At 42.3% G+C, this 115461-nt stretch overlaps 3 protein-coding genes across 3 annotated transcripts; all 3 read left to right on the forward strand.

Moving 5' to 3' along the window:
- The first annotated feature begins 18258 nt into the window (after positions 1–18258).
- On the forward strand, positions 18259–40381 carry gpr153 (G protein-coupled receptor 153). Its single transcript, XM_080853634.1, has 5 exons — positions 18259–18836; positions 23386–23815; positions 32767–32956; positions 34621–34805; positions 37373–40381. Exons 1-5 carry the CDS (start codon positions 18484–18486, stop codon positions 38345–38347), a joined length of 2133 nt encoding a protein of 710 aa, XP_080709760.1. The 5' UTR covers positions 18259–18483; the 3' UTR covers positions 38348–40381.
- A 12220-nt stretch (positions 40382–52601) lies between these two features.
- Positions 52602–53558, forward strand: LOC308377223 (free fatty acid receptor 2-like; the record flags this gene model as incomplete). The annotated part of the gene is made up of 1 exon (XM_080853807.1): positions 52602–53558. The coding sequence occupies one exon, from the start codon at positions 52602–52604 to the stop codon at positions 53556–53558; it is 957 nt and encodes a 318-aa protein (XP_080709933.1).
- A 20323-nt stretch (positions 53559–73881) lies between these two features.
- On the forward strand, positions 73882–78943 carry LOC308376972 (NACHT, LRR and PYD domains-containing protein 12-like; the record flags this gene model as incomplete). The annotated part of the gene is made up of 7 exons (XM_080853485.1): positions 73882–75173; positions 75471–75641; positions 75873–76046; positions 77110–77280; positions 77899–78069; positions 78214–78260; positions 78423–78943. 7 exons carry the CDS (start codon positions 73882–73884, stop codon positions 78941–78943), a joined length of 2547 nt encoding a protein of 848 aa, XP_080709611.1.
- Positions 78944–115461: the final 36518 nt, after the last annotated feature.

Genomic DNA, 115461 nt, shown 5'->3' on the forward strand with positions numbered 1-115461 from the left:
CAGAGAAAGAGCAGAAAGATTGTGTGTGTGTGTGTGTGTGTGTGTGTGGAAGTGTGGGTACAGGAGTGTGTATATGTGGACCACTGAATTAGGCGGATACTGGAGAGGTTGATATATCCAACCTGTAAACTTCTCCCTTATTTAGGACACTTCACGTCCTTAGCAGACCCAAAAACTTTGGGAGACAGCGGAGATAGAGGGAGAAGGAGAGAGAGAAAGGGGTGTGGAAGAGGGGAGGGCTGGCCAAGGAGACTGACAAATTTATTGGCTCTGTGCATCCTCACTGCAACTAAATGGACAGCTAATCCATCAACCGCCATTCACAAATCACCAACCACGTGGAGTAATCACTGCAGTCAAGTCACTGATGACTGCTGAAATTGATGCATGATGTCAAGGCTATTTATGTCGGCTGTATGGAATATAGTGAGACAGAATTATGGTACAAAGAAAGACCAGCGACTTGATTAGTTCAGGGGCAACATTATTATAATAATGCAAAATGTACAGACATATTTTTAAACCTACATCAATCATAATAATTGTACCCATTATGATCATTTTAAGCAGTTTGGATAAAAAAGGCAGATAAAGGCAACGATATTCTCAATTTGCTCTATATATCACAACTTCCACTTCCAGTGGGTTTTTTTAATGGCAGTAGTCTGCAGCCTTACCGAGTAGTCATGGTAAACAAACATCCTCATGTTGGCCAAAGCGGCACATTTCAGGCAGAACTGATAAGAAAAAAAAAAACATTTCTATATTTATCCTGTCGTGAACTTCAGCGGTCTCCCAAGGGAGGGGAGGGATGGCGCCAGAGAACCATTCATTCCTTATGGGAATGGCTCACATCCAGTACTACACATGACCTTACATCATAGACTTCCAATCGAAAGGAACAATACAGCATTTGCTTTACAAGGAAATATATATCTTTTCTGTTGATGTTCCCATAGTAAGAGAAGAACATACTCTGTTCATACTGATGTGTTTGGTTATGATTTGCCTGTTTCACTCATGATACGAACCATTTATATGTTTAATGAAGTACGTTTTTTTTCTTCTAGTTCAGATAAAAAGAGGTTATTGATTCAGTATGCCTGGGGAAATCTAACCTGATTATATAATCAGGGCTTGGCAAGGCTGAGTGTCACACAGGCATGTCCATGTTAAGAAGAAGTACTATTTCATTTACTCAGGAGACATGATCGTGCGTCTGCACTAATTTGAGCCCAGTAGGGGGTGTGACAGTTTTGCACGTCGACCCTGCACTGTCATTCACCTAAACCAAGAACATGCAGCTGCTCACATCAGAGGTGACGACCTTCCCACTCGTGCCCAGCCACAAGGTTATGTGTTTGTGTGGGTTGGGGGGGACGGCTTGGATAAAGAGGCCCCTCATCGCAGCGTCCACATGCCTATTGTTTGTGTGAACCGCTGCCAACGGTGATGGCTTATCCCTGCGACATGGTATTGGTGTTGGTAAACTGCAGTGTGGGTGAGATCCCTGATTCCCAGCGAGTTAGGAGAGAGGGCGAGAGAGGCAGACAGGGAGAGGGAGCGGTGCAGCTCGGGGCGCACAGGATGAGTGGGCTGTGATGCCTTCTGTCGGCTTTTACTTCCAGGTCACCTGGCTCCGTGTTGGCGAGGGTTTGTTATTTTTCTTCCCTCCTCTCTCTCTCTCTCTCTCTCTCTCTGTCTTTCATGTACTTGCCATGCTGAGGTGAGGAGTGCCAGGAGTGTGTGAATAATGCAGCTTACTGAGCTTATCTTTTGGTCAGTATGCCTGAAGCAATTCAGATTGCTTCAAATCCTAAGGAGAGTGGGTCTTATCATGCAGTTTGTAAATACAACCTTCCTCATTGCATCTTACTTCTCTTAAATACAGTGTGATCACAACACTCAATAAAAAAGGCATAAGAAGTCCTGCCAAATGTATAAATGTAAATGTAAATTACAGCTACTATCTCTCCAATGGCTTTATAGTTTTAATCAAACTACAGACACTCTCAATATGCATTCCTTTATAGTTATGTATCTCGTGAATTTCAGGAAACAAATCTTTTAAAAGCGTCCTCTTTTGTAGAAAGAAATGCTGGAAATTTCAGGAACTTTGAAATCCAAGCGATGGATTCCACTGATGATGTCATAGTGCCCCACACAATAGGGTGCCTAGCCAAGCTGATTGAACTACTGTTTCAGTGATGTATTATCGCTTCTATTATTCTTTTCATTTGTAGACTTTATCTACAGTTGCCCTGGTTACCAAAATTCACAACTCTTATTTTTACCATTATTTGTCCATGTTACTGAGTGGTACACCATTGGACATCTTCATTCATATCCCCTAGTAACCATTGATGAAATAAAACCAATGAATCGTTGCATAGGTACCTAACCAATTACCTTTTATGCTTTTCCAATTGCTTAGCAACACCCTAGTAAGCACATCATGGTAAGCAACAATTATGTAGAAACACCTAGCAACCTCCTGGAATGATGGCTATTCATAGAATTATAATTGTATGATATAAGTATGGCAATTAGCTAACAATAATATACCAGTGTAAATGAATAGGCCTATTCCTCCAATCTAAATGACAATGCCTCTTTAGAAGACTTCAGCCTTCACTGTCTAGTGACTAGACACAACCAAAACCATTTGCTTAAGTTCTTCAAGTCCAGTCAGATGTTGTTTTCAATATTATTTTGTTCTGTTCTGCACAAACTGCATTTGGCGTGTGTGGTTTTAGAAATACACTGTGTGTTATGTGTAACACGGTATGTAACACGGTATGTGAATCTGTCAAGCGCCAAGGTTGCCAAATGCATTTGAATTTTTTACATGCCATGCCTAACACAACCATTTCCTACAGTAATAGATGCAATTTAACTATTTGTGTGTAGGATTTCAGCAGGTAAAGCCCCGCTTACGTGATCCTAAGGCTACATTCAGATCTGTTTTCTGTGAATGATGCCAGAATCCATTCAAACAGCTCTGCTTGGTTTCCATGTGAATCATTCAACAGCACATGCACACAGCACTGGGCTTACGTAATGCACATGCAGGCATGCAGCACAGCATCAGGGACCGTACTGAAAATAACGTTGCACAAGCCCTGCACCCAACGTACTGTGCAATACCTTGCATGTGTTACCTTATTGATGAGGGCATATATATATAAAAAGAAAGTTATTCAGCACAAACGACTCCGATGCTATTTGCATGAATTATGTTTAATTTCATTTTATTTTAAAGTGAATTTCATTGAGAACAACGAAATGTTATAGCCTACTGGGCACCTTTTTTATACATTCATTTTTTTTAATCGAAGGTTGCCCTTAGCCCCAGGACTCGTGGATATCTACGTTTGCACATCGTGCAAGCCCTGGTGAATATTAAATGTTGAGCTGAGTGGGACTGAGATCTTCAGTTAACTTCAGAGGGGAATGGAGAGCCGTCATGAATGGAATGGTGCCGTTGTGTGTGTGTTGGGCATTAAAATGTGTTAATGTAAAGACTGTATATAATATAATGTAGGCCTATTCAATTTCTGTGGAATGCTGCACAGAACTGCATAGAAATGGGGCGTGGGCCATGATGCAACGAGCCTTATCGTGTAGCCTATTGGTAGTTTGTGTTTTCCAAGAGATAATGCCGTTTGACTTGATTTGTGTGATGACTGACTTTAATTAATTACGTAGACACGTGTTATCTAGCACGCTCTTCAATTGCAACTGTTTTTCCTCACTGGATGCCGAATGGCCTTCGGGGAGAACTTATTCATGCATTAAGCAAATCATCAAGGAAAGAAGTCCTCTTTGCATGTTACATAAGAGCACAATAAAGTCAACGAGGGAGAACATGTGAAAGGCTGTAACGCCAAAATTAACTCAAGACAAATGTAGTTGGAGCTGACTGCTAAGGATTCAGTGATCCCGCCACCTCCACCCCTAACCCTCAACCTTTCCCTTCACGGAGCGCTCACGCGCCCTTTCAGTCTTCCCTCACCTCAGCCTGGCCGTTCGTGGGGAGGGACCCTCTGGGCATGTGGGGTCTCTGTATGTAGCTTAGCTTACGTCCCTGACGGAGCTGTGCCCGACCCATCTCCTCAACCGCTTGTGTTGGTAGCACTTGCTGACACATCTCCAGCCAATCACCACCCCGTGCGCAGAGTGGGGGATGCCTCTCTATCCGAGTCACGCTGATGTGGTCCATTGTGAACGTTGTAGGACATTATGTAGATGCCTATCGCGCGTTCTCTTGCTTTTGCGTAGGATATTGCAGCCATAGTTTATTTTTGCAAGATTGTTATCACGGAAAAATAGCTTGCTTAAATAGCCAAGGCTATTTGTCAACTTTACGGGATGTGTTTTTTAAATTACAGCTTATGACAGAACTGAAAAAAATGCAGTGTTTACATGTGAAGTGATTTAAATGCAATGAAACTCCACCCCAGGAGCGACGTGGAAAACATGGTTTGACGAAGAGACCATTCTCATTCATTCTGTCTGCTTCGGTGAGCGAGAACTGTGTGCATACGCTAGGCATTAGTTTAAGAGCGCAATACAAACACGCTGTATAAAATCTCTGCGCTTTTTGAGTTTATCGCGCTGTTCGGCCTGGATTTGTAACAGCTAGAACTGACAGCTGATTCCGCTGAAACGAAATGAAAGACACTCGGGAAGTGCTTCTTTAGGCGCCACTCCAAGCATTCTGAGCCATTCTGTCAATTTTCAACCTTCCGTGACATATGCCTCGCTCCGGACTGTTCATAGCTGTGCATACCATCTCACAGTTCGGAATGTAAGGATTGCACCCGACAGTTTTGAACATCGAAACAATACAAGGGGAAAATCTTTTGTTTGGGATTTGTTCATCGAAGATTGTCGCTAGTAAAAGGTAAGCTGCAGATGCTTTTCGTTCGCTTCCTCTCTGTGCAGCCGTTTGGTTGTTATAGCAGTTAATCATATCCTATGGTTTGAAGCCGATTATTTTTTTTACAGAGCACAAGGTCAGACACAGCTTGATGAGCCTTTTGGGGGCAATGTGAGACCACGAGAAGAAAATTGGTTTACTGTTTAAACATCATGGGGACGGTTTACAGGGCTATCATTTTATACCTGAGCCAATTTCATTGACAGCTCCGGAACCACTTACAGTAGGCTATTCGTCAACAATTAAACACAGGAGCTCGAGTTGGGAACACCCGTGCAAATAGCTTTATTTTTCACTCAGTGGCAGCGTGAACGAGAAATAAGTCTACACGAGGGCACGTAAACACAGAGTAGCCCAAGTGTTCAAAGACATACATAGCCTAATGTGTAAATGGAACTCGGTTGTTTAAAACAAGCATTCCATTGAATATGCTAGTTTTACATCTTTCTGTGCTGCACCAGTCAGTTTGAATATGAACGCCAATAGTCAAATTTAAATGCGCAAATGTGCTTTTATTTTAACTTCACCTCTAACTATTATGCAAAGAAGATATGTTCACGCCATCCACGCCTCCTACAAAATCGCCCATTGCATGCTCATATTTTCTTTCTCCTTGTTCTTGCGCCTCCCACCCTTTTCTTACAAGGTGTCCGCTGGAACGCATGGCTAACGTAAATGTGTCTAACAGCAAAAATGTGTAACGTGTCATGGACCACTTGATCTCAAAACTGCCATCAGTAAGCTATCATTTTATTTTATAATTGATTAGTGTGCTGTGCTACGATTTGCACTGAATACAAAAGTAGTGTAGTGAACCTGGTAATGGCCTATTTTCATGCCATGGGTGTTGCTATTGACAACGTGTTGCTCTCTGAACTTTGCGGAAACCAGGTTTAAACTCTATCCAGTGAAGTGTAACATTTATCCCAAAGGTAGATAACAGGGAGAACCGATGTCTTATGGAGAACATTTATAGTAATTCATATGGCATATATTTATTCAAATGAAAATTAGTTAGACGGTATGTTATTTGTATCAATACTGTTGTGTGCGATCCTATCTTGTGTTCGGGGGTATGGGAAGTTACCTATAATTTGTGTGTAGTTGCTGTAGAGTGTAATGCGTAATGAAATGTTTCAATTAAGAGTGTATCTGTGTTCACTTCTTTCCTTCAGCGTGTATGTACTGTTAGTAATTAGGAGTCTGTATGTTATGTGTGATGCCTCATATAGTTTTTCATGTATTTGTGTCTGCTTCCACCCTTACCCCGAAAACTTTGCGGTGTATAAGACTCAGAGTCTTTCCCTCATTATGTATCAGTTGTCCTCAATAATATCAATGTGAGTGTCAAAGACAAATCTCGATTCTGCCTGTTGTTGTTCTTCCGCAGAATACAAATCACAAGTATGATTATACCACTCTATTATACTTGCTGAACTACAGAAACTCACACAGTTGAGCAGGTCAATATGGGCCACCATGCCAGATAAAATGTTGTCTGAACAGGACATGCATCAGCTTGAGTCTAAAATCTGAACAAGTATAGTCCAGTTACAGGTAGCCCATAACAGCCTTTCCCTCACTCTGATGAAATTGTTCACCTTTTGAATAAACCATAGGAAGGCTGACAAAATATCAAGACTCTGCTTGATGTCACCTTGGAGTGGGAAGCACGGTTGGGTGTCTGTGGAGTAGAAGAAGTTGTCCTTTCAACAGCAGCAGATGAAGGGGGACGACAGGTGCATAGTTCTATTTCACAGATCCTTTATATATAAAATATATTATAATATATACTATACAGCCATGAAGATCCAGTGCTGGCAGTGCCACTGGCCTGGGAGCAGTCAGCCCTGTATGACGAGGTAACGGTTGGATGCTAGTTCCGCAGAGCCCAGCTTGGCGAGGAAGGAGCAATCTGCATGGTGCAGCACCCTCACACAATGATCGGCCGTCGTTCGATGTCGGGCGATCGGTGAGTGTCTGCAGCCCTAGTCCTTGCAGTGTGTCCCACACTGTTGGCATTAGTTGGACCGCTGTCTGCGTTTGAGCATGTTGAATTGGTGGCAGAACCCTTCGGTGAGAGAGATCACTCTGATTGGCGGATCAGAAAACATTTTTAAATCTGAGGTTTCATTTCTGTTCAGCTCTCGACAAAGGTTTGGGAAAGGCCCTTGAGCCTGTTGTTGTTGTAGCCCTATCCATGACTGCTCCAACCTTTCTTTCCCCCACAACCAAGGCCTGACAACGGTGCCATTTTCAACTTCTTATCAGACATATTCTTGTTTAGAAGTAGCTTTATTACAAAACCATCTGTGGTGAGCAAGTGAAAATAGTAAGGGAATGCTGCTTTGGACGTGAGGCGATGCAACAGTTGGCCATTCGTCGCTGCTCATTCTTTGATGTTGGTTTGGTGTGTTCCAGGCTTGAGAGCACTGTTAAGATTGGGAAAGTTCCTGAAGAAAGGCCCTTTAGGTCTGCTGCTGCTGGCCTCCAAAGCCATACACAGTCTAGGTGCTGGGGCTATGGCCACCCTGCTACTACAAAGAAAGGCAGCGATGGGTCTTCGCATTGTTCCTGCTGACCAGACTGGTCTTGCACCAGGCCTGGTGACCAGACAGGTCATTCGCATCTTTCCTGACAAACGGAGAGACTGCTGCCACACCACCCGATTGACCGCTGGGGGTCTCCACCTCAGGGCCACCCAGCGGGGGCTACTGACGTGCAGGGGTCTTTCGTATCGCTGCTGCAGGCCATAGGGGGCCAAGGCACTGCCTTGACAGCCTGTGGTCCACTGCATCGTTGCTGACAGCAGGAGCTCTCTGTGTTACTGCCACCGGCTAGGAGGCTCCGTATCCCTGCTGCTCGCCAGAGTGTTCTCTGTGCCGTCACGTTCGTCGGTAGGACACTGCCCGGCCCAAACGTTTCAAAGGCAGTTGCTCCTCATGGGACTGTATCCTCTGCTCTCCACCATGCCTTGAGCTTGTGCCGATTGCCGAGTTTGTGGTTGTGCTGGAAGCGATCGACCCTAAGAATTGTGTCGCCTGTATCTTTTGTTAGCTATAAGGAGGAGTCTGTGTGTGTTATGTGTATTATGCCTTGTGTGTAGTTTCCTCATGGCCGTGACTCAGTCAGATGCTGCTCAAACCTTGAGCAGATCAATATGGGCCAAAATGGTTGTCTGTTCAGACTGGACATGCATCAGCATGGGTCTAACATCGTCCTAAATACACAAGTATAGTCCAGTCACAGGTGGCCCATACCACCATTTATCATAGGACTCCATCTAGTTTCCTACCACTGTCTCTGAGATGTCTCTCCCTGCAGGATGATTCAATACAGTCTATACACACAGGGTTCTAGCTACTGCATATCCATTTACTGGTTCGCAGGTACAGATCTGTTTGAAAGACTATTCTTATGGTGCCCCACAGAATTAAAGGGCATCTGGGCTTTTACAGTAGTCTCAATCATGTGGGTGACCCATAGGAGAAGCTCTGACGGAGAGGATTTTTACTAATATGTAAATCTTGTGTGAAAGTCTTGAACAAAGGCAGGGTACTTCTTTGAACAATGTGTGCTCATCCAGACCCGACAAATTCCTGCTAACCAATGCCAAAAGGCTAATCCTGCTTCTTTTGGCTGTCTTGGGGAACACATTATGTTCCACACACTCCATAGTATAGGGCAGGGGTCTTCAACAGGGGGTCCGTGGAGGTACTGCATGGGGGGGGCGTGAAATCTTTGGTTGATAAGATAATTTTTTTAATATTTCTAAAAAAAATAAATAAAATTCAACATTTTTTTTCCGCAAATTTAAATGTCTTCCTTATCAGAATTGTATTTATTCCCTTTACATTTACATTAGCATAAATCCAACATATTGTAGCGAACGTATAAATTGATCAAGAAGATGTTATCTTTCAGTCCAATCGACACATTCAGCTACCCACAGGAGCTCTCTCAAGCTGGGCACCGGTTCACTCACAGCACCTTTCATGCACAGGCACTAGCCAATCAGATCGCGTTTCTGCCCAAGTCTAAAGAGCGCGAAAATGAAAGATAAAAGATGGCGGACCAAACTCCATAGCTGGTCTTGTTTGTACCTATAAATTGTTAGTTTGACATTTTTTTGCTTAGATTTAAAAAAAAATAAAAAATAAAGAGAAATAGACACTGTACAAGGTCAAAAAACGTAAATTGTAACTGAAAAATAAGTGAGGATTTGCGATGTGTGTGAGTCTCCTAGCTAATGTAAGCATGCTACTACCTACAATCTTAACAACTTGCTAGCGGTGTGATTGGTTTGTTGTAGAGATGCACCGATATGGAATTTTAGGGCCGATACCGATAACCGATAATTATTGGTTTATTGTGGCCGATACCGATACGATAACCGATATTTTTTTGTATTTAAAAATAAAGGGTTCAAAAGGTTTTAGATGTGCCTTTTTATTTTCTCAAATGTTAGGGCACAAGAAATTTCATCAAAAGCAACACACTTGATGGCTAGAGCCCTCAACAGGATGCACTACAACGCTTAACATGTAGTACTTTATATTCATTATAATATCACGTTTAGTGTAGCCAGGCAACGGACCTATGAGTATAACAGGCTACCCGGGAAAACATATTTGGAGGGAAATTAGACGTTAAAAATATCGGCTTAAATTATCGGCCAAAATTATGATATCGGTATAATAATAATATTTTATTTTTTCCACTTATCGGCCACTAATATATCGGCCGCCGATATATCGTGCATCTCTAGTTTGTTGACCTGTCAATCTCACTATAACATCTATGTTGTCAACACAACTCCATGCGCCAGACTCTTCCTCCGTCATCCGTTGGATCGTGTCAGTCAGGAGTTATTGAAAAGAAGATACATCTCACTAATGTGGGAGGATGTGTGCCATCGACACAATAACAGGGTAGCTATGTTTATTTGGCACTAGGCCCAGTATATTATAAACTAAATGCAATTTATATAGTAGGGGGTCCCTGCTCATCTCGCCATCAGTTTGGGGGTCCCTGGCCTGAAAAACGTTGAAGACCCCTGGTATAGGGTATACAGAGGTGGCAAGCATCTCCAGCCAAAGTAGAAGGATTCATGGCCATTAAGCACCATGTACATCACTGTAAGCGTGGAACATGGACCAAATCACAGGTGTTTATTTATACACTTCACTGCGAGAGAGCAAAAACGATTCCATTATTCTATTTTACTATTCCATTATTTCTGTTTATTGTGGAACGTGTGGAGATTTTTCCTACACAACGGCAGGAAATTGGGTCATTAAACGCTCCCAGTCTGGCAAGGTTCCGTGCTGTGTTATGAAACCTGCTAGTTTAACGTATAGGCGAGAGAACCCCTTCACTGCAGTAGTAGAGAATTCACACACAGCCTGAACTGTCACCAGATACATGAGAGACCCTGGCATGTGACATAACTTAATAGCAGGATGAAGTATCTCTTGAGCATCATTAAAAATAAATCTGGAGCTTGTTCGCTCCTAATTGTGTGTCTCGGTTAGGGAAACACCCAGCTGTTCTCCACCATCCTCTGACAAAAGAGGATGCAGTGAAATTAAAGGTCATTTATCAGAAGGAGAGAGATGGCAGCAGGGAAGATTATGAGCCTCAAGCAGCACACTACACCCTTCTCTTCCTCTCGAGACACCCATTCCCTCTTTTCCCTAATACACACACACACACACACACACACACACACACACACACACACACACACTCTCTCTTTCTGCCTCACTCTCACTCTCACACACATAATGACACACACTCTCTCCTCTCTCTCTCTCACACACACACATACACTCTTTCTCTCTCTCGTATGCTCTCTCTAACACACATAAACCACACTCTCTCTCTCACACACAAAGAAACCAAAAAAATGGATGAGGACAGGCCTAATAGGTCATTTCCCCGGAGACACCAGTCTCAGCACGTTGAGAGAGGTGTTTTGCTAACTCCATCTCACCCTCTCACCACTTCCTACTGCCTTGTTTGTCTGAAGCCTGGCTGCATCAAAGGTGTGTTTCTTTTCTACAAAGGTGTCCCAGTCACCACACCTTGATTACTGAGCTCAGTTTGGCATCTACCAGTGGGATACCCGCAATTTAATAAAACTAATTATGCAGTAGGTGGCAAGGCAATAAAAATGTTCGCAATAGTGTCTGGGACTTTGCAAAGTTAATCAATGTTGAAAGGAGGCCTCAGAGAAGCATCGTTTACCGGGCATCAAAATGGTAGAGCAGGACAGGGTCAGGTTAGGGCAGCCGGCCATTGTGTCAGCATTAAATCTTTACATTATTGACTGACTGCTACGTATAATAATGCAGTCTACTGTCTTCATCCATGAGGGGACAGACAGTGAGCGACACGTTGTGACAAGTTCACGGTAGGGTCAGTCGGTGCACAGCACTTATGGCTAAATACAATCTGAGAAATGACTGACAAGACTGATGACGTGAAGGTGCAGGCTCTGCCTGAGAGCTAAGCCCCTTTTCAGATGTCTGCTACTCATGCACAGACAGGAAATGAAGTCATCTTTATCAGGCATCGGAGGAGCAGAATAGATCAAGGGCTCACTTATTAAACTGCACAGCGCTGCTGAAGTTATCAAGTGTTTATTGATTATTTATTGAGTAGCACAGACGCGGTCGCTTCAAATAACCCATCTTAATACTAATGCTTCTAGTTTCACCTAATAGACCATACGCCTTTATAGACATAGGATGCAATACCATGCTGTATTGGTTCTGTGTTAGTAAGAGATGTAGTGTTACCTCACGTATCCAAGCAACATGTCCAAACACAAATATGAAGCAAATTAAACTGAAACCCTTTATAGCCTTTCCCAGGAAGCTGTCCTCAATATCAGGTTCAAATAGGGGACAGTCAACATGGACATGTGACCACTGAAATAATGACCTCAATCTTATGAGAACTATTGTTGCCAAGCAATGTGCATTATAAATTATTATCGGGGTAGAAAAATGGACCATGTTTGACAGCCATATTGCTGTACACAGTTTATTAGCGAATTAGTTCGACCAGAAAGCCCTTGTGTCACAAGTCATATTGGTATGGTGTGTTTTTGTCATTCAGATGTACTTTACTTTATAATTTTACTATAATTTCACAGTACTGCATTTTTTTAGTCAGATTGACTTAACACATAATTTCTGTACTTTTATGAAAAGTGTACCATTCTCTCTCCTTCCCTATCTTCCTATCTCTCTCTCTCCTTCTCCTTTATTAGCACAGATGCAGTACAAAGTCATCTACTAGTTTGCCTTTTTACATAGACTTCAGTGCAGACACCACATTCACCTGGGTTTTATATTATCTCATGTTTGGCTTATGGGTATTCGTCTCTTATCACTCTCTCATACACACACACACACACACACACACACACACACACACACACACACACATTCATACACTGAGAGATTAGTTTTTAAATTGCGCAGCATGATTCACCAGCTCCCCAACCCCTCAGATAGAAAGTGTTGTGGATGACCTTGCTTTGAGAGCCGTATCATTTTGTGCACTAGTATAGTTCTTAGATACTTACTATTATTTACAGCTAGGGGACATAGGGTGAGAGAAGAATCTTAGAGAGATTACTTTTTCTGTTAGGGACTGACAAATGTCCCATAATTCATCTCTCTGTCTCTCTCACTTTCTCTCTTGCTCTCTCTCACTCTCTCTCTCTCTCTCTCTCTCTCTCTCTCTCTCTCTCTCTCTCTCTGCCTGCTCTTCCTTTGAGTACCACATAAACGCCTCCTTGTCCGGTGACTCAACAGCACACCACTGTAATTTGTAACCTCTCCTCGACTCTTCATCTCCCCGGCAGACTGTGTGCTCTGTAAAACAGAAAATAGAGGGAGCTAAAATATTTAGCCCTCTCGATGAGCAACGTCAGACGTCCTTGCATCTCGACGTTCCCCAATAGCACTGAGCAACACACTCAGGGTGTGAGATGTGTTTGGAGTGTGTACTCTTTGTAAGAACCGCTTCCCAGCAGAAGAGGATTTTGTGTTTTAAAAAATATATATTTCTCCCCTTTTTAGTGTTCTCTTAAAAAAAGTTTTATCTTTTTTGGCAGTTTTTGTGAGTAGAAGACCATATAGTACTCTCCATCACACAGTGCACAGTGTGAATGCAAACAGAACAGAACTGTCTGAATGCATCTAAAAACAGATAAAGATTTTATTCTATTCTAAATTCTCAACCTGTGTTCTAAATAATGTAACAGAAATAGAAACTCAATAACTGCAACTGCCCAAGCCTACTTGTATTCAGACATACTGTATGTGAATATGCAAACTCCACCTCCATAGCTAATGGTATATAACGGTAATCGTGCTAACAGTGCTGTTTTGTGATTCAAGAAAAGCATACAATACATTCCCATTAAGATAAAACATTGCCTGAGACCATCAGTTACATCATGATTTCAAACACTGTTAGACCAAGACAAATACAAGAATTCAGGTATGCTGGAAAACCCTGGAAGTGCAGTTTGAGGTAAAGCATGAACTTATTGAAGTTCCTAGATCTCCCTAGTGGGCCGTTAATTTTGCTCTTGGCATATCCTACGACATAATTTTAGCTATCTGTTTGCAAAGAGATTCCTTTGAAGTTGTACTCGGCGGCAAACATGGTGTAAGTCACACACGCTTCTGGACTTGACTTGGGTGTGAAGAGATTAATATGCCATTTAAATATGGTAAACAAAAAGAGTCACCTGGGTCACCATACTTGGCTGTGAACACACTATACCCAGGTGGCTCTTTTTGTTTACCATATTAAGTGGCATATTAAACTCACTTCACAACAATGTCAGTGAGATGAGCATCCCCCATCTGAAGTGGGGCCTCTGTTTTTATCATCAGCTCTGAACAGTAAAGACTGCCGGACTGTTTGTATGCAGTGAGCCAATCTTCATGTCTGGTTGTGGATAAGTGTTCATCATCAGGGCTGTCAAGGTCCCCCCAACTCTACATGTGATGCTGTAAACATGCACAAGATGCTCCACTCCATCTCCTTATGCTCCAGTGTACTCCACTTGTTCCTCTCCAAAATTGGTGCATCAGTGTTTTTATGTCATTGTTTCCATGTTTTTCGATTAAAGAGCTTCTTGAATGCCTACGCTCTGTGCTTAAAAAGGTGTGTATTTGTGTGTGTATAGGTCGGGATATATATGTGTGTGTGTTTGTGTGTGTGTGTGAACAGTTGCTGTGGCAGGCTTTGGCCGGGGATGGTGCCGCCTCTCCACACAGCCCTCATCCTTTGCGACAGCCGTTGAAACCTCGGCCTCTCAGGCAACACAAATGCGTCACTCACATCAGCATGGGAGCATCGTGCCTTAGCTCGCCCAAACCAAAGGGAGATGTAGGTCAACATCACACCTCCTCGGCCCAGCCTCCCCGAGCACAGTAACCGACATTCAGAGAGGAGAGAGCCGGGCGCCAGTTCAAGCTCACTGTTCACCGTGTGCTAAAATACTATATCTGTTATTTACAAAATCATAGTGGTACGCTCGGCACAGTACAATGGCTTTAGGTCCAGATGTGAGGTGGATTCAAAGCTAAAATACTATATCTGTGCTAAAATACTATATCTGTTATTAACAAAATCATAGTGGTACGCTCGGCACAGTACAATGGCTTTAGGTCCAGATGTGAGGTGATGTCAAAGCTAGGGGATTATAGATCAAACAGTGAAGATCATCACTTGGTGTGGACGTCATTTAGTAATGCATACTGCTGAGGGTGGCGCTGACAATTGATTGGAAGGCATGACTGTTGTGATTGTCTGTGAAAATCTAATTTCCCTGATTAATGAACCCCTTCATCAGTTTATTCATCCATCGATGCAACCGTTCATTCATCTCTTTCACCAATCCGTTGGCCAGAGGGATTGAATGCAGATGGTTTGGCCTCAATGTGACCACACGTAGCTGTAGGATTACCGATAGAGGTTACCGATGGGGGTCAAAGCCTCTGCCCTCTCTCTCTCGCTCTCACTCTCTATCTCTTTCTTTCTCTCTCACTCTCACTCTATCTCCGTCCCTCTGGGAGCGTACATCATCACCACGTCTGAGGCTGACCTCAGCCAGCACACGTCCGTTTCTTGCCTTGCGGCGCTCTGACCTTCTGTCACGTGACTCTCAAGACAACGCTGAACACACAGACAGACACACACACGTATCGCACCTCACGGCCACTCAGAGTCTTTGTATGTACTCACACTCCCGAGTCTTGATGGTAATTTTGACTAGCCGTGCACTCTCTGTAAGCAACAGTGCCGCATTGGCTACATGTCACTGCCGCCCCCACCGCTGATTGTCACGTCGGCAGGGTAGAGTGATGATACCCTATTCAGCCATGCGAAAAACGCGAGCATGCCCTACCCCCCCACCCCCACCCCTCGCAGACAGCTGATTTGTAAGCCCGTCCATTACTCAGGCGAGGAGTGGGTGGACGGCTAATTGAGGCCTCTTACGCAACGCCTTCACAGCGCCTTCATTTAAATTCTAATGTTGAGGATTTACAAATATAAAAGTGGCCCACAAGCGTCGACCCTTATTCAGACGTTTTATCACAATGCCTGTTATAAATCCCGTCTAAGGTCTGCTTAATGGAGGGATTAAATGGAATGACCGCCGGATGAAAAGGACTGTGAGGCAAGCAAGAATAAGCATGGAAATTGTCCATAAAACGCAGGACGCAAGAGGAGATGGTCTTTTGTATGGATATTAGACTTTTAAATAGGGTTCATTGTTTTGGCCCTCGGTGGGAAATTGCATACTTTGTTATTTTGAAGGTGGGTTCAAACGATGTTCATTTAAAATCCACAGGGACAGTGAGGCCTGTGTCTTTGGGGGAGAGATCGAAAAAAGTGGAAAAACTGGGATTTTAAATGCTAAATAGAGGGACAGCTAGTCCTTTAATGGATTTGTTTGGATTCGGAGATGGCTGTCGAATTTGAACGAGTCTGAGATGACATCATAAAGAGGTCAACCCACTGGTAAAAAGGGGGTTTAATGTGTGTGTAACATGGCAACATTAAAGGCCCCGGCCTCACAGAAGCGAGTAATTGAATGTCTGGCATCAAAGAGAGCAGCTGTAGCTTTGTAGTGAGCACAATGTGGCATACAGTTTGTCAGTCAAAGGGGAACCCGCTTTGGGACAAGAGCTGTATGCAGCCTGTAGAAAATGTCAGACTACCTGTGTGAGGGAGTGAAGGGTGAGAGAGAGATAGAGCGAGAGGGGGTAAAGGGACAGAGGATAAGAAATTGAAAAATTACCAGTTAACACTTGACACTGACATTTAGTTTAGAAGCCACTGCCAGATTGGTTTTTGCATCGCAGTTGGCTCATAATTAGCCTCTGTGTGCAAAGATGAAACTATAAACAGCTGTGTGTGGTTAGCATACATCAACATTGTCTACAGTTTGGCATTGCAGGCGATAGGGCCTTATCACTTGCCATGCTGTGCACTAATGTGTACTCTTTCTCAGCTCAGCTGTGCTGTTTTACCTTTCATCTCTCATGGGCTCCAGGAAAGACACACATTCCGTCTATTCATGGCTTGGTTCGTTCTTTATATTCTGATTCCTTCAGGGTTTCCTGAGTCTTTATCTGTACTGCCTTATTTTAATCTCCATGGGCAGTTATCCTATTGATTGCGTTAATAATTTGCTATTCTCCAATCTCCATGGTTATAACAAAATGGCAACTATTGTAATTTGGAATTGTAACTATTGTCGTAGGGTACCCAATGAAGAGCCCTGGAGGCATCCTTACCTGGGCACATGGTGGAGCCCATAAAACAGGCAGCGGATAAAGTGGAGGGAGGGAAACATTAATAGGATTATTAATGTATGAAGTTGCACTGAGTTGCACTTCTTGGATCTTAAAAACAATGGCAGCTTCTTACTGCCCTCCAGTTAAATGGTGTTTGTGGTTCTGTAACTATAGGTATTCTCACAAAGCTGCATTACAGAGACCATCGCTTATCCACCATCCTTTGTCCAACATTACAAGGATGTGTACCAGCTATTGTTTTTTTCTTGCAATTATATTATATTTCGCTGCAGTCTGCACTGGTGTGTGTCTGGTTGTGCATGAAACAGATCGCGGCCGGTCTCACTACCTGACAGTGAGAGCAGTGAAACTGACGGCAACAGTATCCATCTAATCACAATCATGTACCAGAAGATGGAGAGTGAGTGAGAGAGAGACATAAAAGGGGGAGAGGGAGGGAGAAAGATAGAGTTTACGCCCATTTGACATGCCAGATGTAATAAAACGTTAATCGAGAGCAAACACATGGCGAAATGCTAAACCAAGATTATAAATCGTTCACACCGGAACGGTGGTGATGACACTCCCTGACATGTGAGGCCCAACCCGGCAGATTGTGCAACCTGCACCTTCCTTGAATTGCGTTTCTGAGGAGCGTGTATGTGGTGTTTTTTTACAGTGGGTGTCAGAGCGACTAATTGATCAGTTGGCATATTGATCAGAATGTCACGGCTCTGTCTGCTTGCCAACACTGGCAATGCCAGCAACTGACAGATGGGCTGGTTCAGGCTGGCAGGGTCGTAGCGTGATGATGCATGCGGGCTGTGCATTCAGTCGCATGGTATCCTCATGCAGTCAATTATATGTATAAATTTGTAAATTCTTCACATCAAAGCAGATACCCTTTGAGAAGTCCTAAGGTTGCTGACAAAATGTATGCTGTTGTACCGTTCCCTTCAATTGAGTTTACTGTACACTGCTGACCAGTATCAATGTTTCTTAACTAATTCCTTGTATCTCTCTGTTTCTGTGTTATCTCTTCTTGTCCCAACATCTCCCTCTCCTTTCATCTCCTCACCTGTTCCAACCTTCCGGTGGTCTTACCTCACTCTCTCCGCACTCATCCTCCTTCCAAACCTCCTTTCTTTCTTTCTCTTGCATTCCTTTTTTTCTTTTTCATTCCCCTGTGTTTTCCCATTCTTTCACACCATCATCTCTACCTCCTCTAACTCTTTTTTTGTATTCAATCCCTGCTACACTTCTCTGCCACTCTTTGTTCCTTTATTTATAACTTCGTATCCTCACTCTCCGACTTCCTCACCCTCCTCCATCCTTCTGCATGCCCCCTTTCTTCCATCCTCCTCTTTCTCCTCTCTTCTTGTCATCCCTCCTCTCTTCTCTCCTTTTCCATCCTCTCCGCTCCTCTGCTCTCCTCTCCAGGACTTTTGGCGCTCTGGCTTGGCGAGTCCGTCCCTTTCTTCACCCCCTCCTCCCTGCCCTCCTCCTTCTCCTCGCACAACTGTCATGCCCAGCGCGACCCGCGCTGCCCAGGCCCTGCACCCACCCCAGTCCCAGCCCCAGCCCCAGTAGGATGCCCAGGCTCGGCCAGACTCGTCCTCCACCCTGCTGCTTCGCCCGCCGCCGCCTCTCCTCTGTCCCGACTCCGCCCGGCCGGCGGCCGAGGCGCCCCCTGGCTGCTGCACCATGAGGGATGAGGTGATCAGCACCAACGCTCTGGCATGGCTGGTCTGCTCGGGCGTGTCCATCCTGGCCAACGCCTGGGGCATCCTGAGCGTGAGCGCCAAGCAGAAGAAATGGAAGCCTCTCGAGTTCCTCATCTGCACGCTGGCCGGAACGCACATCCTCAACATGGGCATCCCCATCACCATGTACTGCGTCATCACGCTGCGGCGCCAGCACTCCAGCTACGAGTGGAACGAGGGCCTCTGCAAGGTGTTCGTCTCCACCTTCTACACCCTCACGCTGGTCACCTGCTTCTCCATCACCTCCCTCTCCTACCACCGCATGTGGATGGTGCGCTGGCCCGTCAATTACAGGTAAGAGCCAAATGAAGGACAAATGTCCACTTAACTGATTTGTCAGGTTTTTCAAGTGTGTTTTGTTGGGTTTGGTATTCTCACCTACACAAGTGTGTATTGAATGGTCAATAATAAGATGAGTTATATGTGTCTTACACAAGTTTCATATGAGCTTCATATATACTTGCTATTTGGACACACAAAGTCTTTATTATTGATAATGATAATATCTGCAGCATATTCATCGTATTAAAAACGAGTTGTGCACTGTGGTGTCTGAGGCTCTGCATCTATTAAATATGCTATCCATAGATTAGGTATTTATTTCACCCAGTATGTAAATGTAAACCCAATGAGATTACAGATGAGTGCAAACTGACACTGAGGAACATCTGTTGTTCTGCTTGCCTTGCAGTCCTGTCCAACCCCAAATCCATCCTGTCGTATTTCTTTTGAACACATTTCACACAAAGGCACGTAGGTATCACTCAGAGTATACATGATGTGGCCTGGTAGAAAATACTGATGTGTGTGTTGTTTAGCTGGCCATAATCAGAGCAGAGACAAAGAGATAGATGTACCTGTAGGGAAGGATATTTATAAAAGCATGCTTCTTCTGACCGGGACTATCTGCTGTTCCCACCCGGCACAGTGTCAAATCTGCAGGATTGCAACACTGTATACAGCTGTTGTGTGCATGCATCATCAAATATAATACATACTTGTAGAATCACACACACACACACACACACACACACACACACACACACACACACACACACACACACACACACACACACAAACAGCCGGCGTTGCGTTTTATTGTTTTGAAACAAGAGGTAGATCAATTAACATCACTCTCGCCTGCGCCCCCAGCCTCACTCATGGAGGGTTACGGCTCCAGAGAGCTGCTGCAGAGCACAGCCAGCTAAGCAGAGCAGAGCCTGAATGCAGGAGAGATCACCTCTACTCAGGGGCTGCAGTAAAGAACATTCCCTCCAGCCATCCAGACATCCAATGAATATTTAAACGCTCCAGTTGGGAGGGAGGAAGGGAGAGAGGGTCTGTGTGAGATGGCTGTGTGAAGAATGCACTATGTCCAGGCCTCTCTGACCACCCTTTGCAGAACTTTTAGTAGTATGTTTTATTGTCTAACTTTTAAGCATTTGTATGCACTTTATGTCTAACATGGAATGTGCATTTGATGGCAGGGAAACGTAGCGGCTAGGTTATTAATAATGGGAGCTGCCGTGTTCACGCAGGCCCAAGCCAGCTGTGTTGAGAGAGGTGATGAGGAGCGTTTGTGACGTGAACTCAGCCTGGCAGCTCGCGCTCTGTCACTCTCTCTCCCTCTCGGCATGGCTCTGGCCCTCAGGTTTGGGCACATCTGCCATAGCCACATGTAGGTGAGCCTTTCCTGCCAAGCACGGTGTAGCTATGGTGAGAGCCAAGCCTGGTTGAGCCGAGCGGTTAGTCTGACTTCTCAGAGAGTAGTACGGTAAGGCACTGTACGGCACGGTACGGCAGTGTGCCGCCGCCACCGCCGCCCACTCATGTGCTCATGCAGGGAGAGAGTCACGAGGGCAGTTCGTTCATGCGAAGCTGCCTGCGGTGGAGTCTTACGTAAACACCCCCCCTCACCACCACCACCACCACTCAACCCAGAGGGGGCGTGGGGACAGATCCAGCCAGTCGTATTCCTCTGTTTTACACGGACACTTAAAACATACATTTAGTCACATGTCATTCTAGCGTGTCCTGTAACATCAGAGGAATGTGTGTGTGCATGTGTGACTGCATGACACGTGCATTACATGTGTATCTGTGTATGTGAAAGACTCGTTCTCCCTCATCTTTGCAGATGAGTGCATTTCTGGAGCAAAAAATGAAAGCAAAATGTGCACGTTCAAAAATCAATTATTGCAAACACAGGAAAATCAATCCGGAGGCACTAACAGTACAGGCAAAGCAACAACAGAAAGGCAAAGAGTGCGACAGGCCTGGGATGAGTAGTTGTCTGCTTAATACAAACAGCGATGATCCATTTGAAAGCACGTTGATCTTCACACAATCAAGGCAGCATTGTTATTCATCGCACAGCATGAGTGGTGCGATTCATCACGTCTCTGTTTCACCTGAAGCAAGGTTGCACACATTGCCTCAAGTCCCTACATGAACCCACTGTTTGCACTTTGCAAAGTCTCACATTTAAGGAAAATGGCAGTGAGCTCTGGGATGAAATTTCAACCTTGACTGGGGAAAGAGAGGCTCTAACATCTGTTCTCATCAGCGACTAGGAGCTCTCTGGAGAATTCCGTCTGTTTATTTTTTATTTTTGTATCTTTTCTTATAAATGGATCGAGCAGAGCACTGACAGTCCTATGGTTGGAGCCTGTAGAAAGGCCAGCACCTTGCCTCCCATGCAACCCAAACCTCTTTCTTCACACCAACACTCCCAAACACACGGGCACACACACAAACACACACTGAGGGAGGACAAGAAAAATGAAGGATGGAGGGACACTACTTCTGCTCACCAGAGTAGATATTAAATTATTTTCCAAACAGCCTGGAGGGGCAAAAGGGTGAAGCAAAGGATAAAGGAGAATGCAGAGCAGTAGTGGAGGAGGAGAAGTGGAGGAGGAGAGGTGGAGGATGAACCCAGAAAAATGTATAAGAAGAAAGGGAAGGGATTGAACAGCATTTCCATTCTTGTGCTTGACAAAGATGGAGAGTGTGTGTGAGAGAGGGAAAAGAGAGAGGTTTGCAGGCTAGGTATTCCCTGGGGCTCCCTTGCTAAACTCATCACACAGTGGCAGCCTGAGCCGCAGATGTGTCCAGTTTGATTAAGAGCCTTATTACCTGGTTAGCAGTGGTGACTTGGGGCAGAAATGTATTCTGATGCCTGGAGAGGCATGTCGTAATTGAAGCGGGCGTTGGGTTTTTGCCGCTTATCGCTTCACACAAAAGCGCTCAGGGTTGGATGAACGCCTCCGAAATCTGAGTTCAAATATAAGGGCCGCTCTGGATGACTTGGATGCTGTTGAGGCCGAGATTCTCAAGTCAGGATTGACAGTTCCCCCACAGTGACTCACAGAGCAGTGAAGATGTGCTTACAATGGAGCTAGTCCATGCAGAAAATCACCATCTCTGCTCGTTGAGGCATTGTCTGAAACCTCAATGAGCTACTGACAGGTCTCAGAAAGCCCTAAGCAAACAGCCACACTCCAAAAACAACAGTAGCAAGAAGAACACCACTTACACGACTGCCATGCTTGATCAAAGAGAATTTGATTAGATCTCCTTAGCCCCTAAAGGATATGAACTTCACAGCACAGTGTGTGGTATTTACAGCTGTTTGTAGTATCTACGTACATGTATTGTCCAAATATTGTGAAAGATTCAGAAAAGAGTTCTTCTAGGTGAAGTGTTCGGTAGAAATCAGGCACGTTAGGCATTGGCGATAATCCCCTTGACCATAAACTCACCGATGGGAGTGCACCTTGTGGTGTGGACAGCTAATGCCATTAAAACAGAGCGCATTGATTGAGCTGAGCGCGCGGAACTCCCAGCAGGTTGATGGAGATGAAGTGGTGTAATAATAGCGGGCAGGTTTTTTTCTGAGGCTTCAGAGGCTTAGACTGAGCGCCTCTCAGAGACGTGGCGAGTGTAACCTTTACCCAGGGCTCATTCATATAATTTGTTTGATCAATCATTCATGACTTTGTACTTCAAGTATTTTGTTTTTCTGAGAAGTCGAGTTACATAATTGAACTAATTGTTATGCTCTTGGTGACACAGGATGGAGTTGATTTCGTTTTTGTACCCCCCCCCACCCCCCGTCCAGTAATTGATGTCTTGGTGGCAAATGCTTGGTTCATAAAATTAATTTAATGACAAATTTTACGAATTACAATCAATTATGGTTCTCAGAATAAGGTTGCTCATGCATGCAATGTACAAATTATGTCATAAAAAACACAACTGTGATAATGAATTGAAATCCATTCAGAGTGGTTTACCTTTAATACAGTTGCTTTTCTGTCACATAAACCTTCCATTTCTCTCTTCTTTGTTTCTCCTTATCTGCCTCTTTACCTGTTCCTCTCCATTGTCTCCCTCCTTCTATGTCTCTTTCTTTGTCTCACTCTCTCCATCATTGTGTCCATCTGTCTTTCTCATTTCCTGCATTTCTTCCACTCCGCCTACATCTTTCCCTCTCTGCTCTGCCTCCCTCACCTTCTTCCTGGTTATCCTTTTCCTTGTCCCTTTCTCTATTTATGTCTGTCCCATCTCTCGGTCTCTCTCTTGGTCTCTCTCTCTCTCTGTTTGTCTTGGTCTTCCTCTCTCTCTCTCTGTCTCTCTCTCTCTGTTTGTCTTTGTCTTCCTCTCTCTCTCTCTGTCTCTCTCTCTCTGTTTGTCTTGGTCTTCCACTCTCTCTCTCTCTCTCTCTCTCTCTGCTGTCTTGGTATTCCTCTCTCTCTCTCTTTCTCTCTTTCTGTTTGCCTTGGTCTTCTTCTCTCTCACTGCATCTCTGTCTGTTTCTGACTTCTGTCCCACCCCTCAGACTGAGCAACACTAAGAAGCAGGCGGTGCACACGGTGATGGGCATCTGGATGGTCTCCTTCATCCTGTCCACGCTGCCGGCTGTGGGCTGGCACGACACCACCGAGCGCTTCTACACGCACGACTGCCGCTTCATCGTCACGGAGATCGGCCTGGGCTTTGGCGTGTGCTTCCTGCTCCTGATCGGTGGCAGTGTGGTGATGGGTGTGGTCTGCATCGGCATCGCCCTTTTCCAGACCTTCTCGCTGCAGGCGGGCCACTGCGCCGACAAGAACAAGTTCAACGTGCCCACCATCGTGGTGGAGGACGCGCAGGGCAAGCGACGCTCGTCCATCGACGGCTCGGAGCCCGTCAAGACCTCGCTGCAGATTACCTACCTGATCAGCGGCATCGTCTTCATCTATGACTTCCTCACTGGCTTCCCCATACTGGTAAACAGGCCTCTGGGCTTTGCTTTGACTCTGATTCACTGATTGGCTTTCGATGCTTCCCATTTTGATTCAGTCTATGTGTGTTCTTTACCATACCTTTAATTACTAGTACATTAGATTAGTAAGTAGCGCTGGTGGGAATACAGTTGGCCTGGAGCTATTTCAGCCTGGAGAGTTTAGTGCTAATCATTACCCTCTCCACAAACAAATACATGAGAGGCTGGTGCAAGTATGCACACACATTGACACACACACACACACCCATAAATGCACACTCCCCCAACCTGAAGCATGCACACACACACACAAACACACACACACACAGACACCTGCTCATGTACACAAACTCATATTCCAGCAGTCCACAGACAGGCACAAGCTCACACCACAGCTCCATGTGGACATGCGCGGGCTGCACAGTCTGGTGAGCTCCAGCTGCGGCCGCTACCCAGATGTAGGCTGGGGAGAGAGTCGGGGGCGGAGGGCGCTGGAAAGCGGGGCTTGTCCTTAAATTTTAATGCTGCGTTGGATGTTTGTCCTCGGCCAGCTGGCGGTGCTGGAAGTTCCTCTGACATCAGCGTGGCGTGGGTGGGGGCCAGCCACAGACAGGCTTTTTGAGTCAGCATGGGGGATGGAGGAGGTGGGGGGGGGGGGGGGGGGGCAGAGTGGAGAGGGGATCACATGCTTTACCCCAAATACTCTCTCTCTGTCTTTCACTCACTCTGTTTTTCCCTCTATCTCTCTCCCTCTCTCTCCCTGGGGAGGAGGGCTGGATGTGAGGAGCCACTGGAACAAGCATAATGGGAAAAAGGAGAAAGTGCTCATCATTCTTAATTAGAGAACTAATGTTTCCCAAAGAGAGCAGAAATGCTTTTGCCACTGTATTATTTACATCAAGCTTTGCACTTAACCTCAGCCAGGCATGGAAGTAGGTCACAAGATGTGTTTTTCTGCGTGTGCCTGTGTGTGTCTGCATTTGTGTTGCATGTTTGTATGTGTGCGTGTGTGTGTGTGTGTGTGTGTGTGTGTCTGTTGATGCTTTGCTCAGATGCTTTGTGCAGACATACAGGGTTTGGGAACTATAGTCATGTGTGTTGTCTGTCTCTCGTGTGTCGCCATGTTTGTTTGGGTTGTGCCTAGCAATAGCAGCCAGCCCGATCTGGTGCCCTTGAAGGGCCTTTCAAACAGCACACAGAAACCAACAGATATGAAAAACCTCCATCGCAAACATTGGCACTACATGTTGCCCGTGTATACAAATCAAGAGCCGATGCTCAGGGCAAAGCTTAAATAATGCCCACTGTTGCCTACGAAGAATGGGCTTGGAGTTTACCTGTCAGGATGTTCTCTCAAGGAGAAGCTAGGACGAGCTGCCTTAGGGCTGTGCTTAAAAAAATACTGGCTTTTCTTTCCCATTTCCATTTTCTTTGTGGATCACAAAGCTGATGTCATGTTCTGTCAATGACACTACAAGTAGATGTACATCTGTAAACATTTTGCCAAAACATCATAACTGATTGCTTAACATCAGGCTGCTGGTTCCATAGCATAGGCTTGTGGATCTGAGTCTTTACATGTTCTTGGGGAAGGGCTGAAAGGCTGAACAAGAAAATACGTTATTTTTGGGGACTGTTTGCTGTTGAACTGTAACACACTTTTTGAAAGACATCCCGAGGAAGGCTCTGATACCAGGTCAGTGAATGTTATTGGCTGGCTGTTCAATAGTCATTCAGGCCTGCGCCATGACTAAAGTGGACGAGCTGGATGTGAGAAGATGAGATGGTGGCCAGCTCTATAGCTCCATGCCATGATGACACAGTGAGATCTCTGAATTGCGCTCAGTGTTTAGCCAGCTCCATTCCCTATGACATCTATAGTTTGCTTTCTGAACCACTCCTGCATTGCAACGAACTGTCAATACACTCTTTTCATGAATTGCCCAGACAGTGCTAGTGTGTGTTGCACCGCTTGTGTGTGTAGCACCGCTAGTGCGTGTAGCAGTGCTAGTGTGTGTAGCACCGCTAGTGTGTGTAGCAGTGCTAGCGTGTGTAGCACCTCTAGTGTGTGTAGCAGTGCTAGTGTGTGGAGCACCACTAGCGCTAGAGTCTCTCTCTGTGAGATGCACGAGACCACCCCACGCTGGTGTCAGCCACCAATCACCCAGAGACCCCCAGGAGCTCTCCCAGCCTGCCTAACACGTTCCTCTCGCAGCTGAGGCTCGGATGTAGCTCATCTCACCGATTGTCTTTCAGCTGCCGGGAATCATGTCAGCACAGACTGCTTTGGACAACACTCTCTCACGCTCTCTCTCTCTCCTCCCCTCTATCCCCTACCTTGAATATATGTCTGTAATTATATGGGGGTGGTTGTCCACTGGGATTTACAGCATTGCATCGTTGGTTTTATTGATTCTTGCACCACACATAGAGTCCAGTGGAAGTAAGGTCAGCAGATAGTAGAGGTGGTAGAGGCGCTGAGATTTGCTGCAGTCCATAGGCACTGGGGAAACCACGAGCTCTCTCTACTTTTGAAGAAAGGCTCAGGTTTCTCAGAGCTGTGCTGCTGGCGTGCATTTCCAGCAGACGTCTACGTGCCCTTCTCTTGGTCTGTTTGTTTGCCCATCAGGCCATCTGGGGCTTTTGGTTGGTGTGTCTGTCTATTTATGCCTGGTCTTTCTTTCTGTCTGTCTTTCTTTCCATTTTTTTTTTCTTGCTTTTTTCTTGCTTTATTTTCATGCCTCCGACCCAACATGAGAATAAAATGAGTGCCTGGTGGTAGAGAAAAACCTATGAAAACAAGTGAATTTCGCTACATAAAATTCATTGACCACAGGCCATCTGTGTCCTTTTGTCTCCTTCTGTGTGTTTTATTTCCCTCCTTTCTTTCTTTCTTTCCTTTTTCCTCTTTCTTTTTAATCTCTGGCTAGAATGAGAAAGAAATTGAATAGAAAACAACAAATTCCTCTGCAGCTGTTGTTTAGGGGCACGCTGGTAAACATAGTATGATTGATTGGACTAGTAAGTAAAGTAAGTAAAATGTATTTATAAAGCACATTTCACACAGCTTTCACTGACCAAAGTGCTGTACATAAAAATAGTGATATAAATAAAATAAAGTAAAAAATAAGTAAACAAATAATTACAATATGAGATGAGCAACAGTAGACAGACAGATCAACAGAAACAATGACAACAGGAACAGAGACGGCAATGACAACAAGAGACATATACAGAGTTACAGATGGGGCAACAGACGGAGGGTTAGGAAGCTGGGAAGGATAGAGTGAAAAGGTGAGTTTTGAGCCTAGACTTAAAAACAAAGATGGACGGAGCATTTTTAATGTCCAGGGGCAGTTGGTTCCACAGCCGTGGCGCTGCAACTGCAAAGGCTCTGTCACCTTTTCGCTTGAGCCTTGACCGAGGCACATGGAGGAGAGCATTGCCGGATGATCTGAGAGACCTGGGGGCTTGGTGTGGAGTGATAAGGTCAGAAATGTAACTAGGGGCCTGTCCATTAAGAGCTTTAAAAACAATCAGTAAAACCTTAAAATGAATTCTAAAATTAACAGGAAGCCAATGCAAGGAGGCAAGAACTGGTGTGATGTGGTCATGTCATGACTACGCCACTTATTTCACTCTGTCTCTCCCCCACCGCCTCTCTGTATGGCCTCATGCAGTGGAGTCATTTGCCGGTCTCCATCTCTGACATTCATGCATTTTTTAGCATCTGATCTTGATTCATTATGCAGTCACAGGCCACTATAGAGCTGGTCCGTCTCTCCTCTCTCATGCCACCGTCACCATCTAGCAGCCACCTGGGGAGTGAGGCTAGCGGCTGATCAGCCCTGCTATTTAGCTACGGTTAAAAATGAATAACTGCCTTCAATATTTTAGTGCGTTTGGGGGATTGCTTGCTCAAATTGGGTCCAATTCCAACCCCTTACTACATGACTTGTATACCCAGTGGGTTTTGTGCAAGACACATACTGGACAGACAGGACAGATACTGCTGTTGTTTGATTGCAATGGGGCTCACCTTCATCGTTAGGTATTCTTGCCATTTAAGTATTTCCCTAGTCCTCATTTGTGCAATACTGGGAGTCTGGAAATACATTTTAAGTGCACTGCTGCAATTTCTACAGTTTTTCAACCGCATCTTTAATTGTCCATCTGCAGCATCCACTCACAAGCTCCTCTCCAGCCCTGTCTCCATATTTTGAAAAACTGCAGGGGTTTATCTTCAACTCCAACAATAGCCACATATTTAGCACAAGTAGGTTCAATTAAGTGGAGGCTTTTTTATTCAAAGTGACTCAGGCCTACAATACAGAGATACATTTTGATCAGTATTTGTGCTCGCTTATGAACTGACAACCTTGGTGTCTGTATCACCAGTTAACCTACTAGTTGAGCTGTTTCACATCAGCTGAAGCAGCATTAAGGTGATTTTGTCTTAAACAAGTAAGCTAAGAAAATAGTGTTTAATGAGATAAAAAAATATATACAGCCGCGGAAAAAATTAAGAGACCACTTCAAAATTATCAGTTTCTCTGGTTTTACTATTTATTGGTATGTGTTAAAGTAAAATGTACATTTTTGTTTTATTCTATAACCTACTGGCAACATTCCTACCAAATTTCAAATAAAAATATTGTCATTTAGATCATTTATTTGCAGAAAAATGACAATTGGTCAAAATAGCAAAAATGATGCAGTGTCTTCAGATCTCGAGTAATGCAAAGAAAACAAGCTCATATTCATTTTTAAACTACACAATACTAATGCTTACACTTAGGAAGAGTTCAGAAATCAATATTTGGTGGAATAACCTTGATTTAAAATCACAACTTTCATGTGTCTTGGCATGCTCTCCACCAGTCTTTCACATTGCCGTTGGGTGACTTTATGCTACTCCTGGCGCAAGAATTCAAGCAGCTCGGCTTCTTTTCATGGCTTTTGACCATCCATCTTCCTCTTGATCACATTTCAGAGGTTTTTTATGGGATTCAGGTCTCGAAATTGGGCTGGCCATGACAGGGTCCTGATCTGGTGGTACTCCATCCACACCTTTACTGGCCTGGCTGTGTGGCATGGAGCATTGCCCTGCTGGAAAAAACACTTCTCAGAGTTGGGGAACATTGTCAGAGCTAAAGGAAGCAAGTTTTTCTTCCGGGACAACGTTGTACTTTGCCTGGCTGAGGTTTGTAAAAGACCATAAGGGTTGAAAAAGCGGACTGGATGTTCTTCTAAGTTCGTCTTCTCTGATGAGTCCGATTTCACAGTAGGTGCAAGACTCTCTGGCTTGTAGGCCTCTCCAGGTCTCCGTCTAACCATCAGACGACCATGTGTTAGGCAAAGCTGAAAATTGGACTCATCAGAGAAGACGAACTAGAAGACCCTCCAGTCCGCTTTTTTCAATCCTTATGGTCTTTTACAAACCTCTGCCAGGCAAAGTACAACGTTGTCCCGGAAGAAAAACTTGCTTCCTTTAGCTCTGACAATGTTCCCCAACTCTGAGAAATGTTTTTTCCAGCAGGGCAATGCTCCATGCCACACAGCCAGGCCAGTAAAGGTGTGGATGGAGTACCACCAGATCAGGACCCTGTCATGGCCAGCCCAATTTCGAGACCTGAATCCCATAAAAAAACCTCTGAAATGTGATCAAGAGGAAGATGGATGGTCACAAGCCATGAAAAGAAGCCGAGCTGCTTGAATTCTTGCGCCAGGAGTAGCATAAAGTCACCCAACGGCAATGTGAAAGACTGGTGGAGAGCATGCCAAGACACATGAACGTTGTGATTTTAAATCAAGGTTATTCCACCAAATATTGATTTCTGAACTCTTCCTAAGTGTAAGCATTAGTATTGTGTAGTTTAAAAATGAATATGAGCTTGTTTTCTTTGCATTATTCGAGATCTGAAGACACTGCATCTTTTTTGCTATTTTGACCAATTGTCATTTTTCTGCAAATAAATTATCTAAATGACAATATTTTTATTTGAAATTTGGTAGGAATGTTGCCAGTAGGTTATAGAATAAAACAAAAATGTACATTTTACTTTAACACATACCAATAAATAGTAAAACCAGAGAAACTGATAATTTTGAAGTGGTCTCTTAATTTTTTCCGCGGCTGTATATATATTACTTCATAGTACATGACAATAAATATATCACTTTCTTGGTCTTGGGGGCCTGAGACTCCTGATTCATGTAACGTAAGAACTGAACAGGGTTTGAATTCATCCTCGCCAGCCAAGTATACTGCCTGTGATGGCATATTGAAAAGGCTGGGTGTTGGTCCATAATGGACCTTGTGGTCCATTAAGCCTGACTGTTAATATTGCATATAGCAGTTTTAAGACTGTTTGACTCCCAATCAACCCACAAAGTCAACAGAGTGGAAAAAAGCAGGGGATGGCATTGATGAAGGAGGGATAGACAAGAAACGTAAGAATAGAAGGAGAGAAAGAGAGAGTGTGCGTGTGTGTGCATCTGTACATCAATGAATATGTCCCACTGTGTGAAATCGAGGCTTCAAACTGTGGCATGACCCATTGATTTTCACCAGTGGCACCAGTGACTCATTTAGAACCCCACCCATTTCTGTGCTGCCCTTAAATGCCTTAAGCTTCAATCGGATCAATAGATGATTGAACATATGCATGTACACTCACACACAAACTCACAAACATGCGTGGACAGAGACTTTTTTAAGACCAACATGTATCCATCTTACTGTACACACACACGCACACACACAAACACAGACACACAGAGCCATTACACATGCTTCAATACACACTAACAACCCAAACTACTTTCTGCAGCGATGAGAATCTTCTCCACTTCCTAAATCACATCATTATGAAAATGTGGAGATCATGTAAAGTTCTCTTCCTCTCCTCTCCATTCCTCTCCTCTCCTCTCCTCTTCTCTCCTCTCCTCTCCTCTCCTCTCCTCTCCCCTCCTCTCCTCTCATCTGTGCTCTGATGTTTCTCCGTCTCAAACTGCTTGTGAAACAGCCCGAGTGCATCAGAGGGGAGGCGGCACTGCCAATCACTGCTGAGGAGAAACAGAAGCAGAGCCCCCTCAGTGTGGGGAGAATGAGCTATTTAAATGCATTGCTCTCGGTAGTCCAGTATCAGACCTGTCTTTCCCCTCACATAAGGGCGCATTTACCAAAAATTCCTGCCTATCTGAGGCTGTTTACAATATGTTGTGTGTGTAAGTGTGTGTATATGAGTTTTTGTTGGTGTGTGTGTGTGTGTGTGTGTGTGTGTGTGTGTGTGTGTGTGTACCTGTGCTAATGGACCACAGCGGCTTCTCTTTGTATGATGAACATTACCACGATGGAGTTTAATTAGATAATCAGAGGTCATGACCAGGTTCAGCAGTGTGTGTGCCTCAGTTTGTGTGTGTGTGTGTGTGTGTTTGTGTGTGTGTGTGTGTGTGTGTGTGTGTGTGTGTCTGGAGACCTCACAGTGTTTAGGACAGAAGGACACAGAGCTGGGCAGGTATCAGGGAACATGGGCTGCCATCTGTCTGGTTTTGCCTAAGGTGTGCAGTCACAGTGTTTGTGTGCTGTGTGTGGGCCAAAAAAAACTTTGCCAGTGCACTGAATGGAAGTCACTCAGGAGACATGGCATAGAAACATTCGCCCACATGAGCAATTCAACTTTTTTTTATTTCTTTATTACCGGTATTTATTTCAGTCAAATGCCTTACTGATACATGTGAAATGTAATTTTCCTGCCAGCACCACAAAGGCAAGTATTCTAAACATTAGACATCTACTACTACCCGAGAGCAAAAAGAAATCCTCTGAGTGGGCTCTCATTGTCCCTCTGCTTTGTGTGGTGTCCCACACATTGTGTGGTATACAGTACAATACTGACAATCAAGTCCATAGCACAGTAGTTCATCAACCGTCTCTCTGGATTCTCTTTCAGACCCTCCATATTTGTACTGTCCAGCTTATATTACAAATAAAAAGGTGTGTCATTCAGCTTCATTCTTGACAAATATTGTCTGCACCTTCAACATGCTGTTTTTGCTCGTGAGTAAACTCTCAGCTAGATTGTCTGTGAAGCAAAACAAAGAGCTGAGATGTGTTGGCACTCATAACACCACACCACACCACACCACACTATACTATGCTATACTATACTATACTATTTTATACTATACTATACAATACTACGTTAATATAATCTAATATACTATACTATAACTACACTACACTACACTACACTACACTACACTACACTACACTACACTACACTACACTACACTACACTACACTACACTGCACTTCACGACACTGCATAAACAGATTGTCTTAAGGTGCCGTTCTCAGCCTTACTTATACTAGTGGGACCAGAGCATAGCCAAAGACAGCCTCAGCCCTGCGGCTCAATCGTTATTAATAACATGCCTCGTTGCTGCATTCTGCACTGCTTTGTACATTTCTGCTGAAGGACAATCAATTCTTCAATGCCTTTTCTTCTTTTCGTCAGACCATCACTCTGCCCTTGTTTTTCTCTCTTTCTCTTTTCCCCTTTGCCGCGGTCTCTCCCTGACCCTGATCTGAGTCTCTGCCTCCTCTCCCCCTCTCTCGCCCTGTCTGCTTTATATCTGTCTGTCACTTTCTTTTATCCGTCACTCTTCACCTGAATACACATCCCTCCTGATTATTGACTTTCTTTCCCCCTGCTTCTCTCTTTCTCACTTTCTTTACCTCTCTGGTCCTCTTTTTTTCTTCAACTGCCTTTGTTTGAATCCACTTCCCTCTTTGTTGTTGACTTTCGCTCTCTCTCTTTCTCTCTCTCTCTTTTCTCATTCCTTTCCTCCCTCTCTCTGTCCCTCTCTTTTAAGTGTCTTAACCTGAATACACTTCTGACGTCTGATTGTGGACTTTTCTTTCTCCCTCTCTCTCCATTTCCTTGTCAGGTGGTGAGCTTTGCGAGTCTGAAGTACGACCGCTCGTACACGTGGATGGTGCTGTGCGTGCTCTGGTGCTCCATTGCCCAGTCCATCCTGCTGCCCATGTTCCTGTGGGCCTGCGACCGCTACCGCGCCGACGTCAAGATGGTGTGGGAGAAGTGCGTGGCCATCATGTCCAATGACGACGTGGACGAAGGTAAAGGCTCCCGTGTTGGCCCGCCCTGCATGGGGAAACACCTGGGGAGGGAAGGGGGTGGATGGAGGGAAGAGGAGGAAGGATGGCTGTCAAGTGTCACAGGCTTTGGTTTCAATTAGGTTAGTCCTCCCGAGTCAATTGATGTCAAATCGATAATAGGAAGAAGAGAAGAAATGGGCCCAGTGGTAATTTCAGCCATATTTGAATTAGGCGGTGAGGCTTTTTCCTTCTTGGCTCGAAATGTGTCAGACCTAATCTCTCAGGGTGGACCAGTGATGATTATGAGAGGCTGGGAGTCTCATTGGATTTATCATGTGACCTACTTCTCTGTCTGGAAAGGTATTCAGCTAAAAAATAATGAACACTATCTCAGCTGATTGTCTCGGCTCTGGGGACAATGCCAAGGAGCCCTATAGGAAAGTCACCACGAGTAATTTACAAAGCACAGTTGCTCAGAGTACTGGAAGACCGTATCTGTGAAAATATTATCTGTGTGACACAGGGTATAATGTCATGTAATGTGTCAGTTTAAAAAAATGGCTGTCATAATGTTCTACTTAAGAGCACTGGCCGGTTATTATATAATGATTTTTCTGTCTGATCGTAAGACCTGATGTCCCCTGATCATAAATGTGCTATTTCCTCATTTATTACAACCAAATAATAGATGAGATGTCATTTTATATTCAGGCAGGATAGGGCATATGAAATTAACCAAAGCCATTTTAATCAGAGACATCCTTCCCTCTCTCCAAGTGAGCTGGTGTTGTACTGTGATGTAGTAGTAATTCTTTGTAGATTAAAAAAGTGTGTGTGTGTGTGTGTGTATGTGTGTGTGTGTGTGTGTGTGTGTGTGTGTGTGTGTGTGTGTGTGTGTGTGTGTGTGTGTGTAGGGGGTTAGGTTGGGTGTTAGTTGTGTGACAGTTTTGATTTGTGCTGTTAATGTTACCAGTTCTCTACTCTTCTTTGCAGAAGGGTTGCCTTGTATAACCCAGCTGAGTTGTATGTATAAGGGTCGTTTCTTGTTCTCCAAAAGCTACTGACCTGCATGCTAAGCTAATGCCTGTGCTAATCTCATCTCTCATCTTGCACCTGGCCCACACTTGCCCGAGACCAGCATTTTACACTGTACTTCAAGGCTCATGCCTCCAGCTCCTCACTAAAACTTGCCAAATGAAACCTTGTGGGTCAACACAGGCCCATTCATTAAAAAAAAAAAAAAAAAAAAACATAATGTAGAAATGACATTTATATTTTGTATTACTTAACAATATTGCACACCAGGATGTGCTTCATCCTAGGCCCAACTTCTCCAGAGAGGGTTTTTTGTTTTGTTTGTTTTGTTTTGATTTCATCTGCACACAGGTGTACAGCACCACCTGTGTGCCAAAGGCCACCAGCTATGAATTTCAGACAGATGCTTTTTCTAAGAATAAGGCTGAAAAATATTGACCAAATATAATCAATATTGATTGATTTGTCTTCACCTAAAAAGAAAAAGCCACCCTAACACCAAATTTCAGTTTAGAAATCATCTAAGAAGAGACGTGGAAAAAAAGAAGATGAACTTGTCTTTTTTATCTATTCGTCTGTCTGTCTGTCTGTCTGTGTATCTGAGTCCATTTCATTTTGAATTCTGATATATATGCTTTCTGCATTTGCAGAAAACAGCCAGGATGGAGCCTTTCATCCGGACTTAATTTATGACAGACCGTATGACTATAGCCCGGGGCCCGATATCATGACGATAGACCGTATGGCCAAGTACGAATTCTCGACCTTAGAAAGGGGTGTGCCCCAGGGTTATCCATTGAGGGAACATCAGGAAGATAAAATGCAGTACTTGCAGGTATATTTCCATTGATCTTTTTTAATTTCATAAAATTGATATATTTTGCAGTGAACCTTCGTATGGTGAAACTACATATGAAGATTTTCTCAGTTGTGCATGCTGCAGTCGGCCCTCTCCACGAGAGTTGTTATATGATTGTCTTATCCCTTCAGGAAACTTTTTTTTTTTTTTTTGCATTTCAGAGAAAGAAAAATCCCTAAAAAAACTATTACTCACATGCTCTTTGACATATCCAGACATGACGTTAGAGACATATGAGTCAAAACAATAGTCTGGCTGACTAATATTTGGCAAACAAGACCAACAAAGCCGCTCACCTCATCTTTAGACACATATTCCTTATCTCTCTCTGAGCAGAACCCTGCGTGACAATGCTGCCTGCTGCCTGCACCAAAGCCTAACTCACGCAGCCTCCTGAGCACAACAGAACACCAATTAGAGAGACCGTCATTTCTTGCGCATTTGCATTCAATTCCTCCCTAACAAACGCTTTTATCCAAAGCGACTCGCCGTGGTAAGGGTGCTTGCGTTCTTAATCTTGCGTGCGACTGTCTGGGAGTTGAGCCCACCATTAAAGCCATGCATGCTCCACTGGGCTACAGGGACATTACCTGAAAACGTTTTTATTTTTTAATTTTATTTTTACAAGACATGCATTTAGAAATCGCCTCCGCAAGCTGTTCGAGCTACTAAGTAAGAAACTGTGCTTCAGCAGCCTGGCTTATTTAAAGGCACTGGCACAGAAAAACCATCATCCGTAGAAACCAAGTGCAGTAAATCTCATTGTGGCCCCCCACATGGAAGCCAGTTAGCAGTAGAGCTGTGAAATGCTCCTCTTTCACCTTGAAGTTGTCTCTGACCATACAGTCTTCAAGCACTGATGGTCTAACCGTCTAGCCTCATTTGCCACCACAGTAACCCTGTTTGGCCTGACACTAATTGTCAGGTTTCTTCTAAAATAGATCTGCCGGACTACGGCTTTGATAAGGACACACACAGTGCTTGACGGCTGGATGCAGAGACCGTCGCCTGAAAATAGAGAACCCGATTCCAAACACAACCCCCCCCCCCCCCCCCCCCCCCCACCATACCCCACCCCCACCCCAAGCTCTCTTTTCCACACCCAGACATCACAGTGCCATCTCTGTGCCTTTTCATTGCAAAATGTCACCCAAATTGAGCACTTGCCAGTTGTTTGTAATTGCAAGAGAACAAGGGCCCCCTCCCCTTAGGCCTGAACAGCCGTGCCGAGTGAACGCAGTTGCAATGACATTCTGCAATAAAATGCTGATGCGCTGTGATCCACTACAATACCATGTAACTGTATGCACCCCCCATCCTCCTGCATTGCGTAGAGTTGAGTAATGCCCGAATGCCACCTCTCATGCCTAATTCACCACAGCAGATATACAGTACAGTAGATCAGTGCCAGCCTCCGGCCTCTCGCGAAAATCACGTGTTGCCAGCTTTGAAAAATCGGGCCCTGTTCCCCCTGGATGAATATCTCATACAAAAGGTAGTTTTGTGGCCATGTATGGTAGTTTGCATTTGCAAGGCTACAGTTTATTTCTGAGATATGAGGGATACAGCTTGTGTATTTACAGCAGAAACAGAGGCTCTGCTAATTTCAGTAGTCCCACTGCCTGTGCTGTTTCTTACTGCCAGTTTTTGTCAAGAATGCGGAGATGACTACATCCATCCCTCTGTGTAGCTTTTTCCGCTGTGCAAAAATAACTGGTCCATTATTACTCACCAGCAGGCCATTCTCTTTATATAAAATGTCGGCCAGAGTTATGCCTCTGCTCCTGATCGGCCTGTTTAAAGTCCTGCTGGCTTTGATCCAGCATTTGATCTTTGCATCCGGGTGAGGCGCTGCTATTATACCTCATCACTCCTGCTACTCCCCTCTCCTCTCTCTCTCTCATTCAATGCTAATGCTCTGCTTCCCCCTGCTGGTCAAAGCTCACACTCTCACTCTCAGGCTACTGTATAGTCTGCTGCCCTCCCCCCCATGCACTGAGAAATGAATGCTGCACAAAGAGGTGCTCTGGTGCTTAAGGCAATGAGATGTATGCTTTGGGATGTTAGCTGTATGAAACAGTGATTTGATACGATACAAAATCTGACATTATGTCTTTCCTGCTTAGTTCTCAGAACAATGTGGAATGTGAGTATTAACTTGTGGATTTGTCTTAAATTCTGGTAGTCCCCCCAGATCACAAAAAAATGCCTTTTGTTGGTTTTGTTTATGTGAGTTGTGTAATGACTTGTTCTCATCAGAAAAGTGGCAACAATGTAATTCTCATAGTTTAACAGTACACTATCACAAACATGTTAGTCACATACACACAAGAGCATAAACAGTTAAACACATCAGTAAAGCAAAGGGTAAAAGTCTTCAGTAAAGTTCCCTTTGTATGCTGTAAATAAAACCACTGACATTTCCATAGCCCTTGAAATCAGAAGTCTGCATGTCTTTGTGAGAGTCTCACTCTTTGTCTTAAACATATCTCCTATGTTTGACGAGTGAACGCTGATATGACGTCCCTCTGTTTTTGCGGCAGGTGCCCCCTACAAGAAGATACTCCCACGACGACACCGACATGTGGACCAGCGGCCAGATCCCCTCTTACCTGCACCGCTGGAGCTCCACGGAGGACATCATTGGGATCCAGCAGTACAGCTCGTCACGCCACCACGATCGCCGGAGAGGCAGCTTGGTGTCCTACCATGAGGAGGGTGGCCCCTACCGCAAGCGCCGGCGCTCGGAGGACAGCGGCTACGCGCTCCGGGGCCTGCCGCGCGTGGCCGTCCTGTCCGGCAGCGGTGGGGGAATGTGCAGCGAGCGGCACGAGGACGACTTCCTCAAGTGTTTCGGACGTGACGAGGTCATCAGCTTCATCGATGAGACGCCGCTGGCCAGCCCAATGAAGAGCTCGCGCCGCGCCTCGGCCATCTCGCTGCTGCCTGAGGGTTTTGAGGCGCCACGTGGGAGCAGCCAGCATGCCGTCATCCTCTACCCACACTTCCCCCTCACCAACTTCGAGCGCGAACCGCAGGCGCTGCGTCGCCTCTCGGACCACGGCAGAATCTGCGCTCTCACTGAGCTCCCCCAGGACCACGGTGGCAGGGGCACTGGAGGAGGGGGAGGAGGAGGAAAGGGAAGTGGTAGCCGGCGGAGCAGCAGGGTGGAGGGAAGTGCCGGCGGGACCTCTGGGGCTGGGAACGGAAGTGCCGGATCTCCGGGTGGAACCGGGACCTGTGGCTCGGGGAAGGGCTGCTCCCTGAGAGACCTGAAGTGTGTGGCCCAGGACGCAGGCCCTCACGGGGGCGGCCAGCAGCCCGAACAGGCACTCGCACCCCCCAGCCAGAGGCACAGGACCGGCCCGGGGGACGGCGGGGGCGGCTGGGAGGCTGAGCATAAACTCCTGATGAAAATGGAGAGCAAAGGAAGCACAAATAGTTTTATAAGCTCACCCTCTGCCTCCTCGTCGGGCTACGTCACCTTCCACTCCGACTCCGTCGGCTCTACTACCTAGGTGCGGGTGTAAAGCTTTTCACTCTTGCTGTTCGTTTTACTCTGACTATTATTGCTTTTACTGATACCGCTGTTATGATTCAAGTGGAATGTTTTTGTATTATGAGCACAGTTAAAAGCTGAGAGAGTGAGGAGGACATACAGAGTTTACAGAGTTTCTCCTGTGTTAGAATCAGCAGACCATGCTCCGGGGTCTCTCGAACATCAGCCAGGTCCAAAAAGGAGTAAAGCAGTACTGACCTTAGTGCTTTGTGTGTGTCATTTAGACATTTACTTTAAATCCTTTAAAGACCATGCACAGTATAAAGATGGAAAAGAAGTTTATAGAGAAGATTGTTGCCAGTCAACTCTCCATTCTCTCTCTCTTTCTGTTTTGCTCAGTTCCAACTTCATTTTTACTGGGCCACAGTTCCACTGTTTTAGCTGTGTGTTTCTCTTGGACAGGGAGGTCTTGTTTTTTGCCAGTGTTGTGATATTAATTTGATAATTGAATAAATGTCCAAGAAATTCTGAAATATGTGTTTTTTCACATAGTGGTTCAGTTTTAAAGTGTTCGCAATGTTTTTCTTCTTTCTGCAAGTTGTTGCAGAAAACAACTGCCCATAGTTGTTAAATGTCCCAGACTGCCCTTGTTGGCTTATTTCTTGTCCCTTATATGTTGGGTCATAATGTCAAAAATTTAAATGTAAATGTGTTGTAATTATTTAATACGAGATCATTTCCCCCCTTGTATTCATGTTAAAAGTAGACATTGTTGGTATTGGATTGTCAATAAGGATTTTCATATTGCACTCTCATAGTGTCACTATGATTTGACCTCTGATGTGTAGAGAGGGAAAGGGTGAGAAGAACCTACAGATCCTGCTGTGTGTCTGAAATTAGGGGCATTGACCAAGGACTTTATTGACCCTGAAGAGGTCAAGGCTGATAGCTTAATTTCCCTACAGTAAGTTGGTTTATTATTTACAATTGCCCAGATATTTCAGGTCACAATCGAATGGCTTTCTGCTATATAAAAAAATATATTGTATGTAAAAGTTAAAGATGTGACATTTGCATCTGATGGCATGGTGTATTGTTATTATGATTTCATTATTCAGGATGTTAGGATTCTCTGACGTCCATCTTTAGAAACTGTTAATTAAGAGTTGGGAGCTATGACTCCTAGCTGGGCATCAGCTGCCAGCATGCACGGGTGTACATATAGGCTATACTCTGCCAAATACTGTTGTGAAACTCACCAATGGTGCTCAATGCAAGTGCAGCTGAGTTGAACTGATCTTACGGGCATTGAAGATTTGCTTTTGAATTCCACACTCTGCCATCTACCACTGTTTGACTAACCAGAGTCTTCCTCATTCTGTAACGATTACCAAGTCTTATCAAACATTTACGACTAAACTGGGCAATATTATAGGCATTGCAACTTTCCATCGGGATTTAGAAAATGAGTCAAGTAATCTACCAGAATAATGAGTATTATCGTTAAATGAATGTATTTACAATGATATTCTGTTTGGGCAAGACAATGATTCACGAGAGAAAATAAGGTAGAACAACAAAATCAATACTGCCTGCAACTTGAAAAGGACCCAGAGTAACCTGTTGGTAGCCTTATGTTGTCTGTGGGAACATTTCTTCTTTACTCTTGGCATTGTTCAAATGATGATGATACAATGATGTAGCACTGTCAGATTTTGTTAAGCACTTTGACATGTAAAATGAAACATTTGGCCATATCGTTTTTTGTTTTGTTTGTTAGTTTGTTTGTTTCAGCTGAGGTCTGAGGTTTTGTGAGATCTGTGCGTTCCAGTTTACATTTTTCCGTACACCACACTTTGATTACATAATGCACATATATAAACACTTCTATTTTTAAAAATCTATACGTTTGAAAATTATGATTTGAAATTAGAATTCGTTTGTTTTGTTAAAAATATCAGAGCGTAATTTTGTAACATATCCTCTGTTAAAAAATACTTTTGTCAAACTAATGGACGATGTTTGATGTTATGTTGCTGAAATTATGACTTTGCTTGGAGTAATTACATTTACATGAAGAGAAACTCGACTTTTGTTCAATTGTTTGCAGTGTGTTTGCGTTTGTACAATGGAAATAATCAATCCTGGCGTTTTGCCTAATTCTGAGACAAGTGTACATCAGGAAAATGAAAACGGAAGTGTACATCAACCGTTTATGAGAATATTCGCCTCTCGTTTTTAATGATGCCAACACTTTTTGAAATACTACCGAAAAAAATCTGTAAGGTAAGACAAATAAAATAAATCTTTCAAGAAATCGTGACTGTTTATTGATCGTCTTAAACGAGATGTACTATCTTGCAGACAGCAAAAGAGAGAACTATCTTGCATATCATTAGTGAGATAAGGGATTATTCATGGTACCTTTTTTTTCATAATTAATTATCTTGCATACTGTTGGTGTAGCCTGAGACACACACAATAGAGATGATTCGAAGAACCTTCCTTTTCGTGAGCCTGACCCTGCCCTGCACACCTGTTGGCAAGACTAACAAAAACTTTATGTCCACCTAGGCAATAACAAAATGGCACTGGCTGACTAGGTTCATCTTTTGTTCTGAACTCCTAAAACAAGTGCATTCGAACCCTGGCACATTTTGCAGCTAGGCAAGTCTGGCTTTTAGAGCGCTCCACTGGACACAGTCTAATGCAAATTTGATACTCTTACCCTTTTCTTGTCTTTTCAGCTGTGCTACTATTGTAGCCCCACCCTGACTAGGTTGCTTAAACAACGCAAAGAGTCCACAGGAATTCTTTGAGCGTTTCATTGAGTGCGTGCTTGGCAGCGTGATGGTGCGTTTACAAACTAAAACTAGGGGAAAACATACAACAAAGGTACGCATTTCCAGTGCAAGTAAGTGTCATTTAGAACGCTGTTGACGTTTCCATTTAACAGCGTCAATAAATCGATCGGCCCTTCCTTGCACAGGCAAAAGGCGGATCGCTAAATATTCAGAGGTCTTTGCTCACGACTCAAAACCCCACGGTTTGCCGCGGAAGTAGAGAAGGGCATGGAGACGCGCTTTGCACATTAAAACCTGAAGCAGGATCTTCCGAGTTGGGTCGCATAGCTCGAGAGGCACCCTCTTCCTTCGCTGGTCCATGCTCCCTTTCACCGCCCCCAGCGTGCCGCAGTCCTGAATGCCTAGTGAAAAGCGTAGGGCGTGTCAACGATTCTCCTCGCCGCAAGGTGCCATCCTCTCAAAGTTCCCACCCAGACGCAGCTGATTTTATGACATAAGAACCAAATCCTTGAATACTAGAACTCGTTTCAGCCAATTTAACTGAAGATAACTACGACAATGTTTACCAATCCGCACTTGATAAAGATGTAGCCTATTCAAGTTGTAAAAATAATCATATAGGACACCTAAATATTTAGTTTAGCCATGCACTAACGCGTTCATCGCCATCAATGTCAAATATGTCCACATTCATTTGAAAAGTGCCTGCTATTGATATACAGGTAAATCTGATTTACCTACATCCACACACCCGAAGATGACCCCACAAGTGACTCTAACCCCTGCAATCAGGGATTTATTATGGATTAGCTGAGGAGTAGGCCTATGGGTTTTCACACAATTATTCAATGTGAGTTTTGAGCATTAGAATAGGAAATTCTGAGTCTCCTGACAGTCTTGTAAATCCAATAACAAACGTATTCGCTGGAAGGGGTGGATTAACTCATATGAATCGCATCGGGTAAAATGTGAGGGAGACGGATTTATTCGCATCATCACGACATTTGATGCGATTTTATTACGTGTTTAAGTTAAAGTTGCTCTAGGCAACCAGAACTTGTGAACCTTCAGTGCCTGCTCACAACTATTCATGTGATGAATGGTCTTTGTATGTTCGAAAACCAGCTGATGGTATGTTGGAAACGCATGCGCATTTCCTTTGGCCAATTTTCATGACTGCGCTTTTAAAAATCTCCCAAAAAGGCATGTAACCCTGCACCAACCTCATACACTAACACCAGCAGCACAGTTGCTGGCATGCTAACTCATGTCTTCTTACGATAAAGTTGGTGATGTCATGCTTGTGAAAGCTTTATTTTTTTTTAACATTTCTCTTTTCTAGGCCTAGACAGTGTGTTTACATATCATATGATGAAAATTAATTTGAATATAATAACACTACTAGTTGCCTATAAAAACGTGCTTTAAAAGTTGCAAATTGTTGCATACTGTCTCATTAAAACACGAAGAAGAATTAGATGGAAACCAGTGACTGCCCATTCTCTTAGAAATTGTTATCAATTATTTGGCAAGTCAAACTCAAACCATTACAATGTGTACTCTATTCAATCGATTTAGTGCTTTCCGGTTCACTCTTAGCTACAGAAGCTGGGCCAACTAGGCAATGTCTCTCAGTTGGAATGGTGAAAATGATCGTAAATCTATGTGAACGCTCTCGCGGACGTATAGCCTACTTACCCAACCAAGTCAAGTGTTCTTATCATTATGGCTTTGGGAGCAGTAGTAAATAAGTTGTTGGATCACCAACTATCCATCCATCATTGCACTCATACTACAATGGTTCAGTCACCCTAGTCATTTTTGGAAGATGGTACCTCAGACTGGTAAGTAGATATTTCGCCAGTGAATACAACTTCTGAATAACATGAGAAACAAAATACAGACTGTGCTTGAGATGGTGGCACTCTGACTCATGCATGATGAGCTGCAAAGAGCTCATTAACGTCATGATGCAAAAGCAATTGAGATTCAACAGAGTCAACATTTCAATTTAGTTTATTTAAAAAAAATAGACATCATACAAAAAATACACTGCGTTGCATATAATATAATCTACATAGTGCAAATGATATAATAAAGTATCTCTCTAAAACTATCTGTTTGTGTATACAAATATTGGACTTGACATGTCACCAAGGCCGCCAGTAAGAGTCAGAGGGGGCCATAACATATTTGTCCTTATGCTGTCCGTCAGTTGAATTACTGCTTCTGGATGAATAACCAGTACTGCCGTTTTTCTTCTGTTCTCTTGCAGAAATCCCTCCAATCTCGGGAACTCCAGAAAAACTGACTTTGCCTGTGAACTCTGTCGTTTTCACTGCGTTTCTATGTTTTCTTTTTATGCTTGCCGGACCTCTAACGCAGTTAGACACGGCGACAGGACTCTCTTGTAGAGCCATATTTGCCGCCAGTCTTTGTTGAATAAGATCTGTTGACTGGCCATTCTTCGGGTCGCTGTCCGCGGTGCTGGAACTTTTATCACGCGCATCTGGGCGAAGAAGACGGCTGGAGAGCTGCGTAAGCATGTCGGATTGGTTGCTCCTGCCCATGTCTGCCTTCAACAAATATTGATTCACCCCAGCCAGGCAACTACGAAAGCCTGCTTGGTACTCTGAGAAGTCGGAGTTCATAAGGGGACCTATAGAATACGGAGAGATTTGTAAGTTTACTAAATAATTTGCACTTAGTGTTAGACAATATTTGTGTACTTTGGACGTAATCAATTATATATATAGCCTATAAATATTTTTTAAACTTACCACTATGATTTTTCTGCAAATGTCTCAGATGCCGGACCGTAAGCTCCAGTATGTCGGCCTTCTCAAGCTTCCTTTTTCGAATCTATGAAAAGAAGCCAAGAAATTAGATTAATTTTGCGAACTGGATATTAACATGCAAAGACATGCTTTTTAGCCCAGTAGTCAGCATTAAATACTCACGCTATTTGAGTAGCAGGTTTCCAACAAGGTCTTCAACTGATCAAGACATTTGTTGATACGAGCTCTTCGCTTCTTCTCCATCAGTGGCTTGGAAACCTGGGAATACAAACAATACAAAAAGTGAATAATAAGAAACTGTATGTTATCGAGTCGTGCATCCCTAACAGTCAATGTATGTAGCTTCGGACATATTAAAAACTGTAACAATATGAGACTGCCCACCTTCTTTCCACTGAAGACTTTGGTCTTCTCTGAGTCTGCTGCAGCAACCATGGCAAAGTTCAAAATGCTCCTTGCTTGAAGACTGATGTGCTCTCTGACTAGTCCTCGGCAAGAGTGATGGAATTCGGTCTGGCTGTGGTATTTATGGCGAGGGTCACTTTACATTTCAATGCGGGGCGCGCCAAACAGAGGACCCGGACACTTTTTTCTTCTTGATAGAAACTGCTACTGCCAAACATCACGTAGATCAGAAGCGAACAGAATAGTCTTTACATTAACGTATGTGTATTTGAATGCCAAATGTTTTATCTCTGTATGGGGTCAAGGTACATTTAATGTGAGTTCAAATACACATTTATCTCCCTTGTTACAGTAATGGACTTCCAATTATGCCACAATAAGCCTTTGATCTTATTTTCCTACTTCATTGTAAGTTCATTATTTATTTCTATCAAATGGGTTCAATCATGATAATAGATCAATGGAGATTTAGACTACTCGTGCTCTGAATTTAGGATTGTTCGTCGTTTCATTAATTAAAAAAATCCGTTGCCTCGGAATAATAATAAACCCCCCAAATTGTGTGTTTCTTAGAGTAAATATAAATGTACTTAATTTCGGACACTACCCTATAGCTACATGACAGTGATGGAAAAGCCAGAGCAACGTGTGAGGTGATAGTGTACATGGAAGAGGGAAGCGTACAGAATCTCCATAAAATGGGAAATAATGCTACAAATAGTCCGTTTCTCCGCTTGGGGACTTGTACCAGCCTTGCCTATTCATTCTTTTCTTTCTAGGTTTCACGCCACAGGCCCAAAGGCAGCACCGTGGTAATTTTGCACATGTCGTCACAGCCTTGCGATTTTCTGGCAATAAGGGCCTGGTAAGGACCCACCAGTCACCCAATTCTCACCCATTCGTACAGACTTTTATATGGATTTTACTTCATCCACATAACTCGATTTAAATAACTTAATTATTTTAATCAAAAGTGTGATTGTCGTGAAATACAGACACAGCTTAATTTTATCCGACTATCTCAAAAAATAGTCTAGGCTGCACCCTGGTCGAGCGCAGACCGAGGAGAATCGACGGAACGCCTCTTTCTGGGGCCCTTACTTCTCGATTTCATACTTTTCTATCAAAAGACTCCATCCTGGGAAAGTCCTACCAAATGGCCACCAGAGAAGTTTGTCCTGTGCGCATTGCAACTAACGTCTCAATAAGAACGTATAAATCCACATCTGTTGTTAACTGGCATTAAACTGATGAACGCAAAACTCACTATCATTTGGCTTCTTTGTTCCAAAAGACCAGAGTGAAACTGCGGCTGGAAATGAAATGACTAAAATGCCGAACACCTTGCAGGCAACCCACTATACTTGTACAGTTAGGAAAATTGAGAGGGGCATGGCTATTCGTTTGTCATTTATATTAGAGAGAGCTGACACGCGACAGGCCGGATGTCCTTCAGTGGGCCACGTTTAAAGTCCCTTAAGGCTTGAGTTGGAAAACACACACAATGAGCCTGTTTAGATAGGCGCAGTGGTTTGCCGCGCAAATGGCGTGGAAAAGAGCGTGAGTGGCTTTCACATTTACATCTGAGAGTGTTCACTGAGGAGTCCACATTGGGAAGAAAAGCCCATAGTATATATGCTCAAAGACTGGTCATTGATCCACTTCTCTGCCCTTTCATGTGCCTCACAAAAAATAGGCAAATCAAAGATTTAGGCCTTTTGAAGCTCCAAGCAGTATTGTTGTGGACTGCTTTGTCGAAAAGAGAATCCTTGAGAGAGAAGAGATTTTGTATCTTGATAGAATGCATATTGGGTGACAAACATGAAAGAATATTGGCTAACAAAAAATATAAATAAAGTTAAACAGGAGGGCATTGCCAAATGGGCCAGTTTGATTTAATAAGGTAGATTTTGTTAAACATATTTCAAAGCAAGTTGCAAAATTCAGTGAAATATTAATATATAAGGTACGCTCGCAATAAAAATCCCATCCACACGACTTGAAAGATAGCCACAATGCACCAATGAGCCGTAGAATTGCAACATAATTTGTTAATTTGCTGTTACTCCACCGCCCCTTTTTTTAAAAGAATCAGTCAGATGTAGATTATATAATTTACGGTTTCATTTAACCCATATTTCTTATAATGGCTATGTTTGGGGGGGAAAACACTACTCACACCTCTATTCCAATTAAGCATGCAGATTTGTTAACATGGCACGCTAATTAGGGTACTCCACGCTGTCTTTTAGGCTTCTACTATACAAAATTGCATGTAATGCACCGCAAAATTGGTGAAACGCAAAACTTCACAGTATGAAATCGGACAGAGGTCCTGGGCTGCGTGAAGGCTGTTGCCTCTTTTGTTGCTGGCATTATGAGCCCGTTTTCACGCTCAAATGTAACACGTTCTACCGTGTTAGCCTGCCTGCTTTCAGCATGGAGACTTCTGAACACACAAAAAAAACACTCAATGTTTCAAGCATCTCATTTTACACTTTAGGTTTTTTGTATTTAAAAATAGTTATTTAATTGCTTTAAAGTTATCCGTGAGCTTATGGACATTTCAAATGTAACGTTCATTTTCGGGCTATGGCCTTAATGTGTTTCCTCTTTATTCAAATAACCTCCATTTACACAAATACAAGGGCTAAAGGAGCTAAGTTGACATGATAATAACGCGCAACCAAAAAACAAGTGGAGAGTATGTTTATCAAAAGCCTTGTCGGTCTTTTCTTTCCACTTTCACTTTCTTCTCCTTGGGTAACTCATTAACCGCAGTGCGTCTTTGTCATGGATGCTCAGCAAAGGAGATTCCGAATGGGGTGCTGTAATAATTAGGTTATTCTACGACTTGTTAACAACAATTAGTGAGTCAATTATACAATTACCTGCAATAAACTTCTTCTTTTTATTCAGGACAAATCTGGTACATATTATCAAGTGAATGGCGTAAACAACAGGCAGGTGAACATGGATCATGTGGAGCAGACCGTGCGCAAAAATATGCTGTCAGTGTAACCCACAATAATAAAATGGTGTAAGCCTTATAATATGCGTCAATAAATAAAAGACAGTTCAGTCGATGGAAGAAATTTCGTTGTAGCCTTTGCAATGGTGCAGTTTACCACTGCACTTTAAATTAAAAAAAAAAACTGTTCACCAGAAATCCAAAGTTAGTTAAGCAAATCTAAGAAAACAGCGTATAAGTTGTGGGAAATAGCCTACCAAACTGTTAAAGAAGACTACTTAATGAGGGGACCGTTCTCTGAAAGACCCAACTAATAGGGTGAGAGGGAATAGGTCACCCGAGAGCGAAACAAATCGGAGAACCGCCTCAAAATTATTCGGTGGCGTAACCAAAAAGGTACACATTGACTGAGATTGTGACCAGAAATGTTCGCAGAAATATTACTGTCATAAAATGGACGCCTTAACTGACAGATTTATTTTTTTAATTTACTAGAGGAGAGGTAAAGCCACGCGACGGCCCTATTGGTATAGCCCTGATCAAACATGCTCTATCATGAATTTCTATAGACTAGTCTACTGCTTATTTAAGGGACTTTACTTATGTCCGGGAGTACAATGGGCCGTGTTTGGCCATGTGCAGTGGGGTTACGAGCTGAAAGGCTCAGAGGTCCACATTAACATCGCTTTGAGTTTTCTCAAGGCCCGAAATGAACTCGAGGAAAGTAACTTTATAAGTGGCTGAAGGATGGTTCTTTTGTTGCCCACTTCACTGGAAGACACAAGCGCCTTACAAGAGAGCCCCCGCATTGTCTCACAAGAATTGCGCTTCAGCATTGATGCGCCTTGAATTGCAAAACATCTGCCATTTACCCCGCCCAACTTCAAAAGCATTTGTGTAAGAAAGAAAACGCTACTTTTGTACACCATCTTTCGGCTACAACTAAAATAGCAGTTAAGGCTCAGAGAACGACACATGGAGAGTGCCAAGCCATATTTCAGCCAGGGCTGTGAAGCTTCACAAAGTTTAGCAGTATGCCTATACTTATTAAGACTGTAATGGTTATATGGTAAATGATAAGTCTTTAAAGATATGCTTCTATGCAAAATACTTACAAGCTATTAATGACTCACTGGTCGTTTGTTTGCATTTGAGCGTCCCACTCCAAACACACGATACACAGGTTATGTACATTTTGGCTAAACCTTCTGAAAGGTAGATCTTCCAAACTTTATGCCAGTGACGAGATGACTTTTCTAAATTCCAGATTGACTCAAAATCATTAAACGACGTTGGGAGCTAAGCATAAGAATAGCCCCATTTGTGTGCAACTGCCGCAGCAGGTTTCCCATGGCATTTCTTTTATACCCCAAAGTGGAAAATTGGAGTGTACATCTCAAAAGCCAGGAGGCGTGCCACCGATTTGCCTCGCTCCATATTTTTGGGCTCTAGAAATATGCCAACCGTCTAAGACTGAATGTGCTTGCTGGTGCCTATAGTTCAATGTACAAAGAAGCAAGTCACAGCTTTCACAGGAGACAGCAGATGTAAGCCAAAATAAGAGAATGGGACTTTACGTGAAATAAGAATATATATTTGTTAAAGGCAAAATGGTTTAAAAATGCACAAAGTGCTTGCATAATCCCAAACTCTTAGGTTGGTCAATAGCTCTTGACGAGCCCTGAATTGGGCAACAGCGATTAAAAAATAATAATAAATAAATAAATACATGCGTAAAATAATGAATGCATGATCAGGCAGCCATGCCAAGGTACACTTTGCTCTTTAGACTGTTCTGGGGGTATGGGGTAGCTTGTCAAGCCCTACGTGTGTGGCAAGTGTGGTGTATAGCTACCTTAAAATTGGTATGAAATCGACAATTTGTTGGTGTCAGCATGTAGTTGGCAATCGGCCCCATATGCCACGCTGAGTCGAGCCAGTTAAACAATTCGTTTAGTTTCACGGTCCGTCCTCCTCCTCTCCATGGGAGCGAACTCAATGGCCTAACAAAGTAGCAATTTAGCCCGTCAAGAACACCAAACACCCCCCACGGTTACCTTTTCGGTCACCATGACATCTGGCTCAGCCAAATATAAAAAAGAAAAGCTTTTTCTAAGTTGGAGCCTGATAGTTGGCAGAGAGAATACACTTTATTCTTGTTCACTAGTTTCAACTTGTGAGTCAAAAGATACAATTTAAATGGTTCACAATTTTTTCACTAATGTTTTTCCTCACATCCAAGATAAATTAAACAATGACCACATAACCTCTTACAGTACCTCAAACTGCATTTGACAAGACCCACAGACATTTTCAAAATTATATCTGTTATATGGACATGGATGATGTGTTATTTATACTTGATTAAAGAACAATAACATGTACAAATGTATCAGTATATCACTGTGGATCCGACTGCATGACCAGTGTGACTTTGTCATACAGTGTGACGAATTTTCCTGACGTGGGGTCAGTATGACCCGGGTCAAAGGTCACGCCTGGACCCTAGCGGATGAGATTGGACGGGATGATGGGTTATGGCTCCACCACTGGGTCGAAAGCCATGTTTTGCCTCTGTGGTTTCTTGGTTGTCTTCTTGGTTGTTCTTAAAAATACACCTGCAGATGGTGCTCTAACTTCGCAGGAGGCATGTAAAGCATGATTTGAGGACACATTTTGCCAGTAACTTAAACATTAACATATGAAAACAGTATATAGTTAAAGTGACTGTTAAACCGTGAGAACTTATTCTGTCAGATCAGTTCATTATTCATTATGCTTAATATCTAGATATTTTCATTAATAATATTGTTAGTGTGAGTGGCTATTTGTCAATCATATTATTTTATGTTTTATGACATTTCTATTATTTTATTAAGTGTTGTTTCTCATTTTTGTATTTCCTCTTAAAAACCGAATTACCTCTGGAAAAAAAACAACAACTCATTAATTAAAAAACTCAACTGCTAACATTGTAAACATTTCACATATAGTTGAAAAATTGTTGTGAACAAAAATTGCAAAAACATGCATACTAATCCCTCAAAACGTGAGACTGTGGCCAAAGCGCGCCACAGGAAGGAACCATTAGTAGCCCATCTGCCTTTGACTGGCTGCTCTTTACCCAGTCTCACAAATCATTTCTCCTGATTTACTCTTTCTCTTTTATGAACTGTTGGTCGGTATTCTTCTGCACGTCCTCCATCTTTTTTCACTGTCCTAAGTTATCCTGCATTATGGAACTACATCTGTTGGTTTGCCTTCTTCCCACCCCCTCATCTCTTGCTTTGTTATTGTTATCTTTACCCCTCTGAATCTCAACCCTCAGTTATGATGGGCACAATGTCATCATCTTCATGAGCACTTATTTGAACCCAGGAATATAATATAATAAATAATAAACAAAACTGTATGTTTCGGTGCTTATCAATGTTATCAACATAATGTTCATTTTGATACACATTCCTGATAAATAACTGGATGGAATGGTGTTTAGTGTAATGTTATGACTAAAACTTCTTTGTACTTTGTGCTCCAAGAACTGCTTGTGATAGGGTGGTCAATTATTTATTTATTTTTAAATCCTTCTTGAGATGATTCTGGAGATAAAGCGCAAGTATGATGAGTAGAGACATTGTGTTGCCTTAGTCAAAAGGCAGAGTAGAGTTACACAGGCAGTGTTTACCTCTTCAGTAGGAACAAGTGACAGTATGTCGGGCCTGCATTGTGTAATTAGGTACCAACTCATCTGTTATGGTAAAGTATTGATATCTTAGTAATATATAACAACTGTGTATGCTTTAAATCTCACAATATCAGAACCACAGTGTGAACCTTTCTTTTTTTTGCTTCTAGAATCACTCTGCCTTCCTCCTCTTGCAGGTAGTGTGTTGTATTCCATTCCTGAAAGCTGAAAGTGTGCACAGTGGCAGCACTCAAGTGCCACAGCTATAGCGATAAGACACAACACATCAAATAGCATAGGTCTTTTACAATTAGATGTGTGATCATCTTTTTTGTTTAAAACAGACATAAAAAAAGATATACAAAACTTTAAAACCCCACCCAAACTCCCTTCCTAAGTTGGTCCACCTTTATCAATGTATCACTTCAAACAAAATATCTGTATGCAACCGTACAACTGGTACTGGCACTTTATCTCTAAGTAGTAGGGGTCGTAGCTACATTATCAAAATATGAGAGGAGAGGCTGCCATGTAGTGCAGAATTTCCCAGTCGACCCTGTAAGTGAGAATTTGATCTTTTCCAGCTTAAGGAATGACATTAGATCAGTTTCCGAAGACTTATCTGCTGGGGGTTTTGGTGACTTCCAGTGTAGAAGGATACATCTGCGGCCAATCAGAGAGGAAAATGCTAAAACATTTAAATTCTGTCTACTAAATCGAGAGTGCTTCAGGGGTACTCCAAATATGGCAATCAATGGACAGGGAGTGATATCTGTTTCTAAAACCTCAGATATAATCTTGCAGAAGTTCTTCGGAAATTAAGAATTAAGAGGCGACACCCAAGCGTGCTTTGGTAGGCTACTGTGCCACAAACCTCTTATATGGTCCTTGATCTGCAGCGCTTCCTGTTTTATAACTGTCATATCCTTTGTGAACTGAGATAGCCTTAGAGTCATTTCTACATATCGCCTAGCTTCTACAGCAACATTCAGACTTTCCAGAAATTACTGTGCTGTCACTGGTAAGCACCTTTTTGTTGAAAATGGATGGGGCAAAATAAAGCTGCAGCATCTCATTTTATGCTTATAATTGACTTGTCTTGGTAAATAAGAGAAATAAGACCTGGAATATATTCAGCTTATATCTTGACAAACTGCCTTTTCACACCAAATATCCCATTGTAGCTAGCATTATGTTTTATATGTCAGCAGATTGTTGTTGATAAAAGACAATAGCACATCAGCAGACCAAGCTATAAGCATAAGTTTCAAAATATTACATTTATACCGGCATTGTTTTCCACATTTTGCATTTCAGATTGCATCTTATATATTGAATAGGTTATGTACTAAGCTAAATATTTATATTGCCGGGCTTGATCTCGGAGATGCATAAATCACAATCAATACTCACCAATGAGATCCTATTGATTATTTGCCTTAAATTCTTAAAATCAGTCACAGCTGTACATACTGCGCATTTTTGTGTATGGTGTGCGATGATTGTTTGTCTTTCAAATGTGTTCTACTAATATACATTCTCTACTAATATATATTATGATATATATTATTATATTTCTAATATATGTTCTAACTCTGACAGCCAGGAAAATGTTCGCAAGGGAAAACAGAAACCTCGTTCTTGCTGTATACTTCATCACTTTCATCTTTGGGCTGCCAGCCAACATCATTGCCCTCTATACCTTCATCAAAAAGGTACAGCGGGATGCCACGCCTGTGGATGTCCTGCTGATAGGCCTCCCCATCTCGGACCTGCTTTTCCTGGTCTTCCTTCCCTTCTGGATGAAGGGGGCCATCGACCACATGCAGTGGTACCTGCCCAACTTCCTGTGCTCTTTGTCTGGTCTCATCTTCTATGGCACCATCTACAACAGTACCCTGTACCTCACCGCCATAAGTGTAGAGCGTTACCTGGGAGTTGCCTATCCCATCAAGTACAAACTAAAGAGAAAGCCTCTGTATGCGGTGGTGGGCAGTGTCTTCATCTGGGTCATCTCCATGACTGAGTGCAGCATCGTCTACATCATGCAGTACTACCACCAAGACAATGAGACCACTGACGTGAACAACAGCACAGTCTGTTATCAAGAGTTAACCTCAAAACGGCTAGAAATACTGCTGCCGTTTCGCCTGCAGCTGTTCGTCCTCCTCTTCTGCTTGCCACTTCTCATCTGCTGCTTCTGTTACATCAACTTCATCCGCATCCTCTCCAGGCTGCCCAACATCTGCCCCTGGCGACGTTACAGATCCATCGGACTAGCCTTCAGCACCATCGTAGTCTTTGTTGTGTGCTTCGGGCCCCATAATGTGGGTTACATCAACGGTGAGAGCACCATATGGCGCAGGCATGCCGTGCTCACCAGCATCTTTAACACCTTCCTTGACCCCTTCATCTACTACTTCTCCTCGTCTGAGATGAGGGCCACGTTCAACGGCATCCTCAGCAGGGTGTCAGCGAGGCTGCAGCTACAGTGTTGCTCCAGCAGGGGGTGCCAGAGCACTGACCCATGCCTGGCCCTAGAATTGCGCACACAAAGCACGGGCTAGGCATGCCAAGGTTCCGTGTAAAGAGCTTCCCTCTTTCTATGCGTCCTTTACATAAGAGGATGTGTAGCATATACTTCTTCTCGAATGCCTCTTTCTTTTCCAGTAAATGTGTTAATAGAAATATCCTTACGGGCTGGCCTTTCGATTTCAGACGGCCCTAATGATCTTTAAAAAATATTATTGAATGAGGTTTCCAGACGGCCCTAGAAATTATCTTTACAGATTATTATTGAATTTTAAAATATTCTGTGACCGTGATCCTACAATGCAGCAGCGGTGGAGGTCAAATGAACACATATAGCATACTGTATGTAGCTAATGCTTTTTTGTTTATATACTATGGGGATAACTAATATCACTTTCTAATGTATCTTTACTGTTAAACTTAATACATGAAATAAAATATTTAAATAATCATCAGTGTGTCTAGAACTCATACAGGATGAATTTAGATCACATAGTGTATTCCCAGAATGCGTGATGAGAGAGGTCAGACGTTTCAAATAAACTCTATTATTTGTGAAAGAGATGGAAGAGAAGAACACAAGTGATTACAGTCTTTAGAACTGTTCTAAAGAGTACAAACAACCGATGTTTTTCTTCCAAAAACCGCGGATAATAGCGATCGCAAAAGAACACCTTTTTGTCCTGTGGAAGCCCAGCCATGACTACAAAATGAATTAACGTAATTTTGAATGGGCAAGTTGAATGTATTTGACACGGCGTTTCACAAGACTGTTCTTTTGCGTTCGCTTTTATCCGCGGTTTTTGGAAGAAAAACATCGGTTGTTTGTACTCTTTAGAACAGTTCTAAAGACTGTAATCACTTGTGTTCTTCTCTTCCATCTCTTTCACAAATAATGAAATCGTAGTATAGTATTTTTCTCTGCGTTTGTTTAGGCGAACTGCTTTCCTTTCCGATCAAGCGAGTGGTGCGTCAAGGGGGTGCATCTTCTGACGGGGTGCTGAATCGGGTACAACACCTGCATGTGACTCCGCTAAACAAAATCTGAAAAATTATTTTCACAGCACGAACGATGAGACTAATCAGTCGAAAGAACAACGAGCAGAGACGTTAACAAAACTGACTTGCCAACTGCATTTAGAATATTCACAGCAGCCTACCAAGAAACCGTCGTGAAAATACCTGGGAACATCAGCGTTATCAAGACCTGAACAGATTGGTTGGACCTTGTATATAGCCACCGCGCACGCATTTGAAAACTCTAATTAGCCTACTGAAAGGTGGGGGGATAAGAGACAAATGGAAAAGGAAAAACCATATGAGTAACCCCTCACAGATTTTTGAGTGTCAACCTCACAACTAAAAAGAAGCCTGGCGGGGGAAAAGTGAGTGTGTAGGCTATGAGAGAAAGAAGTTGCATTGATTTGAAAAAGCCTGGGAAATGAAAACGTGCCCCTGGCGCCAGTGTTGCCGGGTTCTTCGAAAATGTCTAGCCTAACCTCGGGAACATGAGGTTTGTTTATTTGCTTCTCAAGCTGGTCATACAAAATAATATGGTCCTCTCTTGAAAATATCTATGCCTAACACAGTGGGTAATAAGCCAACGAGTCTTCGACATGTTCAACACACACTGCATTAGCCTGATGATGGCAGAAACGTATCGATGCATTCCAACATAACGTAACACCTAGGTGACTGGTTTAATACGACAATATGACGACACAATCAGTCACTAGCGTACGATGTCACAATAACATCAGAACGATCATCCCTTGAAAATGAATTCACAGCGTTGAGATCACTGTATGGTTTTTGAGCATCTTCTCTCTTTTAAAAGAAGCTATTTCTATTGCAGTGGTATGTTTTTCTCATCTAAATGATAAAGCTTTAGGACTATAATTTTATAGAGAGTAGGGCTCCTAGTCATTTAGCATTTTATTTTTAGAAACAGTTGTAAAATAGGATTGAAGTTTATTCATTGATTCTAAATTGGTTCAATACTTTTTAAAAATCCCTCTTTATCTGTGCATGTAGTCTGCTTTTGTCTTTAATCAAATTCCTCATTTAAATTGGACCTGAGTTAGAGCAGCAGATTTAACCAATACCCTTGTACCATCACCACCTAGAGTGTTTCAAAGAAGATCATGAAACGAATCTCTAAAAGCAAGAATGTCCATCCTGCCACGGTAAGTAATGATGAACTTTCTGCCAAAACAAACTACGACAACAAAAAATATGGATACTCTGATGAGTTAATAATAAAAGCAGAGCCAGTAATGTTAATTATGTTTATCGTATTTCAATGTGTTTGTTAGGAGAATGAGGGAAAGGACAGTAAACCTATACTCTCTGCCAGACAGCACTGCGAAGTAAGTAAGCCCCCCTTTAATTCTGATGATTGGTGGCAAACTGTAAGAAATTAATATCAAGGGTGAATAATCCTTCTAGGCATGAAGTGAGTTTTATATAGTGTCCATAAATGGTCTGGAAACATTCCCTTCTTATTCTCCCTCATAGACATTAGCATAACGTCGGCTTCCTGATGAAACCTGCTATCCACCATTTTGGCCAAAATGAGATTAAACATCAGAGTGGACCAAAATAGGACAGGGCATATCCTGATAAAACCTGCAATGTCAATCTTAATTTTGTGGGGTAGCTACGACACAATAAGAAAAAGGCTTAATCCTTTCTTCTGATATATGCTGTGATGAAAACTGCTATATCCCACTTTGGTTAAATGTTGGTTACACCTTTGACCCAAGTTGTCGCAATGAAGCCTGTCATGTTATAAAGAGTTATAAAAAGTGATCTGATTGGCTCATACTGAAGTTATGATGAGATCTGGCATTTTACAAGCCCTTTAAAACATGCTATATCCACAAAATATATGTTTATATAGCCTACAGAATAAAAACCTGCTATCTCCCCTAACTCTGTCCCAAAATGCAACATTTTGATAAAAGTTGCATTTGTTGATTAAATCCAGCACACATCTCTAAATTAAATACAATATTGATGGTACAAGTCACATTTCTCCATTGCCTTAGATTGCCTCCATTGACTCTCTATTAAATCAGTTTTTTGGCTTTCCTGAAAAAAGGTATAATTGCACATAGCAGGTTTCATCAGGAAGCCGACGATAAGTAGTTTTACCCTCTCCCCACTTGCCATTAGTGTCTGTCTTGTGTAGTTCTAGTTCTGTGTGGGGTTTTGATGTGTAGTTTGATCAAATGTAATGACACTGCAGCATAATCTCATTGCATTTATTTATTTCTCAACAAGGAGTTGCTCCAAACACTAATTGAACTGGGCAGCGGTTCTTATGAGGGGCACTCGATAAGTGTCCTGAGAGAGAGCGTGGTCTCTCTTTTGATAGCCATATTAGAGGAGGAGAGGAAAGAGAGGGAGGTCATGAGGAACCAGGAGGTCAACCTCGAGAGGATTTACAATACCTTGTTGAAGTACATGAAAGATCGTGAGAACCAGCTGAAGGACATACTAGCAGAGTTTCAGGGGTTGCCTGTGCCTTTCAAGAAGGTACAAAATGCTTTATTTTCTGTTGTACTACATTCTAGTTTCATGAAGATAGACATAAAATGTATCCTTCCATTTAATTATATCTGTACATTTTTAAAAACTCATAATCGTCATTATAAATAATGTACAAAATATTGCTAAATACTCAATGGATTGGATGGATTCCATAATACTACAACCAAAATACTTTCTGTAATGATCGGTTTCTGTTGACCTATTTCAATTCTGGATTCTGTTTCATCTGTCTCTCAACCCTCTCTTCCCCATACTACTAGGTCCTTGTGAAATCCCTGCAGCAACTCAATGCAGGCCTGCCACGACTTTTTGTCTCTTCCTCCCTTCCACTCCCCAGTGGAGCCAAGTCTGCAGCTGGCAGCTATAGCTATGTCTTTGCCAGAGACCTGGATGTTTCCTCACTGGGTTCGAGTAACAAATATATGGACTTTGATGATGAGGTCAACGTTCCCGCTCCTGCACCCTCTCCTCTATCCTATAGTCTTTCTTCCTTGAGTGTGTCTTCGGAGGAAAACCTGGAAACCCTCTCTGCTAGTGAGGCCTCTCTTACTTGGTTTGATGTGACTGACAGCAGCTCTGCTTCCTCCAGCGTAGTTGGCCATAAGCTTGTGGCCGGAGAGGAAATTATAGCCGGGATCCAGAGAAGGGCAGAGAAAGAAGAAGACGTTAGTGATGAGGGAAATGCCAAGAAAGCAGAAAAAGAGATGCAGCTGAAGGAGAAGAAGGAGAAAAAGATGTGTCAGTTCCTCAACAAAAGAAAACAAGAGCATGTGAAACGTCAGGAGGAGAGCTGGAAAGATGAGCAGAAAAGGGAGAAGAGGATTCTTGATGAGACACCCGAAGAAGAAGAAGCTAAACTCAAGAAAAAAATTAAGGATGAGAAGATGAAACTGGAGGCAAGGAAAAAATGGGAAAAAGGTGTGATGAAGACGGCACACGAGCACCGTAAGTGGAGGGAAACACAGAATAAAATACAAGTTGAGGAACAGAGAAAGCAATTGAAGCGTTCCATGAAAGACCAAGAAATTGCGGAGAAGAAACAACAAAAGGAGCAGAAGAAACAAAAAAAGGAGCAGAAAGAGAGGGAGGAACGAGAACTAAAACAACAGAGGAAAGCTGCAAAGCAAGAAAAATGCATCGCTGAGAAGCAGAAAAAACAAGAACGATTTGAACAGCTGTACTATAGGCTCTTAGCAAATCAGAATGCTCGAAAAGAGATGAATGCTTCTAAAGAAAGACCAACCAAAAATGCTTCTAAAGAAAAACCAAAAATGAGGATAACTATGGCAAAGAAGCCATGCTTTATATGGAATCTCTTTGGGAGGAAAAAGAAGGAAGAGAGAAAACTGGAGGAGAAGGAACTGCAGAAGGAGGCAGCAGGAGAGTCTGATAGTGCAGAAGAAGAGGTAGATGAAAGCTTGATAGCTACTGAGAGGGACGTAAGCAGACGTCGATATGACAGCGTGGATATGCCAGGAGGACAATCACCAATATCGATCGCTGACTTGGTAAACTGAGTTGAATAGCACACGGGGTAACAGGTTACCCATTACAAAAGATAATGTACAAGACAGAATATGCAATGCAAGTGGGCATCAGTGTCCAATATTAATTTTAGTTTATTTATTTTTCTTTCTCATACTGTAGATGTTTCTCATCAACTTGCTTAACATTTATCTGTCATCTTAACCTGAGGACTTTGTGACATTATCTGCATGGTTTTGAAAAGTTTTTCCTTCCATCATTCTAGTTGAGCAGTTTCCTGTGAATGCTCATTCCTGGCCACTCTGATCCAGTCCCTTCTACAGTCTCCAGCCAACACTTCTCTCATGTCTCACATCTGCTAAGCTGGCTTGTGCTTTCCTTCAACCCTCATCTCTGCACAGGCCTTCTCCCTTCTATACCTCCACATCTCAAAACCACAGCCAGCCAGAAGCAGATGGGCTCCCCCTATTAAGGTGTCTCTGGCCAGTATCGCCATATGACTTGCTTTTATGGGGTTCAGGCTGCCATAGTTTTCTACAATAAAAAAATCACAACATCGAACATCAAAATGAAAAATAAAGACATTGAAAAATGTAATGTAATTTAATTCATGCCTGAAGTCATTCTTTGTTGGATTTCATTGAATTGTGGAGGTAATGCTTTGTGCCAACAATCACATTCATAAACGTGACTGATTGGAAACAAATCTCAGTAGCCTACATCAATCCAAAAGGGAAGAATATTGTGAATATTATGTTTCTGCTAGATTTGTCTTGAGTGAAAGAGAGTAAAATCCAGGCCTTGTTTTTTCTTTTTAAATATATGTACAATTCAAAATATAAATCCGTCAAATGTCTGAACCTGCAGTTCCTCTCGTACTGAGCAGGATTACCATTGCAACAACACATCATCTCACGACGGTCTAAACCCAGCTCACGTTAGCTATGGGTGAACAATCCAACGCTTGGTGAATTCTGCTTCACAATGATAGGAAGAGCCGACATCGAAGGCTGTCGTTATAACAGGTAAAAAATAGTGATGAGTGAGTTCACATTTACTGACTGTTTTCACTCCAAAGAAGCCTATCTAACTTATTCTGGATAAGTTAGACTAACTGAACTAAAGTCCTGAGCCATAAATCTCCTCATGTAAGAGCCTTGGTTGAAGCCAAGCCATGGAGCATCTGTTTTACTCTTGAATCACTGACTGTAGAATACAGTCTAGCCTCTACAGTCAACGCTCTGAGTTCACTTATCTGGGTTAGTCACTTACCACTAACCACGTACATTTACCGAAATCTTAAAGGCACCCAGTGCAACTTTCGAGGCTTAAAAATAAACATTCAACTTCTAGTCTTTTTTACACGTAGTAAGTTTCAATAACTGCATACCATTACATACCGACATTCAAGCAGCAAAGATGAGACGTCGTTGTGTGGTGAGAACTGATAGAAAATCGATAACAACAACAATCGCCGCCATTTTCTTTATTTTTTGTAACCTACAATAAATAAAGCAGGCTTCCAGTCAATGGAAAAATGGCTTCTCCCCACCGGCGATTGTTGTTGTTTACGATTTTCTATCAGTTCTCACCACACAATGACGTCTCATCTTTGCTCCTTGAATGTCGATATGTAATGGTATGGAGTTATTGAAACTTACTACGTGTAAAAAAGACTAGAAATTGAATGTTTATTTTTCATTGAATGTTTACATGAAGTTGCACTGGGTGCCTTTAATATTCCGAAAAATAGTCCGAAATATCTTTAATAATTATATTTAGATAGTAGCCTAATCGCAGGGCAGCATTTGAGTTAAACTCAGATGTAGGCTGTTCACCTGTTTTAATCGATGCAAATTGATTGAAAGCCTTCCTGTTCACACAACGAATATGAAAATTATGTGGCAGTCGTTTCAAATGGAGGAGGGCGGGGCAGAAATCGCCTACCGGGAAATGGGAAATAGTAAGCGAAATGCAACACAATTATGTCAAATGCCAGCAGCAGCGCGACGGTGAAACGATATCCTGGCTACATTGTGTGGTAAGTAACCATATTTGGGGATCTGGCAGGTTAAAGAGAATAATAATAGAGAGGCAAAGAGATAGAAATAAGTTGTTTACATCCGCCAATCAATATTTTAATATGGGTAGGCTACAATCTTTTAAATGGCGGCTAATCTAGCTAATATGACACTATAATATATGGGTTTGCAACAGCAAGTGTTCTGAAATCGCCTACTTGAACCAATTTTCTTAAAGGTTTACAGCTTTGAATTAGTCTGACCGCAGGATTATGATATGGTACAGCCAAGATCTGTCACCATCCTGGCAATCCTACTCAAAATGTTGGTGAAAAGGCCGTTACAGTCGGTACGACTATACCTGACGAAAATGTTCTCACAGGCTACCTTCAACTGACTGTAGTTCTTATAGCGCTTGCAAAACGTCTCATGAATGTCAAAGAAGTGTTGATTATTATTGTAATCGAATTCCTACACTAACGTCGAGTATCCGTTTAATCACGTCATGCTTGTGTTAGAACTTTTATGTCCGTTTCTAAACATTGTTCATCATTGGTATTAACTACGTTTCCCACAATGCTTTGTTTGTAGGCGATGAGTTGATAGGCTGCTTTATTTGAAGCAGATTCTGGCGGTATTTGAGAAGAAGCGTTGATACATTCAAGAGTGTTTCTATGGTGGTGATTTTGTTTCTGAGCTACTTTTGTGTTCACTCGCAATACATTCATTTTGTATTAGCGTTGCAGGGGAATTCAAAAGTATGGCAAGGGAATGAAAAAATAGCTCCGAAAACAACAACAAAAAAATCTCACCATCACCCTCAGGGTCTATGTTTTGGATGGCCCTGGATAAATAAAGCGTTTCAGTTCTGAACAGGTAGGTCTCTGAAATTATTTCCCAGGCCTACACATCCCAAGGATTAACATTTGTACACCGGTCTCACAAGCAGTTTTCAGTTAAAGCCCTTGGTAAACAAGAGGAACGATGGTCAGGGGCGGTTTTAGCAAATTGGAGGCCCTGGGCAAAGAACAATGTTGAGCCCCCCCCCCCCAATTAAACAGTTGTAAATTATTACAGTGCATGAAATGCCCTGTATTGTTATTCCTAGGCATTTTCTTCTTCTCCTTCTTCTTCTTCTTACCTTTTTCTGCGATTAATTCAGCCCGAACCGCTTAAGGCGAGACACTACAGGTGAATAGGGTAAAAATCTTAAATAATAGGTATCACCATGAAACTTTCTCAGTTGATTACTCATGTTTAGATGAGAAAAAAATGTATTACAAGTTTTTTGTATTTTGATGTTTGAATATGCAAATTAGGCATTATCTCATTAAATATGTGCTAATTTGCATAATGTTTAAAAGAAAAAATCTGATCATGGGTTAAAGCCAGGTCAAAAATGACTTTTCCCTTTTGTTGGCATATTAGATGGGAAAAAAATTACAGAGGGATTTATGGATATCTACTTTTGTTTTCCTGTAAATCTGAAAAGACTGTCAATAGCCTTAAACAATCGATTTTCGCCATGTTTTTGGGGATATAATGTTATATAATTCAGGCTAGGAATAATATATTTACAAATCCCTCTGTAAATGTCTTCATAATATAGTTGGGTACAAGACTGGAAAGTTTGGTATATATAGGTTGAACTGAAGTGGAGATTTTTTCCTTGGAGTATGACAAAAAACTAATTTTGAGAAAATCGCATTTAAAGATTCCAGGAAGTAGCAAGCCATACCACGTGATGCGTCTGAACGAATCACGTTATCAGAAACCACCGCAAACCAATGAAATTGCGTCTTTAGTTTTAAAGCCCCGTTTTTGCTAACATCATTGGTTAGGCTACTGCTGGAAAGGAAATTACCATAGCGAGTACATAGCGTTATGTGGAAGAAACATAGCTTTTCAACCATACCAAACATGTCAGGTATCAGAAAGCCGATATACTGCACGTTACGTTAGAATGCTAACTTTCCAGGAAACCATAGGAGAATGCTGACGCCACGAACAGACAAAATGTGAATAAATATACACATTAATGTATAATAAGGATATTTTCTTTATGCTAGTATGAAAGATTACATGTTTAGGGAGTGAACTAGCTCAAAATCTCAAAATTGACCACTGCTGAAAAAAACGATGTTTTTGCCTGCCGTGTCTCGCCTTAACGTAGAAACTTCATTCAAACTTTGTCGTGTAGGTCTTGTAAAGGACACTTATGCTATGTATTTTTCACTTTTCTAAACTTTATACTTTTTAAGATATTAAAAAAAAACTAATCTAAATTTTCCCATTGACTTACATTGGGCCTTTATGACATCATAATAGGGTCTTTAAACTGGCTTGCACCTGTGCTTCACTGACAGCTGCGCCAAATCAAAGGAACCTCTTCTCTGTCCCTCTCAATTTAACTGTAACTAGGAACATTAAGACACCTTCCATTCTCTACTTTTTTTTCTCTCCATCTCTCCATCTTTCTCTCTATCCCTCTCAGTCTACTTTCTCTCACACTCAATCTCTCTTCTTCACTCCATTTTTATCTCCTTTTTTCAATATTTTCACTCTCTTTTTCTCTTCCACTCTTCTTTCCTTTCTTCTTTCCTTCTTCCACTCTTCTTTCCTTCTTTCACTTTTCTTTCCTTTCTTCACTCTCCTTTCTTCTTTCCTTCTTTCACTCTTCTTTCCTTTCTTCTTTCCTTCTTCAACTATTATTTCCTTCTTTCACTCTTCTTTCCTTTCTTCACTCTTCTTTCTTTTCTTCTTCCACTCTTCTTTCCTTTCTTCACTCTTCACTCTTCTTTCTTTTCTTCTTTCCTTCTTTCACTCTTCTTTCCTTCATCCTCTCTTCTCTTCTTTCCTTTCTTCTTTCCTTCTTCCACTCTTCTTTCCTTTCTTCTTTCCTTCTTTCACTCTTCTTTCTTTTCTTCTTCCTTTCCTAACTTTTGCATTTCATGCACTGGTATTTCCTTCAGGAAATGCATTTTCTAGTTTTAATTATGAGGTTTTGAGTGCAGTGTTTTAGTAGTGTAACTTTTATTTCTTAATCAAAACAATGTGTTACTTGTTACATTTGATCAATGCTTTATAGTTCTGTTTCTGAATGCTTTCAACTGAAACTTCCAAATATGTACAGGTACTGTTTTAACCATTTCAATTCTGTCTTTATCTGTTAATTTGTCACGCCATAGGGGTCTTCACTAATCACTGTATCTCCACCATTGATGTACTCACATTGTTGACACCACCGCTGTCGTTATCAGCCAGCTGTGCTTGAGCTGTGTTCATGACCATGGCAGTATCATGCGTGTCGTCAGTGCGGGTGTGACAGTGTCTCGGATATGGGCAGCTGTGGTACATGATGGCTCACCGTTTGTAGAAGCAAAGCAGGCAGAGCTTGTTGGTGTCACTACAAGCTGTTTGTCTGCTGCTGCTGCAAGCAATCGCTAAACTTGGCTTAGCCGCACTTGAAACATTATCAGATGAACTCGACACATTATCAGATATTTCTTCCACTTCCACGGACAAATTCCTTGATAGGAAATTGTGTGTTACCTTAGGTAATTTCTCCCTGAACTTCTCACACACACGAACAATTGTCAGTGACAGAAAAGTCACGTGACCTGGAATAATTTGTTCCATGATGGAATTAAGATACATTTTAAGCTGATACTGAAAAGAAAATAATCGTTTTTTCATCCTTATTATGAATTGTCATTATTTTGCAATGCCAAGTGATTTATTTTAATTAGCAAAAAAAATAAATTATCGGAAATACGATGAGGCCCCCCTGGTTGCCGAGGCCCTGGGCAACTGCCCAGTTTGCCCGTTCGTCTGGTCCGCCCCTGACGATGGTGACAAGTTCTTTGAGTAGCCTACTCGGTCCTTATCAAATAAACGTGCAGCGTGCACGTATTTCTCAACGATGGCTCAACAAACATCGAGGTGGTCATTTGATAGCCTAGCCCACTACACAAAAAGTGATATGTCGTTCGTGAACGATTCGTTAATTTTGGACGAGTCCTCTCAAAAAGAGATTTGTTATTTTTCTCATGGCCGCGCATCAGGACTGTTGCATAGGCTAAGCCAAGGAAACAGAAATGATTAGTTGAATGCAGGTCACGTGAAAAATGATCCAAAGACTCGTATCCGAAGACCCAGTCGGAAAATGAACGAATCATTTCTGTTTCCTCTAGCTACCAGTACTGAGCCTATGCAGGTCACGTGGAAAAGGATCCAAAGACCCGTATCCGGCAGATGAACGAATCATAGATTCAAAGACTTGGTTGGCAGAAGAACGAAACATTGATCGGAGGACTCGGTTGGCAGAAGAACGAGCGTTGATCCTAAGACTCGGTTGGCAGAAGAACGAAACATTGATCCAAAGACACGATCGGGGAGTCTTTGGTTAGCGATTCGTTCTAGGGATGCAAATTATCGATTAATTCATTAATCATTAGTTGATAATCTTATCGATCGACTTTCGATTAATTGATAAGCGGCGTTTTTCACCTGAGTTTCAGTGCTTCAATAGGGCCTTTACAAATATCAGCTAAATAGTTGAGTTATTCTATTACATTACATTATGATAATTATATTCTATTCTATTCTATTATACATTCCTCAAGTAATTATGCATTAGGAAAAGAAAGCAGAAAAGTTTTTTTTATGGTATAACAAAATACATTCTTTAATTTAAAACAAAGAAATAAATTATGGACTGGCTCAGTTCTTGCATTTGAAACAGACATAAAAAAAAAAAAGAATAGAAGAAATGAAATAGAGAGCCAAACAGAATATTATTGAGCCTATCTTGTAACTATATATGTAATATTGTATCTAACTTGTGGATAGATTATGAAGAAACTGCATCTAGGCTATTACAAGCTAAATTTAACTCGCGCTCACGTTAGTGAGGGATAGAGTAGTTACATTCTTAATGGCAAGCCATCAGGCAAAGGTAAGCTAGCCCGCTAACGAGCTAGGTATCTAATATCATTAAGCCTGAGTGAGCTAGTCCGCTATCAAGCTAAATAGCCAACTCAACTCTTACTTACTTACTAACTCTCATGAGCCAAACTCGCGGGCACACGTTAGCGCGGGAGTAGACAGAGCTATTCATATTCATAGCAAGGTGAGCTAGCCCGCTAACGAGCTAGGTAGCTAACTCTATGAAGTCTAGGTGAGCTAGCCCGCTAACGAACTAATAGCTAACTTGAGTTTTAAGACTACAGTCTTAACTCGCGGCAGTAACCAGGTGAACTGGTGGTGCCATGCAGGACAGCAGCATGCACAGTGTTCAAATGATAACTGAGTGAGCTAGTGGAACTATTGTATTTCATTACCGCATTACACAGAGAACATTTGACTTCTTTGCCTGAATTAACAATGTTGAAGTGGTCCCACACCGCACTTCTTCTCGCTCGCTTCATTTTGTTTTCAACCGGTCTCTCGCGCTAGCGCCCTCTAGCGATTAACCGTGATTAATACATTTTGATCGAGCAACCTCTTAATCGACAATTAATCTAAAGTCGATTAATCATTTGCATCCCTAATTCGTTCATCTGCCAGGTATAAGTCTTTGGATCATTTTTCTAGTTACCTGTATAGCAGGGGTCGGCAATAGGCGGACCGCGGTCCGGGTCCGGACCCAACTGACGTTGTCTCCGGACCGAGACACAATTGCAAAAAAATAAAAATAATAATTTGACCAAGCGGTTTTAACAGCTGATGTGTGACTTTTACAAACACGTTAAATGCATTACATTAACCATAACTTTATGGTAGGCTATGCTTTTGTTTAAACTTTATAATGCCAGTAGCCAATCAGATGATAGCATACTCTACGCAGCACGGGCTCGCTTTTACAGTAAAGCTAGCTGCGAGCTGTGGGACTGGTGCACGCACGAACTGCAGACAAATTGACTGAAGAAAATTGTGCGTGACAGTTGAGAGGGAAATATTCATTGCAGTTCGCGGTTGAAGAGAAAGATGGCATGCAGGGCCGCTGACAGGTTTGGCTGGGCCCGGGACAAAATCCCCCCCCCCCCCCCCCCCCCCAAAAAAAAACACACACACCTCTACTTTCTCAGTCCCTACCCTTAGATGACGGAAATTCAAAAAAATTACAACTTTAATTGGATAGGCTATGGATATGGACTGAGTGAAGTTACAGTATGGCTTTCAGAATCATACCCAAGGGCGTAGGTTTGGTGTCAGCATTGGTAGGGACACTGCCCGGCAGACACCCCCACCCCTAACATAAATTAGAAAATGTAGTTGATGTTATATTTAACAGGCAAACTTTATTAGAATATATTAACATTTGTGTACTAACTTGTGGAACTTGGAACTGATTTAAACATAATAAGAATAATAAACCCTTAGTTTAAATACAAAACTAAACGTTCTCCACATTTCTTGATATCACATGTTTTTGTTGTCCTTTTTGGATATCCCAAACATGAGTAAGACCTCATCTGAAGCCCTGATGGTCCAGCTGCTTCTTCCTCAACCTGCACTACATATGCACTGGATTTCTTAGTTTCCTGAATGCATTTCCAAATCTTGCCTTAATGAACAAAATTACCTAATGAGAAGTACATGCAGTGCATTTGTTTGTTCTGAAATTCATTTGTAATATGTAGGTAATTGGTTCAGGTTTTATGGAGCTGTACTAAGCCTACATCATCTGGATTGCAGTGCAATGAAATAATGTATTCATGAATAATATGCTGCATACATTTGGGGATCCCAATTTATTGCACCTTTTTACTACCTTCAAGTATAACATGTATTCTCAAAATAGCCAGCGTGATTGATTACATTCATGGGTAAAATTGTCTGAACATCCCTTTAAAAAACAGCATTTGAATGCAATCTTTACCAAAATGGACAATTCAACGTCTCATCTGAACCCCTTATGCTGATTAATCATCACCATGCTCTACATCTGTAGCTTCAGGCTGCTGTTTTTCCTGCACAACAATTCATCAATTCAATAGACACTAACCATGCTTAGTTGACTGCTGACATTGGTCGACACATTACAGGGACGGAGTCTGAGATAGTTTTATTACTATCCTAGGGATCATATAGGCCTACCAGTTTATAGGGTGACCAGATTTGAGTTTGTGAAAAAGAGGACACTTCAACTCCTCTCCCGCAACGGAATTGGAAATGGCGTATCTTATCAGACTCAAAATGATCGTATTTGGAGGATGATTATCCTATCTGACAACACTGGGAAAGCGGTCCACCAAATGACAGTTCTCTACAGTCAGAGCTCGCGGAAGAAGGGAGATACACTTTCCAAAACTTTTAAGGACGTAATAACTAGATTGTTATTAAGGCAAAATCCCGGACGTTTTTAGAATCCCGGCCGGACTCATTTCTCATTTACTCTGCCACTTCAGCCAATTAAATGACAGCATCTTGTCTCACAGGCTCGAGGGCGCATTGGAAAACTTAGAAATGTAGCCTATTTATAACTCTTCTGGGCGACGAACATTGTATTGATAATAATACGAATGAGTTTGCAAATATATTGTGCAAAATCATTTTTTCTCAAATTAACAAAATATTGGTAGGGACTTTTTTGTCTTTCCCAAACTTTGGTCGTGACTAGTCCCTACCAACCCAATGCAAACCTACGCCCTTGGCTCGCGCACTGACCACTAATGGAATGATGTCGTCTTTTTTCTTCTCCAAAGACCAAACCATTTTGGCATGGGGTGATAGGGGGTTATTGGCCGTTTTTTCAAGGGCAATGAAGGCAAACAATCTAGGAGTCATTAATTGAATGCAAATAAAGCACTTTTCTTCTCTAAATCAACACATTTTGAAGTATACATACAATAATTAATCCCAACTTCATGGGGGTCCAGTTTTGGCCCCCCCCCCCCCCGTTTCAGGGCCAGTCCAGGGCCCGGGACAACGTACCCGTTTGTCCCCCCCGTCGGCGGGGCTGAAGGCATGCTCTAAGACGAGAAAGGTAGACAGCGAGAACCAAGCTTTAAAAGAGGAGTGGACAGACGTGTACATGTTCATTCTGCCTGCGCGCAGCTGTAAGCCTGTGTGCCTGATATGCTCTGAGACGGTCGCACTCATCAACGTGAAACGCCACTACGATATGAAGCACAAAGAATTTGATCAAAATAACCCTCTCAAATCCGAACTGCGAGCACAGAAAATACATGATCTTAAAGCCCAGTATGCCCGATCTACCATCATCCTGACTAATTCATTCACTGCCCAACAACGAGTGCATGAGTGCTGTAGCTGAAACTTTGCTAGGGAATATGCTGGACACTATGTTTAATGTTAATAATATGGAAAAACACAATAAACACTGTTGAAATATTATTGAAATGTAGACCTTCATTTGATCTGATAGTCAGTTGTTGATCGAACAGATAGGCTTCTACATAGCACCTATACAGTACTTATATTGGCTAAATATGCCCCTGAATCATAATGCACGCCTTGACTGTTGGTACATAATACACATGCAGTCCTATATCAGTGAAATCAACGGTCCTAAAAAATGTGTGATAGACCTCCGGACCCAAGCTTGAGGAACATTTTTAAAACTGGACCCCTTAGAATTTTAATTGGATACCCCTGCTGTATAGGCTCAGCATTGGAAGCTAGAGAAAACAGAAATGATTAGTTCACTTTGACTGGGTCTTCGGATATGGGTCTTTACGTGTTTAGGCCAGGGAATTGGCTATAAAATGTTGAGCAACACCCCCGCTATCCTAACCCTAACCCTGAAGTACAATTACTGCATTAGGCCACTTTAAAGTGCATGCCTTGTGTTTGTACTTGACTTTGTTTAAATTACTTAAATGCACAGTGGCAAAGCCACCGATTTGTTTCTATAATGAGCAGTTACATACAAATGTAAAATGTGGGAAAGAATATTTCACACTCAATGTATCTTATACTGTGTTGGTCATATTTAAATCATTCAGTACGTTTTGTTGGGAAAAAAAGAGGATAAAATGATATTTTGGGGAAAAATCGCAATTAAATGATTTTCCCAAATCGTTCAACCCTAAAAGTAATGTTGTTTAAAAAGTATAGGTATATGAATCATTTCAAATTATAATCGGAAGTGCTTACTAATGATTACCAGGTTTTACCGGATTTACAAAAAACTGCTTTACAATGTTGGTTAAAGGTTAAAATATTATCGGTGTCATTACCGAACCATTACATAAGGTAAGACCAAGAGTTCATATTCATATCATATACAGTAGTTCCTTTTACGCTTTGCTCTATGTGCTGAAACAACCCCCATCATAGTACTATCATAGCACGAATACTGCTCATGCAACCCCTCTGTGAAAGAAGATGGTCTCTCAATTCCAAACCTTCATGGTTTAAAGCATTAACTCTGCCCTGGACTTTCACCGTGCCAAATGTTAATATTTGACTGTTAAGGATAGTATGTATAGTGTCCAAGAAAGTAATTGTGTCTTTCATATTCATATACATTTCAACGTTCTTGGGTAAATCATGAAAAAATGTTCTATATGTAGCCTATCTTATGTGTCCTCAGATGTAATGCGAAGATACAGTGCAAGTGCAAGACAGAACTGAATGCACTCAGCTGCCTTTCGACTGAGACTTCCACTATTTTATCCCAACTGAAATAAGTGCTGAAATGGCTAACCTTCACCAGAGGTAAGTTCTTGGTTGTGGTTTTAAGACGCTGCTAAGGCAGTCCTCCTTATAACCATGTTCATCTATCATGGGCCACCTCTATAATATCAAGTTTAGCCTTTAACTAATGTGGTGTTAGTTTGTTGTGGTTTTAAATAGGTGAACTGAATGTCATTTAACTATATCATCAGTGTACTATTTGGTTGAGGACAGGGTAGTTTTGTTGGATTTGATGTGACTTAACAGTGAGTCAACTCTTTTAAAGTACTGGTAATGATTTGCAGTGAAAGCTAACACTTTCACTCCTTCCTCAACACATACACAAATTGACAGAGCACACATGGTTGTTGGTCAGTTTGAATATGTACTGCTACCTTGAGTGCAGCTTTCATGAGGCTTTAGATTGGTTTGGAATGGTTCAAAAGCACAAGCACGTGACATTTAATGTTTTTTGTCCTTTTTAAACGATCAAAATACGGGCAATAGCCTGCATGGATGTTGCATACTTACCTTTCATGCTCATGGTCAGATGTATCAGAGTATCATCAGACTGTGACTCAAGGTGAATTTACGGTGAATCATGCAAGGTCATGGTGCAAGGTCTCCAGGTTTTTCTGTAATTTTCATAATGTCTGATTAAGAGTGAGGTTGACAGTGTCACCACAACCACTCAACTACAACTGTCACTGAGAGTTTTCCTGAATGTAATACAATAAATGATGCCATGACTATAAACATGCTTCCGGCATGGGTCTTTCAAATGGGCACCTGCTTTTCTCAGGGTTTCACTGAATTAGGCCCACAATATCTTGACATTTCAGATGTCCCACACTGTGCATAGTAATTTTGGTAATTTTCACGATTACCTATAGACAAATGGTTGAGTTTTTGTTTTCATACAGATCAGAATCTCCTACTCCCAGCCTTCTTTCTGTGAAGACTGATAACTCTATGAGGGAACCTCCAAAAATGAGTTGTGGGTCATCAGACTCTGACTTAAGGTAAACCCAATAGGTGCTGATCCAAGGTTTCCAGGCGATGTTGTTTCTGATGAAGAGTGAGATTGATAGTATCCAACGGTGGTACATAGTATGGTTAGAGAAGACTAACTAACCAAGATAGTCAAAAATGGTTGAATTTTGTTTGTTTGTTTTCTAACAGATCAGAATCTCCTACTCCCAGTCTTCTTTCTGTGAAGACTGATAGCTCTATGAGAGAACCTCCAACATTTAGTTGTGAGTCATCAGACTCTGACTCAAGGTAACTCCAAAAGTATGGTTACAGAAGACTAACTAACCAAGAAGGTCAACCAGAAGGTTTTTCTTTGCTATGTGATTTTTCACTGTATTACATTGGTAAAAAATCATTCTTATTTCCAGACAATTCAAACAAAAATTCAGTTAAAAACTGGAACAAAGTGTGAAAGCTGTCTTAAAGTAGTTGTCAGCTGTAATTGAACATATTTGTTCCACTCATTTTCTATCCAGAGGTGTATTAGGGCAAACTTTACAGGACCACATCATTCACAGCTCTATGGAGCTTTGTGGAGAGGGCATGCCGCCAACATCAGAAGACTCCTCCTATCCCAAATATGGAAAGAGAAGCAGGACCTATTCAGCACAGCATCAACAGAAAATGACGACCGCTGATGATTTCCCCAAACATATAGGTGAGGTGTCACTTTGTTTTCTGAAAACGTTTTTTTTTTTTTTTCATGTTTGTTACTGAATATGAATGCACTATTTACAGGTCAGAAGTAGGGATGCATACCTAAACCCACGTTCAGGTTCAGGTCCGAATTCGAATCCAGAGGTTTAGGTTCAGGTCCGGACCTAATAAGTCCGGACCCGAACCCATGGCATAATTGAATATATGAACTGTTTAAAGTATACTATTAATATAAATACATACAAAACATTTGGCTTCAAACTACAGCTCTTTTTTTTTTTTTACTTCAAACTATGAACATTATATTAACTGTAAACAACAGTTTATAGTTTACTTAAATAAATATAAATAAGTACAAAAAACACACACACACTCTGCACACACTACAGCTTCAAACTTATTTTGCAAAAATATGAGCATATTTGCCTTTGGAGTCAAAAATGTATTATTTTGTTTGTATTGTATTATTTATTTCATGGAATTTCACCATTTCTGATACCTATCTTTTCTATCTGTTTATAGTTAATCTTTTTACTTGAACACACTGAGTACGAGAAAATGTGCACTTCCCCTTTAAGAGACTAGGATACGTTTTGCTGTGATCTCCGTTTATTTGTCAGTCTGAGGTTGCTGATTTGCTGTTGACCTTCTCCCCTCTTTTGCATTTGCTGCACGTCGCGATGTTTGAATCTTTTTGTGCAAAATACAGCCACACTTTTGACCGTTTACCTTTCGGTATTTTCTCTGTTAAAAGGTTTATGGCTAGCTCTGTTTGTTCTTGTTCTGTGAAATGCTGCCTGCTCTTCATTGTCATAAGACTGTTGCTATGAAAACACCAATGAGCAACACAGGACAAAGTTTATATTGGGAGCTAGGGCAGTTGTGATAGTGCCCCACGAAATCTGCCTGGCAAAAAAATACAAAATAATTCATATAGATCATAGTGACACCACTAACGTTACTGCTAGTTAGCGATCGCTAGTTTTCTACTGTTTTGGAAGCAGCCCCTGTGTTTCATGTTGCAGCCTGAAATAATTCCTGTTTATAAGACAACATTTTACATAAGTTTTCAAGATTTAGCTGCATGATTTGTTCCTGTTATTTATTTAAATCGGCTCAGGAACCGAAATCTGCGTGACATTTCGGTCTGGGTGCGTAACGGTATAGGAATGACTTTTTCCACCGCGAATTCCGCGACCTATGGAAGGTTTAAGATGGTCTTGAACGAAAAGGATATAGTATGTGAGTGCTAGATTTTTTTACAAGTCCAGTACCGAATCACTGGGGTTTCGGTTTTTCTGGACCTGGACCTAAACGTTTTTACAAGTCCAGAACCGGTCCGGCGTACCGGTACGCATCCCTAGTCAGAAGAAATGCTGCTAAGCTCAGCTGTATGCCAGCTGAATGAATCTCCATTTAGTAGGGAATCTGATTTTGTTATGTTTGTATGTTAACAGATGACTCCTCAAGAGGAGTTTTAATAAGTCATAAAGCCACTATGAAGGGGACATTTGAACATGTTTCGGAAGGGATCATCAAGCCCGGGCCTCCAACATGCCTCAACAAGATCTACACTGACCTGTACATCACAGAGGGAGAGAGCAGAGGAGTGAATACTGAACATGAGGTTTGGCAGATAGAGCCAGCGTTCTCAGCCCCAAAGACTGAAAACACATTTATCGGCTGCAATGACATTTTAGAGGCCCTATCTGGAAAGCAGAGATCCAGTGGGACTGTGCTCACCAAGGGTATCGCTGGCATCGGGAAATCATGCTTAGTTCAAAAGTTCATTCTTGACTGGACAGAAGGGAAGGCAAATGAGGGTCTAGATATCATTTTTGCGCTTCCTTTCAGGGCGCTGAATTTGGTCAAAGATGAGATGTACAGCCTCCAGGAGCTTCTGCTTGTCTTCCATCCAGAGCTTGAGAAGCTTTTGGGTACTGAAAAATACCAAAACTTCCGTATGTTGTTCATCTTAGATGGTTTGGATGAGAGTCGTCTTGCACTCAATTTCGACGGGAAAGCATTGGTCCACAATGACAGACAAAAATCAACAGTGGACATGCTTATATCAAGCCTCATTTGCAGAGCTCTCCTACCCTCTGCCTTTATCTGGATAACTTCACGACCAGCAGCAGCCAGTCAGATCCCTCCGCAGCACATCAATCTTGTTACAGAAGTACAAGGGTTTAATGACTCACAAAAGGAAGAATACTTCAAGAAGAGAATTGATGACCCAATTCAAGCGGACAAGATCCTGACACACATTAAAGACTACAGGAGCCTCCACATCATGTGCCATATGCCAGTCTTCTGTTGGATTGCAGCAATCGTTCTTCAGCAAATACTGGTGGTCAAGGATGATGGAAAAGGACCCAAAACTTTGACTGAGATGTTCACACACTTTCTGCTGATTCAAACCAACATGAAAAACCACAAGTACCACAATGGAATTGAGACCGATAGTCAGGCACTCCTGAAGGCTCACAAAGAAATCATCTTGCAATTGGCTGAACTGGCTTTTAAACATCTAGAGAAGTGTAATCTCATGTTTTACGAAGATGATCTGACGGAATGTGGCATTGATGTCGATACCTCTCTTTGCACTGGGATGTGTACTGTGATCTTTAAGGAGGAGTCTGCAATCTTCAAGAAGAAGGTATACTGCTTTGTACATCTGAGCGTTCAGGAGTTCTTAGCTGCCCTCCATGTCTTCTGCTGCTATGTATTCAAGGACACAGAGAAACTGAAACCTTTCCTCAAAGAGAAGTCTACATCTATGCCTGATTTATTCCTGGATGAGTTCCTGAAGATTGCCACGAATAAAGCTTTAGAAAGTCGTAATGGACACCTTGATCTATTTGTCCGCTTTCTTCATGGTTTTTCCCTCGAGTCAAATCTGAAGCTCCTTCAAGGCATACTGCCAAACCCAACCTGTCACTCTAACAGCATTAAAAAAGCCATCCAAAATCTGAAACGCATGCAGAGGCCCAACATCTCTCCCGAAAGATGCATCAACCTTTTACATTGCTTGATTGAAATGAACGATCGCTCTATTCAAGAAGATATCCAACGATTGCTGAAGTCAGGGAAAGGAGTCAATAAACCGCTCACACTTGCACACTGCTCAGCGCTGGCATACATGCTTCTAGGGTCTGAGGAGGTACTGGAAGAGTTTGACCTCAGTGAATACAAGACTTCAGAGGAGGGTCGGAGGAGGCTGGTTCCAGCAGTGAGGAGCTGCAGAAAGGCTTTGTGAGTTTCTAATGGAGTTCAGTGCGAACGCATTGCAGTATGGGATTTTGTTTACAGTAATTTCAAAGAAGTGTAACATTTAAATAATACAGTAAAGGTCTGAGTGTGAGTTGGGGTGGGGCAAGAGATTGCTTGTAGGCTGGTCCACACTTGCATGAGGCTCAGTAGGGGTAACTAGCTGAAATGCAATAGTGTAAAAACATACTTTACTGTTCGTTCTTTGTAACTGATTTTGATCATTTTAGAATTATATACCCATTGCTGCATTGTTATCCCCTCTGTTGTTCATTTTTACAGACTTGCTGGTTGTAAATTGACAGAGAGTTCCTACGAAAGTGTGGCCTCTGCTCTCCAGCTTCCTAATGCACTGAAAGAGCTTGACCTGAGAAGGAATGACCTAAGTGTTTCTGGAGAAACCTTAATCTGTGTCTCTCTCAAGAGTTCAAACTGTAACCTGGAGACACTGAGGTGATTTTTCTTTTGAAAGAATTTTTTTTTGATAGCATTGTATAGAATGTGCAATATTTCGGCATTTTTCAAGGAAAAAGTACACGTAAGCTAAGTACACATAAGCCATTACAGTTTGTTGACTCTGAAATGGTCAACAAATTAGTAAACTGGTGATGAGGAAAAGAAGCAAAGCAGTAGTATTTATTAACCTATTCATCTTAAACATTTTTCTGTATACCATTTCTCCAGACTTGCTGGCTGCAAACTGTCAAAGAAATCCTGTGTTTTTTTGGCCTCGGCTCTTCAGTCACCAAATTCACACTTGAGGGAGTTGGATCTAAGCAACAACGACCTGAAGAGCTCCATAAAGGATGTGGTCAGTGATGGACTAATGAGTGAGCATTGTAGACTAAAGGTGTTAAGGTAAAGACATTTTCACAGATCGTGACATAAATACCTGTTTGTATTTATTATGTACTTCATAAAAAACTGAGGACTGAAAGTAAATACTTTAAAAGTAGTTCAGGTGTTAACCTTTTTCAGAAGAAATCTGTGAAGTCAAAAGCTCTATTTTGGGAACACAGATGGCCAGTTGGTACAGTAGAAATTTGAAGAGATGGAATGGTTTAAGCTAAACATATCTCAGGCTTCGGTGTCAATAAACAAAGCCTTATGGGCAGGTCTTAAAACTTGGCTGCCATCTCAGTAATGCCGCGGAGCATTTATTTCAGTCATGCAAGACTGGGTTCCTATCAAAACGTATAGAGAGACCCATAACTCCACCGTGGATGGATAGACAGAGATCTGTCAAATTGGATAACCATTTACCGAGTTAGGACTGTGCATGATCAGTGGAGTTTCCCATATACAGAGTTAGGACTGTGCATTATCAGTGAAGTTTCCATAAACCGAGTTAGGACTTTGCATTATCAGTGGAGTTTTTTTTCTTTTATTCAGATCTTCCAAGTTTAGAAATGTAGATTACCTCTTTCATTTATCACAAACTGATTTGCCTCCTGTATTCCTCCTATCCCTAGTCAAACTTCCTCACACCTCAGGTTTACCAGAGCGTTTCTGAAAGAAGGAGAACTAGGTGCTGACTAAATTATGAATTTAGGCACAGTTCTGAAAGGTTCTTAGGTGTTTCCTGTAGTTCTAAATGAATCATTGAAAGACATTTTGCTTACTTGAACGTGCTTGTTACCTCCGCCAAGGAGGTTATGTTTTCGCCCCTGTATGTTTGTTTGTGAGCAGGATTACGCAGAAACGCATGGACCGATTTCCCTCAAACTTTTCGGGGAGATTGGTTAATATAATGGCACTAATTGATTAGATTTTCAGATGTAAAGGTCAAAGGTCAAGGTCACAAGGCGGAGGTTTGCATTCTCTGAATGCTCCCATTCTTGTAATAATACTGAATTGGTATGTGATGACATATTTACTTGTCCTTTTCATTTCTGTCATTTTCATTGTTTGTTTATCTCAGAGTGTCTGGCTGCAACCTTACAGAGGGTTCCTGTGACATACTAGCCACTCTCCTGTGCATGAGCTCCCACTTGATGGAGCTGGACATCAGTCACAATGATCTGCAGGATGCCGGTGTAGACCTACTTTGCCCTGGTTTACAGAGTCCACATTGTAATGTAGAGATACTAAGGTCAGTAGAAGTGATCTATATCATTGTTCGTTTTGCAGATGTTTATTGATCCTACTTTTCAATAGATGATCTTCTGACTTGTTTGTTACAACAGGAGTTGTGTCCTTAAATACATGTTGTGTTTCATCATCAATACATGTTGTGTTATTGAACAGCTCAAAATGTGGTGGTTATTGACCTGTCCATTATGGTATTTACTGTGTTGTACATAGATCAACGTGTAAAAATCCCTGAGGTAATGATAAGGCGGCCTCGCAGAATGAACAGACCTCTTTACTGACATGTTTATCCCTATACCAAAACAAACAAGATTTTTTCTTAACTGATCAAAGCATTCCACAGACATACAGTATAGACAAGTTGCTTGTTGAGAAGGACAAATTGGACCACCATACCCTAATATTTGTATTCAAACTTGTCTGGCCCTTATATGGATTCCTCTATAAATTGCTATTTGAAATTGTTCATGTATCGTGTGATGAACATTGTGCCCCAAACATCCAGCCATGTACTGTCGTACTTCACCAGGAAGTCAGGAAGCTGTCAATGTCAGTCATGTAAATATTTTCTCCCCTTTCTTACTGTGTCCCTTGTGTCCTTTCCCCCTCTGTCATTCAGGCTCTCTGCCTGTCTCATCTCAGAGAAAGGCTGTTTCTCTCTGGCATCTTTTGTTGAATCTCAGCCTCAACTCAGAGAACTGGACCTTCAGAATAATAATCTTGGATATGCTGGGATGGAGCTTCTTAAAGCAAAACAGAGTGATCCAAACTGCAAACTGGAGAAACTAAAGTGTGTTTTGTTAAAAGTGTTACTGATTGTCTTATTTATAAATACATAGAAATTAGACTTTACAAAATTCACCAAATTAATTCATTTATTATTCCCTTTCTTCCCTGTCTGTCTCTTGCCACAATTTTTTATTTTTTTTTACAGCATCAAGAATTGTTCAGAGCATTGGTTGAAACCAGGACCACAAAAATGTAAGCAGCAGATTTACATGGCAAACTTATAGTAGCTGCAAAGTAGCCAGCATTGACATCTAGAAGCTTGTGTTGAGTTGTTTTTCGACCAAATTCGTAAGCACAGAATAATTGGTCTGCTATAGAGTTCCTTCCTCTTTAATATCTTTATCTCTTCTGCAGATGCCTGTGAGCTCACGTTGGACTCAGACACAGCAAACAGACATCTTTCCCTGTCAATGAGGAATCAGGAGGCGACCTACAAGAAGAAACCGCAGCAATATCCTGACCACCCAGATAGGTTTACAGACGTTCCAATGGTGTTGTGTAGAGAGGGTCTCAGCGGAAGGCATTACTGGGAGGTGGATTGGAAAGGTAATGGGGTCCGTGTAGGGGCCACTTATAAAAGCATCCCAAGGAAAGGAGCAAACCGGATGGATGACAGTGCGACAGCCTGGTGTGTGGAGTGCTGCGAAGAGAGATTCACTGTCCAGCACAACAACTCGACAATGAACTTTGCATGCAGATCTGGGTCTCTTTTTAGAAGAGTAGGAGTGTATCTGGACTGGCTAGCCGGCACTCTGTCATTCTTCAGCGTCTGCTCTGGCACACTCAAACACCTACACACGTTTGACACCATATTTGCAGAGCCCTTACATCCAGTGTTTTACATCGCTTCTGAGTCGTCAGTAAAACTGTGCTGAGGCTGTTGATGCATGGTTAAGTAATGTAGAAGTAGTGTAGTAGGAAATATTTGTTGTTTCATACACTTACATTAAGTCATTTAGCAGACGCTGTTATGTAAAGCGACGTAGAAGGAAGAGAAAAATCAAGCTACGAGCAATAGAGACCTAGTGTAACAGTAAATACTATTTAACATAAGAAATAGACAAAAAGTGCAGGAATGTAACTGCTCTTAGTTAGGAAGGGAGGTGTTATCTGAAGACTTTTTTTTTAAGGTAGAGGGGGACGCCCCTGCTCTGGTAGTGCTAGGCAGTTGTTCCACGAACGTGGAATTACGAATGAGAATAATCTAGATTACCGTGCTTGCACAGACGGCAGTGATAAAACAGCACTCATTAGACGAGCGCAGCATCCTGGGGGTAACATTTGCCCTTACAAGAACATTTAAGTAGGTGGGAGCAGAACAAGCAATCTGTAAGCAAGCATTAGTGACTTGAATGCTTATTACTGTTGGACATGTGGTAATTTGTACATGAATAATATCTATAACTATGCATCTGAGTAAGGTGCACCATCATGTGTTTTCTTTTCTGACAGATTTGACACAATTAAAAAGATTACAAAGAAATGCTTATTGGTGTAGTTGTCCATTTCTAACTGAAAAAAGTAATGGTATGATGTATATATGGCTTACTGGTTGTGATGATGGTATCTCTATCAATGATGTTTATTTCTTGGTAACTACCCACTCCTATAAAGGTACCCATTCAAATGTAGGGTGCTCATTCCCTTTCGGTTTTGATAGATCACATTTAGTCTAGAAGTAGTCGTAATTGTATTAGATAGATAAATAGATAGATACAAACTGTATTAATCCCCTGGGGAAATTCTGGAATCTTGCAGCTCATATTTACAATTATTACAAACAATATATAGGCTACAGACAATATGATACAATACAAACAATCCAATTCAGCTATGTACAGTGTAGGATGAAGGATGTATGGTGTAACGTGCATAATAATTCAAGTTTAATGGCAGCTGGGACAAATAACCTCCTATGACGCTCAGTCCTTGAGTAGGCTACTTCTATTCTATTGTAAAACAAACGAAACACATCCCTTACGCTTAACGAGCTGTTTCAGCCGCTGCTCTTACAAATGTGCTTGCTCTCTGTTCGCCTGCAACATCTTAACTGTAATCCACACCTCAGAATTGTCTAGTTATAGCGCTGTATTACTATGTGTGCAGACGTTTCCCAAATTGACTTTGATAGCGTCTCAAAATGTAAACGGCCGTGGTCTAATTTCGCAGTAACCAAAAAAATCTTCCAAACGGACATGGCGTAATCTTTTCTTTCTTTCTATTTAAATCTAAAGTAGGCCTATCCTATTTTTGCGAGAACACCGTAGCGTCATTGTTGCTCACGCAAATTTCCATAGCCTAATCCAGAGAACAACCGGTTTATTTGGTTCTCAAGTACGCTACAGAAAATAATAGGTTGGTGTCTAGTCCTTTCTTAAACATCTGTATCGAGACATAATAAGCCCATGAGTCCTCACATTATTTGAATGTGAAAGCCATAGCTTATGGCACTTGTAGGAATGGTAACTAAACAAGGAATTACCAGCAATATAGAATGTATTCGGCTATGCACTTGGACATAATACAAAACGACGTCACAATTATGCAGCACGTGTCATTATGACATCATGACATTCTCGAAGGCTGCATAGCTTCAGACTGATAATTAGTTAAAACATATTTCAGTATAGTTTACACAGCATTGGGATCACCTTATGATTTTGAGCAATTATTTTTACTCCTCGTGAAGACATCATTCATATTTCTGTGGTATGTATTCCAATTTTAGTAACAAAGATTATTTGAGTACTTACCATAGTTAAATGATTGGTGTTGCTTTATGTTATTACATTACACTTTTTAACAATTATGAGCTAGGCTTGATGTTATTCACTTATCTAGAACATTTCAGTTTTCACTTATTGACTTATTAAGTTTTTAACTTTAATATGTATAACTTCTCTGCCAGTAGAAAATTTAGGCATAGAATCCAATGAAAACTAAACGTTTAGTTAGTTATAACCGTTAGTTATAGTTGACATATGAGACCATTCAGCTGTGTATTACATGAGCTATATAAACCTTTCTAAATGAAAACATTTCTATGAACTTGGTTTCTAGGCAATTTGGCTTCAACTGAACTGCAGACTTGTCTCAGTGGTGGTAGAAGGCTTACTCTGTACATCACCTGGAGCAATTAAGGAAAGGAAAATGAAAGGAAAGAGAATTAAACGACTCTTGACCCGTCAGAAAGTTCATCCTATCATGGTGAGTAAAGATGACATTTCTGCCAATACAAAAATACAGCCAGTAGTATAAATATGTTAATTGTATTTCTATGGGTCTGTTAGGAGAATGCAGGAGAAGACAATACACCTCTTCTCTCTGACAGCCAGCACTGTGTGGTAAGTTCCACTATATTTCTGATGATTGGTAGAAAACTGCAATAAATTGGTGTGAAGGGAAGTTATTTGAATCAATAATTGAAAAGATGTGTATGGTGTACTAAAATGGTCTGAAAACATCCGCTTCTTTTGCATCTATTTATCTCTCAACCAGGAGTTGCTCAAAACACTGAATGGACTGGACAACAGTTCTTATGAGGGGCACACAGTAAGGGTCCTGGGAGAGAACATGGTCGCTCCTTTGGAGGTCGTGTTAGAGAAGGAGAGGAAAGAGATGGAGCTAATGAAGAACCAGAAGGTCGACCTTGAGAGTATTTCCAATACCTTGTTGCAGTTCATGAAAGATTGTGAGAACCAGCTGAATGCCATACGAGCAAAGTTTCAAAGGCTACCGGTGCCTTTCAAGGAGGTACAAAATGCTTAATTTTCTGTTGTACTACATTCTAGTTTCATGCTGTTGACATAAAATGTATCCTCCCTACAATTATATCTATACATTTTACAAGCGCATTTTCTGTTGACCTGTTTCTATTCTGGATTCTGTTTAATTTGTCTCTCAACGCTCTCTTTCCTATACTACTAGGTCCTTGATAAATCCCAGCAGACGCCCACTGCCGGAGATGACCAGACTATCCAGAGTAGGGCAGAGATGGAGGAAGAAGCTAGAGATGAGGGAAATGCCAAGAAAGCAGAAAAAGAGATGCGGCTGAAGGAGAAGGAGGAGAAAAAGCTGTCTCAGTTCCTTGACAAAAGAAAACAAGAGCATGTGAAACGTCAGGAGAAGACCAGAAAGGATGAGTGCAAGAAGATAAAGAGGATTCTTGATGAGATACCCAAACAAGAAGAAGCTGAACTAAAGAAAAAAATGAAGGATGACAAGATGAAACTGGAGGCCAAGAAAAAATGGGAAAAAGGTGTGATGAAGACGGCAGACGAGCACCGCAAGTGGAGGGAAACACAGAATAAAATACAAGTTGAGGAACAGAGAAAGCAATTGAAGCGTTCCATGAAAGACCAAGAAAAGGCGCAGAAGAAACAAGAAAAGGAGCAGAAAAAACAAGAAAAAGAGAAGAAAGAGAGGGAGGAACGTGAACTAAAAAAACAGAAGACAGCTGCCAAGCAAGAAAAATTGAGAGTTGAACGGCAGAAAAAACAAGAACATTTTGAAGAGACTTACTACAGACTCTTGGCAAAACAGACTGCTCGGAAAGAAATGGTGCTAGCCAAAGCAAAAGAAAGAGAGAAACTGAAAAAGCTGACTCAGAAACCAAAAATGAGGATAACTATTGTTAAGAAGCCATGCTTTATATGGAATCTCTTTGGGGGGGAAAAGAAGAAAGAGGGAAAATATGAACCAGAAGAAGAGGTGGATGAAACATTGGCTACTGAGAGGGACGTATGCAGACGTGGATATGGCAGCGTGGATATGACAAGAGGACAATCACCAGTGTCCTTCACAGACATAGGAAACTGAGTGTAAAATCACACATGGTAATAGGCTACCCATTACAAAGATAATGTACAATACAGAATATCCAAGGCAAGTGGATTTGTGGATGCAAATGCTCATTCCTGGCCACTCTGATCCAGTCGCATCTTGAGTCTCCAGCCAACACTCTCATGTCTCACATCTGCTAAGCTGGCTTGTGCTTTCCTTCAACACTCATCTCTGCACACAGGCCTTCTCCCTTCTAAACCTCCACATCTCAAAAGCACAGCCAGCCAGAAGCAGATTGGCTCCCCCTATTAAGTCAGGTTCTGCTCATGGTTTCTCCCTTAAAAGAAGAGAGTTCCCCCTTGCCACTGTCACCGTATGGCTTGCTTATAGGGGGTTCATGCTGCCACTTTTCTTCTGAAATAATAATAAAAGCTTTTTGCACTGTATTTGTTTTTTATTTTAAGAATTTCATTTCATTTTAGAGGTAGCATCCAGCCCTTTGTTGTTTTTTGCTTTATCAAGCCCTGACTGTGCCTTGCTAGAGATGAGCTATATAAGTGAAGTTCTAGGCATATTTTTTTGTTTCAGGTAGGCTATCAAGTTTGCAAGTATTGCCCTGTCAAGAGTCTACATGATGTAAATAACTGCAGTGCCTATCATTATTATATTGCACTATTGCGAGTCCCCCAGTTTTAGCATAGTCACAAAACATACCAGAAACGTTTGTAAATATACTCATAACGATACTTTCAGGAAGTATAAACTCAGTTAACAATATGAAACAGACAAAAACTGTATATTTACTAAACCATAAGCACACTGACAAAAAACAACATTGACAACGGTATAACTACATGTCAAAGAGAATAGGAAATGTCCTTTGAATTTCAGCATTCAAAATTGTCATGCAAAGTGCACAGAGGCATTTGGTGGTTACACTCCATTGTCCACCTGGATGGAATAAGGCCTCTGATGATGATCCTCCTGTAATATTCTCCTGTGATTCACCTGGTGAAGTCAGGCATAAGCAATGCTATAAATCTTCAAGGTAACAAACTACTGTTGAGAAATAAAAAAAAAAACATTAATCAAATATAGCATATTTAGTGAATAAAACTTTGACTTGACATGCAACACTGCATGGCATTAAACAATTTGAACTCTAGATGGCACTGTTGCATTGAATTGTCATAGTTGGCAGTCTGTAGTCGCTGATGAGGCTTAGATGAAGAACTAGGGTATCCATTTTTACTGAGATGTCATAGCTATCACGTAAATCAAAGCACTGAGAGCAGAAATGCAGTGAATGTAGAATGTATGTTTATTTGAAGAAAACTGTTTAAATATATTAAATCAATGATTGTACCTTCAATCAAACACCAAATACTTTTAGTTACACACAGATATTAATAATGAAAGTAGGCAGATTAAATGTTAAATCATACCACAGAACGGAATAAAGTGATTTAAATAAATGAATCAGCTACATACAATGGAAGTCTTCTGTATTTCATGGCCTTCATGGCCTTTCATGGACTGTGGATCACACTGAAGGCTGTACGGAAAACACGCCTTAACCAGCATGTGTGGTGGTGACTTCCCCTTCTCAGGTACAATTAACACTTTCCTAACCTGTCATTGTCCTGCACAAGTAAAATGATAGCTATATAGGTTAATTTGATCCATCTTGTTCGTCGGTAGCTGCTGCCATACCATAGTTTAACGTAGCCCTCTGTGTGCTCCACTTGGTCCCCTTTCAGCCCCCAGGCCCTGTGCACGTTACCCTGAGCCAGGCTGCACTCAGTGGAGGGAGGTTGGGAGAGGTTGGGCAGATTCCAAACACCTACTGGGGGTTTGGGCTTTTTTGCCAGCCTGTTGTCTAGGATGTACTTCCTGACCTCCCTCTAAGGGTGGCGCCGCACTGTGGTGTTGCTCACCAGCTCATGGGCAGGAGGAGGAGAGTAGGACACCATCTCTGGGTTCTCCTTGATGCTTCCTAGCCACCAAGTGCAGAACTCATCCGTGTCGTTTTGGGTCAAGGGAAACTCACTCGGCCAACTGTTTCCACCTTGGTAGCAGATATCTTGTTAAAAGAAGACAAGCAAGTGTGGATGGACATTACCCTTTTAAACTTCCCTCCAAGATGCGCCTGCTGGATGTAGTGAGTGTAGTAGATTTTGATAAAGAATTGGTAGAAGTAGGGAGTGTCTTTGGAACTTTTTTTTGGGAGAGACTAAACGTGTCGATGGACTCCTCTGGACTCAGAGGAGGTGCACTGGGGGCACGGTATCTGTACAAAAGCAGAGATTTGAGAGAGATCCTCACAGGACCACACAATAACCAAAGACACTAGAGAAACTGTAAATCTGTACCAGTCTGAGCACTGACTGGTAACAGGTAAGCTGATGGGAGGTGAACACAGTCTTGTCAACTATTTGTCTGGAGGAGGAGGCAATCTTGGGCTTGGCAGACTGACTATCTGCCAGCTGTAGGTTAGCATCTCCAGGCACTGCTTTGCCCACCTTCCAGTCATACTCCATGGATGAGGATGAGCTTTAAAACAGAGAGCTAGGGGGGCACTGTGGTGTGAGCCAAGAAACCCCCCATTTACAGGCTACAATGCCCGTTGGGACACAGGTTCGATTCCGGCCTGCTGTCGTTTCCTGATCCTCTCCCCACATCTTCACTCACTCCCTGTCCAAAATACTTCACTGTACAGTACTTTCCAAATTAAGGCTTAAAAGCTCATAAATAAATCTATATGAAAAAAAATATATATACAAAAGAGGCAGAGTAAAGTCATGTTACCCATGTTGCTGAAGTAGGCTAATTACACATCATGTGTTTTCTTTTTTGACAGATTACAAAAAAATGCTTATTGGTGTATTTGTCCATTTCTATCTGAAAAAGGTAATGGTGTGATAAACAGCCGCAGAAAAAATTAAGAGACCACTTCAGAATTATCAGTTTCTCTGGTTTTACTATGTATTGGTATGAGTTAAAGTGAAATGAACAGTTTCGTTTTATTCTATAAACTACTGACAACATTTCTACAAAATGTCAAATAAAAATGTTGTCATTTAGAGCATTTATTTGCAGAAAATGACAATTGTTCAAAATAGCAAAAAAAGATGCAGTGTTTTCAGATCTCGTATAATGCAAAGAAATCAAGTTCGTATTCATTTTTAAACTACACAATACTAATGCTTTAACTTAGGAAGAGTTCAGAAATCAATATTTGGTGGAATAACCTTGATTTACAATCACAGCTTTCATGTGTTTTGGCATGCTCTCCACCAGGGGCGGAGTGGGACACAAAAATCCACCGGGACAATTCTGACTGCACCGGCCCACCACCGGCCCACAACGTGCCCACAACGTGCCCAAAATTGGCCCAACCCGCATCCCCTCCACCTCCCATATATCAACTACAGAAACAAACGGGCGGCTTTTGATCATTATTGTTAGATTTAGAGTTGATGTGTGGGTGACAGACATGACAGTGACAGTGACAGTGTATTTGTATATGTACATTTATGGAAATACGGAACAAATCGACTCCCGTATTGGCTCAAATGTTATGCTAATTCGCAACAATGTGTCCTGTCAACTCACTCGCATCTAGTTGACGGCTGGTTGAATAAATCCGTAATTCTTGTACATTTTGATGCACTTTCCTCCTGCATCCGCCTCTTTTTCAGTCTGGCCTTTTTGCCCCCTCCTTTCTCCTTTCTCTTATGTCCCTCCATCAGGTCCGCTTCACCTGCTCTCTCTCCCTGATAGCCGCTAATTTATCTCCCTAGGTTCACTTGATAAAGGCAGAACGATACGCATTTCCCATGATGCTTTGCTCGACCATTCTACATTCAACAAAAAAACGAATTAAATCGCTGGCCAATTTATATTTGTGGTCATGAAAGTAATGGAGCGTCTGAATAAAAAGAATTACATCAATATAGGAGGCTAAACAAAAATCAGAAGGTTGGATTAATGGGAGTGAGTTTGACAAACACCATAGGTGTGATGTACAGAGACAAATAGTGCTATATTCAGTGATTGGACTGCCCACACATGTAGCTCTCGGAGAATTTAGAGATTTTCACAGGACCATGATTTGACGTACTTGTGAATTCGATGGGCCGCTCATGGCTTTGACTCAACGGCTGCGAAGGCCGCCCTGCAGGCTAGTTCTCGAGAGATAATTGGCCGACAGGCCCACCGGGAAAAATCCCGGTGCTCCCGATGGCCACTCCGCCCCTGCTCTCCACCAGTCTTTCACATTGCCGTTGGGTTACTTTATGCAACTCCTGTCGCAAATATTCAAGCAGCTCGGCTCCTTTTCATGGCCTGTGACCATCCATCATCCTCTTGATCACATTCAGAGGTTTTTAATTGGATTCAGGTCTGGGAATTGGGATGGCCATGACAGGGTCCTGATCTGGTGGTCCTTCATCCACACCTTTATTGGCCTGGCTGCGTGGAATGGAGCATTGCCCTGCTGTAAAATCACTCCTCAGAGTTGGGCAACATTGTCAGAGCAAAAGGAAGCACGTTTTTCTTCCAGGACAACGTTGTACTTTGCCTGGCTGAGGTTTGTAAAAGACCATAAGGATTGAACCAAAGCGGACTGGAGGTAATCTGCTAAATTCATCATCTCTGATGAGTCCAATTTTCAGCTTTGCCCAACACATGGCCATCTGATGGTTAGACGGAGACCTGGAGAGGCCAACAAGCCACAGAGTCTTGCACCTACTGTGAAACTTGGTGGAGGATCAGTGATGATCTGGGGGTGCTTCAGCAAGGCTAGAATCGGGCAGATTTGTCTTTGTGAAGGACGCATGAATCAAGCGAGGTACAAAGTTTTCCTGGAAGAAACCTTGCTTCCTTTTGCTTTGACAATGTTCCCCAACTCTGAGGAGTCTTTTTTCCAGCAGACAATGCTCCATGCCACACAGCCAGGTCAGTGAAGGTGTTGATGAAGGACCACCACATCAGCACCCTGTCATGGCTATTCCAATTTCCAGACCTGAATCCCATTTAAAAGCGGTGGAATGTGATCAAGAGGAAGATGGAAGGTCATAAGCCATCAAACAAAGCTGAGCTGCTTACATTTTTGCGCCAGGAGTAGTATAAAGTCACCCAACGGCAATGTGAAGGACTTTTCCGCGGCTGTATATGGCTTACCGGTTGTGATGATGATGATGGTATCTCTATAAATGATGATTTTGAATCTGTTGTTAATTTCTTGGTAACTACCCACTCCTATAAAGGTACCCATTCAAATGTAGGGTGCTCATTACCTTTCGGTTTTGATAGATCACATTTTGTCTAGAAGTAATCGGAATTGTATTAGATAGATAAGATAGATAAATAGATAGATAAATACTTTATTAATCCCCTGGGGAAATTCTGGAATCTTGCAGCTCATATTTACAATAATTACAAACAATATATAGGCTTCAGACAATATGATACAATACAAACAATCCAATTCAGCTATGTACAGTGTAGGATGAAGGATGTAACGTGCATAATAATTCAAGTTTAATGGCAGCTGGGACAAATTACCTCCTATGTCGCTCAGTCCTTGAGTACTTCTATTCTATTGTAAAACAAACGAAAAACATCCCTTGCGTTTAACAAGCTGTTTCAGCCGCTGCTCATCAAATGCGCTTGCTCTCTGTTCGCCTGCAACATCTTAACTCTAATCCACACCTCAGAATTGTCTAGTTACAGCGCTGTATTACTATGTGTGCAGACGTTTCCCAAATTGACTTTGATAGCGTCTCAAAATGTAAACGACCGTGGTCTAATTTCGCAGTAACCAAAATAATCTTCCAAACGGACATGGCGTAGTCTTTTCTTTCTTTCTTTTTAAATCTAAATTAGGCCTATCCTATTTTTGCGAGAACACCGTAGCGTCATTGTTGCTCACGCAAATTCCTAGCCTAATCCAGAGAACAACCGGTTTATTTGGTTCTCAAGTATAATAGGTTGGTGTCTAGTCCTTTCTTAAACATCTGTATACAGGACATAATAAGCCCATGAGTCCTCACATTATTTGAATGAGAAAGCCATAGTTTATGGAACTTGTAGGAATGGTAGGCCTAACTAAGCAAGGAATTACCAGCAATAGAGAATGTATTCGGCTATGCACTTGGGCATAATACAAAACGACGTCACAATTATGCAGCAAGTGTCATCATGACATCATGACATTCTCGAAGGCTGTATAGCTTCAGACTGATAATTAGTTAATACATATTTCAGTACAGTTTACACAGCTTTGGGATCACCTTATGATTTTGAGCAATCATTTTGACTCCTCGTGAAGACGTCATTCATATTTCTGTGGTATGTCTTTCAATTTAAGTAACAAAGACTATTTGAGCACTTACCACGTTTAAATTATTGGTGTTGGTTTCCTATGTTTTACATAACATTTTCTTAACAATTTTGAACTAGGCTTGATGCTAGACTTGTCTCAGTGGTAGTAGACGGATTACTCTGTACATCGCATTACACCTGGAGCAATTTAGAAAAGGAAAATGAAAGGAAAGAAAATTAAACGATTCTTGACCCGTCAGAAAATTCTTCCTATCATGGTGAGTAATTATGACATTTATGCAATACAAACTGTAATACATTGAAATATGAGATGAGTTAATAAAAATAGAGCCAGTAGTATAAATATGTTAATTGTATTTCTATGGGTCTGTTAGGAGAATGCAGGAGAGGACCATACACCTCTTCTCTCTGACAGCCAGCACTGTGTGGTGAGTTCCACTTTATTTCTGATGATTGGTAGAAAACTGCAATAAATTGGTGGGAAGGGAAGTTATTTGAATCAATACTTAAAAATATTTGTATGGTGTACTAAAATGGTCTGAAAACATCCGCTTCTTTTGCATCTATTTATCTCTTAACCAGGAGTTGCTCCAAACACTGAATGGACTGGACAACAGTTCTTATGAGGGGCACAAAGTAAGGGTCCTGGGAGAGAACATGGTCGCTCCTTTGGAGGTCGTGTTAGAGAAGGAGAGGAAAGAGATGGAGCTCATGAAGAACCAGGAGGTCGACCTTGAGAGTATTTCCAATACCTTGTTGCAGTTCATGAAAGGTTGTGAGAACCAGCTGAATGCCATACGAGCAACATTTCAAAGGCTACCGGTGCCTTACAAGGAGGTACCAAATGCTTAACTTTCTGTTGTACTACATTCTAGTTTCATCCTACAATTATATCTGTGCATTTTAAAACCTTGCTTTCTGTTGACCTGTTTCTATTCTGGATTCTGTTTCTTCTGTCTCTCAACGCTCTCTTCCCCATATTACAAGGTCCTTGAGAAATCCCAGCAGAAGCTCACTTCAGGAGCTGACCAGACGATCCAGAGAAGGGCAGAGATGGAGGAAGAAGCTAGAGAGCAGGGAAATGCCAAGAAAGCAGAAAAAGAGATGCGGCTGAAGGAGAAGGAGGAGAAAAAGCTGTCTCAGTTCCTCGACAAAAGAAAACAAGAGCATGTGAAACGTCAGGAGAAGATCAGGAAGGATGAGTGCAAGAAGATAAAGAGGATTCTTGATGAGACACTCAAACAAGAAGAAGCTGAACTAAAGACAAAAATGATGGATGACAAGATGAAACTGGAGGCCAAGAAAAAATGGGAAAAAGGTGTGATGAAGACGGCAGACGAGCACCGCAAGTGGAGGGAAACACAGAATAAAATACAAGTTGAGGAACAGAGAAAGCAATTGAAGCGTTCCATGAAAGACCAAGAAAAGGCGCAGAAGAAACAAGAAAAGGAGCAGAAAAAACAAGAAAAAGAGAAGAAAGAGAGGGAGGAACGTGAACTAAAAAAACAGAAGACAGCTGCCATGCAAGAAAAATTGAGAGTTGAACGGCAGAAAAAACAAGAACATTTTGAAGAGACTTACTACAGACTCTTGGCAAAACAGACTGCTCGGAAAGAAATAGTGCTAGCCAAAGCAAAAGAAAGAGAGAAACTGAAAAAGCTGACTCAGAAACCAAAAATGAGGATAACTATTGTTAAGAAGCCATGCTTTATATGGAATCTCTTTGGGGGGGAAATGAAGAAAGAGGGAAAATATGAACAAGAGCAACTGTGGGAGGAGGCAGGAGAGTCTTACTGGGAAGAAAAAGAGGTGGATGAAAAACTGGCTATTGAGAGGGATGTAAGCAGACGTGGATATGGCAGCATGAATATGACAAGAGGACAATCACCAGTGTCCTTCACTGACATAGGAAACTGAGTTGAAATCACACACGGTAATAGGCTACCCGTAACAAAGATAATGTACAATACAGAATATCCAAGGCAAGTGGATTTGTGGATGCAAATGTTCCCATCGTTCTAGTGGAGAGGTTTCCTGTGAAAGCTCATTCCTGGCCGCCCTGATCCAGTCCCTTGAGTCTTCAGCCAACACTTCTCTCATGTCTCACATCTGCTAAGCTGGCTCGTGCTTTCCTTCAACCCTCATCTCTGCAAACAGTCCTTCTCCTTGTTATACCGCCACATCTCAAAACCACAGCCAGCTAGAAGCAGATGGGCTCCCTCTATTGAGTTTCCCCTTGCCACTGTCACCATATGACTTTCTTATAGGGGGTTCATGCAGCCACTTTTTTCTGAAATAATAATAAAAGCTTTTTGCACTGTATTTGTTTTTTATTTTAAGAATTTAATTTAATCTCAGAGGTAACAGCCAGCCCCCTGTGTTGTTTTCTGCTCTATCAAGTCCTAATTTATGAAGCCCTGATTATGTCCTGCTAGAGATTAACTATGTAAGTGGAATTCTAGACATTTTTTTTTGTTTCAGTTAGGCTACTGGATATTAACAAAAACTTTAGCAAAAAAGGTACTTAGCACACTGACAAAAAAAAACTTACACTGCATTGTCTACCTGGATGGAATTAGGCCTCTGATGATGATCCTCCTGTAATATTCTCCTGTGACTCACCTGGTGAAGTCAGGCATGAGCAATGCTATAGATAACAAACTACTGTTGAGAACTGTAAAAAAACGGGAAAAAAACATTGAAATATTGCATATTTATTTAGTGAATGAAATTTTGACTTGACATGCAACCCTGCATGACATTAAACATTTGAACTCTAGATGTCACTGTTGCATTAAATTGTCATAGTGGGCAGTCTGTAGTCACCAATGAGGCTTAGATGAAGAACTAGGGTATCCATTTTTAGTACCTCTTCAATAGCTATTACTGAAATCAAAGCACTAAGATCAGATATGCATTGAATGTAGAATGCATGTTTATTTGAAGAAAACTGTTTAAATATATTTAATCAATGATTGCACTTCAACACCAACGCCTTTTATTTACACACAGATAGTAATAATGAAAGTAGGCAGTAGGTACATGTTAAATTCTACCACAGAATGGGACATATTGATTTAAATAAATTAATCACCAACATAAAATGGAAGAATTCTGTGTTTCATGGCCTATAATGGACTGTGTGGATCACACTGATGGCTGTAGGAAAAACATGCCTTAACCAGCAAATGTGTGGTGACTTCCCCTTCTCAGATACAAATCACACCTTCCTAACCTGTCATTGTTTCGCACAAGCACAACGATAGCTTTATACGTAGGTTAATTTGATCCATCTTGTTCGTCGGTAGCTGCTGCCGTACCAGAGTTTAATGTAGCCCTCTGTGTGCTCCACTTGGTCCCCTTTCAGCCCCCAGGCCCTAAGCATGTTACCCTGAGCCAGCCTGTGTGTGTGCGCAGTGGGCTGAAATCAACGGAGGGAGGTTGGGAGAGGTTGGGTCGATTCCAGACACACGCTGGGGGTTTGGGCTTTTTTGGCAGCCCGTTGTCTAGGACGTACTTCCTGTCCTCCCTCTGAGGGTGACGCCTCACTGTGGTGTTGCTCACCAGCTCATGGGCAAGGAGGAGGAGAGTAGGACACCATCTCTGGGTGCAGAACTCATCCGAGTCATTTTGGGCCATGGAAAACTCACCCGGCCACCCGTTTCCACCTGGGTAGCAGATATCTTGTTAAAAGTAGACAAGCAAGTGTGGATGGATGTTACTCTTTTAAACTTCCTTCCAATATGCACCTGCTGGATGTAGTGAGTGTAGTAGATTTTGATAAAGAATTGGTAGAAGTAGGGAGTGTCTTTGGAACTTTTGTGTGAGAGAGACTCAACGTGTCGATGGACTCCTCTGGACTCAGAGGAGGTGCACTGGGGGCACGGTATCTGTACAAAAGCAGAGATTTGAGAGAGATCCTCACAGGACCACACAATAACCAAAGACACTAGAGAAACTGTAAATCTGTATCCAGTCTGAGCACTGACCGGTAACAGGTAAGCTGATGGGAGGTGAACACAGTCTTGTCAACTATTTGTCTGGAGGAGGCAATCTTGGGCTTGGCAGGCTGACTATCTGCCAGCTCTAGGTTAGCATCTCCAGGCATACACAGGCCCACCTTCCAGTCATACTCCATGGATGAGGATGAGCTTTAAAACAGAGAGCTAGGGGGGCACTGTGGTGCGAGCCAATAAGCCCCCCATTTACAGGCTGCAATGCCCGTGGGGACACAGGTTCGATTCCAGCCTGCTGTTGTTTCCCAATCCTCTCTTCACTTCTCCTAACTTCCTGTCCAAAATACTTCACTGACCTTTCCAAATTAAGGCTAAAAAGCCCATAAATACATTTCTATAAAAAAAAAAATCAAAAAACAGACAGTTAACAGAGGTGAGCACAGACCAGGAGAGATGTTAACTGCAAGTACTGAAGGCTCGCCAGGGAAGTTTCTACAGTTGGTTCCCCAAGAGAGGGTTTGTACGCAAGGTACAGGTGTTGGTGGGGGTAAGGAAGGTTTGCATGTTGATAACATAAGCACCTTTGTGTTGAAGCTTCACAACATGAAAACCCTCACCAACAAGACTGTGACTTGGAACAAAAGGGGCACTTTCACATTGCTCCGGAGTCCCTATTCTACAAGTCTGAATGGGACCCAGGTGAAGCAGTGACACCAAGAGGCAGAGTAAACTCATTTTACCCATGTTGCTGGAGTAGGCTAATAAAAAAAAACCAGAAGTATCAGTCCAATTACATTATAGTTAGATAGTGAAAAAAACATGCTTTGAATTTGAAATATAAAAAAAAGCACAATGTACAGCATTTAATTTGTTCTGTTATTGTATTGGATTGCAGAACACCCTTGTCTTATTGATCCTTCTTCACTGACAGACTGGCTTGTCTACATGGTCTACAATGTCGAGATGGGGTGGAACTTCCCGCTCCGATAAAAAATCATCAGTGATTGTATCGTGCGTGAATGTGTAAAACTATTGTCTCATCCATTATCAAAAATTACTTTTTGGTTACATGTCTCCTCAATGATGGATTTAGGTTCAAAGACGGCGACCCCCTCATCATCAACCTGGACTAATATCATGGTCAAGTTTTTTTTAGCTTGGAAGGTTACATTTTCTTCAACATTTAATTTGGTTCTGCAGGTGTGCACCCTATTGGTGATGGACCATGATATTTTGTTTTATATGAGCAATACACTTAAATGGGCAAGTTACACTCACACATGCTTCAACCACAATCTCTTATTTTTTCTTTCAAAAATCTCCTACTTGTCAATGGCAAAATGTCTCATGCCTTCCTGAAATTCTAGATAACTCTTTAACTTTTGCAGGGCTTTTTTTTTCATTTATTACTCCATCCACTGGTCTACGGTTTATGATTAATAACAAAATTAACCTCACCTGCATCATTCCATTGTTGTGTTCACTATTGTCAAAAAGCTGACCATTTGTGCATATGGTGCAAGTACAGTGTCTTTGATTAATATCCCGTCACTAGTTAGCCTAACCGAGGCCACAGCGACGAGGAGGTTGATTTACAGGGTAGGTCTAGCCATAGCATCTTCATTAATCATTTGCCAAGGCCCTTGTCGAGTTAGCATTCATCAGCGCAGCATTAGAATATTTGGATGATTCAATACGGGGCTGAGACTTGCGAGTAGAGGATTTGAAAAAGAGAGAGCAATAGAGAGAGAGAAAGAGAGAGAGAGCAGAGAGAGAGACAGAGAGAGAGCGAGAGAGAGTAAGAGAGAAAGAGAGAATAATGTGGTAAAAAAAAAAGAGAAATCAATGTGAGCGGGAATGGCTGTTCTCAGCAGTAAGATTCGTGCACTCCGGTAATAGAGTCTTTTCTGAGGTATGGCTGAATTAATGAGGCGGCTTTTTGCACGTTAGGCTTCAGGGCCCACAATCACCTTACAGAGGTCACAGAGCCCCAGAGCCCCCAGCAGGACAACAACACTACCGGCATCTAGGCATCTAAAGAATTACAGCGATACAATGGGTCAACTGACCCGGTCAACACACACAGTCACAGTCACAGACACAGACACACACACACACACACACACACACACACACACACAAACACACACACACACACACACACACACACACACACACACACACACACACACACACACACACACACACACATACATACACACACACACACACATACACACACATGTGCTCAAACACATGTGAAGAAAGACAAAGAGAGATGCACAAAGGGGGAAAACATGTTGAGTATTCCATTACAGTCATAACCTACCGATGGACAGACGTGCACACAGAGAAGAAGAGATAAAAAGACAAAAATAGCCCCTGGACTACTTCAGCATAGGCAGAACTGAAACTTTATATAGCTGGGTAATCATAAACGTGCACACACACACACACACACACACACACACACACACGTGCACATACACACAGACACACAGACACACAAACACATAAACACAAACACACACATCTGTAAGCCTTTCTTGTAGATTTATGCAAGGCAGTGAAGACCACTTTGATTATTGTTGTTGGGGAATAAAAAAGTGAATGGCTGAAACAACGCAAAATTACGATGCTGAGTTTACAAGGATCAGACTGTCTGGCTCTTTTTCCTGATGTGAAAGATGTGTGGTGATAAAAGGATAAAGGATTGCTTACTGGAACACAGTAAACACACACCAAATAGCCTGTCTAAGAGTCTAAGAGCATCTTAGCTGCGGCATGTCTGGGGAGTAAAAATTCTGAACTGTTATATGAATCGATCTGTGTGAGAATGATAGGAAAGGTTTATAAGCAGTTTTCTGTTTCATTCTTGTGTGAGCTTATATTTTTGCTGTAGTTTTTAGACATAACCAGTAGAGGTCAGACTGTAACATCTGAGTCATTTCTGCAGTGGCAATGAGTTACTCAGGAAGATGCTTGTTAAATGACTTTAGAATTCCACCCAATTACAACATGGCTCTCCAAGCAACTACAATGCAGTGCATACCTTCCTTATTGCTAACCAGGAGAATATTATTTAAAGACTGATCTTTGTGTAGGGTGGTGTCTGCTTTGTCATAATAGGCACAGGAAGATTCAGAGGAGAGGCTTATCTGGCTTCCCTCTGGTGGACAAATAGCACTGTCAGAATTCTTTAGAACGAACAAGCACAGGTTCATCATTAGTCAGCCTCAAAAGTTGCAGATTGAGACAGGAACCTTGTTAGGGTCACCTAGCCTTTTACATATACCCAGTGAACAAAGTTCTCTATGGAAACCAGAATGCCTTCAGTATACATGAGGTGCCCACACACAATTACGAACCTTCTTTATTATGGCTATGTCTGTAAATGGGTCCATGTGGGTCAATGTATAAAGAAGCAAAAAAGACCCGATGTTTTCCGATGTTGGCTGGGAGGTATTCAAGTGCATCCTGTGTTGTGGGCTGCCTTTCTCTCACCCTCCTGGTCGTTTGGAGGGAGGTTATCCTTAAACTTATTAGAGCGGGAGCAGTGCATTGAAAATCCATTCAGTGTTGCTGTCACAGCGATTCTGTTCCATTGAATTAAGTGGGGTCAATCCAACAAATCAGAAGATTACATTGAGGGAGAGAGAGCGGGATAAACACACACACAGACACACACAGACACACACAGACACACACAGACACACAGACACACAGACACACAGACACGCACACACGCACACACGCACACACGAGCGCACACACACAAACACACACACACACACACACACAAATGAACAATACTGGCAGGTGAACGAATGCTGCCCTCTCACACGCATGTGTTTGAATGACGAGAGAGGAATGCAATGTTTCTGTAGGATATGACCTTGCATGTGAATGCAGTGTAAACCTTATCTTGTGTTCATGCATATCAATGGTTAGATGTTTTGGATTGCAATTACAGGACAGCATGTTACCTTTAGCTTGTATCTCTCTGTCTGTCTCTCTCTCTCTTTCTCTCTCTTTCTCTCTCTCTGTCTGTGTGTTCATGTATGTGAGTGTGTGTCTGCTGAGTGAGACAGTGGTGTGTTTTGAGTTTGGGGACCTTGGCCCCTGTCTCTACCCCCCGAGGCCAGTTTTCCTATAATAATTAGGCAGTCCAGAGGAATCGATCCTATATGTTAATCCTACTTCATCCTCTCATATACATCCACCAGTGTCATGTCTAAAATAGCCATCTGATTGTGTATATTTCCCTCCCTCTCCTCTCTCTCTCTCTCTCTCTCTCTCTCTCTCTCTGTGTTGGGCATACAAGCAGGTTGCTATTGCATCTAGCCTTGTATTGTGTTGCCAGTTACCTCTTGAGAACATTTCAAATCATACCCACTCTGATTAGTCATACCATAATCTATAGAGTGCAGGGGTAGGTGAATACCCATGTACCTTTATGTTGTGAGCAACTAGACTTTAATACTAAATCAGTTACATACTTCAGATGTTGTTTCATTGTTAACTTTAACCGCTGAAGATACTCCCCCCATCTGACTGCTTTGAACGAATCTGTATTTCTCTACAAGGATCAATTTGAAGTGCTCAGATACCTGAGAGTTGGCATACATTCGGAATGATTTTGAGATTGCTACATGAGCTGAAAGATGTATACTGAATAGATTACTGTGCTTGTGTGTGTGTGTGTGTGTGTGTGTGTGTGTGTGTGTGTGTGTGTGTGTGAGAGAGAGAGAGTGAGAGATAACTAAGTGTCTCTCTGGCACAAGCAATTTGGATCTTATCCCAAAGAGTGTAAAATATTTCTGAATTAGCACCCAGTAGCTCTCCATCCTTCTCCTGCAGTCAGGCTCCTTTTATTCTCATTTAATTTAATTTTGTGTTTGTGCCTAAAATGTCTGCCTTTCTGTGTTCTATTTGGTTGGTACACTATCAAACTCTACTATGCATCAAAAACAATCGTACGTCACATCTTTACTAACCCTTTGGAATGTAATTTACTGCGGTAGCTAACATAAACACAATGTTTAACACAACAATGGAAATGTATCCATCATTGTTGGACCTAATGCTTCATTATGGTGAATAGCTGCATATAGGCTAAGTATTATAATTAAACCATGCCTGTAAATCATTACCAAGTCTTGTTTTACACTGCATCTGTGTAAAGCCTGTAGCTTGTGCCTCCAGAAAGTTAGGTATTCCAGATATCACTGACTCCTTTTCTTTGAGTTAATACCAGGATTATATCTTGTCCTGGTCTATGTTGCAACTTTAATTGAAGTTTGACATCTGGAATTTACACATCCTATATATGTTCAAATCAAATATGATAATCAAAATGGCTGCTTCCATATAGTCAGAGAAGGCAGCCATTTCAGAGCTTAGTTCTAGCCGGACAAACTTGACCCGGAACTGATCTGTGGCAAGCACGTAGAGGTGAGCGAGATAAAGAGGTCTGGCTAATTACAGAACACAGATTGGTGACCTGGACGTTTAGCGGAGTGATGGCCGCTGCCCAGAGAAAGATAAAGGGGAGATGTATGCACTGAGGGGGCTTGGGTGGGGGTAGGGGCATAAACTACTCAGAGACTGCAGTATAGAACAGGCAGGAAATGCCTTCCACAACTCATAGAACTGCTCCTGCCTTTGAGCAAATCCATCACTGTGAAGACAAGAGTGGCAGCTTAGTTACACCAGCTGTCAGGAGACACAATATGCTGTGCAGAAAACATTTGGATGTGGTAAAGTGGCTGTGTGTATATAAAAGCTTAATCTGCATCCACATTATAGCGTCTGCTTCGAGCGTGTATCTTGCTGAATGCAGAATGCGGTGGGAGTTTCTCAAACGAGAAATATCCCTTACGTCGGCACCATTCTCTATTTCGGCATTTATATTTACTGTCATGTTTTATTTTGGCTTAGTGATCGCCAAAGATGAGGTGTGTCCTGTGTGGGAAAGTGCGATGGCAGCAGCCGTTTGTAGCTGTGTGGAAGCCTCGCACAGACCGTTAGAAAGAGCAATGTTGTCGATAAAACCGCCTGACCTGCTCACCAGCCAGGCCATGACCTCTGCCAGGGCGATCAAGAAGAAAAGTGTTTTTAGTTCATATTGTGTTTTTCTTTTTCTTTTTTTTCCCCTTGACTTCCGTCCTGGAATTTATAGCTGACTGGCCCATTGGAATGGATTGGAATGGATGTCGTTGTGTGCTGTTTTGGTGGGGGAGCAAATAATGAAGTGGCTGTTGGGTGTAATGGGGTGGACAAGCCAGTGTGGAACCAGACTGTGTGCTTTAAGCTGTATCTCTCCCTCTCTCTCTCTCTCTCTCTCTCTCTCTCTCTCTCTCTCTCTCTCTCTCTCTCTCTCTCTCTCTCTTTCTGATGCCCATTTGTGCACATCTGTATGTGATCACATGTATGTATGTCAAAGGGTATCCGTGCCGAGAGTCTTTTAGGGAAGGCACAAAAGGCAGCAGGGAGACAAAACTCTATGGTTGGAAATGTGTTCGTCCTCCACCAGGCGTGTAATCCAAAATGTGAAAATATAATCAGAAATACTTTAGAATATAAATGAAATCAAAAAGATATTTACAAACCGCTGTATATGTAAAGACAGTATTACAGCTTAGTGCACTTCACTATATTGAGACAGTACACAAATATCAAATGTCACGCTTCTGAAGCTGATAGAGAAGAGCATAGACTAAAGGGAGAGTGTTCTGCCTTCCTTTAGAAATGCTCTAATTAAATGTAGTAGCTTTAGTAGCTGTAGCTAGATAAACACTGCCACCTTGTGGACAGTAGATGCGATGGAAGACTTTTTTATTGTTGAACTGATCTACCACGGGAGAAGACGTTAATGCACCCTCCTTGAAGAGCCATCGTTTGCGTTTGAACTTTGGACATTATTTGTCTGTGAGTAGATATTATGTGTTAGTACATTTAATGCCGTTTAGAGAATGTAAAAATTACTTCGAATTTATGTTTGTAAATGTTATAAGATAATTTGGTATTTAGCAGCTACGTTATGCTAGCTCTCGTGACAGCCATTTTTTCATGTCTCTCCCCCCCCCCCCCCCCCCCCCCAGGAATTACTCTCTAAAATGTTACCATGTATTGCCGAAATCATGTTCCTCGCGAACCTGCCCAAATCATAAAGTTGTCCAGGGACGGGAGCGTACATCCTAAGTAAACAAGGAAGATGCAACAGCGGAAAGGTAATTTTCCAAAATTGTCCATTGAACAAACATGGTATGTATATTGTGAAATGTTTGGCGTGGTGTTAGCGATAAGTGTGCACCCCTATGCTTCAACACACGCCAGCCAAGATTAACCAGTTCAGAGAGTTTTGTGGGGATGTACAATAAGGATAATAAGGTTAAAAGTATAACAAAAGTGTATACATTTATGTGAATGCATGCAGCTCTGTTTGTGTATGAGAGAGAGAGAGAGAGAGGTATAATGAGAAAGAGGAGAGTGTGTGTCAATGTGTGTGTGTTTGTTGGAGGGGGGAGAGAGAGAGAGAGAGAGAGAGAGAGAGAGAGAGAGAGAGAGAGAGAGAGAGAGAGAGAGAGAGAGAGAGAGAGAGAGAGAGATACAGCTAAAAGCACACAGTCTGGTTCTGTAGCGCTGTGGCATGTGTGTCCTGTCAGTGGCTGTGTGTGCATGAAGCCTGGGCCAGGCAGTCATTTCAACAGGGCCTCCCCCCAACCCAATTCAAGTAACAAATCACTCTTGTTTTGCCGTAGTTTTGAGTCAATAAACTCAGCTGTAGGTAAACACATGTTCTTCCTATTTTAGATCACTCAGTTGCAAGCGAGCTAACTAGCACTGAACCCAATGACGGAGGGCTAGTATCCATGGACTTTAAATATGTTTTGAAAGAATGAAAAAATACTGACGCAAATGTGTTTCTTGGTCGCTAGTTCATTTTGTGCACCAACAGTAATCCAAGCCTGGTTTTACACGCTCTTGTTAACAGAATGAAACTCAGCCCAACTTAAAATGAAAAGAAAATGACTCTCCTGGTCCCTGTTGCGTGAAACTCTCTCCATAGTCTTTATGAATACTCGTTAGAGCCTATCCTCTTTCTCAGGTATATTTTGAAATGTCTCAGGCGTCTCAGCAGTTCAGACAGGCATCGTCAGTAGAACATTGTGAATGTTTCGGTACATGTCCACTGCCCCTCCGGATGGTACACACTACACAGATCAGAATCAGTTCCTTACAACGCCGTTGTGAGACTGGGCATCACTATTCTAATGTGATGCGAGTGTTCTCTCCCCCTATGCTTTGTGCTGTGCTGGGTAAACAACCTGACACCACAACCTGGGTCTCACAGCTTTTATTGCTCTTGCTGATCTCTTTACCTCTCTCTCTCCCTCTCTCTCTCTCTCTCTCTGTGTATCTCTGTCTCTCTCTCTGCTCTGCTGCAGGACAGCAGACAAAAGAGCGGGGTTAGCATCCAACTGCACTGGCTGCACCGCTAGCATTAGGTCTATGTAATACCTCCATGGTTTCACCTGTCCTTCAAAGGTTTCCCACAATTCTAGCATCCTATGAATGTATACATGCAAATAACAAATCTTCTCGACGCCTCCCTTGTTGAGCCATTTGTGGACTATCATTACATTCCCCACGTAGCTCACAGCTCGTTGCACTATTAAAATTAGGGCCCTAGACTCTTAAAGCCTTGAGCCTCCGGAGCAAGGGTGCTAAACTACATGTCCCATCGATCCCTTGGAGATCAAGGTGTATGGGCTAAGTCTACACTTAAAGCCCAGAGGGATTGCTGACTGAGCACTTGATTGACACGTTTGTTAGATGTAAAATAGCGTTCCAATTTTGCGTTCTCGTTCTTGGTTATGCAAACTTTATTTCTCACAGTAAGATCCAATCCATAAGCATGTCCATACTTCCAAACTTGCATCTTCACAGACCTTTGTTAATAGCAGTGGCGGTCCGTGCATTTCACGACTGGGCCTTCAGCGATGTCCTACACGATGTTAAACTGAGTGAATCCACCTCCTAATACCATCATTATGACGCCATGGCTCTCGAACCATTATATTTATACAGAAAGGCAGTATAAGTGAGCATTGCATCACCTTAACATAGTCGAGTACAACAGACTTTATTAATATTTCCGGAGCATTTAAAATCAATACACCCGTATTAACAATACATTAAGAGTAGTACACTCTCAGTTATATGATCGCTTGGATATTACTGTCACAACTTAAAAATAAAAGGCGATTTTCAGGGATTAGTCTACAAAGTTGTATTAAGTCCACCGAAAGCTTTAACAAGTTTGTCCACTAAACATCGCATTGTCCCACCTGCAAAGCAGTTTCATTAAACTTCCCATCCTCACGATATCCACTTTTTCTTGAAAGTTCCGTCTTGAAATGGCGTTGTAATTGTATCAAAAACTGGAATTATCAAGTTGGTGTAAACTAGTTTATTTGAGTTGGTTAATGTAATATATATTTAGTCTTACCAATTGAAACAACTAGCATAATAAGCATTGAAACCTATGTACGTCGTTTTCGCATTAGCCAGCTAAACTGAGCACTGAAGCACTGCACCGGTCTGCCTCAGTATCCAATCAAAGGACGTTTACGTGTCACGTTCAACGTGAGGAAATAAATCTTCCGGGCCTTCTAGAAGGCCCAGTGTCGCCAACTCGAAATCTGATTGGTTGTCACAACTGTCTGTTTCAGTTCATTCAACTTAAATGAACTGAAACAGCCAGTTCTGATAACCAATCAGATGTACACGGGCCTTCAATGTGAATTCTGAAGGCCTCAGGGAAGATTTCTGTTCTCGGGGAAGATTTCGCGGAGCGTGGCAACACATGATAGCTGAAATATGATTGGATTAAAGCTGTAACATAAATTAACAACGCTGGAAGTTATTAAATGAAAATAATGGACATTGAATACATATTTATGAAAAGAAAATATTAAAATTAAATGTATTTTATTACATTTATTTTCTGATGATGTTTAGGCCAGCAGAGAAGGCCTTGAAGGCCCTGACGGACCACCACTGGTTAATACAACTGAAGCTGTCAAAAAGGTATGTGTGCTCTCCCTCTGTCAAGCAACACCTGATACCTGCATGAACTCTACACCTATATTGTGTGAGCCCAATTAAGATCACAAGATAAAAGCATGAACCCAAATGGCTCCTACACAAGGGTATATGCTTAGTATTTACTTAACTGTATCTTTTAAATCACCAATGGCATTTGGCTACAATCCTTGAACTCTCCATTTTAAAAGTGATACATTCAATTACTGTTGTGCTCCTAAACACCATTTAAGGGCCGACCTTTAGCAGCTAATTTACCTGATCCAGCCTTTGCAGGCAGGGCCAAATCAGTCAACATACGAGGAAAGGACTTTTATGCATTACCTCTTTTATTACCGCTCTACAAGGTTTGCCATGGTCATGAAAAAAGACAACAATAAACCTAGTGAGTGAGATGACTTTAGACATCAAGAAAGGGAGAAGACATACAGTAAAACACACTCGGTAACAACTCATCACGTTGCCTTCAAACCGCCCCTTTAGCAAAACCTCCTGCACCTCGTCTGTGTCTATTAACAACAGTGCTGCTTATTAAACCGCCTCTGCTAAGTGCCCAGACGCGCACATTAACTTTATTTACTGATTTAATTGTGCCATGTTGTAGTCAAGATTGCCAGGCACTTAAAGACCTTATCCTGCACCACTACAGTGAGTGTCCTCATTCAGACGAGATGTATCTCCCTGGGCTGCAGAGTGCCATGAATGGGATGAAGGGGATGGGCTGGGAGGCTCTGGCAGTGGACCAAAGGCTGAGAGCAGAGGAAAGTGCTGCTCTTTGGCTAAAGGGTTTGGTGTTGAGTTCCAACATCATCATGAGTCCCAGCGCATATAGGGATGTACTTTCAAGGATGAATTGTTCCATTTCTTTGTGTGCTTGTGAATGTGTACAGGATTAATTCATTTGTCAACATGCAGATCTATTATCTACCACTAAACGTATTCTGCATGGGTTGCTGTAAACATTCAACTATTGTGTATCCTCGCGCAGGTCGGACTATTTACAGTTCTTTTCTCTGTACTGTACATAGATGTCTCATTATAAATGTGTGCATGGGGAACACAAATTAGTTTCAGTGTGAGAAATATTTGTACATTTATGTACTGTAATTTGTCTTGTGTGTTGTTTGTATGTGCTCTTGTTATGGGCCCTTTTCGTTAGTGTGATTAGTAGCAGTAGGCTATGTGTGCAGTGTGGATTCTTTCCCACTCCCCCAGATTGCTTGGCAGCACACTGTAATTTACTTACCTTTACTTCTAGTTCTCGTAGCAGTGCTGAACAGTCAGAGGCAAAGCATGCATATGGTGTTTATGGTCAAGATTGCACCCTATAATTAAACCCCTGAGTCGGTGCGTGTATCTGTGTGTGCGTGTGTGTGTGTGTGTGTGTGTGTACACTGCTGTGGGAGTGGGAATGTGTGCTTGTGATTGGCTGTTTGTGCTTGCGTGTGTGTGTGTGTGTGTGTGTGTGTGTGTGTGTGTGTGTGTGTGTGTGTGTGTGTGTTTTATAAAGACACTATGTAAGAGTGTATTTATCTGTGTGATATTTGTGTGTGTGTGAGAGTGAGTGAGAGAGATAGAGTAACGGAATATTGCTGTGTGATATGTGATGTGTGTGTGTGTGTGTGTGTGTACACTGCTGTGGGAGTGGGAATGTGTGCTTGTGATTGGCTGTTTGTGCTTGCGTGTGTGTGTGTGTGTGTGTGTGTGTGTGTGAGTGTGTGTGTGTGTGTTTTATAAAGACACTATGTAAGAGTGTATTTATCTGTGTGATATTTGTGTGTGTGTGAGAGTGAGTGAGAGAGATAGAGTAACGGAATATTGCTGTGTGATGTGTGTGTGTGTGTGTGTGGGTGTGTGTGTGTGTGGGTGTGTGTGTGTGTGTGTGTGTGTGTGTGTGTGTGTGTGTGTGTGTGTGTGTGTGTGTGTGTGTGTGTGTGTGTGTGTGTGTGTGTGTGTGTGTGTGTGTGTGTGTGTGTGTGTGTGTGTGTGTGTGTGTGTGTGTGTGTTCTGGTTTAATTGGGCTCATAAACAGGGCCATGGTTGCAGCGGCCGGTGCTCTGCTCCTCTGCTGCCTCATTACATCTGTTTACTTAATCCCAATCAGTCTACCCCACTGACTGCAGCAGGACTATTACACACACACACACAAATGCACAAACGCATAAACGCACAAACGCACAAAATGCACGCACAGTTAATGAATTCATTCTACTAACTATTGCACAATCCCTCCACCCAACACACTCAGAAAACAGTTTGGTAAATGCTGACACAAAGACACACACACACATACACATATCCATCCATGCACAGGCACAAGAACAAGCACAAGTATGAAGATCTTGAAAAATATATGAAACAAATAGAATACATCTTTTTGTTTAGTTTAACTCAAAGTTAACATTACATTAAACTAGTGCTGTCAAACGATTAAAATATTTAATCGCGATTAATCGCATTTTTGTCATAGTTAACTCAAAATGAATCGAGATCGCAAATTGTATCTATTCTAAATTATTTTTTTTCCATCATTTTTATTTTATTTTAATGCTGTTATCAACATGGAAAAGTGGATTGGCTTGCTTTAAGCAATGTTTTATTTTATTGAAAAACAACATTGCCAAACAGGGCAGTACAAAATAAAATTATAAAGTGCACATTTAAGATAAACATGGACTCAGCCTATAGTGCAGTTAAACCATGGCTTAATATTTTTTGCTGCCAGCTGCCTGTTGACATTTTCAGACAACAGTGAAGCTCGCTTCTTTTGCACAACACAACTTTTAAAGGTAAACTTTCTATTCAGAAGCTTTTTATCATCCATTTCGCTGTATCGCGCTCATCATTCACTCAAACGTGACGTTAGCCTACTACAAAGTTTGGGAGGGCAAAATAACGTTAATCTAAAAAAAACCCAGACTGCACGTTTAATGTGTGATGTACAGGACTTATTTTTCACTCTCCCCTTGACCTCCCCTTCTTGTGTCTTTTCCCTCATCCAATCCTTTAGCCTAACTAATGGGAGAAGGGAGACTCTCCCTCTCTCAGGTGCTACAGTCACTCATTGCTCAAAAGGACAGATACTGAGGAGGAGGATTCAGGTATGTGTTCTTCCCTCAGGCTCTGTGTACACTGCTTGTGTTGTGTTGTGTTGTGTGTGTGTGTGTGTGTGTGTGTGTGTGTGTGTGTGTGTGGATGTGGGTTTATGAGTGTGTGCATGAGCTTATGTATGTCACACACACACAGTCTCTCCCTCTCAAATATGCACACACACACACGCACACACACACACACACACACACACACACACACACACACACACACACACACACACACACACACACACACACACACACACACACACACACACACACACACACACACACACACACACACACACACACACACACACACACATATTCATGCCTTTCCTCTCCCAGCTGTTCCTCTTTCAATGTCCTTGCTAAGTGTTCTTTGTGTGTGTTTTTTTTCTTTTGAGAAGCTTGTTTCTCAGTCTGAGATGTAACATGCTCTGCTCTCCATTTTTCCCACAACTCTCCTCCCTCAATCTCTTTTCTCTTTTTTCTTCTTGCCTCTCTTGCCTCTTGCCTTCTCCCTCCCTCTCTCTCTTTTCATGGGCTGTCACCACACTGTCCCTTTCCTTCTGTTGCCTCATTTGTTTCTGCGAGAGCCTCCACCTTCTCATCCAACACGTGCCCTTGTCAAGAAACATCAGGCCAGCAGGGGCTCTCTCTCTCTCTCTCTCTCTCTCTCTCTAACTCTGTGTCTCTCTGTCCGCGTCAAATTCAGTTTCCCATTTTGTTACTCATGCTGTATGTTTCACTGTCAATATGTGTTCTTGAGTATTCTTTCTTTCCGTCTCCCACTGTAATTCCCACTGTTTCACTAGGTTTTCTTGTCAGTAACTGGTATTGTGCTCTTTGAACACCTTCGATTGGCCAAGCCCACTGTGCTAGTTTTAGCATGCCTTGGTGCGCTGGTGCACACTGTCCATGGGTTTTTACCTTTCTCCTCATTATACAGTAACTGTACAGTGTGTGTGCTCTCTCAGTGGGTTTCTGCAGCCTGTTAGATCCTTGCTGTCCCAGTGTGTATCGCTGTGTATGCCTGTGGACTTTGAGGAATTGTGTGAGCAGTTTTTGTGTGTGTGTTTATGTGTGTGCATATATGTGTCTAGGGGTTGTCTCTCAAGCCTATCTGTTCGTGTGAAAATGTGTGTGTGTGTGTGAGAGAGAGAGAGAGAGAGAGAGAGAGAGAGAGACTGTGTGTGTGTGTGTGTGTGTGTGTGTGTGAGAGAGAGAGAGAGAGAGAGAGAGACTGTGTGTGTGTGTGTGTGTGTGTGTGAGTGTGTGTGTGTGTGTGTGTACACATGCAGCTCTGTGCCCCATGGCTGGGTGCTTGACTGGGGCTGTTCTCTCTCTGGGAGCAGGTAGCTGATGTGTGAAGGTGGGCCATGGCAGAGGACAGAGAGCACTGGGGGAGTGCAGTGGCAGAATTAAGCGCACCGTTACCCCCGACCACCCCACCCCCCCACTCCTACCCCCTCTCCTAACCCTCTAGCCCCCATACCCCGCTTCACTGGGCTCCTACCCCACCCTCCCCCACCCTCCACCAAACACTCCTCAGTCCTCTACCCAAACTCCCGGGGGGAAGAAGAGAGAGAGAGAGAGAAAGAACGAGAGAGTGAGCGTCAGTGCTTAGCAAGCATCCCACGCCACGGTTTGTGCACCTAACCCCCGTGACTGCTGGTAGAAGGGGGAGACGGTGGGTGGCTTTGCTTCAGACTGGTGAGCCTGCTTTATTGTGTGAGTGGCCGTAAGTGTGACCGCCGCAGAGAGCATCTTTTGCATTCTGGCCAGGGTATTAGCGACCCCCTCTGCTCTCCTCTCCTTTCCTTTCCTCTCCTCTCCTCTCCTCTCCTCTCCTCTCCTCTCCTCTCCTCTCCTTTCCTTTCCTCTCCTCTCCTCTCCTCTCCTCTCCTCTCCTCTCCTCTCCTTTCCTCTCCTTCCCTCTCCTCTCCTCTCCTCTTCTTTCCTCTCCTCTCCTCTAATGTCCTTCCTCTCCACTCCTCTCCGTTCCTCTCCTCTAGTGTCCCTCTTCTCCTCTCCTCTAGTGTCCCTCCTCTCTTCTCCTCTCCTCTCCTCTAGTGTCCCTCCTCTCCTCTCCTCTCCTCTCCTCTAGTGTCCCTCCTCTCCTCTCCTCTAGTGTCCCTCCTCTCTTCTCCTCTCCTCTCCTCTAGTGTCCCTCCTCTCTTCTCCTCTCCTCTCCTCTAGTGTCCCTCCTCTCCTCTCCTCTAGTGTCTCTCCTCTCCTCTCCTCTAGTGTCCCTCTTCTCTTCTCTTCTCTTCTCCTCTCCTCTAGTGTCCCTCCTCTCCTCTCCTCTCCTCTAGTGTCCCTCCTCTCTTCTCTTCTCCTCTCCTCTCCTCTAATGTCCTTCCTCTCTTCTCTTCTCCTCTCCTCTCCTCTAGTGTTCCTCCTCTCTTCTCTTCTCCTCTCCTCTAGTGTCCTTCCTCTCCTCTCCTCTCTTCTATTGTCCCTCCTCTCTTCTCTTCTCCTCTCCTCTCCTCTCCTCTCCTCTAGTGTCCCTCCTCTCCTCCCCTCTCCTCTCCTCTCCTCTAGTGTCCCTCCTCTCTTCTCCTCTCCCCCTGATGTGCTATAGATAAGTGGAGCAGGGCCTTCAGTGGTGTCCTTTAGAGCCGCATGGCCTCATATATTCTCATGCACGCCAGGGCGAGCAGCTCATTCATACGCATACATGGAGTGCGCACAGACAAATGCCAAAAGATCACAGACACCACCCACTGACAAATGGTGACTGAGGACATTTATGAAAAATCATTTGCAGAAATGTTCTACCTCGATATTATAACATACAGTATTACATGGCTTTATTACACTATAATATACTGTATCATCCTGTAATGCACTCTGACGATTTATACACTTAACCATTCAAAAGTTGTATATGACTTTCTATTAGAAAACTGTTCTGGAAAGATGCGCTCTATTATTTTTCTAGTGGTGTTCCTAAACTGATGTTAGTTAAGCATTAAATCTTATGAGTCATTATGGCCTATGAAGTGGGAGTGAGATGAAATGGGAGTCTTTGTTCACTTATTCTCGCCTTGGCTTTTCTCTGATATTTGACAGAGAAGTCAGCTGCCAGCTCATGTATGATTGTTCAGCAGCAGACTTCAGCTCTTTTAGAGATTAAAAAGCCTCGATACTCTGCTGATGCTCATCCTCTTGCTCTTGATCTTTCCCATATCTTTCCTGTTCTCTAACTTAACATCTCTTTTTCTCTCTATCAATCTTTGGCTTTCGTGCCAGATATGGCACTGCTATCTATTTCTTATACCTCCATCTTTTTTATTACTGAAAATCTGTTTTTATCAGTTTTCATGTTCTCATCTCTGTGCTTTGTTTAACTATTCAGCTGAGGCTGACTCTCCTTGTCTCCCATGTCTTATCCAGCCTGTAATGTCCCTCTTATAATCCCTCCAGAGAGACCTCTCCTTCTTTTCTTTCCTCCTCTTCACTCCCTCCTTCCTTCTCTCTCCCTCTCTCTCCCTCTCTCTCTCTCTCCTGTTTAGAGGTTCTTGTGTGAGCAGCATATGTGAAGTGTTGTGACGTCTAAGTGTGATGTGATTATACTACAGAGACTTGGTATGTTTATGTGTGTGTGTTTGAGAGAGAAGAGTAAGCTTGTGTGCATGTGTCTTTGCATGTGTGTGCGTGCATGCATATGTCTGTGTGACTGGAAAGTCCTGTCTAAGATGCTTCTTTATTTCCCTCCACTTCCTGACTACCACCCCATCCACCACTGCCACCACCACCACCTCCACCTCCCTCGCCCTGTCCCCTTCTCCTCTCCTCTCCCTCCCTCTGTCGGGGAGCCCCAGGGGAGGCTCGTGGCGTGCGGTCGGCTCAAGGACGAAGCGTGGCGGTGGAGGAGGCTGTGCTGCACGGCACGCTCCTCCAGTGTGTCTGTGCCCGCATGGAGATGCATGCGGAGCTCGAGGGTAGCGCTGGCCTCAAACACTGCTGCCTGCACTATGTGATGGGACGCATACGTGTATGAAAGCAAGAAAGAGAAGAAGAAGAGAGAGAAAGAGAGAGACAGAGACAGATAGACAGACAATGTTAAAATAGCAGTCAGTGGGAGAAAGAGACTTTCCATGGCAGCCAATGACACAGAAATGGAGAGAAGAAGAACAGAGAGAAAGAAAGAGAGAGAAAGAGAGAGAGAGGATGAAGGGAAACAGTGGTGGGAGTGGTATTGCTTGTGAGGAGGCTAGTGCTGTGGCAGGTGTCGTCTGTCGTCTGAGTTTTGTGTTGACCTTAGCAGTCATGTTGAATTGAGAAGAAAAAGGGAAAGGGGGGTTTCTTTGTGATAGTGCAGGACTCCCAGACATCAGAGCAAAAATCACTCAAACACAGAGAGGGGATAAGAGAGAGAGAGAGAGAGAGAGAGAGAAAGAGAGAGAGAGAGGGGATAAGAGAGAGCGAGCGAGAGAGAGAGAGAGGAGGAGAGGGGGGAGAGGGAAGGAGAGAGAGAACTTGGTTTATTATCTTTATTTTCAGATCACATTTAAGATATTCAGGAACATCTTACTGGGAGTCATGTATAATCCCTGCTTCTGATTGCAGTATACTGTTGCATCTTTTATAAAGACAGAAAGAGAAAGAGAGAGAAAGATGGAGAGAGAGACGAGAAAAGACAGTAGTTCTGCAGTCTGACTAAAGTCATCTGTGTGTATGTGTCTGTGTCCCTCCACATCTGTTTGCATGCACAGCTCTGTAAGTGACTTTGCATCTGTGTGTATGTGTGTGTCTTTTAGTGTGAGTGTGTATGGCCATGTCTCTGAATAGCTGTTCTCACACGTTCCTCTCTCGGATAGAGGGCACTCATTATCTTTGAGTCCGGTGGGAGTTCTGCTCTTTCCATACATGTGAGCAGGATCTGCTTAGAGCAGCCATGGTGGGCGGTTACCATAGTGACAACAGCTTGATTGCTACACCTGCGGGTTGTACTGTGTGCATGGAGCTTTTCACCCCAACAGCGGAGAGACAATCATGGTCCCGCAAACTTTTCTGTAGTTTGCCAAGATATTTGGTGTACGCTTTGTTCCGGAGTCTCTGCGGAGGGACAGAATTGAATTGAGTTTTTTTTTTTTCATTGTCTTTAAGCTGCTGTATCATATTCCTCTGTGAATTGCTGTTTAATCATCCATAAAGCGCAGCTTTTTAAAGTGCTGCTCGTAATATAAATAATGGGCAGGAGGAACACTTCATCTATGTTTTTTTTGGTAAGATAAACAGATGTTCATTGATATTCATTGATTTCTCCACCTTCAATGTTACTTTTTCTGCAGATTGAGAAGCATTGGCCGTGTACCCCTGCTCATAGAAAAGTCATTTTTTGCTTCAACAAGTCTGTCCATACACATCTATGTATTTTTTAAATGTCTTGATGTGGACTTGAGTCTGTCTCCTCTCTGTCAGAACTGCTTTGGAACTGTCAGTGTGTTATCAACTGATTTATATCCTTCTTTTGCTAATGGGTTATTAATTAATAAGGACTCCTATTAGCATGCAGTTACACCCTCAAATAAAAAACTATGTGTTGCACTAAATTACACTTCATAGTCATGCAACACAATATACGGAGGGCTAATTGAGGTTAATTACTGTAATATAACTGGTAAGTAACTTTTTTCAGGATGGCTTCAAGAGCAGCCCCATCTCCTCCAGGGCACTGTATTTTATTTACGAAGATACACTGAATTGTGTGTTTTATCGGGTATGCAGGCATGTTGAGTTCCTTCTGTATGTGTGAAACCTGGGTTGGCCGCAGGCACTGACGCACACACACACACACACACACACACACACACACACACACTCCATGTAGTGGATCTTTGAGCTTTCCCCTGGGAAACATACACACCCACACACACACACACACACACACTTGCTGAATATGGTTTTCCATTTCACTCTAGGGTGAACTGCTGGAGAACAACTTGGAGTCCAGAAGCACACAAACTGACACACTCACTGATAGAGCTGAGATTGACAAGCCCAACATCACACCTTGAGATAAGAAAAACACATGGGAGATGTAAACCTCCACATACAGTATACAGTATAGATTGCAGAGAAATCTGAAATGAGCACCCCTTATAGAAGCTACCCACACCGTAATAAATAAATAACTTTTGCATCCTACTTTTCAAGACCATTACAATCCATCCTTGTGCCAGGATGTTTCAGAATTTCACGTTCCTAACTTTTTGATTATACGATGATTAACAAATGCCCAACAATGAAATCAAATTTCAGGAACATTTCTTAATGCATTAAATGTGGCTGAGATACTGTACAGTGAAGACAGCTACATTAAGAGCTCCCCTGAAGCATTTGCTTCCTGTAATGGCCCTTTGGTTTGCTGCACTGCCTTTCAGCCCAAGCGATCGCATGAATTGATTCCTTTGTTCAGGTTTCAGTGCAAGGGCTAAGCTGGATAATGTCCGTGGCGGCTCGTGACCTGAGCAATAGTTGGGACTACCAAGTTAAACCGAACACAAGTTTTATATTTTGCAATGTGCTGCTTCCTGCTGAATTTCTTGTAGGGTTAATATAAATAATTAATGTGGGCTGTTTCAGTGTAAGTAGTTGTTTTGTAAGGTATACTGTCAAGTTTGTTTAGGTATCTTCATTTGCTTATTTTTATCCCCTTTTTTAATTGTGGTCAACCTCAAGATTTTCAACTCATAGTAGGCTACGCAAAATAAAAGCAGTCAAGACAAGGGACCACCAATAATGTTAAATTGAATCGTTATGATATAATATTTTGAAAAATGTTTAGGCCTTCACCTTAGCAGGCCCCGACAGTCCACCAGTACAGTACAGTTATTTTTTACTACCAGTCCACCAGTACAGTACAGTTCTTTTTTAGTACCTGTACATCCAGGCTACTTCACCAGTAGCACACGAAATTAATATGAATACCAAACATCATACAAATCCTCGAACACCAGTACACAGCAGCACAGCCCAAGATAACGCCCTGGCTACCCTTTCATTGCACGTCTATACAATAAAGAAATTATTTGCCACGGTGGACAGGAATAAACACAACTACATGTGCCTATTCGAAGTGCAATGGGGCCAGTGTGAGTCTTTGATTGATTGATTATTTTTCGCTCCTGTGTCTTTAAGCCTCCCCTTCCAATGAGCCCAGTGTGTTCTCACTGGTCAGGCGAGACGGGCAATAGGGATTGTGTTACGAGATTGTGTCATCTTGTACAAAAGAAAAGGCCTGGAATTCCATAGAGCGTTTTAGGCAACTAAGAAAAGTGTGTCTGGGGGAGAGAGTTACTCCCTCTGGCATGTACTTTGGGCTTTGTAACTTTTCAGGCCATTTACATACATATACATTACATACATACATATATCCAGTGGCGGTTCTAGACCATTTTTACTAGGGGGGCCAAGGAGGGGCCAGGGTTTAACCAGGGGGGGCACATAAAAAAAACGCAACAAATGATATTTAAAGATTAGAAACTTATATTACTTTAAAAACATATAAACTTGTATAACTTAACTTAACATTATAAGAATGAGTGCAGGTGTAACTTAAGAGAGGTATGGCCATAAAAAATGAAAATGAAAAATACAGTAGCCTACAGGCTGCAAATACAGAGCATTGTCAAACGTTCTCTCAACGTTTGACAATGTGTGGGCGGGAACCAAAGCAAGAGTGGCTCTTCTCTGATTGGTCCTGATTTGACAGCAGGAGAGTCTCATATTCACGACAACCGCTTACCAAAACTCTGTTAAGTAGCTACATATGTCTTTGTATGAACCGACCCGAAGTAACGGTACCCATAACACCTATTTTTATGAAATACTAGTGGTGATTGTGGCATTTGACCCACGATCACTTTATTAATTCCAGGAAAAAGAGTCAGTTCTCATGACAGTCGATGTTGTCTGCCCCTCATGTTATTAAATGTTATTGTAGCTGCTAGCTAGTTTACTGCTGATCTAAGATTCCTGCGCTATCAAGAAGCCTTTGCTTGCTAACTGTTGTAGCTAGCAGTGTTGCAAGCAGTGAAAACACCCTGATCATGAGATATCTTAAATTAATTACACTGAAGTCAACTTTGAAAACTCAGCAGCAAGAGCTAGCAATCAAAGGCTTCTTGCTAGTGCCGGAATCTAAAGCAAGCTATAGCTAGACATGTTACCTACTGGCAGATAACAGCAACTATGTCACGAGAACTGACTCTTTTTTTATCCTGGAATTAATAAAGTGATTTTGAAAGACTGTGTATGACCCACACAAATTCTTGTGGTCGTGAAAACAAATTTGTTCAGTTTGTCTACTCTATGACAATGTATAACATCTGGGAAAGTCAACAGGCATAGGATATTTTTTTTAAATCATATTCCCATCTTTTGGTTCTTGAAAAAAAACGCTGTGGTTATTTTCTCTGCCTTCGTGTGGCAGAAAAATCACCAACTCATCCGGTAGACAGTTGTATATGATCACTATTGTTACCACTACAGGCACAGGCAGACTACTAGCTCCTCTTAAGAACCAGCGATCCATTAATGAAACGGAGCGAGCCAAACATTTCGTAGCTCCTCTTTCCAAAAAGCACCACACATGGCAAACTACAGTGATAGGGTGCTCCGCTTTAATTTACCCGTGTAGAACGTTGTGTCGCACTAGTACCGCTTTTGGCGCTCGTTGTAAAATCATAATAAATTCATATTTTGTTTTATTTGGTCAGCACGGGGTGGCCGCAGGGGTGGCCATGGACATGTCTACGGGGGCACGGGCCACCCCAGGCCTCCCTGTAGAACCGCCACTGCATATATCACTACAAGCGCACTAAAAGAAATGGAAAAACACTGAAGAATCTCTGTTGCATGCATGTTGTTGTTGGATGGTCCACGCCATGACTGGCATGGCGATAGTGCAGACTTATATTGATCTTGTAGGTGAACCGATGTGCTGCCTAGCATGACGTCAACAGCAAGACGGGCAGATTTATTTCTGCCCCAAATGCTGTCTATCAGGACTCACTGCTGTTCCATATCCAGGGGCGGAGATCCCATTTCGTTGCAGGGGGGGACAATACATGGGAACATTTCAGAAAGTAA

This window comes from Sprattus sprattus (genome assembly GCF_963457725.1).
Source record: "Sprattus sprattus genome assembly, chromosome: 16".
Lineage (NCBI taxonomy): Eukaryota > Metazoa > Chordata > Actinopteri > Clupeiformes > Clupeidae > Sprattus > Sprattus sprattus.

Excerpts from the sequence above, each read along its gene's own strand:
- gpr153 (XM_080853634.1), top strand. The coding sequence starts at position 18,484 with ATGAGGGATGAGGTGATCAGCACCAACGCTCTGGCATGGCTGGTCTGC. Across the intron at positions 18,837-23,385 it reads CGCTGGCCCGTCAATTACAG|ACTGAGCAACACTAAGAAGC; the intron begins GTAAGAGCCAAA and ends CCCACCCCTCAG. Across the intron at positions 32,957-34,620 it reads CAATGACGACGTGGACGAAG|AAAACAGCCAGGATGGAGCC; the intron begins GTAAAGGCTCCC and ends CTGCATTTGCAG.